Here is a 113,026-nt window from a genome sequence, read left to right on the forward strand (position 1 = left end):
GTGAACCATCTACCCTTTTGTCTATCTCTATATTAACTAAATTATTATTGTAAAGATAATAGGCGGGCTCTTTATTAACTTCCTTTAAACAGCAGGGTCAAGGTTGAACAGGTGGCATTAATGGTTTGATTGCACTGGCATTGATCTTCTGCCTAGTCAAAGGGCTGTGTTTAAACTGTAAGTCACACATGTCAAGCATTTGCATGGGAGAAATTGGACATAAATGGGCAACACATGACTCATTCGCCAAGGCCAACAGCTGCATGGGCTCCAGAGTTATTGGACAACATGATTTGCCTCAAAGCAACTCCTCAAAGCTTTTCAAATGTGGAATTTTTACGTAATCCGAAATAAATAGACTTACAGGGGATTTGCTGTAAAGAATATTGTGTTCCATGTATTTTCCTTAACTCCTTGTTGTATCATTATTAACTTGACAACTCTTATATTGTCAGCATTAGAAATCAAAACAAGGCTGAGGGTTGCTACTTGGCTCATATTCCCTCACAGTAAACAGCTCACAGATGTTTTACATTGATATTAACGACCTAAATCTGCCCTCTGTTGAAAAACCGAAGCAAAGAAGGGATTATGTTCTTCTCAACCATATATTAGACAGCAGTACTACCAATCTAATTTAGTTCCAGTGAAGTGAATGGTTTTTGCATAGGTCATTGGCTGTCTCAAAATATCCTGTCACCATAGCAACTTCAAGTGAGTCCTAAATTGCCATATAAAAAGAGATCAATTATTAATGCTGAGAGGTTTGCTTATGTGCTTTGTTCTGAACACAATATTTCTCTTTCCACTGCATTGAAACAATACCTAACTGTTTTTCATAACTTGTTTCCCAAACACTGGGCACACACTTGTTGAATCAACGTTGTTTCCACATCATTTCAATGACATGACGTTGAACTAACGTTTAATAGGCGTTCAATTGATGTCTGTACCCAGTGGGTACAGACATGAGATGTACAACCATTGCAAAAATTCAAACGACTATAAAAAAAAAAACTATAAAACCTATTACAAAAACCTTAGTTGATTCCACAAAGACCTGCAGAGGTGTGACATGCCTATTGAAGGTGAGGAGGCCCCTCTTTTTCATCACTTGTACTTTATTGAAGATATAATATAGAATGGAAAAGACATTGCATCTTGCCACCAGTGCCTTCATCTACAGCCAAATGCACATCCCAAAACCTCCCAGTTCAGCAGGACTCTGCGGGTCCTACCACTAATGATCTATATATTATATTAGCCGCCAGAGAGTAGTGAAAATGCATAATATATACAACTAAGGCAACATTCAGAAGTCAACTTTGATGGTTTTATTCCAGCTCCTTTTAATGAGGTTTTCACAGTTGAGGTTTTTGAGTCATCAGGGTCTATTGTAAATTATCAATTTACCAGCAGCTATAAATCAAGGCAACAGAGTTATACACCAGATATTTGCACAATACATTATTCATCATTCTGCTAATTCCATTTTCAGATGGAGAGATACTGTCTATGGTTGGGGAGAATTCTGTAGGTAGTTTGCAAATTCAGATTTATCCAGTGCTTTCATTCCTGATGCAATTTGCATTTGATATCGCTGCAATATATCCGCAGTTATGTTAATACATATTCACTTCAATATGTGTTCTGTGATGCATGATTATATTCCTGTGACGCATAGTAAAATGACTCACTTGTCATTACCAAACAATTCAGCTGTTATAAGCTGTGAATATGAAATTGCATTCTAATGGCAGCCGTTCAGACAACATTTTTAAATAATTTCATCCAATGTTTGTGTTATCATAATTTATAACTAACATGCATGTCGACATACGACATCATGCATGCTCAATGACTACAGCCTGTAGTGGGAATGAAATGGCCATGTTGGTGAAAAGTGGCTGGAGTGTGTGCATGCTGCCTTTTCAGTTCCAAGGTTGGATTTGAACAGTGAAATATAATGAGTTGAATTAATTTTATTAAGAAAAGGAACTGGATGCAGAAATAGCGTATCTTATTGTTCAGGGTAAGAAATGGTAGATTAAGTTCTTTGAGTCTGTGCACTGATGTAATGTCAACCATGGTTAAAAGCCCCTTCCCAACGCAAAACATGTTTCGCACTTGGAAAATGCTAGCTACAGTATATCAATCCAACTCATCATGCTGCCCCCAAAGCAAAGGATGGGGAATAAGAGACTGCATAAGCATGGACAGGTCTTATATGCTTGAGTAAGAAATGCTAGAGCACCTCATAAGATAGCTCTTATGTGATAAACTTAGCCTGCAACGCCATTCAGGTCTCCTGTTACCTGTTCTGAATGCATCTTGCTGACCCTGCCATTGTCATATAATTATGCAAGCACAAAGACAAGCATAAGGTTACAGCTGAAACGTGTGCAGAGGAACAAATTTTCCTGATGGATTTTTAATGACAGTCCTAAACTAAAGGAGGTGCCCATTGTAAATGGATATCTAATCAGCAGTGAATTTCTGAATGAGGCAGTGAGGAGAGGGAGATGCTTAACACAAGAGCGCCAGAGGCAGTCATTTTGTCTGCATATGAATTCTAAATTGAAATATCTTAGCAATTTTTTGTCATGGCCCCCTCCATCCTTGACATTTCCTAAAAAAAGTATATTTAAAAGGACATCAACTGTTCAGAGGAGACTGTGTGAATCAGGCCTATCATGGTCGAATTGCTGCAAAGAAACCACTACAAAAGGACACCAATAAGAAAAAGACACTTGCTTGGGCCAAGAAACACGAGCAATGGACATTAGACCAGTGGAAATGTGTCCTTTGGTCTGGAGTCCAAATAGAAGATTTTTGGTTCCAACAGCCGTGTCTTTGTGAGACGCTGTGTGGGTGAACGGATGATCTCCACATGTGTATTTCCCACTGTGAAGCATGGAGGAGGATGTGTGATGGTGTGGGGTGCTTTGCTGGTGATGTTGACTGTGATTTATTTAGAATTCAAGGCATACTTAACCAGGATGGCTACCACAGCATTCTGCAGTGATACGCCATCCCATCTGGTTTGCGCTTAGTCTCACTATGATTTGTTTTTCTTCAGGACAATGACCCAAAACACACCTCCAGGCTGTGTAAGGGCTAGTTTACCAAGGAGAGTGATGGAGTGCTGCATCAGATGACCTGGCCTTTACAATCACCCAACCTCAACCCAATTGGGATGGTTTGGGATGAGTTGGACCGCAGAGTGAAGGTAAAGCAGCCAACAAGTTCTCAGCATATTTGGGAACTCTTTCAAGGCTGATGGAAAAGCATTCCTCATGAAGCTGGTTGAGAGAATGCCAAGTGTGTGCAAAGCTGTCATCAAGGCAAAGGGGGGCTACTTTGAAGAATCTCAAATATAAAATATATTTTTATTTGTTTTAACACTTTTTTGGTTACTATATGATTCCATATGTGTTATAAAGAAAAACCCTGGAATGAGTAGGTGTCCAAACTTTTGACTGGTACTGTATATGAAATGTATTTATTTGACTGTCATAATGTTGCAATCAAAATGGCTTCTCATTGGCATTGTAAAGGGGGTAGGCCAAGCAGTTTAAGTGTTAAACACCACACTCCAAAATGAACCTATTCTCACAGAGACCTGTCATACTGGAGTCCAAACCCAATACTTTGGCAATCGTCACAATTCATTTAAACACAATATTATCACTAAGATTTGTGTAAATGTAGCCTACTGTATGTGGTCCATATGATGCTTAATATTGGTAGTGTTATAAGCTTTTCCATTTTATATGCGCCCCATATGCTAACGAGGTTGGATGTTAGCACATAGGGCACACCGATTGGTGTCACCTTGTTATTGAGTAAGTGATACACCTGTACTGGCTTGTCCATCTCGTTATTCGAAGGTGTTTCACCTGTGCTGGCCCGGGTGCTATTTAAGAGTGGCTGGCCTAGTGCTCCAGTTGCCTTGAGGGATGTGGCGGATTAACATATTTTTTGTTCATTCTCCCTATTTGATTTCTAGACAAATGATCCTTTATCTGATCTTCTTTATTGTTGTTTTGCTCCACTTCTTGCTTTGCATCCTGTCTTAGTTTGGTGTGGGGTTTTCTTTTGTTTGCCTATTCATGGGCAAATTTTGTGGGTGCTCATGGTGGGTGTCTTTTAGGTCCCAGTTGTTGTTGCTCGTCAACTTTCAGTGGATACCGCCATGTTTGTCTTTCAGAAGCTCTCCTAAAACCCCACCTGTTTCGTTTTGGTTGTTGTTAGTGACTCTTTATTAGTTCCCCCTTCTGTTTGAGAGACAATTTTTGGTTTTCTTGCTGGGGAACGTAACAGTAGGGAGTCTATAATAGCAGCTACTAGCTGTCAATGACAAACAATTTAGTGTCATGGGCATGGCTTAACTACATCACACATTCATAATTCATGAATGCAACTGTCAGCTTATTTCAATAACCTGCACAGATGCAGTAGCAATAGCATACTCAAGGTTATTGACATAAGAGATTTGTGAAGTTATGTTCTGATTATGTAGGGTCCTTGAATGAAATAGTCGTTCAATCTACAATCTATCGACACAACAAAGACCATACAATAACTTTACAAATGTGTTATAAAGCAGGCTATCAAATAATGCGTAATTATAAACTACTTATAACCCCCTGTAAACCATTTATGTATGGTGCCATCTTATTGTAGTATTATATGTTAAAGAAGGTACTGCAGTGTTTTATGATAAACACTGCAAGATCAATCGGTAGCTCCCACACTCTATTCTAGAGAATGCTGGAGATTGCAATCATATGTTCTGCCAGCATGGTAGAAATGTCCCAAAGTCAATGTCCTTAATGGTTATTCCACAATTTAATTTAGCTCTATAACCATAAGTGTTCTGTTCTAGTGCCAGTGTGATTACATTAAGGTTGGAATTGTTATAACACAGCGTTGTTCCCTCCAATGTATCTTGCCTATCAAGTCATTATTCATAACTGCTATGAATAAAGATGTACGTTTATGACTCATTTCATTACAAAGCAAATAAAATGGGGAAAGAATTTGTCTTACACTGTGGTGATAACTGTTGAGTCTTCTCTATTGACAACAAGCACATTCAATTACTAGATAAGGGGTAAAGTTGTCTTATTGATTGACTAGGAATTCATTATGTCCTCTGTCATTAAAGTAGGTCCATTGATTTTGTCATTTAAACAGGTTAGGGATTTGGGAAATATGATGATAATAATAAGACTTATGGGCAGGATTCAATCAAACCTTCCCTACAGAGAAGTTGTAACCATTCATTAAAATCCAAAATAAGTCATAGACATGTTTATTATTGTCTAACAGCAACACTTAAAACATGCTTTTTCTGGCACAGGAACAATGTAATTTCTCTTATTAAGTGTGGGTTATTAACGACAGTACAAGTAGGACTGCCTTATTATAGCCTAATTATAGGGAACCGTTTGATATCGATGATGAGTATGACGTGTCTCCTCCAACGCCCAGGAAGCTACGAATCTATTTCGCTTGAGGGACTATGCTAGTCACTCAATGGGATATCCTTCCACCTGGCGGCAGGATGAGTCGAGATATTAATATCAGAGTAATTCCATGCCCCGGGTGTGATGCGTGTGCCTCCACCCCCTATCAATACCTGAGCATCACTTCCTCTTTTCTTCCCTTGGCTATGCAGGTGAGTGAGAAGTGGATGTAGAAGACTTCATTGGTGAGTTTTTCATTGTGTGTAGAGTATACTCAATTTTTGGGCGAACCTTGCTCCTCCCAGGAGTGCTCTGCAGTGTTTTGTCGCCATAATTTTTTTGTTTGTTTTACAGGTTGACGCCGTACTACAAAGTAGGCTGAACAGGTTGGGCCAACCTGATCACAGCATGAGGATTAGTTGTCTTGTTTGTGTCTTGTCCGCTTGTTAGTTTCCCGGCTAATTGCGTTACCTGTTGCTTGTTAGCTGGATGCTAGCCTCTTCTCTCTGGAATTTGAGGATGGGTACTGCGCCTACCCAGGTTAGGGGAGAATGTGTGTTATCTAGCTCTAGCTAAACACTGTTGCTCTCCAGAAGTAGGACGGTTGATCTCCGAGTCGCACCTTAACGTCGAGGCTTCGCATCATAGCTAGCATACTCTCTTACTGGTTCTAACTGCAGCTGTTGCCGGAGTGAGAGTCAAAGCATGCGCGCCTCTCTAATTTCGTAAGAGTGTCAATTGAGTTTTGCTCCTCACATCCATACCTTTTTGGAGATTATAAGTGGAATTTCTCAAATATATTCTGATATCCATAGAATATATTATTACTTAATTCACAGATTTCCCTGAGAACAGATCTACTTTATACTTACTCCTGGTATAGTATTAAAGGGGTGGTATACAGGTTATCTGGTCTATAAGACATATCTGTATTTCTGCTTCTGTCTAGACAGGGAGAAGATTATCCATGTCATACTACTGCGATAAATGCAATGCTGGCTTGCCTTCGGCTGATGCACATTCCACCTGTATGATGTGCCTAGGCTTAGAGCATGCCATTCAGGCTGTGGATTCCCCCTTCAGCTGCATGTATTATGCTACTCTTGGCCCATGCTTATGTGAAGCACGATTAACTATGATGGAGACAAAAGCTAGAGGCCCCGGGAGCGGCCTCAAGCGTAAACAACCCCCCCCCCCCCCCCCCCCCGCCCACCAAGCAGTCCAAGAAGGACAGGGGACCTACTCTGGATGAGTTGGAGGCCCAGGCAGCCTCTGTCTTCACAGCTCCGCTCTCTCAGCCCGACAGGCTCCATTGAAGATTTAAGACAGTATCCTGATGATATCTCCATCCTTTCTGTTAATGACCTAGACGAAGAGACTTCTGAGGCTGGTTCTGGGTCAGCGAAAACATGGTTCAGAGAGGGCTGAGAGTGAAGTACCCTGTTCATCAGCTGATATGCAGGAGCTCATCTCTAGGGTTCTGAAAGCTCTGGATATTAATCCAGACCATAACAGCAGCCCGGGCAACTGTACATTCCTCAGTGCCCCAAATTCTCCAATGAACTGTGTTAGTCGTGGCCTAAGGTGAACTCAAGGTTCCATGTTTCAAGCCTTGGACCGTCATGGCTTCTCCCGAGGAGTTGGGACTGGACCATGGACCCTATTGTTGCGGCTATAGTCCTTCCAGACAAGGAGATCATTGATAGGTCTCCACTCTGTCCTTCAGGACCTCATCGGGCTGCTGACGACCACTTAAAGGACACGTTCCTGACCTTGGCCATGGGGGCTCGCCGCATGAATGCAACCCCTCTGCTGCAGGCATACCTGCACGGTCTGATAGCTCGCCTGTCCGCCGACGGTGACTCTAGAGCTGATGGCTGAAATGACTCAGGTGTACACACTCCTCTCCCTATTAAATGTTGAGATATCACGTGCTAATGGAATAGCCCTGTCTATGGTCATCTTGTCACGTAGACAGCTTTGGTTCTCACAAAAAAGATGTCGGCCTCCGTGAAGAAACCCTTTATGGAGCTAACCATCTCCCCAGGCCAAGTTTTTGGTGCTGGTGTGGATGACATTTTGGACCAAACGGCGAAGCTATGGAAGGACAGAGACCCTGCAGTCTTTCATGGGTCCCCCTGCAACACATTACCCTACCCAGAGACCATTGGAGTCTAGACCTCAGCCCTCCCCTGCCTTGAAAGGCCACTTGGGCCCTTGCCATAATCAGCCACCTCAACAGGCTCAGGGTCAGCAGTGGTACATGCAGCACAGGCAGAGACATAACAAGCACCATCCCTCTGCTCCGAAGAAGGACGGGCCCCCTCAGTCATCCTGATGGGTTTTGCCCCAGTTAGAAGCTCTCTAACTGGAAATTGCATTCTTCTCCAGCAGGGAGGCAATCAGACAACTCAAACCATCAGAACAGCACAGTGTGTTCTATGGAATATATTTCCTAGTCCCCAAAAGGAATGGTGATTTTTAAACACATCCTGGACTTGAGGCCTCTCAACCAGTGCTTGAAAACCCTCCCCTTCAAGATGTTATCTCTGTCCCGCATTCTACAGGCTATCAGCCCAGGCCAGTGGTTCACCACTGTTGACCTAAAAGATGCTTACTTACACATACTGATCCACCTGGCTAACAGGAAGTTCCTGCACTTTGCATTCAAAGGGATAGCAAAAAAGTACCAAGTGTTACCTTTCGGCCTCTACCTGGCCTCAAGAACATTCACAAAATGCACGGATACTGCTCTAACACCCCTAACATCACAAGGGATGATAGTATTAAATATCCTAGACGATTGGCTAATCTGCGCTCAGTCACGAGAACAGGCAGCAGCAGACACGACATCTCTCCTGAAGCACATCTCAAAGCTAGGCCTCAGGTTGAACATGCAAAAAAGCCACCTTGTCCCCACACAAACTGTAGTGTTTGTGGACATGCGGATCGACTCGTCTCTAATTAGGGCTCACATCACCGAAGAGCGAGTCTAGAATTATAGTTCACCTCAATCGTTTTGTCCAAGACCAGAAGGTGACTGTTCTTCAGTGTGAGAGACTGATGTGTCTCCTCTCTGCAGCCTCTCTTTTGACCCTATTGGGCCTTCTACACTTGAGGCCCCTGCAGAGGTGGTTCAATGCTCAAGGTTTACACCCCAAGGAACACAGGTATTGTCGCCTGACTGTGTCCAAGGAATGCAAGTGAGCACTGGCCAGATGGCGATCCCTGAAATTCCTGTCAGGCGGGATACGCCTGGGCAGAGTCCATCAGAGGGAACGTTCAAAAATGTGCCTTCTTGACAGGCTGGAAGCAATATTGAGGGAGAGGGAGTCCAGCGGGACATGTAGTACCAGCTGGTCCAAACACCACATCAACATGCTGGAGATGAGAGCACTCCAACTAGCTCTGCTAAATTTTCTCCAACAACTGCAGGACAAACGTGCTGGTACAGACAGACAGTACCACACTGGTAGCGTACATAAACCACAAAGGGGGTCTGGGTTCCATCCAACACTCCCAGATGGCACATACCCTTTTGCTGTAGTCACATAAGAATCTGGCCTCACTAAGAGCTGTACACCTACCAGGGTTCCAGAACATTGCAGCGGACATTCTGTCCAGGGAAGGCCCTCTGGACCGTGGAGTGGCAAATACATCCCCAAATAATGAGTCGCATGTGGGGGAAGTGGAGGTGGATCTGTTTGCCTCAGAGAGGAACATACAGTGCCTCCTCTGGTTCTCAATCTGGTCACTTGGTCTAGGAAGAGGCTACACACCTTCCCACCGATCTCGCTAATTCCAGAAACTCTGGACAGAAGCGGGCCACCAGGTCCTTCTGATTGCCCCGAGATGGCCAAGACGCCACTGGTTCAGCACAATACTGTCACTCCTAGCGGGGGCAGCATGGGAATGACCTCGAAGCCAGACCTATTTTCAAAGGTGGATGGCACATTGAATCCCTTCTGTCTGCAGCTATGGGCCTGGCCGCTGAACAGGGAAAATAAGATCTAAACCGAGCTGGCCGCCCGGTTTAGATCTTGTTCCCTTTGTCGTTAACATCTTACAGAGTGCCAGGGCCCCGTCCATCATGTCAACCTATGACACGAGGTGGCACGTGTTCTGCCAGTGGTGTGGGGAGCAGGGGCTTGCTCCAGAATCTTGCAGAATAAAAACTGTGCTCCAGCTTTTGAGGTCTTTGTTAGATGCTGGCAGGGCTGCATCCACATAAGGTATACGCAGCAGCCATTTCAGCATGTCATGACGAAGAGCAGGATGGTTCACTTGGCAGCCATCCGCTCATGGCAAGTTTTCTTAAGGGAGTCCGTCGATTGCGCCCCTCAAGTGCCCCCTCAGTTCCCAAATGGGATTTGGATCTGTTTCTTGGACACTATCCAGACCTCCCTTCGAAACGTTAGACGTTATAGACTTCAAACTTCTCTCTCTCTTAAGACTGTGTTTCTGGTGGCCATCGACTCTACCAAGACAGTTGGCGAGCTCCATGCTTTATCTGTTCGTGATGAGTTGTATCATCTAGGCCTGGGTAAGGCGAGCATTACTCTGCAGCCAAATCCTGCCTTCCTAGCAAAGGTCCTGCCCCATTGTCACGTAAACAGGGAAATGGTGCTAACAACCTTGTCCACCTCCATGCCCCCTAGGGCTCATGATGTTGATGTGTGCGCTCTGTGTCCTATGAGATCCCTAAAAGCGTACGTGGAGCAGACTCAGGCGATCCATCACCCTGATGAGCTGTTTGTGTGCTTTGGAGATAGAATACAGGTTAAGTCTCTCTCAAAACAACGGTTGTCACATAGGATTGTAGACACTATCCTGCAAGCATATAGCCTAGCTGGCCGCCCAGTGCCATCCTCTGTGGTAGCACACTCCACCAGGGGAGTTGCCACCTCCTGGGCACTGCTTAAGGGAGTCCCCCTCTCTGACATATGTGTGGCTGCCAGCTGGGCATCCCCCAGTACCTTTGCAAGGTTTTACCGGGTGAATGTGTCTGACCCTCACGGTGTGGGCTCAGCTGTGCTTGGTGCTGCCCTTTCCTCCCAACAGTATCCTTTAGTTCGGCTGGGTACTGCCTCGAACACCTATGGTGATGTGTTACTCTAGGCTGGACCCTACGAGAACTGACTTACTCTGGTATTGTCATCCCATTGAGTGACTAGCATAGTCCCTCAAGCTCAATCGCGATTCTATGCTAGGGACTATGCTAGTCCAGATGTCGGTTCCCTTGTAGCTTCGGGAAGAGTCTTGACGAAGTGATGCTACGTGCCCAGGTATTTATAGGGGGTGGGGTCTCACGCGCATCACACCCGTCGGACGGAATTACTCTGATATTAATAGCCTGCTCGTCGAACATCTCACATACTTTTGTATATATCAAATAAAATACAATTTTATTTGTCACATGCGCTGAATACAACAGGTGTTGACCTTACAGTGAACTGCTAACTTACAAGCCCTTAAAACTTCTCTGGGTTATGTGGGACGCTAACGTCCCAATTGGCCAAAAGCCAGTAAAAATGCAGAGCGCCAAATTCAAATAAATTACTATAAAAATCAAACTTTCATGAAATCACACATGAAAGACACCAAATTAAAGCTACACTTGTTGTGAATCCAGCCAACATGTCTGATTTCAAAAAGGATTTACGGCGAAAGCACACCTTGCGATTATGTTAGGTCAGTACATTGCCACAGAAAAACACAGCCACTTTTCCAGCCAAAGAGAGGAGTAACAAAAAGCAGAAATAGAGATAAAATTAATCACTAACCTTTGATGATCTTCATCAGATGACACTCATAGGACTTCATGTTACACAATACATGTATGTTTTGTTCGGTAAAGTTCATATTTATATCCAAAAATCTGAGTTTAGGCGGGACGCTACTGTCTCACTTGGCCAAAAGCCAGAGAAAATGCAGAGCGCCAAATTCAAATAAATGACTATAAAAATCAAACTTTCATTAAATCACACATGAAAGATACCAAATTAAAGCTACACTGGTTGTAAATCCAGCCAACATGTCAGATTTCAAATAGGCATTTCGGCGAAAGCAAACGATGCTATTATCTGAGTTAGCACCATAGTAAACAAAGAGAGAGAAGCATCTTTCAACCCTGCAGGCGCGACACAAAACGCAGAAATAAAAATATAATTCATGCCTTACCTTTGACGAGCTTCTGTTGTTGGCACTCCAATATGTCTCATAAACATCACAAATGGTCCTTTTGTTCGATTAATTCCGTCAATATATATCCAAAATGTCTATTTATTTGGTGCGTTTGATCCAGAAAAACACCGGTTCCAACTTGTGAAACGTGACTACAAAATATCTCAAAAGTTACCTGTAAACTTTGCCAAAACATTTCAAACTACTTTTGTAATACAACTTTAGGTATTTTTTAACGTAAATAATCGATCAAATTGAAGACGGGATGATCTGTGTTCAATACAGGATTAAAACAAACTGTAACTAGCTTTCTGGTCACGCGCCTCTAACTAACAGTACACTTCCAGTGACCCTCGTTCAAGATGGCCGTACTTCTTCATTACACAAAGGAAAAAAACTCAACCAATTTCTAAAGACTGTTGACATCCAGTGGAAGCGGTAGGAACTGCAAGAAGGTCAATTAGAAATCTGTATTCCCAATGAAATCCCATTGAAAAGAGAGTGACCTCAAAAAAGAAAATCTGAATGGTTTGTCCTCTGGGTTTCACCTGCTAAATAAGTTATGTTATACTCACAGACATGATTCAAACAGTTTTAGAAACTTCAGAGTGTTTTCTATCCAAATCTACTAATAATATACATATCTTATCTTCTGGGGATGAGTAGCTGGCAGTTGAATTTGGGTATGCTTTTCATCCAAACGTGAAAATGCTGCCCCCTATCCTAGAGAAGTTTTAACCAACAATGCAATTTTAAGAAAAATAAGTGTTAAAGTATATACGAAAATAAATGGAAGAAAAAAATAACTAAAACACAAATTTATAAAAATAACAAATAATTAAAGAGCAACAATAAAATAACAGTAGCGAGGCTATATACAGGGGGTACCGGTACAGAGTCAATGTGCAGGGGCACAGGGTAGTCAAGGTAATTGAGGTAATATGTACATGTAGATAGAGGTAAAGTGACTATGCATGGAACATAAACAGAGAGTAGCAACAGAGTAAAAATGGGGGTGGGGGGGACAATGCATATCGTCCGGGTAGCCACTTGATTAGCCATTTAGGAGTCTTATGGCTTGTGGATAGAAGCTGTTAAGAAGCCTTTTGGATCTAGACTTTGCGCTCCAGTACCGCTTGCTGTGCGGTAGCAGAGAGAACAGTCTATTACTAGGGTGGCTGGAGTCTTTTGGCAATTTTTAGGGCCTTCCTCTTACACCACCTTGTATAGAGGTCCTGGATGGCAGGGAGCTTGGCCCCAGTGATGTACCATACAGTCATGGGTGAACAGGGAGTACAGGTGGGGACTGAGCACGCACCCATGAGGGGCCCCCATGTTGAGGATCAGCGTGGCAGGTGTGTTGTTACCTACCCTTACCACCTGGGGGCGGCCCGTCAGGAAGTCCAGGATCCAGTTGCAGAGTGAGGTGCTTAGTTCCAGATATAGATATAATCTCATTGAGTGACCAGCATAGTCCCTAGCTCATAGATCCGTGGTTATGTGAGTAACCTTCATTCAAACTCCCATTAGACAGCTCTGCAAGCTTTATAATGTAAAAATATGTTCGTAACTCACCAAATATGGAGTTTCTCTAAACAACTATCTTAATTTAATCCCATTACGGCCGGTATGTACTTCCCCAAAAAATGTACAAGCAACGGGGGAAAAAATACTCTGACGGGTCATTCTCATTGTCAACATCTATAATGCACAGATACTGAAGCAGGCCATACCCCATTTCCAGCAGATATTGTCCAAAAATGTTAGGGGATCAAATTTATAGGTTCATCTTGCATAGGCCTACTGTATAATGTCAGTCCTTTTATCTTTTGGTGGCTTCTTATCCACTGAATAATTCTTTGTCATTTTTCCCAATACATTTTTTTAAAATAAAGTAATGCTGATAACTGGAATGGGATCAATATGCCCTGCCTCCAAAATTTGAAAAAGCGTACTGCATAAAACTGCATTTAAAAATAGCTGGTGTCAGTCATGTTGCTGCTTCTCAGGTAAAGGGAGGGCAAGGGTGGATAACGAATGAAAAAAACAGCTGGCGACTGGAAAAGGCTCTATCGGTGAATGACCCCTTCAATAAGCACTTTTCATTAACATACTTCAAATTACGGTCACCATTGACAATCGTGTTAATTAGAATTTGTTTGGAACTTGCACAAATCGTAAGAAATATCTACCTCAAACTGTGCAAAAGAGAATACTATCAAAAGTGTTATCCCGGGCTCCCCTACAGTTTATAGGTTTAACTATTTATAAAAGCATTGAAAAATATCTTACGTTTTACAAGACTCACATCTCAGACATCTGTCTCAGGCACTGACATTAATAGTCCTCCTAATCGATTATTGCAAATCGGTCATCAGCACAATTGAGAGTAGACTAGCCTATGCACAACCTATAACCTAGAGAGTTGCTTGTTATTTCAGCATAATCGCATGCTTCATACATTTCAATAGGCTCTCGTGACGCTTGGCCAAATTTGTGTTTGAACATTTGTCACTTATTATTTATTATCTACGTCGTTCGAGAGCACAACCGAACGTCTTTGTTCCCACATTAGACTACATTTGAGGAAACATTTGATAGCCTTTGTAAGTAGTTCAGAGTGTAACATTGTTTCTCGAAGGCTTCCAGAGCGAGCGCCCTTATATCATTAATGTGAGAAATGTTCTTTCATACAAACGATCTTTACACAGGTCCTGGAATAAATATTTTTGCATATAAAAAACAACAACAATTATATGGTAACAAAAATGTTTCCATTGCGCATAACTTAAATACACTATTGAGGATTTATCGGACTGATGCACAGTGTTAATTCCATAGTTATATTTGTCGAATTCCATGTATTCAATGATAGTAATAGGCATATGTGGTTTTCCTGATTGAATACGGACGATTGTATTGGTACACGATTATCTACTGTGGATTTGTATTCGTTTAACTGATGCACAGCAAAAAAAGCCATGCATTTTTTGTAATTTTGGAAGAACTCAATATTTTTACAAGTGTTCTATATTGACAACAAACTGATTTTGAACTTAAAACATATAGGGTCCTTACAGGACCTTCGGCAATCCATTCAATCCAACAAGTTTGGAGAGCGTGTTGAGTTTAATCAATTCAGAACGTCGAGATGGAGCCCAACTCACCGAAGGTAACGTACTAACATAATCATACACCAACATATTCTACTTTCGCATAATATTAACAATTTGGAGACAGCTAATTTACAATACTTGTATGTTTTGTTGTTTTTACATATTAAATATATAGTTACATGGTTCTAAATCAGTCAGGTGTTATTAGTGCGTTATTTAAGGATTTGTCAAGCCATAGTCATTGCGCATGTCGTGCGATTTAATGGGTTTCCTCATTTATTGAATATGAATAAGTCATTAATTAAGTTGTTATTTGCTATTTTCTCCACAGTGGGTAGGCTCTTCTTGCGGTTTACACGGACCATATATATTCTACAAGGCGTTTAAATTTCACCGGGACGGTAAACCAAGAATTCTGTCCCTCGGAGACTTTTTCTTCGTGAGATGTAAGCCTGGGGATCCGATTTGCATAGCGGAGCTACAGCTGTTGTGGGAGGAAAGGACTACTAAGCAACTTTTATCAAGCTCAAAACTTTATTTCTTACCCGAAGATACTCCCTCGGGAAGGACAGTTAGCCATGGAGAGGTAATAACCTTCTTTTGCTCTCACGACGTGCCTTATGCTCCCAAATGAATAACAGCGTATAGACTAACAAATATTCTGTGTTGATAAATCAATGTGGCATTTTCTGCATTGGTCATTAATTGTATAATATGCGCATGCATTTGTGATTCCCACATTGATCCATCACAAACGGCATGTGTCTATTACTGTGTTATTGTCTACTTAGCCTATTTGTTCATTGTGTCGACTGCTGAATGTGCAGTTCAATCTTATCCAGCTGTGCGTAATAACGCTCGTGCGGGGATAATTGTATTAGGGGAAGAAAACCCCCTATAGCCTACGAATCCAGCGTTTGTCATTTTATTTCATGATGGGTGACATATAGGAGGAAATTGCGAAATGGTAAAGCATGAGATCACAACTTCTAGATTCAACAACAGAGTCTTTCATCATAGCATATGAATGGTTGCTGAATAAGTGCACAGACCTATTGAAAACGAGTGCTAACATGTCTAACTACTTAATAATTTTTAAAATGTCTATAAAATCATTCGCATTCCTAACGATATGATATTGTTGTCAGATCAAATGTACTGCCCTTTTACCCGAGGATCAGGACAGGTCGAAATGCCAAAGCAATACAAAAGGACACTTACTGTAGTCCGATATGTTGGCATTAGCAATATGATTAACTGAGGCATTTTGCTAAGTGGCCAAATATGACGCCTGTATCACATTTCATAAGCGCGTGGCAGAGAGCGAAAAAGCTTGGGTTAGTTTTGTATATGCTTTTCTTGTGCAGTATATAAAACAATCACATATTTTCTATATGCCACTGTAACCTACCCAAATACTCTATTCGACACAACATCACATTTTCGATCACTTGGTTTTATGGTCACATGAAATATGCCTGCAGTTGCCATTAGGGAGGACAAAGCCTGGTTTGTATTTCATTAGCAATGCAAACATAACCGTCTTTTCCTTTGCTGATGGTAAGCATTCTTTCCTCTTGAGTAATACAGTAGCTATCACATTTCCTTTTCATGAGAAAGGTATTTATAGTGGGTGTTGCTATGAATAAATGTAACTTAATCCTTTTTTCTTCTTTACTCAACCAGGATCATCCAAATCCTTCATTTGCATTATCCTTTACACAATGTAATGACTTTGTAATTACATTGAGTGCATGCACAGTCCATCATTTAGAAACACACTTCTGCAATAAGGACAAGTCAGCCCCACCCCTTGAGAAGCCTGATTTGCATTGTAAAGCGGTAACATCCACATGATTGGATATCTGGACAATATTATTTGACTCCTTCCAGGATCAAACGACAGAGTGACTCCAGAGTGTTGGTAGTGGTAAATTGATAGTTATAGCCTACAGCACAGCTGAAGTAGAGTATGACATAACATATGATGATATCTAAAACTGTGATGTTGATGCCAAAATCATGACCCCATTAAATGTGATTTTAAACTTGACCCTCAAAGCAAATTGCTCTACTTAGATTACATTGGACATTTACTCAAACAGGTAAACTGGCTGCAGTTATTACTAGTCAGTTAATTATATTTATGCAAATCTGCATAGCCTGAGACAGCTTTCAATTTCTAAGATTTACTTCGTAGTTATAGCCTCTGACTAATGGGTATGTCTAAGACTACATATTTACAGCACAAATGTGCACATGTCATGAGTACAATAAGTGTTTTCCTCCGTGTGATAAAAGAAGGTTATAAATCTCTCTGGATATCCCTTCTTGAGTTCAATGCTCAACGCATTATGTCATTTCCCCTCTGGCTCGGGTATTTGTATGCTCTTCGCCCCTCCCAGTGTAGGCAGGGACAAGAGAAACCCATGTCCTACTGTGCTCATTTTGCATTCGCTGACAACCCCTCTACTCCACTAGCTAAAAAATGCCTGCATGCTAATGTGAAAAGGCATTGTGTTGTGTGGCACACCCATTGTGAATATCATACAACCTCTATTTGTCTCTCTGCATTCTGTGGTCTGAGAACCACCTATTGCAAAACAGTCACATGCGTTAAACTACTTATTGAGTGACACAGTATAAGGTATTGCCCTAACGCCCCCCTCCGGTACATGTTGGCTCAATACACTGTCTTTATTTGGCTCATGTTTCAAGAGAGCTGTTTTAGATAACACTTACAGCTACAACCGCCAAAGTGCTGCTACAGCTAATTGCTTAGGCCTTATCTTTGCAGTACTCTAGGTACCCTTCGTGGAAATGGAAAATTGGCAAGTAGTGTGGTATTTTTGCATCATAAGCTAATAATTTGTTATTATCTCGGATGTCACTGCTTCTCCACTCTATTACTATAAATGACAAAGCAGTGAGGTAGGAAAGCAGTGACTGCAGCAGTTTTATTGATTGCAGTAGAAATAAATGGTGGAATCTGTCCAGAATCAGCTTTGGTTCAAGGCAAAAATCCATACTGGTTGTGTTTGAGTGCTTGGGACATGTTTGTAGGGAAATCAGATGATATATTGTTTATTTGCTTTTCTCAGATTTTCCTGGAGGGAGTATGTTTGCAGAAGTAATTTTCCAGTTATGTTATCTGGTGGTCCAGATATTCAAACAATAACTCAATAGAAGGTGTTATAACGACTTACACTACATGACCAAAAGTATGGACATCTGCACGTCGAACATGTCATTCCAATATCATTGGGTATTAATATGGTTTTGGAACCCCCTTTGCTGCTATAACAGCCTCCACTCTTCTGGGACGGCTTTCCACTTCATGTTGGAACATTGCAGCAGGAACTTGCTTCCATTAAGCCACAAGAGCATTAGTGAGGTTGGGCGCTGATGTTGGGCGATTAGGCCTGCCTCGTAGTCTGCGTTCCAATTCATCCCAAAGATGTTTGATAGTGTTGAGGTCAGGTCTCTGTGCAGGCCAGTCAAGTTCTTCCACACCGATCTCAACAAACCATTTCTGTATGTACCTCGCTTTGTGCACGGGGGTATTGTCATGATGAAACAGGAACGGGCCTTCCCCAAACTGTTGCCACAAAGTTGGAAGCACATATCGTCTAAAATGTAATTGTATGCTGTAGCGTTAAGATTTCCCTTCGCTGGAACTAAGGGGCCTAGCCCGAACCATGAAAAACTGCCCCAGACCATTATTCCTCCTCCACCAAACTTTACAGTTGGCAGTATGCATTGGGGCGGGTAGCGTACTCCTGGCATCCGCCAAACCCAGATTCATCCGTTGGACTGCCAGGTGGTGCAGCGTGATTCATCACTCCAGAGAACGCGTTTCCACTGCTCCAGAGTTCAATGGCGGCAAGCTTTACACCACTCCAGCCAACGCTTGGCATTGTGCATGTGATCTTAGGCTTGTGTGCGGCTACTCAGCCATGGAAACCCATTTCATGAAGCTCTCGACGAACAGTTATTGTGCTGACGTTGCTTCCAGAGGCAGTTTGGAACTCGGTAGTGAGTGTTACAACCTAGGACTGACCATTTTTACTCGCTACTCGCTTCAGCACTCGGCGGTTCCGTTCTGTGAGCTTGTGTGGCCTACCACTTCGTGGCTGAGCCGTTGTTGCTCCTAGACGTTTCCACTTCACAATAACAGCACTTAAGGTTGACCGGGGAAGCTCTAGCAGGGCAGACATTTGACGAACTGACTTGTTGGAAAGGTGGCATCCTATGACAGTGCTACATTGAAGGTCAATGAGATCTTCAGTAAGGCCATTCTACTGCAAATGTTTGTCTATTGAGATTGCATGGCTGTGTGCTCGATTTTATACACCTGTCAGCAACGTGTGTGGCTGAAATAGCCTAATCCACTAATTTGAAGGGGTTTCCACATACTTTTGTATATATAGTGTATGTGAGATGCTTACTGTTTAGTGAGCATGACACCAAATCACCCTATTCATTCAACAATGACAGGAATTTGAGGCAGAGGGAGAGGGAGGAGCCATTAAGTCTGAACGTTGCCCTCAAGTGAATTCCTTTTGCGTTTCTAAAATACATGTAAATTATTATCTTGTTTTATGGCATTACTGGTGGTAATTTAAAATGTAATTTAAACTGGATGTCATGCACTTCAAAGACAAAAACATCATTCTGGTTTATGTTATTTCCATACACATAAATTCGTTTTTTATATTCTGCTATTCTTTGATATACTGTATGTAATGATGTGTTATAACAGTGACTTTTCCCTCCACACGTGAGAAATTGGTGGTATTTGGATTGGTTTACACCTTGTCATTGACAAACCACTAACATCAAACATTTCCCATAATGCATGACTCTACCCCCCAAGCTATTGTGGATCATTATAACCTTAGAGAACTGAAACCACAGATGAGATGTTTGAATGTACTTAGCATATTTTCATTCTTTAGTGAATGCTCATAGCACTGCTTCAGCCTGATATTATTTAGTCTTTGATTACACACCCCACAGTCAAACTAAGTCAGATAGTTTTCAGTACTGTGTGTTTTAAGTATTTTTGAAATGACACACTGTACAAAACAACATGGTAGCTGCTTATAGTTTATAGCATATCTGATCGCCAATATCTTGCAGGCATATAGATTGCAGGCATAAAACAACTATTTAACCCAGTTCCATTTTAAAACAGTCCCAGTAGAATATATTAGCCCACTAGCATCTCCTGGCCTCTTTTTTTTAGATAGTTGAGTTTGTTTTGAGACACTGTAGCCAAGGTCAGTGCTCAGGAGGAAAGATAATGAACTCATATTGCATTTCACTCCCTCAGCCGAGCGCACCATGGAGCATTGTTCATGTCACCATGCCCATTACTCAATTACTAATCTCCTTTTGGCCCAAGGAATTCCTGGGTTGACCCCCTGAGCCACCAGACTGAAACCTTCTCAGCATGACAGGGGCTGTCTGTGGGACTCTTGACTCTTAACTGAAAGACCTGTCCAACCAATGTACCACTTTGCCCTACAATGGTGACATTAAGGAATGTCCCTTACAGTTCAAAAACGGTGGTGTTCTTTTTACGGAATGATATGGAATAATATGGATTTTATGGAACTTGACAGATCATGCAATTATTGTGTAGTAGCATTAATTGTTGAATTTTAACAGTCATAAAAGCACACTGTTTCTCTGTAGTCAATAGGGCCTTCAACTCTACTTTAGATTGCTTTGACGCTAAGATTGCTCTTTAGATCTAGTCTTCCTAACATTACATATAGACTTCCCTTGTGACCTTTGCTTCATGTCAATGCATCTGGAGCTTCAAGCACATCTGAAACTGGCTAATGACTCATTATCACCTAATTGATATACTGTATCATTTATTAGTAGTCCTGGGAACGTTAATTGCTCTTACACAGTTGACATTCCATACATGTTATATAAGCGCTCATATATTATTTGTTTTAAAGTTTAAAAAAAGGGGTCATATCCAGTATGTCCTGCAGGGGTTAAAGTAGATTACATTTCTTACAGGTATGGAACACCCAAGTGCACGCACGCATAAAAAAAAAAAATCCAACTACAAAAATTACAGGGTAGCCTACTCTGCTGACACTGACAAACAGATCAATAAAAACGATGTTGTCTGATCCGTATAATCGGCCTACGAAAAGAGGAGACACAAATACAATGATGTCCATCTATCCTGGAGGAGGAAATTATTGTCCAAAAACAAACAAAAGTGGCACTGACCCAATGATAAAGACAGTGAATATGCACACTCACCGGGGATATGGCCGATGTTCTCCACCGGTGCCAATAAGAAAGGCTACTGTTTGCTCAATTAAGTTATGGATTTTGATAACTAATAGACACTTTTCATTGTCATCTCTTTACAGCAATAGCCATATGCTTTTAATTTTTTTTAAATGTGATTCTGTTTGTAAATATTGTTATATGCCTAGCTGGGTCTCTCTGCTTTTCACTGACAGTCGCAACTCAACAAGGATCTATTTAGTATTTGCAGCGCGCGCTGCCCAAATTGCGGGCCCTTCTAACTGTAGGCTATGCAATTTTTTTTAAGCAAATGATCCTCTATGGCCAAATCATGCTTTCTGGTGTAGTAGATAATCCCGTGTGGCTCAGTTGGTAGAGCATGGCGCTTGCAACGCCAGGGTTGTGGGTTCATTCCCCACGGGGGGACCAGGATGAATATGTATGAACTTTCCAATTTGTAAGTCGCTCTGGATAAGAGCGTCTGCTAAATGACTTAAATGTAAATGTAAATGTAGTAGCCTATTTTGAATTGTATTTATTTATGTATAGACAGGAGTAAGCTAATTAGGCTATAGAATCTTGGCACTTACATTTACTTTAGAGAAAGTTTAGCTTCCCCTAGCCTTATGGACATGCTGCCTATGCCTTTTAATGTAGCATAAACACAACCAGTCATTATATAGGTAGGCTACCTGTGCACATTCGTTCACTCAGAAAATAATTTCAACATCCAAACCCCAACAGTGCACCTGCAATTTGATGAATGGAAAGAGACATCAGTTACAAAACACAGTGTGTATTGTAATGCCATTCTGCGATTAACATTAGGCCTACATTAGGCCTGAATTGATGCATCGACTGTTGTCCATGCATGCCTCGGTCTCGGCCACTCATCTCCGCCTTGACAAAATGTGTTCTTTTCAAACCACAACCCAATTTGGATCGTATACCACCCAGTTTCCAGTCAATTCGCACATTTTTCATGTGGCTGACATGCAGTAATGTTAAATTAAGGTGTAATAGCCTATTGTTTTTTGGGCATGTTTTATTAATTGTGATAGTCTCACATTTACCGGTACGGCGTACCTCCACTATTTCTTTTGCCGTGACTCTGTAACAGACCATATTGCCTTTCTTTCACTCTTGATGTCCTATATTATTAATCATGAACCTTTTGTAATAAATCACATTGTAATATTATTGCTCCATAAACATCTAAGGTTGTTGTAAGCCTATTGTATCGTATGATAAAGAGCATGAAATGATATAGCAGCAACCTCTTGTGAATTGTTTTATTTGAAGTGTCACTTCTTTCCATTGGTAGCCTCACGAGACCTCTGACCTATATATGCAGCTTGGTGGTTTTATCTTCCAATTCCTTCCACTATCAGTACCTTAACTCTTTATGGTAACTCAGTGTGGATGTTTTACTGCATTTGAATGTGTGGTCTGTTCATTAACTAACTCATGTCACTACAAAACAGGATAGTTGGTTACATGCTGGCACCCACACCTGTCACATAAAATGTAATGATGTTAGAGAATACTTTCTGTGAGGAAAGCTATAAAGTATGTTATGAATACACTCACTCAAAATACATAATCCATTGTGAAATCTTCTGAGTGACGTAGTATCAAATATAATATATCCCCTATGATTTGCCAGTTTAGTATGTTTACGTAGGCAATTGCTTCAAAGCACAGTAAGAATTCCAGAGGATTTTTGGCTGCTGGCATCACTGCTTAAAAATTTCAGCTCTCTGCTGTTGATTGTTACTAAAATGGAGGTCTATGTTATGGAAATGTGTACCTAAAAAAAAAAGAGGCTTCCTTGCATCACGCCAGCACGCAAACAGTTTCAACCACCAACCAACCACCACTTGACAGCTCATTATAGGAGTGACAAAAGCGAATGTCTTATGTTTCCGTTTACTGAGAAGACACTGCTATAGGAAGCTAACCATTACAGCTTTTCTTATTTGCCGATTTGTTTTTGATTAACTCAGTTTTGTTAGCAGTGGAATGAGGATTGTGCAAATTTACTCTGTATGAAGAGTAGTAAAGGCACTGTACAGATGTAGGATCTTAATTTGACACCCTGTTGCAGGAAATGCAAACTGGAAGTGTGTTTGAGGTTTAAAAAGGCTTCTTAAGTTTGTAATTTCCGCTTTCAAATTTTAGACTTGATTTGCCCTAACAAATAATGTGTCGACCCCTACATAAATTAGAATCCACACAATAATTCAAATGTCCTGTTGCTGCAGGATTATGTTCCTGCTGTGAGAAAGTGGCAAATTAAAAGATTGTGTGTGTGTGTGTGTGTGTGTGTGTGTGTGTGTGTGTGTGTGTGTGTGTGTGTGTGTGTGTGTGTGTGTGTGTGTGTGTGTGTGTGTGTGTGTGTGTGCGTGCGTGCGTGCGTGCGTGTGTGCGTGTGTGTGTGTGTGCGTGCGTGCGTGCGTGCGTGCGTGCGTGCGTGCGTGCGTGCGTGCGTGCGTGCGTGCGTGCGTGCGTGCGTGCGTGCGTGCGTGCGTGCGTGCGTGCGTGCGTGTGTGTGAATGCTTAAAGGTAGCTTCAAGGGAAAGGTGTACAGACAGATGCAAGGTAAGTGTTAAAAAGTGTGTTTCTCCAGATGGACACATCTGTCCTCCAGATTCCGCAGCTTAATAACAATCTCGTACCACTCCGGCCCGATAACAAGCACAACAGCGCCCATTACTCCTCAAAATGAAACCACATTTCAACATTTCTATGTTACAATTTTTTCATTGCAATTCCTCAAAAGGGAAAGATTGAAAAAGCTATTGGAAAACAACTTGTTCAAGGGTGGTAGACTCTAGAATATTACATTTGAACAAAAGGTTGCTTAGAAAAGTTCACCCTAGTTACCATTGCAAGTTATGACGCCATCTCTAATAGTAACTATTATATTAGTCTTAAGGTGGTGTTAGGAGTTGACATATCCATGGTAGTTATTTTCCTCCTGACCTCACACTCCCTGCCCTCGCACCTCTGATTCATAAGGGTTGGGTTAAATGCGGAAGACACAGTTCGGTTGAATGCATTCAGTTGTGCAACTGACTAGGTATCCCCCTTCCTTCTCTTGTCTCTCTTATAGCATGAGGTCATTGCTGTGTCAGAGAAGGTGATTGTTCGGTTGGAGGACCTGGTGAAGTGGACAGTCCCAGAGTTTTCGGAATGGTCCCACGGGCTGCGGGCAGCGCCTCTGAAGCCCTCTGTCCTGAGGGAGCTGGGCACCAACGGACACAGAGAGGCCCTCCACAGATACAGGGAGAGCACCTTCACCAGCGGCCTCAACTTCAGAGACATCCAAAGGGAGAGGTCTCAACTGGGTAAGGACAGCATCTTTCCTGTCTTTCAAGGTATTTTGTGTGGCTGTCGATCTGTAGTTTGAACAAGCACTAGAATTCTGAGTTATGATTGACATAATTTATACATGGAATTATAACTGTGTAATTATAAACCTCTTATAGATGGAGGCTTTGTATAAATAGTTACCAGTTTGGATTACACATCACTAGAAGAGCCACACATGCACAATAATACATGTATGACCAATTCAAAATGGTTTCATTATGCATTTCTTTTTGCTCATGTTACATAATTGTACAGTTATAATTGCATGTACATTCTGTATAATTGCCTCAGACCTCTGACATCCTTCATTTGTATCATTGATGTCATTGAGGTATTTGATAGCTGCATTGTAGCAGTGGCGAACCGTGGCTATTGGACCTAGGTCTTCAGTGGGGGAAAATAATCTTCCAACACGTTGTACCAATATAGCAACAGTTAATGTGCCCAACTGAATCAAACAGGCCTAAGGCTGAGCCATGCTTCGGGATGCCACTCACACAGAGGCAGCACCCGCATGGACAATGCTACCAGCAACAACAACCAAACTGGTAACCTAATGCCATCACTGTCACACTATCATCAAAAGAGAAAACAGTGACACGTAAAAGGATGTGAGATTAAACAGGTTTGTGATGCTGAAAGGACAGTGACTGTAATATGCAGCACGCACCATGGAGTGTTTCCCAGTCGATATGTACAACTATTACTTCCCATTGTAAACACCTTTTTCACATTCAGCACACAAAATCTAGAGTTTAAATGCAACAATGTTTCACACACAAGTTGTTTTCAAAGAGAGCTAACAACAGCAAGCGAGCTTTAACCTTTATTTAACTAGGCAAGTCAGTTAAGAACAAATTCTTATTTACAATGACGGTCTACACCGGCCAAACCTGCACAACGCTGGGCCAATTGTGCACCGCCCTATGGGACTCCCAATCACAGCCAGTTGTAATACAGCCTGGAATCAAACCAGGGAGTCTGTAGTGACGCCTCTAGCACTGAGATGCAGTGCCTTAGACCGCTGTGCCACTCAGGAGCCCTCCACTTACCAGATGACAATAATTTGAAACTTAACTTCTTGTTGAAAGTTCATTTTGAAAAGGGCAAAGCTAACAAATTAGCAACAACATCCTCTTCGATAACACCTGCCGCAGCCGCTGCACACTAGCCTACAACAAAAGCTAGCTAGTTAGACCGTGCTTGCTATTGCGCAACGACCTGTTGGCAAAGGGTTCTCCTGCGGGGACAGCCGAAGAACCCTTTTAGGTTCTAGATAGCACATTTTTTTACTAAGAGTGTAGCTTCTGAGGTCCCAGCCAATGGCTGACTTAGATAGCTAGATTTATCTCCCCGGAGACTGCTGAAGAAAAATCCTGATTGGGTATTTTTTTCTTTTCAGTGTTAACCCTTTTCTTTTCCAACACAAACTGAAGATATGAAAATTATTCTATAATTTCAGCCAGTAGTTTTGAAAGTCTTACTCACGAGCCAAAACAGGTCCCCGATTTTTGTACATTCTCATCCAATTGTGTACTACGTCATCCACAACAAATATATATTTTTTGCAATTCGTATGATATGTTACGAATCCAATTTGTACAATATGTTACGAATTTGTTGTGCGTAGCCTTTTCCACTCAATACCCCTGTCATCCGGAATACATGTTAAAAATTACAGATTTTGTGATTGATAAGCGCCTGAATTGGAACGCATTGGCTGTAGAGTAACATGCTACACATGTCAGAGCGCAGGTTCTCCGCTTCACAGCGCTGTATTCGTGTTGACAGCTGTTATAAACTTGAGCGCCGCGCGACTTGAATATTCCCCATTCCTCCTTCTAATTGGCTACTTTTGCACATTTGTTGTTGTCTGAGTAATGGAAATGCTGTAAATCGAGACGAGTCTTTGTTCTGAAAGATGAGACGTTGAAGATTATAATAAATACCGCTTTGATGTCATACAAGCAAGCCAAACACATGTGCACTTCACATTTCCATATTTGAAAACTCATGTCATTTACAGTATCAACTATATACAGTTGAAGTCGGAAGTTTACATACACTTAGGTTGGAGTCATTAAAACTAGTTTTTCAACAACTCCACAAATTTCTTGTCAACAAACTACAGTTTTGGCAAGTCGGTTAGGACATCTACTTTGTGCATGACACAAGTAATATTTCCAACAATTGTTTACAGACAGATTATTTAACTTATAATTTACTGTATCACAATTCCAGTGGGTCAGAAGTTTACATACGCTTGGAAAATTCCAGAAAATTATGTCATGGCTTTAGCTTCTGATAGGCTAATTGACATAATTTGAGTCAATTGGAGGTGTACCTGTGGATGTATTTCAAGGCCTACCTTCAAACTCAGTGCCTCTTTGCTTGACATCATGGGAAAATCAGTAGAAATCAGCCAAGACCTCAGAAAAAAATTGTAGACCTCCACAAGTCTGTTTCATCCTTGGGAGCAATTTCCAAATACCTAAAGGTACCACGTTCACCTGTACAAACAATAGTATGCAAGTATAAACACCATGGGACCACGCAACCGTCATACCGCTCAGGAAGGAGACGTGTTCTGTCTCCTAGAGATTATTGTACTTTGGTGCAAAAAGTGCAAATCAATCCCAGAACAACAGCAAAGGACCTTGTGAAGATGATGGAGGAAACAGGTACAAATGTATCTATATCCACAGTAAAATGAGTCCTATATCGACATAACCTGAAAGGCCGCTCAGCAAGGAAGAAGCCACTTCTCCAAAACCACCATAAAAAAGCCAGACTACGGTTTGCAACTGCACATGGGGACAAAGATCGTACTTTTTGAGAAATGTCCTCTGATCTGATGAAACAATTTTTTTGGGCCAGAATGACCATCGTTATGTTTGGAGGTAAAAGGGGGAGGCTTGCAAGCCGAAGAACACCATCCCAACCGTGAAGCACGGAGGTGGCACCATCATGTTGTGGGGGTGCTTTGCTGCAGGAGGGATGGGTGCACTTCACAAAATAGATGGCATCATGAGGCAGAAAAATGATGTGGATATATTGACGCAACATCTCAAGACATCAGTCAGGAAGTTAAAGCTTGGTCACAAATGGGTTTTACAAATGGACATTGACCCCAGGCATACATCCAAAGTTGTGGCAAAATACTTTAAGGACAACAAAGTCAAGGTATTGGAGTGGCCATCACAAAGCCCTGACCTCAATCTTATAGAAAATGTGTGGGCAGAACTGAAAAAGCGTGTGCGAACAAGGAGGCCTACAAACCTGACTCAGTTACACCAGCTCTGTCAGGAGGAATGGCAGAGCTGGTGTATCCCAACTTATGGAAGCTTCTGGAAGTCTAGCCGAGACATTTGACCCAAGTTAAACAATTTAAATACTAAAATACTAATTGAGTGTATGTAAACTTCTCACCCACTGGGAATGTGATGAAATAAATAAAAGCTGAAATAAATAATTCTCTCTACTTTTATTCTGACATTTCACATTCTTAAAATAAAGTGGTGATCCTAACTGACCAGGGCATTTTTACTAGGATTAAATGTCAGGAATTGTGAAAACCTGAGTTTAAATGTATTTGGCTAAGGTGTATGTAAACTTCTGACTTCAACTGTATACCCTGAGTTTTCTTGAACAGAAGGAGCCTATGTTTGTCATATTGTGAAGAAATTTTGCTGAGGAACACGTACTTAAATGTCCATTTTATGCGCAACAAAATTAGTCTGTTTGTCTGAAGTGCCTTGTGAATGCCTCACACTGTAAGATCATATTTTATGATTTAGCTAGCCATGTTGGCAATAGAATAAGCTTTCGAATGATGACCACCTTACCCAGATTGTGATTTATAATATTTTTTGATTGCGTAAACAACAACAGTAATTGTATGATGGTGGGGGCTGTGTTCCAAACAAAAAACTACAAGTGTGCTTGCCTCAGTTCTTCAACGGAAAAGCTAGGAGAGCTCAAAAAAGCACCTTATAGTTGAAGGCTCTTTCCTTGAGTCATAAAAGTGCATTGAAATTACTTAGGAACTGTGCACACTTGGAGAGGTGCGTGCACAGTTTGGAGAGGTGCGTGGCCAGTTTGGAGAGGTGCATGGCCAGTTTGGAGAGGTGCGTGGCCAGTTTGGAGAGGTGCGTGGCCTAACTAAGACATCAGTTAGACCTTTCATTCAAACAATATTCTTATTATGTTACTGAATGTATCCAGACTATTTTCAGATTTGATTGTTGACAAATGCTGTGAAAGGTAGAGTAAATGTCAAATGCACATAAAATCAACAGTGTAATGTTTGGATTCAGTCGTGTATCAGTTGAACTGTTGTGTCCTCACTTTTTGGTCTGATAAAGATTTCTCTTTCAATTGCTACCATGGTCATGCATATGCTTTTTATAGTTATTTTAGAAATATTTCAAGCTATCCATATAGGCCCATTTCCATGCGTGTAAGGGTTTGAATTTTTAGATTTTATTTAGTATTTTACCCCCTTTTTTTCTCCCAAATTGGGATCAAACCCAGGTCTGTAGTGACACCTGAAGCACTGCGATGCAGTGCCATAGTCCGCTGTGCCACTCGGGAGGCCAGTGTAAGGGGTTTTAATTAAGATCCCGGACTGCATCTTTAATTCAGAACATCATTAAAATATTATTGAAAAGATTAAATAAAAAAGGACAATTATTTCATAAATCCTTAGGCCTTCTCTTAAGGCATAGAAGGCCCTCACGGTTCAACACTGCTCATTGTGGTATTTTACTGCTGCATTGAACAGAACATGAATCACAAGATATAAAGGAGGCTGATGAGTCATGCTAATCCTTGCAGATATTACATATTTGCTGGTTTATTTAAACAGAAGAAATGTGAAGGACTTTGAGTATATTTTTGTTTTTACCCCTTCAGATGAAGTAGCATAATTGTCATAGAATGTTAATGACACATTCTGCATTCTCTAACTCCAATTTCATGTTTTTCTTTTAATTCATAGTTAACAGAGTACTTCCTGTCTTCATATAAATATCTCCCATTGACGTCAATACAAGTAGAAGGTCTTGTCACACATAGTTGTATCAATTTGGGATTTCTAGAGATACTGCTGTAATGTTTTTCAAAAAATAATTTTTACACTACCAAAAAACATTTGACTAGAGAATAACTGAAAGAAGAAACAACATAGACAAAGAAAATTGAGAAAAAGCCCTTCAGAATGGGCTATTGATGGTTATTATTGTTTTGGGTGTTGTGTATGATGCATATATCCTCCAGTAGCTGGAGAGTTTGCTTGTTTTTTCATATGAGTGTTACATTGCCCTTGAACACACTCTATATCATTACATTTTCATACAGAAAGTGGATTGGAGAATCAATAATGGCCGCTTTGTCATTCTACTACATGAGGAATCGTGTGTGTGTGTGTGTGTGTGTGTGTGTGTGTGTGTGTGTGTGTGTGTGTGTGTGTGTGTGTGTGTGTGTGTGTGTGTGTGTGTGTGTGTGTGTGTGTGTGTGTGTGTGTGTGTGTGTGTGTGTGTGTGTGCGCGCGCCAGTGCTTCTCTATATATGCGTTTGTGGTGATTGTGTAATAGGAATAGCAGAAAATATCAGAGGGACAAAAAAAGCTGTATCGATTTTTCTGATGTCAGTCTCGTCACCTTCTAATATTGTCTGTGTCTGTGTGATGCTAATGAGCGATGTAGCCATTAATGACTCCATCAGGCTGTGTAAATGCACTTGTCCCTCCAGTGGAGTCTCTCACTGGCTGCCAGCTGAATGTGCCGGGTCAGCAGAACTCCCCTGGCAGGGCACCAGCAGCCCTAGCCCTGTGGCATGTGTTCCCTCGCTTGCCTGCCATTGGCTTTCTAACGATAAGAGAGGAATCATTCAACAAAGGCACGCTATTCCAGTGAGCTGCAGTTTGGATAGCTATATGGCTGTGATGAGCTGATGATTGAAATGAAATATGAATCAACAAGAGATATTGCACGCTTTCCACGAGTGTCCTGCCGCTAGCAATGTAGGTTTTGTTAAAGCTTCTGAATCATTATTTGATTTTAGATATTTTGGGGAAATTATTCTTTATAAGTCATTGAGTTTCTTATTGTTGGATAGAGCTTTCGTGCTTTATCAGTTCTATTCATAACATGGATGATCTACAGTATATATCAGAGCCATTTATTCATTGAAAGAACAGGATACTGACAGAGATTGCATGGAAATCAATTGTGCGCTAAATAGTAATACACTGTTCTATTGTTCGAGGGAAACATTTTGTATGCTAGTGCATCCAAATATTTCCTGGCAGACAGTCAATGAGAAGTGCAGTGCATGGAAAGCTTAAATAATGCTCTCTACAAATGTGTCATGAATAGCAGAATCACAGTGCTATTGTTTATGTGAATTATATGATGTGATATTATAGCAACTAAGCTATGTGCTCTGATCACAAAGGATAGGAAAACCCGAGATCTCCACTGTAATTAATTTGAAAAACAGTGCCCTTGCCTTGCCTGCTAGCTAGAGCGCCGCATCGACTACAGTGATTATTTTTACAGTGAGAGTGGAGTGAGAGTGGAGATGGCTATTATAATTCAAGTGCCGTCTTGAGGAAGAATGAACTGTTTTCAAGGCTCTCCACATACTAAATGGTCAGGGTTAAGAGCAAAATTACACTTATCTGGACTTGCAGGTGTAAAGAGACCAATTCCACCATGCAGCCTTAGCAGGGAAAGTTTACATCGATCCCTAAGAGAACTGTCCCAATTTTGGGCCTGTCAAAATTGGTTTCTTCTTGTTCTATTCCAGTGGACTGGACAGGAGACTGATAGATGTTGTGTAATACAGTGAGGAATAAAGAGATTGTACAAATATAATCTGGTGTTGAACGGACTACCTGTGTTCTATTTGACAAAGATGTAATTTCTGGGGAAGATATAGGAGAAACCTCAATGTGTTGTTACAAGAATAATATGATATGGGATCTCTACCATACAGGACATCTGGCAAAAGACATATGGCTTAAGATGTTTATTTTAATATATATTTTTAACTTCAAGCTTTTTACATGCAGTATACATGCAGTATATTACTGTGACATCAGTATCTGCATCTAGCCATCTAGCCAACATGTGTGGATCATTTGGGTCATGATTCATTCTTCACAACTGCAGCTCTTTCACCCAGAAAGACTTGTTCTGTGACATGATGACATGAATTGTGCAAGGTCACATTTTTTACTCTTTCTCTACCCCCCTCTCTTCTCACCTAGCTGGAGGTCGATGATTAAATTATTTACAGGAAGAACAGTCAACCATGCTGCTTTCTAGTTAACAACATTTACATTCCTACTTGAATGAAAATGGTATGTTTCACAGGTGCTCCATATAAATATAATTAATCCAGTGCATAAAGCATTATACATTATTTATAACTGTCCAGATGCTGCCACTGGCAATCTTCAGAAAATGTTTCAGTTTAAATATTTTGAATTGATACAGTCTATAGATTATAACCTTCGCATTATCTTTCAGAGAGAGGTCAACGGAATGATAAGAGAATAGAAACCAGATTTCTTTCTCTAGCTTGAATTATCCCAGTAATAAACATATGATTGTAGTTTATGTAGCTTTTCTATTATACTGTGGGAGGAAACAGACTATGACACATATATTGTGATCCTATAGACAAAGGCATGGATTTGAAATCAAAGGATGTCTTGTTGTAAAGCATATTCTTCATTCAACTGTGTATTAATCAGATAGATGCCATACGCTCCCTTTGTCATTTTCTCTCCCTATGCAATTTCCTCAAACAAATTCTTGAACTATCCTAAGCTTTGAAGTAATTCAATGGAGTGTTCTATTGATTGTGTGACTCTGATAGCAGTGGGTTTTGGTTTATGGGCATGTCCTTTTCATTATTTTCAAACCTGTTGTAGAGAGAATCACAAGCTGTTTTTCGCTCACTGATCTGCTCATATCATTAATTCCCTTATGACTGAAGTTTGGCCGGAAGCCAAATAATTCTAAATCTGTAAGCAGTAAATTGTGTGGCGGGGTGGAAAAATCTATTAGATGTGGGGAGCGTTTGAGCATGCCTCGAATTTGAATGGGCCAGAAAAACACGTTCTAGCAGGCATGTGCTTTGTAATCAAATTTGGATTCCGATGGCAAAACCAGTTTATTCATTTCATTTTCTTTCAAAATGTCAGATAATGTTTGTAATTTCAAGCTGTTTTCACCTGTGTGCTTCAGGGGGTGAGAGGCTTTTCTGGTGGACTATTAAACAATGGGAACCCAGGGGTGATCTCACAGAGGAAATGAAGGGTTTTGTCTGTCCATTAACCAGCTCTGAAACAACATACCTGTTATTGATGTGATCTCTCCTATAACATGAAAGCCATCCCAAACAGCTAGACACATAGAGGGAGCATTACTCCACTCAAAGATTCCCTAATCAAGTTATCTTTATTGGATTCGTTTCATTAAAGTTGAGCAGAAAAAGACTGGATAAATAGACATCAACATGCACACATGCATGCACAGACACGATACACAGACACACGCATACACAGAACCAAACACACACACGCACACACCCTTTTCTTAAAGCCATCATAGTGACATTATTAATTTCAACTTGAGGGCATTCACTTTGTTTGCGAATATACAATGTGGCTTTTATTATATAGGTTGCCAAGGCTCGTAGAGTCAGTATGCCTTGCCCTTTAGTTTTTATTGCCAGCCCATCATCCCACCATAATATCATTGAATATTTCATGAGAACATATATTAGTCCATCTGTGTTATGAATGCATTTCATGCTGCTCCAGTTGCAGTCTTTTTGTGCAGATTACAGTTACACGCTGGAATTCAATCAGAACAGCACTGCGGGAAAATCCCACACTGCAAAAACAGCTTTGCCATTCATATTCACTGCACAGGAACAAAGTCATTTTTGTCAGTGGGGGGTTGTTAGTGCTGTCAAACTCAGGGTCAATGATTGCCTTCCCACTGACATTGTTTAAGAAAAGTTTCAGTATTTGTAAATCATATTGAATAATGTGGATATTTAAAGGTGGACTCAGCGAAATGACGTTGCCACAAGCAGCACCACAGATATTGCGATGAGCGAGATGCAAGATTCCGCTCTCACACAGTCACACACAGTATCTGCGCATGTGCATGGGTTCCCTTCACGTTGTTAGAGCGTGGTAGGTACGGGACCAAAACAGCTAAGAAGTTTAGCCTTGCGTTCAACGCTCTTAGTTGTTGCGGAAATTGACCCACTATTCTGTTTACTTTGTGCACCTGCAGTGTCTTTTAGCCATACATCATGGATTTTTGGAGGCACTTTATGCCAATCTTATTTTGACACAACAATATTATTTTTGCACGACAATATGAATATTTGTATATCTAACTGTTCAAGGTTTTACATTTTGGGGACAAAAAACAACATTGTTTCATCAATATGGCACTAATATTATTCCGTTATTGGAAATAAATGTTCCAGTAGTTGTTCTTACATTCATCCATGTAAATTGTTCATTGTACTGGATGTAATTATTTAATTAGTTCCAGTTGGCTTAGCCTATCTACTGTTTATTTTAAGCTTCCCTGTACAGATCTGCTAATATGAGAGTTTCTTACATAATGACAGGAATTCACAATGGGCTCTGTTGAGTGACAGCCCCCACCCCCTCTTCTCTCATTATAGTCCTTAGAATAGGAAACATGCATGTCCTCAATAGTCTGTAGTTTACTCCCCTTTCTTTCTGTCTTTAACTGAAATATTAAGTCATGTTCTTTTTTTATACTCTGTATGCCCTCAGTGATCTGCCATGATTTTACAATTGGGGGGGGGGGGGGGGGGCTTTGAGGAAATATACACAGCAAGTTTAATCAGGAATGACATGTAATTCCCTCTGACCCAATTCCAAATCTTGGCTCAAATGAGAACTCTGTGTCCCATTAAAGATATATTTAAAGGAAAACTCTCATCAATTATATTCTAGATGCACGGAAAATGTATAGGCCATGAACTCATTCATGATCATTATGATCCAAGATTACAGCTGCTCAATTGAGTTTGTGTCGAACAATGCCGCGTGACAAATGGAAAGGCCGGCCCATCAGAGGAGATTGGATATCATCACCTGGGAGAAAACCCCTTTGGACTTACAGTACCAGTCAAAAGTTTGGACACACCTACTCATTCAAGGGTTTTTCTTTATTTTTACAATTTTCTACATTGTAGAATATTAGTGAAGACATCAAAACTATGAAAGAACACATATGGAATCATGTAGTAACCAAAAAAGTGTTAAACAAATCAAAATATATTTTATATTTGAGATTCATCAAAGTAGCCACCCTTTGCCTTGATGACAGCATTGCACACTCTTGGCATTCTCTCAACCAGCTTCATGAGGTAGTCATTTCAGTTAACAGACGTGCTTGTTAAAAGTTCATTTGTGGAATTTCTTTCCTTAATGCATTTGTGCCAATCAGTTGTGTAGTGACAAGGTAGGGGTGGTATACAGAAGATAGCCCTATTTGGTAAAAGACCAAGTCTATATCATGGTAAGAACAGCTCAAATAAGCAAAAAGAAACGACAATCCATCATTACTTTAAGACATGAAGGTCAGTCAATCCGGAAAATTTAGAGGACTTTTAAAGTTTCTTCAAGTGCAGTCGCAAAAACCATCAAGCGCTATGATGAACCTGGCTCTCATGAGGACCGCCACAGGAAAGGAAGACCCAGAGTTACCTCTGCTGCAGAGGATAAGTTCATTTAGAGTTACCAGCCTTAGAAATTGCAGCCCAAATAAATGCTTCACAGAGTTCAAGTAACAGACACATCTCAACATCAACTGTTCAGAGGAGACTGCGTGAATCAGGCCTTCATGGACACATTGCTGTAAAGAAACCACTACTAAAGGACACCAATAATAAGAAGAGACTTGCTTGGTCCAAGAAACACGGGCAATGGACATTAGACCGGTGTAAATCTTTCCTTTGGTTTGATGAGTCCAAATTTTACATTTTTGGTTCCAACCGCTGTGTCTTTGTGAGACGGAGAGTAGGTGAACTAATGATCTCTGCATGTTTTATTTTATATTTTTATTTTACCTTTATTTAGTTAGGAAAGTCAGTTAAGAACAAATTCTTATTTTATGATGACTACCTACCCAAAGCCAAACCCTCCCCTAACCCGGACAACGCTGGGTCAGTTGTACGCCGCCCTATGGGACTCCCGATCACTGCTGGTTGTGATACAGCCCGGGATCGAACCAGGGTCTGTAGTGAAGCCTCTATCACTGAGAAGTAGTGCCGTAGTCCGCTGCACCACTCGGGAGCCCGTTTTGGAGTATGTGTGGCTCCCACCGTGAAGCATGGAAAAGGAGGTGTGGGGTGATGGTGTGGGGGTGCTTTGCTGGTGACACTGTCAGTGATTTATTTAGAATTCAAGGCACACTTAACCAGCATGGCTTCCACAGTATTCTGCAGCGATATGCCATCCCATCTGGTTTTAGCTTAGTGGGACTATCGTTTGTTTTTCAACTGGACAATGACCCAACACACCTCCAGGCTGTGTAAGGGCTATTTGATCAAGAAGGAGAGTGATGGAGTGCTGAATCAGATGACCTGGCCTCCACAATCACCTGACCTCAACCCAATTGAGATGGTTTGGGATGAGTTGGACAGCAGAGTGAAGGAAAAGCAGCCAACAAGTGCTCAGCATATGTGGGAACTCCTTCAAGACTGTTAGAAAAGTATTCCAGGTGAAGCTGATTGAGAGAATGCCAAGAGTATGCAAAGCTGTCATCAAGGCAAAGGGTGGCTACTTTGAAGAATCTCAAATATAAAATATATTTTGATTTGTTTAACACTTTTTTGGTTACTACATGATTCCATATGTGTTCTTTCATAGTTTTGGTGTCTTCACTATTATTCTACAATATAGAAAATAGTACAATTAAGAAAAACCCTTGAATGAGTAGGTGTGTCCAAACTTTTGATTGGTACTGTAGAAGTAGTGGAATTAAATGCCTCCGATTTTCCCTGGCCTTCTTTTCATCCTTAGAACCAGTCATTTACACTGATAATCTCCTTTGGGTAAGGTTTTCTACATAACAGCCTGGCCACTGTTAATAATTTGTGAATGAGGAGTAGTGCTATACTGCAGTATCTGGATTGGGAACGGCAAACAGAGCCATTAATCTCACTGGATGAATAATACAAAGACCAAGGTACGCTGTTGGGGCCTGTTTACCACGGACAAAAGATATTGACTGTCAGTTCGGTAAAATCTCTGTTTCTGCTTGTCTAAGTCAACTTTCTTGTTCCTAACAATAATACCTTTCTGGTATAGGCAATTATGGGTCTTATGTTTGGAGTATGGTTGTGGTGATGCAGGGTTGAAGCTATAATTTGGTTCAGGCATAAAACCTCTGGAACATTGGGATGCTGCCTTGTTTGTAATAGCCATAGTCTTTGATAGTAAAAGGAACCAATTTGGCACAAGGAGCTCTGAATAATTTCATCATGTATTACAGAGCCTATTAAATGCAAACTTTTCAATCTAGCAATCAATAACGCAGACAGCTTACACTGGCCCCATGCCAACGACATTAGAACTGCTAGCGCTTGTTGCTAGGGAGCAGAGCCCGCTTAGGGGAAGGAATGTTTAATGTAATAGAATCACATAAATCAACAAAGGGAAAGTGCTGCGTTCTTTTTCTAAACCATTTTGAAATAGGAGTATGTTTTTTAAAATGTCGTTTATTGCTAAAAAAATGATGTGAACTGTGAGAACATCTGGAACCAAATTAAGAACAGTGTGTAGAGTAAATGTGCCGTGTTTTTCTTCTGTATCCATATAGCTGCCCTGAATTCTTGCGCAGCACACTTGAATAAATGGAGGTGAAAATTATATAAATGTTTATTTTTGTCTCAGGAGGACACCCTCCCCCTCTCCACTCCTTAAAAAATCTAGAACAGAAAGAGGCACTTTAGTGCTGTTAGATAATTAAGAACAGGAACCAACTTGCAGAGAGAGCAGCCCTCTGCTGCCCTTCATACCATTTCAATAGAACATTTCCTCTGGGTGTTTGTGGCCTTTTGTGAGAATACCATTCGCTTTGAAGGCTTTACGGACATGCCTTGTGAATATAACAGGGACTAATAGTTCTCTTAGGGCTGATCTAAACCGGGCCATTTTTTGATGCAGCTGATATTATTGGTTGTTGTGAAGAGGCGAGTCAATACTTGAGTGTAATGTAGCAGTGGTGATTGGAGCCCATTGAATCATGGTGGATACATTATGCGTCATGAATATGAAGGGGTTTTGATAAAAAAAAAAATTAGGGAGTACAAGCTAGTTGTTACTGAAATATGATTGTCTTTTTGCATTCCGTCCAGTATTTATTACTGGCAGATGCTGTGCTTTTTTGGTTCAATAAAAACAAACAGCTTGAGAGCCAGCATGCATATAGCTCTCCGTGTCGTCCTTTATATGAAAAGTGTATATGCTGCAGGAAAGAGAGGAGGATGAATCCGTTATGTGTTATACATTATGAAAGAAGTCTTTGGTAAATGGAAACAAGGCAACCTCTGAAATCAATACAGAGCTGAACAGCAAAAAGGTAGTGGATGGAGAGAGAATACAAAATAGTCTCCTTCTCCAGTTTCCCTCGTTTATTCCCTCTACTTTGAAAAGCTTTACATGTTGTTTTGATATCTGTGGGGTACCTACTGTAAGAACAGATATCAAAGTGACGTTATTGGCTCATACATTTATTACCTCTCTCAAATCCTATCACATTAAGCTTCAGTAAATTCCTTGGCTGGTTAGATAATGTGGAAATTTTGACAACAGCAAATTTCAGCTGAGTGAGTGATTTAGGACTTAGCGACTGACAGATTGTATGAGAATGATGTATGTCCACATTTTTGCCTCAGTGAACAGAACTTCAGTCACAGTCTTTTGAAAGATCTTGTCAGTTCTTTTGCCTGGTGTAATGATTGTACGCTTGTTTGAAATGTAAGCCATACAGTTTACAAAAGCAATTTGGTGAATACATTGGGTTTTTCCTAGCATAAAATAGTTTTTTGGAGTCTGTGTTTGAAAATACATTTTCCTTTACTCTTCACCATGCAATCTCAATGGAAGGAAACCCACAAGTAGGTTTGAAAGGGTTGTTATCAATGACCGGAGAAGTGAAAAGCAAAAATGCGCTCATTGCCTATGGTTGTTCAGAGTAATAGTGATGCAGGAAGCAGCGGTATTATAAATAGTAGGCCTATATCCCAGATTCATCGACCTTGTCCTTGAGTTGCCTTGTAATTGAGTTCTGCACTTAGATTGCTTATGGAGGCACTATAATCCATCTACTGTATAGTTACAGTTGAATTGCATATTGTGTAATACACTCTTATATGTCCTCGGTTATGAATAGTAATCACCTGTCTTGAATGGTTTTGATTACATCCTGTCACATTGTGTTTATGCTGATGATACAGACACTGTGTTGTGTTTATTAGTTTTGAGATGGCTTGACGATGCATAAAAATAAATAAAAATCTGTTACATGGTAGTTTAATCATCATAGAAGTGCCTCTAGGTCCTACACAAAAGCTTCTTGTCAAAAACCAGCTGCTTTAGTCGAAAGTAGTAAAAACAGAGAGAGATCAATTACATAATGTCCTTTCTCTCCGGATTTTAACTCTCTAGTGACAGAGCTAAGGCCCCAGCCAATTAAAATTATTATGTAAAGATAACAATGTCCTTTATTTGGAAAGGTCAGACTTTACGAACAAAGGGACATAAAGTGTGTATACCATTATGCACACGTGCTTTCTCACACACACACACACACACACACACACACACACACACACACACACACACACACACACACACACACACACACACACACACACACACACACACACACACACACACACACACACACACACACACACACACACACACACACACACACACACACACACACACACACACACACGCACTTTCATGCACACACAGGTACTTAGTCCTACTATACAGTAAATGCCCCATGGCTTCTTCCTCAGCAAGTTGAATCTAATCAAGAGAATGCTGGGAGGGCCCTCAGGAGATTGCCAGGTTCCAGGGTTGGCTAGTTCAAATAAAATCCTTGACATTTGGACATTTGGATAAAAACCAAGTGCCACCAAGCAGTAATTGCATGCGACCACAGACACACATCTGTGGTGTGTGTGTTTGAGGAGGGGGCTTTCATTCCCTCCCTTTTGAAGTATTAGTCATGTGTAGTTAACTGGCTCGGTTGTCTGTGAAGGGTGGCTCTATTGGACTATGGTACCAAGTAGGGCTGGGCTGCAAATTAATGGTGTCAAATAGAGGTGTGCCACCTGACCCTGTCCAATAGAAATACACATTTTTGTAGGACTATTCAGATCATATTTCATATCAATGATTATCATCGACAATTATGATTTTAATTATTATCCATATCACCCAAAACCTAGTACATGTACAGTAACCATTATAAAAAGTCCCATTGTTATGTTGTGGAATGTTTGAGTAGGTGCTACTACAGAATGCTTGCATTCAACACCTCATTATGCATAACACCTCTGGCTGGATATATGCCAAGTAATGCTACCCAGGGATTGTTCAACAAATTCTAATAGCTAGATATTCAGTCTATACTGTATGCAGAGTGAAAGAGAGAGAACAAGAGAAATAGGGAGAGAGAAGGGAGGGTGAATGAGGGAGTGTTCCATTTCTTTATGATTTATCTTTCCCTTGCCCTGGTCTAGCAGTTTTGCCAACTCAACCTTACATTTCTGTAGATGTGTTCCAATGCATACATGGTGGATTTTTATGCTTATATGGGCCAAGGAGTATATTCTATTATTTCATGTCTAACAGTACACGGTTTGGGCTCAATACTAGTATATTTCACCATCATAAAGTATATGTTTTTTCCTGTCATATATTGCATGATATACATAGCCATATCAGCTGGTAGATTTTGATGGATTGTCTGGAGTTTTCTCTAAGAAGGTTACAACATTTTTTACATAAACTGCCTGTTTCTGAATGACAAGACTGCCTTAAGGGGCATTTCTTACATGCTTGTTTTCCTAAAATGAACAATCCTGGGAAAACTGCTGCTTGAATTTACCTATAAGTTGCTTGTTAAAACCTGTCAATCTAGATGTGAAAATCTCTGTTGCCTTGACATTTGCTTTCCCTTTGCCTCTGCTATTATCAGTTTACGTCATACATAAAGTATTATTAATCCCCCTATACAAGTGAAATGTGTCATTATCAGCGTGTGTGTGGGTTTAAACTATATTTGTTTGAAACTAGGGCTAACTGTTTGTTTCTACATTTGTTTTGTTCCAGGCCAGGAAGATGACGGCAAGAAGGTGCTGGTGATGAGCTACCCCCAGTACTGTCGTTACCGCTCGGTCCTGGCCCGGCTCAGAGAGCAGCCGTCTGCCCTGCTGACGGACCACACCGTGCTGGCTTTGGGCGGCATCGCCTCCCAACACGACACCACACGCATCCTCTACTGCAGGGACACCTTCGAACACCCCACCCTGCTGCAGAATGAGAGCGTCTGCGAAGAGTTCGGTAAATCCCAAAGCGCTAGGGTGCAGGTAGTAACTGCTCAGTTTCGAAAGGTTTTCTCCAATTTTGCGCTGACTAAACATCACCCAGGGTGGAGTCACTTCTACTTTGATTCAAGTCACTTCAGGGGATGAATTGAAATTCAATTCATGATTTCAAAATGCCCTATGGACCTGAGATGATTCAATTCACTTCCTAAATTGACTGAATTGAAATTGAACTGACCCCAACCCTTCAAAACACACCAGACTGAGTATCATCAGCCCTTAAGATAGTCTTTCTTTAACTTTGTGCGTTTCCACAAAGAGCACTGTTGTATAGCTTAACTCATAGTAATTGTGGGACAGGTCAAAATTTTGGGAGAGATTGTCAGTGTGGGTAATTGAATTTTAAAAGAGAAGCGAGGAGGTGAGGGGAAACTGTTTTATGCCTAGGAAAATACTGTATGAATAGCATGCTCACATCCTGCTGCTGCTCATACTATTGGCTCAAAGTGCCAGCCCTCATACAACTGGCTCAAAGTGCCAGCCCTCATACTACTGGCTCATAGTGCCAGCCCTCATACAACTGGCTCAAAGTGCCAGCCCTCATACAACTGGCTCAAAGTGCCAGCCCTCATACAACTGGCTCATAGTGCCAGCCCTCATACAACTGGCTCATAGTGCCAGCCCTCATACTACTGGCTCATAGTGCCAGCGCTCATACTACTGGCTCATAGTGCCAGCCCTCATACTACTGGTTCATAGTGCCAGCCCTCATACTACTGGCTCAAAGTGCCAGCGCTCATACTACTGGCTCATAGTGCCAGCCCTCATACTACTGGCTCATAGTGCCAGCGCTCATACTACTGGCTTATAGTGCCAGCGCTCATACTACTGGCTCATAGTGCCAGCCCTCATACTACTGGCTCAAAGTGCCAGCGCTCATACTACTGGCTCAAAGTGCCAGCCCTCATACAACTGGCTCATAGTGCCAGCCCTCATACTACTGGCTCAAAGTGCCAGCGCTCATACTACTGGCTCATAGTGCCAGCGCTCATACTACTGGCTCATAGTGCCAGCCCTCATACAACTGGCTCAAAGTGCCAGCGCTCATACTACTGGCTCAGTGCCAGCGCTCATGCTACTGGCTCATAGTGCCAGCCCTCATACAACTGGCTCAAAGTGCCAGCCCTCATACAACTGGCTCATAGTGCCAGCGCTCATACTACTGGCTCAAAGTGCCAGCCCTCATACAACTGGCTCATAGTGCCAGCGCTCATACAACTGGCTCATAGTGCCAGCCCTCATACAACTGGCTCATAGTGCCAGCCCTCATACAACTGGCTCATAGTGCCAGCGCTCATACTACTGGCTCATAGTGCCAGCCCTCATACTACTGGCTCAAAGTGCCAGCCCTCATACAACTGGCTCATAGTGCCAGCCCTCATACTACTGGCTCAAAGTGCCAGCGCTCATACTACTGGCTCATAGTGCCAGCCCTCATACTACTGGCTCATAGTGCCAGCCCTCATACTACTGGCTCATAGTGCCAGCGCTCATACTACTGGCTCATAGTGCCAGCGCTCATACTACTGGCTCATAGTGCCAGTGCTCATACTACTGGCTCATAGTGCCAGCGCTCATACTACTGGCTCATAGTGCCAGCGCTCATACTACTGGCTCATAGTGCCAGCGCTCATACTACTGGCTCATAGTGCCAGCGCTCATACTACTGGCTCATAGTGCCAGCGCTCATACTACTGGCTCATAGTGCCAGCCCTCATACTACTGGCTCATAGTGCCAGCCCTCATACTACTGGCTCATAGTGCCACCCCTCATACTACTGGCTCATAGTGCCAGCGCTCATACTACTGGCTCATAGTGCCAGCGCTCATACAACTGGCTCATAGTGCCAGCGCTCATACTACTGGCTCATAGTGCCAGCGCTCATACTACTGGCTCATAGTGCCACCCCTCATACAACTGGCTCATAGTGCCAGCCCTCATACTACTGGCTCATAGTGCCAGCGCTCATACTACTGGCTCATAGTGCCAGCGCTCATACTACTGGCTCATAGTGCCAGCGCTCATACTACTGGCTCATAGTGCCAGCGCTCATACTACTGGCTCATAGTGCCAGCCCTCATACTACTGGCTCATAGTGCCAGCGCTCATACTACTGGCTCATAGTGCCACCCCTCATACAACTGGCTCATAGTGCCAGCCCTCATACTACTGGCTCATAGTGCCAGCGCTCATACTACTGGCTCATAGTGCCACCCCTCATACAACTGGCTCATAGTGCCAGCCCTCATACTACTGGCTCATAGTGCCAGCGCTCATACTACTGGCTCATAGTGCCACCCCTCATACAACTGGCTCATAGTGCCAGCCCTCATACAACTGGCTCATAGTGCCAGCGCTCATACTACTGGCTCATAGTGCCAGTGCTCATACTACTGGCTCATAGTGCCACCCCTCATACTACTGGCTCATAGTGCCAGCGCTCATACTACTGGCTCATAGTGCCACCCCTCATACAACTGGCTCATAGTGCCAGCCCTCATACTACTGGCTCATAGTGCCAGCGCTCATACTACTGGCTCATAGTGCCACCCCTCATACAACTGGCTCATAGTGCCAGCCCTCATACTACTGGCTCATAGTGCCAGCGCTCATACTACTGGCTCATAGTGCCAGCGCTCATACTACTGGCTCATAGTGCCAGCGCTCATACTACTGGCTCATAGTGCCAGCGCTCATACTACTGGCTCATAGTGCCAGCGCTCATACTACTGGCTCATAGTGCCAGCGCTCATACTACTGGCTCATAGTGCCAGCGCTCATACTACTGGCTCATAGTGCCAGCGCTCATACTACTGGCTCATAGTGCCAGCGCTCATACTACTGGCTCATAGTGCCAGCGCTCATACTACTGGCTCATAGTGCCACCCCTCATACAACTGGCTCATAGTGCCAGCCCTCATACTACTGGCTCATAGTGCCAGTGCTCATACTACTGGCTCATAGTGCCAGTGCTCATACTACTGGCTCATAGTGCCAGCGCTCATACTACTGGCTCATAGTGCCAGCGCTCATACTACTGGCTCATAGTGCCAGCCCTCATACTACTGGCTCATAGTGCCAGCCCTCATACTACTGGCTCATAGTGCCACCCCTCATACTACTGGCTCATAGTGCCAGCGCTCATACTACTGGCTCATAGTGCCAGCGCTCATACAACTGGCTCATAGTGCCAGCGCTCATACTACTGGCTCATAGTGCCAGCGCTCATACTACTGGCTCATAGTGCCACCCCTCATACAACTGGCTCATAGTGCCAGCCCTCATACTACTGGCTCATAGTGCCAGCGCTCATACTACTGGCTCATAGTGCCAGCGCTCATACTACTGGCTCATAGTGCCAGCGCTCATACTACTGGCTCATAGTGCCAGCGCTCATACTACTGGCTCATAGTGCCAGCCCTCATACTACTGGCTCATAGTGCCAGCGCTCATACTACTGGCTCATAGTGCCACCCCTCATACAACTGGCTCATAGTGCCAGCCCTCATACTACTGGCTCATAGTGCCAGCGCTCATACTACTGGCTCATAGTGCCACCCCTCATACAACTGGCTCATAGTGCCAGCCCTCATACTACTGGCTCATAGTGCCAGCGCTCATACTACTGGCTCATAGTGCCACCCCTCATACAACTGGCTCATAGTGCCAGCCCTCATACAACTGGCTCATAGTGCCAGCGCTCATACTACTGGCTCATAGTGCCAGTGCTCATACTACTGGCTCATAGTGCCACCCCTCATACTACTGGCTCATAGTGCCAGCGCTCATACTACTGGCTCATAGTGCCACCCCTCATACAACTGGCTCATAGTGCCAGCCCTCATACTACTGGCTCATAGTGCCAGCGCTCATACTACTGGCTCATAGTGCCACCCCTCATACAACTGGCTCATAGTGCCAGCCCTCATACTACTGGCTCATAGTGCCAGCGCTCATACTACTGGCTCATAGTGCCAGCGCTCATACTACTGGCTCATAGTGCCAGCGCTCATACTACTGGCTCATAGTGCCAGCGCTCATACTACTGGCTCATAGTGCCAGCGCTCATACTACTGGCTCATAGTGCCAGCGCTCATACTACTGGCTCATAGTGCCAGCGCTCATACTACTGGCTCATAGTGCCAGCGCTCATACTACTGGCTCATAGTGCCAGCGCTCATACTACTGGCTCATAGTGCCAGCGCTCATACTACTGGCTCATAGTGCCACCCCTCATACAACTGGCTCATAGTGCCAGCCCTCATACTACTGGCTCATAGTGCCAGTGCTCATACTACTGGCTCATAGTGCCAGTGCTCATACTACTGGCTCATAGTGCCAGCGCTCATACTACTGGCTCATAGTGCCAGCGCTCATACTACTGGCTCATAGTGCCAGCGCCTGTTAGTGTTACACCGTATTCAGGCACAAGCCTTTTTCACACTCTGACTGAAATTCCTTTATGTAAACACCAGTTCTCTCAATCCGCCACATTAATGTGTGTTTTATTCGTGTTAGGAAACATTAAATTCACCCATGTTTAATCCAGATTTTTATTAGGTCAAGTGCCAGGGGCAGTGAATAATGGGCCGTTGTTAAAGCTAGAAGTGACCGTAAACGATTGTATTTATGCTTTTCCAATGCTAATCTTGACCTTTATCATTGGCCAAATCTTTTTCTAGGGTTGCCCCTTTAACAGACGTTCTGTTGACAAACAGCCACCTCAGGGCGTGTGGACATAATGTCATTTGTGTCACTGCAGAATTACTAGAACACTGCTGATAATTACAATTCTGCTATCTAGAGAGGGCCAATAAGTGACACTGTCATTTATATAAACTTGAGGGTTTATTATGGTTTGGTTACTCAAGGCCTTAGTAATAGCAAGGCAACTTGACATGATGTCAGACAACTTTCTTCCTATTTCCATATTCATGTAGCCTAATTTCTACCAAACTGCGGAGAGGGTATTGACAATGTGACTATCACATATTATTCTCACATTTTCTGTGAGAATAGTCTTCTGTACCACCACACAGATATGATAGAACAAAAATGATGAATTACATAACATAATCTAGGAAGAAAAGTTTGAAGTAATATTAGTGTTCCAAGGCAGTTCCATTGAGAGATAGAGGCAGTATGATGACCTTTACTCTTTGGCAATCATACTAGAATTGTAATTCTGTGGTTGGAATATGCTGTGAGAGAACATGTTATCTTGAACATTGGTATAATTACCTGCCCGGCAACTGTGGAACCATGCTTTCAGAATATTTTGAGACATGTTATTCTTCTTTTCCTGCAACAAAGTAATAATGTTGCTTACCTTCCCTGCCCCCACCTCTGAGAAACATAATACCCATTGCTTAAACAAACAGTGTTTTGAAAGCTGATGAGGCACTCATGTTTGAGGTGAAACTACAGGCTCGTTCCTTCGTTTAGTCTTTTATTCTAGCTGCTATGTCTGGAAAGGAAATATAATCGATATCTATTTGTGCAAAAAGGGTTGTTATTGTTTGCCTGTTTGAGATGTTTCCACTCATATTTGTTTTAATGTTCATTAAAGAGGAGCATTTTCGGGGGGCGGGGGATTTATTGCTGGATATTAATGCTTACCAGATGCATAGATCCTAAAGAGATTCTATTTTTAACGTATTGTGAAATGAAGGACACTTGCTCTGGAGTGTAAACTGTGTTAATGTTCCTGTAAAAGCACTGTAGCATGGCCAGTATGAGGCCAGAATGTAAACACACTGATAAAGGAATGATTTCCTTTGTGTGCCTGTGTCACTCCCCTCCACTAAATCCCAGTAAAGCTGGAGATTGCCTAAGACAGGCCCATTTTTATCCTGCTAAACTGTTAACATGTGCTCTCCCATATAGATTGGAATAATTTCTGCTCTGAAATCTTTTTTCGAAGCTAAAATCAGGTTATAAAGCTGGCACTGTTTTAATGTATTTGGGTAATCATATAGCTTTTATTTTCTCATATACTCTGAGTTTTTCCACAAGATGTTAGCAAGAACCTCACATTGGTATTGAACTAAAAGCATTTTCGGTCCACTGAATTAGCATGACTGTGTGGTGAAGCATAATATCCCTTATTTTTCATCCTAATTAGAAACATACAGGACAAGCTGCCCTGATGCACATTATTATAGGCCTTTTAGTCTGTACAGAAAAAAAGCCTGGAGAGGTATCATTTATCTGGACAGAGCGAGGAGGGAGAAGACTTTCACAGGCTCTTGATGTGGCTTAATTCCTACACAACACATCTTATAGAGGTTGAGGAGTAGAATGCTGGAGCCTGGAGTCAGATCCATGAGTCATGAGTGATGATATTATACACCCTTGAAGTTTAAGTATGTTGTGAGGGGGCTCTTTTGCTCCTCATATTTGCAGGTAGGGGCATGTTGGTCTTTTTGAACATAGTTTATGAGTATCGTAAATAGCATCATTCTTACTTACACTACTCTCTCACATCCTCATTACAGTACAATGGAGGAAGGCCTCTGTGTTAGTCATCGAGGGAAATATCTCACTATTTCTCAGAATAATAAATTGCCCTACAACCAGACAATAGGTATAGTGGAAAAGCATGCCCTGACCTATTTGAAATGAATATGATTATTTATAATCACCATGCTGGAAGATTTTACATGACAACGTCGTAACGATAGCTCTTTGGTTAACTCAATCCCATCAAATGTAACCAGAGCGTAATCTATGAGAATAAATATGGTTTATTGATGTATGGGTGCGTTTATCCGTGCATTCATTTATTTATAGGTCGCTGTGATTTCTCCCTTCCGGTAATGAATAGCATAAGTCTTGAGCTCCTCCACTGCTCGGTAGTTATATATGAAACAGATTGTTTGGTTATTTAAAACCCCAGACCCATTTAGTTTTTGTTTCACTCTGTCAATAGCAATAATCTGGAAACGTTTGAAGGTTAGCCCATTTTTAGCAAATCCCACATTACGTAATTTTGTCTGTTTTACATTCGCGCTCATGGAAAGACATGCCATATTTGGGACAGGCCCTCTGTGTGTTGTTATGCTTGACTTTCATCCTTAAAAGGTTTTTTTTCTCTTTAAACAATAGCCATTAAGCGACACTGCCAACTCAAAGGCACTAGGCAAATCTGAAACTGGACTTTGTAAACTCTCCAACATGTAAACTCTCCATATATGTATTTTTAGATCATGACACTATTAATGTATCTGTTTTCATATTTTTAATTACATATATTTGCTAATGGGATAGAGCAGATAAGATGTATGATGGTGGTGTGGGGGCAGAACGTATGTATGTTAAAATCACACACTGTAACTGGATCTAAATGGAGTAGGGTGATGTTATCAAGATTGAGGTCAGAGTTCAGTGCATTCCTTACTCTGCTTGTCAGCCTTGTTTTGGTTTAAGCTGGCAGAGTTCAGAGAATGATCTGTGTTAATGAGTCCCAATGACACACTGCAAAGAGCATGAGTGTGTCACATGAAGAGGAAAGTGGACAAAAAGAATGGAAGACAGAGAGGGAGAAATTTAGGTGTGCTTAAGTTACATTTTGATTTGATTCTGAAAGAGTAAAGAAAACTTGTTAATCTCTAGGTTTAAGTTAAATGTATTGTATTGTACATGTGGGAATGGTATAGGGGGAATTCAATGCTTGAGTGTACCATTTATATTAGTGTACATTAGTGTACACTCAAGCACTACAACTTTGAGTTTGCACAGCACAAAGTATACACATTCACACCCTCAAACACACTCCATCCAATGAGAATGATTTCATAATAAACGTGTTTGAACAGTTTAATTGGCTCTTCCTGGAATAACTCCGTTTCACTTCATTTGATATGATGAAAGAGTAATGTTCCCTCCCAAGGGGGGCATACACAACACTGCATAAATAAAGACGCAGTGGAAAATGACAGCAATAATAAACAAGGCAAATTCATCCGCACTCCTGCCAATTTTAGCTCAAATTGCTTTTGGTTTATTTGCTAATCATGTTAATTAGCAGATCTTGTTTTAAGTAAATTGAATATTAATTCCAGAAGGATGAAAGAGCATGGTTATTCAGTATAAGTAAAGTATCAGAGGGTTGTTGGGTAAGATGTGACAAAAATATTCTCTTCACACAACCCTTTTAAAATGACATACAGTAGACACTTTTCTATCTAAGCTAGTTTGAGCCTTTATGACATGGAATGTAGTTCTGCACTAAGGCATTTAGTATATGTACAACTACAAACCGATGAACAGAGACATGAACAAAAAAAATTGCCTTGATCTTTGCTTGGGAACTTAAACCTCCATGTCCTTATTAAACAACATCGAGATATTACGGACTTGTGTCTTCAGCTGCATCATTAGCTTGCAGGGCTGTTAACGTTTGGCTCTGTGGTTAAGCCAACCAGATGGAATAGTAGTGGACATAATGGAAGTGTGTATGCCCACTTAAGGGCAATGTAGTTAAATGCTGGCAGTTAAATGCTGTGTTCACCTGTGAGGTTGGGAAGCGAGAGGCTGAACTGAAAAAGAACTGTTCAATTTCCTGTAAACATACATGCTGCGATGTGGGCCTGTTGCCATGGGTACTACGGTCCAGACAGGATCTTGATGATGATTGATAATTACTACCTGGCGTTTGGTCTTCATCTTCACAAATATATGGCTAGATTTGCCCTCTACGATATATCTGGCAAATTGTTCCCTTTGATAATAGGTTTTTAATGTTCGACAGTCAACGTTTGTTGGGTATAGCAATCATTTTCTCATGTAATTATATTTCCCAGAAATAAATTCAATGTAAAATCAATTGTGACTTGTGACTTATCCAGGATGGTGGCAGAATTTAATTTACAAATTCTTGCAACAAACAAGAGGATAGAGGGTGTTGTGTCGGTAGTCGCATATTGAAATTTGAGCATTTGAAAATGGCTATTGCATTTACTTTTATTGTTATTCAAATGAGATTTGTTGAATTTGTCATTTCCATGATAAGAGCATGGCATTGTGCTACTCGTTAGCTCACATAAACACAGGCAATAGGAAGCCATCTCATTACAGTATTCAGCTCTGAAAGGATAACAAGCCATCACATTATTTCACTACCGCTGTCACTTACTAGCATACTACTGTAGGCTACTTGTCACACTATATTTCACATTTCTGAACACCTCCAGTAATAGTAAACCACTTAGATGAGAGGAAATAGTCATTTTCTCACATCAGATGGCGTCACTCCTACATGACGCTCGTTCCTCAACCGATCTGTCTTGTAGGACGTTGAATTTCTAAAATCGAGATTTTGCCCATCCGCCTAACACTAGTTTGCCAGCTTGTTGATGAAGTTGTACGGCACCAAAGTTATGGGACTGTTCTCAGAAATCAGCATGTATCTGACTCTGACAGCTGGCACCGTGCCTCGCTACTTTGTAACAATTGGCCAATGCGATAACGTCGCAGAGAGCAGTCCGCTGTGCTGTAGAACTCTGTGCAGTAATCATGGCAGAGTAGATATCATGAAAACTAGTTTGTGCATTAGCTAGAATTTCACTACACTAGCTAGCTAGAAGGAGTATTCGGCATTGAGTGTGTCAACTGGCGTTGTTAGCATCCCTGCCTTTCGTTTCATATGGATTGATTTGAGACTGGTTCAGCCAGCAAGCAGACACACTAACTAGCTAACCCGTTAGGTAGCACATTTTTATGCACATTTCAAATTTCACACAGTAATGGAAAAGTACTAAGTGTTCATACTTAAGTAAAAATACCTTAATAGAAAATGACTCAAGTAAAAGTGAAAGTCACCCAGGAAAAAATACTACTAAAAGTCTAAAAGTATTTGGTTTTAAATATACTTAAGTATCAAAAGTAAAGATAATTTCTAAAATATACTTAAGTATCAAAAGTAAAAGGAATGGTACAGATCATTTCATTTATTTTAATTTTATTTTTTAGATAGCCAGGGGCACACTCCAACACTTAGACATCATTTACAAACGAAGAGTTTGTGTTTAGTGAGTCCGTCAGCTCAGAGGCAGTAGGGATGACCGGGAATGTTCTCTTGATAAGTGCTTGAATTGGAACATTTTCTTGTCCTGCGAAACATTCAAAATGTAACGAGTACTTTTGGGTGTCAGGGAAAATGTATGGAGTAAAAAGTACATTATTTTCTTTTGGAATGTAGTGAAGTAAAATAAAGTTGTCAAGAAAAGTACAGATACCCCCAAAAAACTACTTAAGTAGTACTATAAAGTATGTTTACTTAAGTACTTGACACCACTGATTTCATAAATACTGATTCTACCACCGGATTTTTCTAAACACCGGATTTTCGGCTGTTGAAAAAGAAAATGTGTATTAATTATGAAACATATGAATAACATTCCACCCATGAGGACACTAGAGGGCAATTTGGTATTTGACTGCAGGAAAGGGCTGCTACACAATTTGTATAGGAAATTAGGAGGTTGGCTGGGGAATAGCATAATGCCAGAGGATGAGTGAAGATCACAATACTACCCCCATATCACCCCCACTGTGTTACCCTCACTGTGTGACATTTCTAAATTAAGATAAAAAGTATCCTACATATGGGAGAGAGAGAAAGACTTGTATAAACATTAGGTTATAGACCTTTAGGTTGGGTGGGTCACACCGTAGGCTGTTGTTCACGGGGGATTTAGCTCATTTGCAGAAGTCTGTTTAATCCTACAGTACATGTAATATCATGGCCTGACATGTGTCAGGAGTACTGAGCTGCCCTCTGTTAGAGCCCCCTTTCAAACACATCAGGCTCAGTGACTGTGAAAATGTCACAACAGTGGAGCTACCCAGCAGGAAAAACATACACAATCAGAAAGTTTGCTGCCAGTAGAGATGTTGTTATGTGTTGTTATTTGTTACGTTTTTTTGTTTGTTAGAAGATTATTGGCTGTACAGTTGTACATGTGCTTGGTTTGCTTCATAATCTGTCATTTAGTTGGGTTACAGAAATCATGAATGATGGGTGTTCACTAAAAGATCATGGAAATGAGGAGGAAAATAGTATGCCAGTCATCTTTCTTTAAACCACCTCCCAGGGCCGGTGTGAGAACAAATCAATTGGATGGGCATCCGATATCCATAAGGAGCATGTTTTTTTCATGGGAACTCTTGTGTGTGCACGCGCTTGTTATAGTAAAGACCATAGGCGGCGCACAAGTGTCAAGTTTTGGGAAGCTTACAATTTATCCTACCATTTCTACCGATCTGCGTGGCAGTTAGGATTTTAATTTGCAAAACAAAGTTTTTGATTCTGAAAATTGTCATGTGGTTAATCATAAAAAATCTGAATTAAAATTATACAAATTCAAAAGTTAAAATTCAACTAATGCGAGAGCACCAGCCTCTGTCATATGGACACATTGATACACCGGGATCCATTGTTGACTAAAGAAATTAGCGCATGGAACTCAAAGATAGCTTATAGGCTAACACAGCAGTAGGCCTATAACTAAGATTGTCAACTACACTGAACAAAAATATAAACGCGACATGTAAAGTGTTGGTCCATATTTCATGATCTGAAATAAAAAAGATCCCATAAATTGTCCACAAAAACCTTATTGCTCTCAAATTTTGGGCACAAATTTGATTACATCCCTGTTAGCGAGCATTTACACAGGTACACCTTGTGCTGAGGACAATAAAAGGCCACTCTAAAACGTGCAGTTTTGTCACACAACACAATGCCACAGATGTTTCAAGTTTTGAGGGAGTGTGCAATTGGCATTCTGACTGCAGGAATGTCCACCAGAGCTGTTTCCAGTTAATTGAATGTTAATTTCTCTTCCATAAGTCGCCTCCAACTTCATTTTAGAGAATTTGACAATACGTCCAACCGGCCTCACAAACGCACAGCACATATAACCACGCCAGCCGAGGACCTCCACATCCGACTTTTTCACCTGCGGGATCGTCTGAGACCAGCCTCCCGGACAGCTGATGAAACTCGGGCGGCAGCGTAGCCTAGTGGTTAGAGCAATGGACTAGTAACCAAAAGGTTGCAAGTTCAAATCCCCGAGCAGACAAGGTACAAATCTGTTGTTCTGCCCCTGAACAAGGCAGTTTCTTGTTCCTAGGCCGTCATTGAAAATAAGAATTTGTTCTTAACTGACTTGCCTAGTTACATTTTTTTTTTTATAATGTGGGTTTGCAACCAAAGAATTTCTGCACAAACTGCTAGATACCATCTCAGGGAAGCTCATCTGTGTGCTCGTCGTCCTCACCAAGGTCTTGACCTGACTGCAGTTTGGTATCGTAACTGTCACATGAGTTGACGCTGGAGAGACGAAGCAGGTACGGGGAGTCAAACATTTAATAAATAACGGACATGGAACGAGACAGGAACAGCGTCAGCAAACAAGACAAAAAACAATCAATGCAGAAGCGGGGAACAGAGCTGGGGAACTGACAAATAAAGGGGAGGTAATAACAGGTGATAAGTGAGTCCAGGTGAGTCCAATAACGCTGATGCGCGTGACGAAAGAAGGCAGGTGTGCGTGATGGATGACAGGAGTGCGTGATGCAGGGCAACCTGGCGCCCTCAAGCACCAGGGGGAGGGAAGAGCGGGAGCAGACGTGACAGTAACCGACTTCAGTGGGCAAATGCTTACCTTAGATGGCCGCTGGAGAAGGTGTGCTCTTCACGGATTGGTAGAAACTCCCGGTTTGTACCGGGAGTCATCAACTGTACCAGGCAGATAGCCAACAGTGTGTATGGTGTCATGTGGGCAAGCGGTTTGCTGATGTCAACGTTGTGAACAGAGTGCCCCATGGTGGGGTTATGTTATGGGTAGGCATAAGCTACGGTCAACGAACACAATTGCATTTTAGCGATGGCAATTTGAATGCACAGAGATGCCGTGATGAGATCCTGTGGCCCATTTTCGTGCCATTCATCCGCCAACATCACCTCAAGTTTCAGCATCATAATGCACAACCCCATGTCGCAAAGATCTGTACACAATTCCTGAAAGCTTAAAATGTCCCAGTCCCAGGCCTGCATACTCACCAGACATGTCAACCATTGAGCATATTTGGAATGCTCTGGCGTGTTCCAGTTCCCTCCAATATCCAGCAACTTCGCACACCCATTGAAGAGGAGTGGGGCAACATTCCTTGGGCCACAATCAACTTCCTGATCAACTCTATGCGAAGGAGATCTGTCGCGCTGCATGAGGCAAATGGTGGTCACACTAGATACTGACTGGTTTTCTGATTCATGCCCCTACCTTTTTAAGGTATCAGAGACCAACAATAGCATATCTGTATTCCCAGTCATTTGAAATACATAGATTAGGGCCTAATGAATTTATTTAAATTGACTGATTTCCTTACATGAAGTGTGACTCAGTAAAATCTTTGAAATTGTTGAATGTATCGTTTTATATTTTTGTTTAGTGTACTTGACTTGTACGTGACTTGGTCTTTTACCAAATAGGGCTATCTTCTATATACCACCCCTACCTTGTCACAACACAACTGATTGGCTCAAACACATTAAGAAGGAAAGAAATTCCACAAATTAACTTTTAACGAAGAACACCTGTTAATTGAAATGCATTTCAGGTGACTACCTCATGAAGCTGGTTGAGAGAATGCCAAGAGTGTACAAAGCTGTCATCAAGGCAAAGGGTTGCTGCTTTGAAGAATCTCAAATATAAATATATTTTGATTTGTTTAACAATTTTTTTACTACTTGATTCCATATGTGTTATTTCATAGTTTTGATGTCTTTACTATTATTCTACAATGTAGAAAATAGTAAAAAAAAAACAACAAAAAAAAACATGGAATGAGTAGGTGTGTCCAAACTGTATGGTACTGTATGTATTTTTACAGTTGAAGTCGGCAGTTTACATACACCTTAGCCAAATACATTTAAACTCAGTTTTTCACAATTCCTGACATTTAATCCCAGTAAAACTACCCTGTCTTAGGTCAGTTAGTATCACCACTTTATTTTAAGAATGTGAAATGTCAGAATAATAGTAGAGAGAATGAATTATTTCAGCTTTTATTTCTCTCATCACATTCCCAGTGGGTCAGAAGTTTACAAACACTCAATTCGTATTTGGTAACATTGCCTTTAAATTGTTTAACTTGGGTCAAATGTTTCGGGTAGCCTTCCACAAGCTTCCCACAATAAGTTGGGTGAATTTTGGCCCATTCCTCTTGACAGAGCTGGTGTTACCCGAGTCAGGTTTGTAGGCCTCCTTGCTCGGACACTCTTTTTCAGTTCTGCCCACAAATTTTCTATGGGATTGAGGTCAGGGCTTTGTGATGGCCCCTCCAATACCTTGACTTTGTTGTCCTTAAGCCATTTTGCCACAACTTGGAAGTATGCTTGGGGTCATTGTCCATTTGGAAGACCCATTTGCGACCAAGCTTTAACTTCCTGACTGATGTCTTGAGATGTTGCTTCAATATTTCAACATAATTATCCTGCCTCATGATGCCATCTATTTTTGTGAAGTGCACCAGTCCCTCCTGCAGCAAAGCACCCCCACAACATAATGCTGCCACCCCCGTGCTTCACGTTTGGGAGGGTGTTCTTCGGCTTGCAAGCCTCCCCCTTTTTTCCTCCAAAACTGAAAGCGCGAACCACTGCTTTTAATCAGGGCAAGGCGACCAGAAACATGACCGAATACAAACAATGTAGCTATTCCCTCCGGAAGGCAATCAAACAAGCTAAGCGTCAGTATAGAGACAAAGTAGAGTCGCAATTCAATGGCTCAGACACGAGAGGTATGTGGCAGGGTCTACAGTCAATCACGGACTACAAAAAGAAAACCGATGTCTTGCTCCCAGACAAACTAAACAACTTCTTTGCTCGCTTTGAGGACAATACAGTGCCGTGTGTGTGTGTGTGTGTAACCTTTATTTAACTAGGCAAGTCAGTTAAGAACAAATTCTTATTTACAATGACGGCCTACCCTGGACGACGCTGGGCCAATTTTGCGCCGCCCTATGGGACTCCCAATCAAGGCCGGATGTGATAGAGCTTGGATTCGAACCAGGGACTGTAGTGACGCCTTTTTCACTGAGATGCAGTGCCTTAGACCGTTGCGTCCATGTGTGTGTGTTAACTACTTAACTGTACTAGAATGCTTAAAAGGCTGCAAAAAAAATTTATATCGGTAAGCGTTTTTTTTGGCAAGGAAAAATCGGATATCGGTATTGGCCAAAAATGTAATATCGGTGCATCACTACTTCAAACATGCATACACCATTGTGTGAAAGAATCATAAAGTATAAACATTTTGAGTTACACACCATTTTCCAAAAATATTAAGTAGATGTTTTTTGTACATTTCTATTCACCCCAGAATAATTTCTTACAGTGTGGCTGTGTGGTTGAGTGGATAAAAGTCCAACTATCTGCCCCTCCTGTTTCTAATCTCTCTAAATAAAGCATTGAAAAAATAAAGGTGGAATTCCACTAAAAATATTATCCATAGGCCCTAATCATCAATAAATATTTAGATTATGAACCATTTGCATTTTTAAACCATTGATTGTATGATGCCTATTACATGCACTGAAACCCTAAAATTGTTTTCACAACACTCTCTTAAAAACACCAATATTCAGGTTGAAGAACCACTTTAGGTGTTTGAGTACATTCTGTCTATTAAAACACTTACATTGGGTTGACATTCAAACACTCTCCAAACACCAGATCTCAGCTTAAGTGCATTACTTTTCATGGTTTCGTTACACAATCATGGTGTTTTGAGACGTTCTATTTTTACAGTGTATCTTAGCCACACACCCCTCCCCTTCTTCTTGTCTCAACATTTTAAATTATACTCAAAACACATTATCTTCACACTTAATTTTGATGCTTTTCACCGAGACCCGCAACTCAATAATCAGCTAGGCCTATTGCCACGTGCGCTGCCCAAATGTCACGCTTCTTAAATAGGCATAGGCCTACGTACTTGCGATTTGAAACAATCAACAGATATTTAAAAAAAATAAAAAATAAGCTCATGATCCTTTGTGGCTAAGTCATGCTCTCTGGTAAAGTATTTTATTTAGAGAGGAGTAACTATATCATTTTGGCAAAATATCTATTTATTTTAGGGGAAGCCAGCACCTGCCAACATTCCTTTCCAATTCGCAAGTGGTTGACACCAGAGATCGGTATATATAATGACGAAATGCTCATGTCTCCACCCTAACATTCGGAGTGGTTGTCCCAAAGGCAGGAAAGCAGACGACAAGTTTAGGTCTGCATATTAATCCCATAGAACCGCTTATTCTGGACAGATTTTGGCGAGAGTGAGCCCTCTTGCTTCGCCTCTTCCACTCTGCTGAAAATATCTCACTGGAGTAAGCATCCGAGTGAGCGAAACAGCACCCCTCTGTCTCACTATATGTAACCCATGTATCTGACACTGTCTGGACAAAAATAGTATGACATGCCATACTCTTTTTGTCCAGACAACATCAGATACATGCTGTACACATAGTGAGACAGAGAGGCGCTGTTTCGCTTGCTCGCATGCTTTATCTGAGATTGATGTGTCTTTCTGTCGGAGCACGTCTCAGTCAAATATATGATTAATATTTGAATATTTTATTTGGATGGGCAAGGAGGTATGGCAGGGCAGGCCAGGCCCTTTAAAGCCTGCCCATAATGCTGGCCCTGCTTCCTCCATCTTACTGTCTTTCACTGGTTAGTGAGAAGGAAAAACAGTAAGTACTAACGCGTTTGCATGCTTGGCATTATGTGCATGTGTTGTGTGTCAACATCCCCAGTGTTTACTGAGAATAAGCAAACCACATTCTTCACTAAATGTAGAATAGCTCTCAGCAACAAAATTATGTATTGTGCTGTGGTTGCATTATATTCTTCATGGCCTGTTCACTAACAAATCCTTTTTTCTGAAATACCTTCCCAATATTCGAGTGTACACGACTGTCTGAAGTGAAATACATTTGAAAAACCTTAAATTCATAATAAGTTTGTAATAATAAATCATTCCTTTAATAGTTCTGATTCTGATTTGGAAAACTTTGTCATCTGTTACAATTGCTATCATTTTGTAAATATATCGTATCATTTCAATTTAGAGGCATCTGAAATTGTGGTTTTCTGAACATTTTGTGTTAGCCTTGTATTTTGTTAGCCTTGTTAGCCTTTATGTTAGCCATGTTTTTTACCCCCTTTTTCTCCCCAATTACGATCTTGTCTCAATCACTGCAACTCCCCAACGGGCGCGGGCGGCGAAGGTCAAGTCATGCGTCCTCCGAAATATGACCCGCCAAACCACGCTTCTTAACACCCGCTCTCTTAACCTGGAAGCCAGCCACACCAATGTGTCGGAGGAATCACCGTTCAACTGACAACCAACGTCAGCCTGCAGGCGCCCGGCCCACCACAAGGAGTTGCTAGAACGATGAGCCAAGTAAAGCCCCCACGGCCGAACCCTCCCCTAACCCGGACGACGCTGGACCAAGTGACGCCTCTAGCACCCGGGTCTGTAGTGACGCCTCTAGCACAGCGATGCAGTGCCTTAGACCGCTGCCACACTCGGAAGGCTCCTTTGTATTGTTCTAATAATACCCAACACTTTACACACAACTGGCAGTCAGAGGGGATTTTCAGCCTGAAGGATTTTTCACTGTGCTTCCCTCCTCTGTATATGAACTTTGGCCTTATTTGGGTCACAGGGTTGTAGTGAAACCATTTCTCCCTTTTGCTGGGAAGATGTCGGACTCTCAAAAACATATTTGGACGTCAATGAAATATAGGCCCTATAATTAGTTTCAAATTCATGTGGGAATAAAAACAAAGAAGTTGCTATTTTGGACCAAGAGTCAAAGTGGCACTTGCGTCAGTAGTGATTCAGTAAAGAGTGCAGCTCATTTATATGTGGTTGTGGATTTTTATTTCACTGAGTACAGTAGTATTTCATAAGATGTTGTTGCAGCAGCAGTGTATTTTAGCAAGGAAGCATTTTAGTGTTATTGCACCATCGCTTTACAGTATATACCAATGCCAGCTCAGATTTAAATAGTGCATATAGTTCAAAACAGGATCATACAGTATGTGAATGGAAGCTATAATTTCAAGCTATCAAGACATCATTATGGTAGTATTTAGGTTGAATGTTATTCTTCACTTTTATACAGTGTTCTTTATATTCATTGCTGCATAATCCCAGGGAATCTGTCAGATGAACGTCCCCTGCTGGCGTGTTCTTCAGATCCCGTGGCAACACTGTCAATGTGGAATGTCAGAACCCATTCTGAGGTGTCTAATGGCTTTTTCAAACAAGGCGTCCGCGGAATGATAATGAAGTGCTAGTTCTTAATTGAATTGGAGAAATTAGACAAAGTACTGTCAGACATTAAGAGGAGCATTGGACTGCATCTAAAGATCAAGTTGTCAGCTTGCAACACTGCTGAATTTATTGTGACTTTCATGCCTCCGGGGTGCTGCTCAATGACAGAAATGATGGATTTTCCCCAGGGTGTGATTTTTTGTCTGCCATTGCCAAGAGAGCAAGCTTTTATTCAAGGTAACTTATGCATTTGACCTGCACTCTAAATATCTGCCACTTTTTACAGCTGACCATTTAAACAGCTGTGTATTCCTCCAGGGGTTTGAACCAGCAACCTTCAAATTCAACCTTAAGTCAGGTCAGTGACCCCCAAAAAAGCCAGAGCAGACCTAATGCCTGTGTGTTATTGTGAGGAGGTTTCCTTATGTAACTGCCATCAGGGAACATGATCAGTGGCATACAGGCTCAGAATAATAAAATGATTCCTCACATTCCTCCACTTGACCTTGAGGCTCATTTGAAGTCGAAATGCTGAAAGTCTGAGGGGGGCTTTCTGATGTTTTTAAACTAGCACAGATGTCGACAGATCCATGTCAAACCCATGGAGTCAGCTCAAAGACAAACCTCTGATGTAGTCAGAGCAGTTAACACACGCGATTAGTTGTGCCCCAAAATGTATTTTTCTCACTATAACCAAATCACACGTTATAAATTGAGAGTGAATTGCATTATCAGTTTCTAAATCAAGTGTCAACTCCCTCCATCCAGGATACACTGCTGTGAAAATCAAACAAACTTCTAAAACCACTATCTGGAAATCAGTGAATCTCAGCCATAGTGATCATAAACAGCATGTAACATTTATCTCCCAGTCTTCACATCTGCAGCATTTGATCTGTGAAATGTGCACTGCACACAGTGTTATTACACAATACGTTCTCGTCTGAGTTATATGCTCAATGTCATGAGCTTACGGATTGGGTTTCTAAAAAATACCCACATTGAGGGCTCTATTTTAACAAACCTAACACAATGGCAACTCTAAACGCAGGCGGTAGCTCTATAGGTTCAGGGGTGTGTCAGAAATATTTTAGCTATTTTCACTATTACAATTATCAGCGTACTTGCTGACGTGGGTGCGAAAGGGCTGGGTTTTGATGACTAAACAAGTTGTGCGTGTGTCGAAGCACTGGCCAATCAGAACATGCTTCATGACGAAATATGTGGTTGCTTCAAGTTGTGTATTTACGGTCTTTTATATGTTGCCTTGGAATCAACTCCAATTCCAATGTTAGTCTGTTATAGTTTGTTAAATATCTTACAGAAACGAAATAACAAAATGTAGACCTATCTTCGATAAATAGTTAACTTGAATCCAGTCCACATTGTTCTAAGTAATTGCATGGCTTCTATAGCATTCACACTGATATAGGGTCTGCTCCCAAATAGGCCTATGTTTTATGAACATAATCGGAACCATCTTACAGATCTGATCACATTCGCATATCAGAAGTTGCATTGCATGCACACCACGGACGTGGTAAGCATAAAACCAGGAAGGTGAATCATTCTAATAAGATCGGTTGTAATACAATTAAACGAAAACAACAACAATAAATACATTTAAAATATAATGATATCATAAAATCATCAGGATAAAAAACAGACACACATTGCTGTTGAACCAGTCTTCGTTATAGTAGACCTAAGGGAGGGCTTGGGAAAACAAGCAATTTTTACAGGTTACAGATAACTTCTAAATACGATGTTCATCGGTATTCACCGGAGGTTACCCACTTCATGGAGGGGTTTTTATGCAGGTCCAAAACGGGACCTGCAAGGCTAACATAATGTGGGCCTGCCTGCAATGAATAAATAAAAAGGGAATGTCAGCTCACTGCTTTATATTTTAATTTATAATTAAGATTTATTTCCAAGCGGTCTCAGGAGCCAAACCTTTTATCAACAGTTTTGACTACAACGTGATTGCAATGGTCAGAAGAAAAACAACTTAATTGAGAGGAGGGGAGGATATGCTTGGTTTTTAATGGGAAAAAACACGTTTTTTATGTTACTAAATACGAAGTATACAGGGACCAAAAGCACATTAGGCTACTCTCGTTCCATGTGCATATGGGCAGTGTGCATCACGGCTGGATAGGCTCCGTTTCCGCTGTCAAAATTCATACTATTAAGTGCATTCGTGAAAGTATTTAAACCCCTTGACTTTTTTCACAATTTGTTACGTTACAGCCTTATTCTAAAATTGATTAAATCGTTTTTTCCCCGCTCATCAATCTATACACAACACCCCGTAATAACAAAGCAAAAACAGGATTTTAGAAATGTTTGCAAATGTATAAAAATTAAAAAAAAACATTGAGACTTGTCCCGAAGCCACTCCTGCGTTGTCCTGGCTGTGTGCTTAGGGTCGTTGTCCTGTTGGAAGGTGAACCTTCACCACAGTCTGAGGTCCTGAGCGCTCTGGAGTAGGTTTTCATCAAGGATCTCTGTATTTTGCTCCGTTCATCTTTCCCTCGATCCTAACTAGTCTCACAGTCCCTGCTGCTGAAAAACATCCCCACAGCATGATGTTGCCACCATGCTTCACTGTAGGGATAGTGGCAGGTTTCCTCCAGACGTGATGCTTGACATTCAGGCCAAAGAGTTCAATCGTGGTTTCATCAGACCAGAGAATCTTGTTTCTCATTGTCTGAGAGTTTTTAGGTGCTTTTTGGCAAACTCCAAGCTGGCAGTCATGTGCCTTTTACTGAGGAGTGGTTTCTGTCTGGCCACTCTACCATAAATGCCTTATTGGTGGAGTGCTGCAGAGATGGTTGTCCTTCTGGAATGTTCTCCCATCTCCACAGAGGAACTCTGGAGCTCTGTCAGAGTGACCATCTGGTTCTTGGTCACTTCCCTGACCAAGGCTCTTCTCCCCCTATTATTCAGTTTGGCCGGATGGCCAGCTTTAAGAAGAGTCTTGGTGGTTCCAAACTTCTTCCATTTAATAATGATGGAGTCTATTGCGTTCTTGGGGACCTTCAATGCTGCAGACATTTTTTGGTCCCGTTCCCCAGATCTGTGCCTCGACACAATCCTGTCTCGGAGCTCTACGGACAATTCCTTCGACCTCATGGCTTGTTTTTTGCTTTGATATGCACTGTCAGCTGTGGGACCTTATATAGACAGGTGTGTGCCTTTCCAAATCATGGCCAATCAATTGAATTTACCACAGGTGGACTGCAATCAAGTTGTAGAAACATCTCAAGGATGATCAATGAAAACAGGATGCACCTGAGCTCAATTTCGAGTCTCATAGCAAAGGGTCTGAATACTTATGTAAATAAGGTATTTCTGTTTTTTATTTTTAATAAATTAGCAAAAATTTCAAAAAAAATTGTTTTCGCTTATTCATTATGGGGTATTTTGTGTAGATTGATGAGGACATTCTTTTTATTTAATCCATTTTAGAATAAGACTGTAATGTAACAAAATGTGGAAAAGTCAAGGAGGTCTGAATACTTTCCGATTGCACCGTAACCAACTGCATTACCGCTAAAACCAGCTTTTGGTTGGTCTTAAATATCCCTAACAACGCTGCCAGAAATTAGCACTTTGGATCATGTTTTTAAGGACACACCTCAAATATTCCCACCCTGCCTATCTGAGCGCAAGCGAGCTGATATAAGACATATAAATGGCCGAACCTGGTTTTAGGGCTGGAAAATGCCAGTTTTTACATGACGAAATTGCAAACTAACGTGTGTTTGACACTAGCACCTCCTTAACCCCAGCTGAAAAATAGAGCCCTGAGAGTATTATTTATGCACTTTTTCCTATGTAGGCCTGTTTTAGATATGGAATCTCTTGTTTAAACTGATGTCACATGGTGAAAAACAAATCTCAATGAGGTAGAGCTCAGGTCAGCTCGTTTGTATTAATATTCATGAGTCATCCATTACGCAAAGGATTGGACTTCAGGGTATTGTAAGACTTCAACTTTATAGAGGGAGAAAGAAATAAAGATAGAAAGAAAGGGAAAAGAAAAAGAAAATACAGTGCACTGTCCTGTATTACAATCAGGCCAAGTATTGTGAAAACTTGCAGTTGCCAAGCTGATTACAGAACATGGTGTAATTTTCCTTGCCTTTTTTCCTGCCTGTTTTGGAAAGAATGTGAAGTGAAAGGTCATTGAGTCACAATAGTGTTCACCAACTGTAATTACTTCCTCCTTGATTTCATTGGGGTTTGTTTTTTTAACATTTTTTTTCTTCAAACCATGATGAGAATTTGATTCGGCAACAAATGATTCCCCTGGCTGCCTCTAACCTTGGACGTAATTTAATTGTCATTGCACACGGAATGTCGCTCTGAACTACTTGACTTAACCTGGCTCAAATCGAGTGCCTCCTCTCTCCTTTTAGTTTATCATTGTTATTGTTACAGTGGAAGGCAGTCTGCCAAGATGGTACAATACAGTTGGTGGTTGACATAAAATGTGACCGTAGAAAGACTCTGGAGGTTTGAAAATACTTTGTGTACTGTGGAATTATCTGCATACCTCTAACAAAGGACTCCAATCAGACAGGTTTATGTGTTTTATAACTGACAATATTGAAGGTCTCAAATCAGCGAGTTACAAGGGAAATAAGAATGGACATAATGATTAGATCAGTGTATGTGTTGTGCAACAACATCACCTAATGTTCTCATGGATTTAACTTTAGAGGATTGGAATTGTTATTCAGATGTTTACATAGTGCTACACTCCTGAAACCTAGAATGGAAATGTTTATTTGCTAAATGCTTATTATACAAATAATTCAGAATTAGCTTGCTTATCTTCCTTCCCTAGGCCCTGTGTGTGGTTGTGTCTTTCTTTCCCCAGAAACATTGTCACTAGGATACTAACCAGTACATGGTTTGTCCCCATACTCTCAGCCCCTAACCTGAAGGGTCGGCCACGGAAGAAGAAACTGTCAGTGTCCCAGCGAAGGGACTCCCAGGGCCACAGTCAGGGGCCTCAGGGACCCCAAGAACCCAGCACCCCAGAGAACAAGTCTCCCACCAAGGTACACTACTCACGTAACATTTGATTTAATAGCGGACATGCATAAAGATGGTGGCCCCCATGTACTTACCACAAATACCTATTTTGCTAAGTTCGTTGTATTATACACTGCTCTCCATTACTCTTTTTTTGTATCTGCATTAGCAGAGTAAACTTGATCCCAATTCTAGTTCTCAGACTGCAAAAAAAAAATAGATTATGCTGGTTTATTTGCACATTGACCTATGTCACTAGCCGCAGTTTAAAACAATGACATCATATCTGAATTCCTCCATCTTTGTGTGCCTTCGCCATTCACTTCCCTTTATTTCAGTTTGGTTTAATAAAAAATATAAAGGTTGCGATTTATATAGAGTGATATTATAATCCTTTTGACAGAATCATGCATTCATTAAATAGCCCCCACTTCCTGTTGAATGTTAACCCTTCAACTCCCACTCTTATATTTCCTACAGGTAAAACCTAACTGCCATGTGACGGTTCCCACCAGGGGCACAATGGCCAAACCCAGGATCTGTAAACAGGCAGCTGTGGAGGAGAAGGTGGAGAGGGAGAAGAAGGAGGAGAAAGAGGAGGACGAGGAATCATCAAAGGAGAGTCGTGCAGACGAGCAGGCCTTCCTAGTAGCCCTATACAAGTACATGAAAGAGAGGGACACACCTATCGATAGGATCCCCTTCCTGGGATTTAAGCAGAGTGAGTGAAATATCTTCCTTTTATATTCATATAAGCTTTGAATATAAGATATATAATCTTCACACACCAGGTCCTGTAAAAAGCATCATATGTGGGTCCATAACGCTTCTTCTCACACTGTCAGAGCGTTGCATGCATGGGAAACACATCTCGCTCAGATCAAACGCTTCTTATGTAGGTCGAATGTTTCACTTCACAACAATGAGGTTTCACATGCTAGGGAAGATTATGCCTTATATAGAGAACCATACAAGAACCGTCATTCAATATTATTTCTCGGCACAGCCATGCGTCATTGTGGCGCAATTCACTCTATACAAAAAGAGGTGAGCTGTTTTACATGTTAGTCTCTCTATACAAATGTAAGCTGTGGTTCACGATTAAACCCCATATAGATATTTGGAAAGAGACGTCATCTTCACACCAAAGAGGCTGTTCTTACGTTGGCCAATGTGGTTGAGATGATATGATAGTGACTCAGTATGCATGCATATTGTAGTTACTGAGTCTACAGCATAGCATCGTTTGAATCGAAGCATAACGCCAACTGTTTTACATACAGTACATGATCTGAATTACAAACCAAGCAAGACTCATTAAAGCTTCCAATAATGCAATTTAAACTTGTCCTTGGCAACTTGACTGTTTAAAAAAATAGAACTACTACAAAATATGCTCAGACGCAATCAGCTTTCATGATTCCTTTCAGTCACTGCAATAGCCTCAAGTATCAAAGCAAAACTTTCCTGTTATGGAAATTGTGTTTTTGGATTTGCTTTTATGAGTGGTCTATAATTAAGAAAACAACTGTTTTAAAGCACTGGATTGTCGAACGGTAATACACATGTATTCCTGTCCTCTTTCAATGTGCCTCCTACATGCTTTGTGTGATTGTTAACAGAAGCCATTTAATGACATATTCTTCTCTAAACCATTGGCTCTGAAATGCACACAGAGCTACCAATTCCACTTCCTCTAAAGCACAATCTAGGGCAGACAGAGCAGTGCAGATACAGGTGAAATACTGTAAGTGAATCGGCCAATCTATCCCCTTTATTTTAATGGCATATTCTACACAGGGCAATGCTATAGCTCCAGCTCAAAGTTTGTTATCTGTTCCACCAGAAAGGAAGCTTCTTTGGGTCTTCTTTGCCTTCTATTTAGCTTTAGCAGTGTGCCTGCTCGCTGCACAGGACGTAAGATAAATGAACTTCAGAAGAAGAAAAGCCACATGACAAAAAGAGGTTTCATTATATTCCATTCACTTGAACAAACAGCTATTCCCAGTGTTGGTACCACATTCTGAATGTACAAGGAGGGGGCTGGGAGTGTGTGTCAGTGTTGGTACAGTTTGACATCACATTGCACATTTTAAATTGCATTAGTCGCAAATAGGAGAATGAGGAGTTGGGGAATTGGTTTTCGTGTGTTGGGCGGGGGAGGTGATGCACATTATTTCAGGCTGCCTTTAGAGAGGTTATTTTTGCCTTGTTTATTATTTACCTGTTTGAACTTGTCTGTTTTAGTCTACATTGTGTTTAGTCTGTTTTGCCATCTTTATCTCTGTGATAATTGCCCTGTTGAATAGAGTGAATTAGAGAAAAAACAGGCAGTAAGTAATCTAAGAAAGAAGTATTCTCTTATTTTCTTTCTCTTTTCTGTGCTTCCTAATTCTGCTTGCTATTGTGGTAATTACAGTCTATGCATAACAACCCCATTAATAGGCCTTAGCTGCTATCCAGTTGAAAACACAATGCCACTCTGCAGTTCAAATAGAACCCACCCAGCTTCCTTTGTTATTCTGCATGTTCATTGACAACAGCCACGGAAGAGGAGAAAGGAAAAATCAATGCTGTCAAATGCAGAGATAGGAAAATGTCATTTTGAAAAATGCAAGCCTTTGTGTACGCAAAGATTGAATTTTGATGGATTTCTCCCTAGGCGAACCTTCCTTATTTATAGGTCTTCATATAAAAATGATGTTACAATGATGTTACAGAAAGCAGATACAAATGTCATTGTTCGGAAAATTGCACAATAAAGTGGGTTCATTGTTTGCGGGGAAATGTACTGTCAGAGATAGAATGATTTCAAGCTTCATCTGAAAGGGTCTTTGTTGGATTTTGATCACCTGCCTAATCACTATGCTACACAACCACTCTAATACATGTGATATCATCTGTCATTGGATATTTGCATGTAAAAGTCTATGCAAAATGGCATTGGCATTTGAGCCAACATTGGTAACGAGTGCTAACATGTCAAGTAATACTTGATGCTCATAATGGTGTTTATTCAAATCCCCTTCAGCTGAAGTGTTACAGAGCTAGCTAGGTGTTAGGCTGTATCTACAGTAGTTTATGTAGCTACAGTGCATTCAGAAAGTATTCAGACCCCTTCACTTTTTCCAAATTCTTTTACATTACAGCCTTATTCTAAAAAGTTTTTTTTTTTTAATCCTCATCAATCTCACACAATACTCCATAATGACAAAGTGAAAACAGGTTTAGATTTTTTTTCATGTGTATTATAAATAAAAAACAGATACCTTATTTACATAAGAATTTCTGACCCTTTGCTACGAGACTCGAAATGGAGCTCAGGTGCATCCTGTTTCCATTGATCATCCTTGAGATGTTTCTACAACTTGATTGTAGTCCACCTGTGGTAAATTCAATTAAGCAAAAACCAAGCCATGAGGTCGAAGGAATTGTCCATAGAGCTCCGAGACAGGATTGTGTTGAGGCACAGATCTGGGGAAGGATACCAAAACATTTCTGCAGCATTGAAGATCCCCAAGAACACAGCGGCCTCCATCATTCTTAAATGGAAGAAGTTTGGAGGAAACCAGGCACCGCTCATCATCTGGCCAATACCATCCCTACGGTGAAGCATGGTGGTGGCAGCATCATGGTGGTGGCAGCATCATGCTGTGGGGATGTTTTTCAGCGACAGGGACTGGGAGATTAGTCAGGATCGAGGGAAAGATTAATGGAGCAAAGTACAGAGAGATCCTTAATGAAAAGAGCTCTGGAGCAGGTTAGGACCTCAGACTGGGGCGAAGGTTCACCTTCCAACAGGACAACAACCCTAAGCACACAGCCAAGACAATGCAGACAAGTCTCTGAATGTCCTTGAGTGGCCCAGCCAGAGCCCGGACTTGAACCCGATCAAACATCTCTGGAGAGACCTGAAAATAGCTGTGCAGCGACGCTCCCCATCCAACCTGACAGAGCTTGAGAGGATCTGCAGAGAATGGGAGAAACTCCCCAAATACAGGTGTGCCAAGCTAGTAGCGTCATACCCAAGAAGACCTGAGGCTGTAATCGCTGCCAAAGGTGCTTCAACAAAGTACTGAATACATATGTAAATGTGATATTTCAGTTTTTATTTTATTTTATATACAGTTGTCAGGCTGTGGGTAACTAGTGCATGGAATCAGGCGCAGGAGAGCAGAGATGAGTGTACAAGGTAGTTTATTCCACGAATTGCACCAGTATAAAACAAATACTAATGGTGCATGAAAATACCGGTCACTCGTAAATAACGGGCATAATAACGAACCCGGCAAACAATACCAGCCATAAAGATACAACCTGAACATAATAAACAAACACGCACACCAACAAGGGGGAAACAGTGGGTTAAATAATGAACATGTAAATTGGGGAATAGAAACCAGGTGTGTAGAAAACAAAGACAAAACAAATGGAAAATGAAAGTGGATCGGCGATGGCTAGAAAGCCGGTGACGTCGACCGCCGAACGCCGCCCGAACAAGGAGAGGGACAGACTTCGGCTGAAGTTGTGACAACAGTACCAGTCAAAAAGTTTGGACACACCTATTCATTCAAGGGTTTTTCTTTATTTTTACAATGTAGAATAATAGTGAAGACATCAAAACGATTAAATAAAACATTTAGAATCATGTAGTAGCAAAAAGAACTGTGTTAAACAAATGAAAATACATTTTTGATTCTTCATAGTAGCCACCCTGTGCCTTGATAACAGCTTTGCACACTCTTGGAATTCTCTCAGCCAGCTTCATGAGGAATGCTTTTCCAACGGTCTTGAGTTCCCACATATGCTGAGCACTTGTTGGCTGCTTTTCCTTCACTATGCGGTCCATCTCATTCCAAACCATCTCAATTGGGATGAGGTCGGGTGATTCTGGAGGCCAGGTTATCTGATGCATTACTCCATCACTCTCCTTGGTCAAATAGCCTTTACAAAGCCTGGAGGTGTGGTTTGGGTCATTTTCCTGTTGAAAAACAAATGATAGTCCCACTAAGCGCAAACCAGATGGGATGGCGTATCGCTGCAGAATGCTGTGGTAGCCATGCTGGTTAAGTGTGCCTTGAATTCTAAATAAATCACTGACAGTGTCACCAGCAAAGCACCCCCACACCATCCCACCTCCTCCATGCTTCACGGTGGGAACCACACATGCGGAGATCATATGTTCACCTACTCTGCGTCTCACAAAGACACGGCGGTTGGAAGCAAAAATCTCAAATTTGGACTCATCAGACCAAAGGACAGATTTCCACCGGTCTAATGTCCATTGCTCGTGTTTCTTGGCCCAAGCAAGTATCTTCTTATTATTGGTGTCCTTTTGTAGTGGTTTCTTTGCAGCAATTCGACCATGAAGGCCTGATTCACGCAGTCTTCTCTGAACAGCTGATGTTGAGATGTGTCTGTTACTTGATTCTGTGACGCATTTATTTGGCCTGCAATCTGAGGTGCAGTTAACTCTAATGAACTGATCCAGCAGAGGTAACTCTGGGTCTTCCTTTCCTGTGGCGGTCCTCATGAGCGTCAGTTTCATCATAGCGCTTCATGTTTTTTGCGACTGCACTTGAAATTTTCTGTATTGACTGACCTTCATGTCAAGTAATGATGGACTGTCATTTCTCTTTGCTTATTTGAGCTGTTCTTACCATAATATGGACATGGTCTTTTACCAAATAGGGCTATCTTCTGTATCCCACCTCTAACTTGTCACAACACAATGGATTGGTTCAAACGCATTTAGAAGGAAAGAAATTCCACAAATTAACTTTTAACAAGCCACACCTGTTAATTGAAATGTATTCCAGGTGAGCCTCTTGAGTGGCACAGCGGTCTAAGGCACTGCATCTCAGAGGTGTCACTACAGACCCAGGTTTGATCTCGGGCTGTATTACAACCCGCCATGATCGGGAGTCCCGCAATCGACCCAGTGTCGTCCGGGTTAGCAGAGGGTTTGGCCGGGGGGGCTTTACAAGTAGGCCGTCATTGTAAATAAGAATTTGTTCTTAACTGACTTGGCTAGTTAAATAAAATACTACCTCATGAAGCTGGTTGAGAGGATGCCAAGTATGTGCAAAGCTGTCATCAAAGCAAAGGGTGGCTACTTTGAAGAATCTCAATTATAAAATATATTTTGATTTGTTTAACACTTTTTTGGTTACTACATGATTTCATATGTGTGATTTCATAGTTTTGATGTCTTCACTATTATTCTACAATGTAGAAAATAGTAAAATAAAGAAAAACCCTTGAATGAGTAGATGTATCCAAACTTTTGACTGGTACTGTACATTTGCAATAATGTCTAAAACTTTCCGAATGCAGTGTATGTGACAGTATATTTGCATTTGTTGATCTGACTGAATACCATTGATCTCCCTGTTTGTTGTCCCTCTAACAGTAAACCTTTGGACTATGTTTCAAGCTGCTCAGAAACTCGGAGGATATGAGTTGGTAAGTGTTTACATATGTCCTGCGCCATACTTCACAATCTTGGTCAGGCCCACATTTCGCAAAATGATACCGTTGTTTTAAACCCCCTCTAAGGGGAAAACACGTTACCCTCCCATTTCAGGGAAATTTGTGAAGTCTGTCATTATTTTCCCATGTTGAGGCTCTAAAATCAAGCTGTCTATTATATACAGTGAGACAGCAGAACGGGGACCTTTCACTTGGCAGCCTACCTCACATTTGTTCAGTACTAATTTGGGAAGTGTTTCCAAAATTCTTACATCTTTTGATGTGAAGAGTAAATGCATTGTGAATATTGGTTAGTTCGTTAGTCACATATAGTCATACAGAGAGACGAGCCGCCAAACTATAAACAGGAAACGTCATGTAATTGGGATGTGTTTCCTTTGAAGGCTTTTTATCTACAGCTGATTATCACTTTCATGCTTGCTTTGTGAGCAGGAAGCCATGTGGTTGGTTTGTGTAGCTACAGTATGTATTTAATGGTATAACTCATCACTCTCTGGCATCTTAAGTCTTCTGCATGCTTCGGTTTGAACAAATGAGTGTGCTCACATACTCCTTTAAAAGTTTGCCCTGAAAATGGGAAAAGAGCAGCAATAGATATTTGTCCATCTTGAGACGCCTTAGTCAGTATACACTTCCTTAAAATAGTCAGAATTAATCTAAGATAACTCAAGAAATCTGTTGTTAATTTTGATGTTTTTGCCGAGGTGATCTTAGTAGAGCAATTTTACATCTAACCAAGGTGTTTGGTTCGGTATTTCTCAAGTGAAAAAATGGACATAAACAATTTGTCTCTTGTTGAATTACAACAAACACTTCATTGAAGAATCCCTACTGTTGACCAATCACCAACAAAGGGGTGTAGACTTTGGCTACCGACTTCAGCTTGCCTCGAGAAAGTTTTCTGTGTGCATTAACAGCCTAAAAATAAACATTGCTGAAGACCAAAGCGAATAAAAACGTCACAAAATGTCAGCGTTCCCTGCGCCCGGCCCACCACAGGAGTCGCTAGTGCGCGATGGGACAAAGACATCCCTGCCGCCCATACCCTCCCGACGCTGGGCCAATTGTGCGCCACCCCATGGATCTCCCGATTGCAGCCGGTTGCGACAGAGCCTGGGCTCGAACCCAGAATCTCTAGTGGCGCAGCTAGCACTGCGATGCAGTACCTTTGACCACTGCGCCACTCGGGAGGCATTTAATGCATCTCTACCACTGTACTGTACTTTTCCCTGTTTTGCCCCTGCTGAGGTAGAGACTGCAGTAGCCAGCTACAGCTGGTGGCATATTATGGAGATGGTTTTGCATCAGAGAATGGTGATTTGATGTATTTTATTTCAGTGTCATACACCAATTGGTGCCCAGCCAATCTGGGCTTAAAAGACACAATTCTTTATTGTCTCTGTGGCACACTTAATAACTTTGTTAGTCATTTCCTAGTGTGAGTGGTTAATACTATCTATAAAGATGCTATCACAGAAATATATACAGCATAATTAAAATAATTTTCTCTCTCAGATCACAGTTCGCAGACAGTGGAAAAATGTATATGATGAGCTGGGTGGAAACCCAGGGAGCACAAGTGCCGCCACATGCACACGAAGACACTACGAGAGGTGAGTTATTAACAAAGCCCTGTCCCATTTTCCTAATGCAGTGGAGGAAGAGGAGCGCTACTCTCAGCCCCAGTATCAGGTGTATGTAAACTCTGCTTAGGGAAGTAAGGCTTCCTTCCTATTCCTGACATGATGTCTTTAGCCATGTCCACAGACTCTCTCTCACACTGCTGCTCCATGCATACTAACACAGAGCACAGCTATATTCACCAAAGCATTCACACTTCTCTCTCTCCAACCAGCCTTTTTTATTGAGAGGGTCTGAACCAAAGCAGACAGCAAACGGATATGATCCTGGGGGAGCCTGAGGATATTATGCATGCACACACAGATTACGTGTCAAAAGAGGGCATGCAGAGCAATATTGTGAATGCATATAGTGAGTATGTGTATAGATCTAGGCAAATGACAAACAGTCAGGCTGAATTGCTCAGTCAATATGTGTAGGTTTATCTATGCTCTATGTACAAGTTCACACAAAATTGGATACTTGAATATGGTTGAGCAGTTAGATTATACCAAATAGCACTGCAGCTTAATTAAACTTCCTGTGCAGCCAGAAGGGACTGTATTTGCTCTGCCTTTTGAAAGCCCTTTCCTAGCCCTGCATGAGTAGGAAGACTGGTATAGACAGTGTCAGCACAGGGGGTTGGGGGGGACCAGTGAGGTGTGACTGCTGCGCTGGCCTTTCTCAATACAGCCACAGAAAGCTGAGAAATTGTGCTGAATCAATACATCCCCAAAATATCCCCACTGCAGTGAATATCACCCTGTCAGAAAGAGAGTGGGAAATCTCAGCTGAACCCAAACAGGCCAGGGGAGGGGAATTTTAGCTGAGGCTCACTATTCCAGCAGCTAGGAGGGCAATTAACTTCATCGTATTAGCTCAGGAAACAAAGCTATTCTCTCTCCCTTGGAAGTATATGATAAATGACCCTGTTTGTCGGTTTGGTGAAGTATGTGTTTGGTCCCTGGTGGCGTCGTTGTTTTCCCTTAATGATTACTCAGCAATGAGAACACAATAAGTAATTTAAACTAGAGCATGCAACATTTATCCTAACGTCTTTTGATTTACCCCCCCCCCTAAGTCAGAAGTAGTGGAAACATTTGGTTGTAATTGCACTATATTAACTGAACGTGCTGATCTTGGTCTTTTGTTTGGGACTTTGAATGTCCCCAAGCCCTGACTGCAATTTGAAATGATCCACATTATCCATTTACCTCTTTAATGGAAGTCATCTGAAACGGTTGCCTTGGAGAAATTATTTTCAATGATAGAGATCGAAATAATGACTTTATTTATGGTGTTGAGCAGCAGGCAGTAGAGAACATAGGTTATCTTTTGTTCTGTTCATTCTGAGGTACTTGTCATTTGGAAAGTTGCTCATTGCAGCCATTCTACTGTGCATTAGCTTAAAGGGAACAATCTATATTTAACGTTCAACCCAAGGTCTAAAGCTCCAGCTGGGAAAGCTTTAATGATATTTATTTAAACCGTTTCCCAAGATTAGCTGTCAGAGCTCTGCTCCCTGAATTAAAAATGAGGTCATGAAAAGATGGCATCAATAACCTTGAAATAGACTGCTGCATTCTCTCCCTGCATGCCGCTTCATGCTGATTCTTTGATTATACAGGTCAGTGGCTTTTTGCTGCCGTTAGTTATTTAAGCTCTCACTTTGTGTGAGCTGCTACTGCTACAGAAACATTACATTTATACTGTACATGTTGTCACTCTGATAGTTCCTGTGTTAATGCAGATTTAATGCCTGCCATGCATAGGATTTTTTATGTAATTGCAGGGGGGAATATCCATGGCAACAGTGGAGGCAATTGAGAATTATTTTCTCAGAGGTCGTACAGAGTACAACAAATAACAATAAATTCCACTCATATTAGTTAATATACCAGCTAATGTCAGTTTTTTATCTGATAAATAACCACATGTACACACTAGAGTGTGAATATTTATTTGGTTGGGATACAGGGTTGGATTATTTTGCATACATTGCAGACGATATCATTGATTCTTTTATGCATTCCTCCTGGTATTGGTGTGCGTCTGCACTCACTCAAGCTGCACCTCAAATTGAAAATGCATCCCACAGTGTATAGGCTCATGACAAATTGGAACAACTTGGCAAGTCGCCACCCCGTGGATCATGTTAGAGTAGACTAAATCCTAAACACAGCCCTTACTCTGTGTTGCTTCTTGTTCCTCTATGCAACACTCACGTCTCTTTATTACAAATCTACAACATGAGTTTAAAAAAACACATTGCTGTAAGATCCTAAAATGACAAGCTATAGGAAAAAAACTACTGGACAGATTGCAGCTGTGATAGCACTTAGATGAATGAAGTTTGATTGCTCTCCCTCCTCATTCACCTGGCACAACAAAGAAATAACTAACCCACATGAAATATACTAGGCTTTTAAACCTAGTGTTTGCATTTAGGGGCTTGCAAATTGTGCCATACTTGTAGAGTTAGACATTTGGAAATACTGATAACAAGTCACAGTATTATTTGAAACATTCTTGCCATTGGCTTAGGAACAGTTCATGTGATTTATGTTGATGTATAATGATGAACAGACTCTTTTCACTATATTATAAATCTGTTCCTAATGTTGAGATTGGATTGAAGAACATAATGTTCTACACAGTGAACAACAGACATAATATCTAGCAGTTAATACAAACACTTACCATCCATTGCCCAACACCTGTCATGATTAAGGTTAGCTGTGTGCAGTTGAATGTAGTTTAGCCTTGGGGGAATGGTAAAGGTCATTTTTAGATCTGGTATTTCCAGACTCGACAAAAGGCCTTTCACTGCCCTGTTTAACTGTGTGAATCAGGATCACTTGAAGTGGTTGACTTTCTACAAAAGAGAGGCTTTGAAGCCAAATCTTTCCAAAGCTGAGGGAACAATGTCTGTTTATCCCGCTCTGACTCGGCTCTGAAGATTGGTATTTGCTTTTGTACAGACAGGAGTTATTGTTTTGCCAGTTCTTTGAAGCAGCCTAAACATAACAGTTGGTGATGAATATGTATTTTATGTTATGCTTCTTCTCTTCAAGAGGTTGTTTTAAAACTATCCCAAAATAGGGATCCGTTAACGCATTAAGAAAACCTCTGAACTTAACAGAACGCCAGCTCAAATTATCAGCAGCAGGAAAAGTACTGAATGAAATAGCCTATAGGGGTTTTCCGGCGCTTTGGTGACTTAGGCATTTCTTGGATTCCACAGGTAAATCCCCTTTAACTCAGATGACAGACCAGCTAATTGTTGATAAAAACCTATTTGCTTGTTTGGCATGTAAGTGCATTATTTTAATGGGACAGACATGCTCAATTGACTATGTCACTGAATTACAATTGTATTGATTTCCAAATAATCTTACAACAATACATTATACTAAGAAATGTCTTTAGCCTAATTACATTCCAATATGCTAGAGAAATCACTGTCTGTCTCCTTTGCCTATTGAACTTTTTAATGTTTTATTAGTGGATAGGTTACGTACTCAAATCTACCATGAACATCATAGAAAATGGCTGCTCATGTAAAGGCTCAATGATGAATAGCCATGAGCGGAAGTTAAGTATTTATTGACCTCACAAAAATGTAAGCTCTCCTTCCCTCATTGAGTAATTCCCTCATTGACTTTTCCATGTCATGTTGTGCTCATTCTGCCCTCTAGTGTGCAGGAAAGTATGTTGCATTTGATTTTGATATTGCCTGTGATATTCATTACGAGAAGTGTTCCTGAGAGGCATTTCCTGCTTTGAACTCAACCAAGGATTTATATAAGAGAAAGCCCTATATTTACATAAATGTAGCCTATTACTGTGCAAAGAGCCTCCCTGCTGCCTTCACATGTGGACTGAATTCCTTTCATGGCCTCTCGATTGCACACCCTACCCGGCCCCCTGCTTTCAGGAAATTACTACTTACATAAGTCATATTGTATTATCATTGCTGTATTATGTGATCAGGAGAATGTTATATGCTCTCCCTGTACTTATTATCGGTCTTTTACAGAGTCACTGGGCGCTATTTATAATGTGAGTTTTCATAGTTAACTGTTCAGCAACAGAGAAGCAGAAAATAATCCTGCCGTGCTAAAAGAACAGTGTTACTTTTTTTTTCATTTCCAAAAATAAATAAATCAAATAAAAGACTGTCTGGAATATTGAGTTTAACAATTGTGATGTAACATGGATTTAAAGGAGAATGTTCCACTGAGATGTGACAAGCACACCAGTATGGACGGTACCCCCACCTCTCAGTGGCATTCTAGAGAATTAATGTAGGGCAGGGCAACTTTGATTGGGTTGGGGGCCACAAAAAAATCGGATTTCGTCATGAGAGAACGCATTCGCTCGTGCGTTTGCATACCCACATCCATATCCACACTTGCAGTCAGAGCCATCCCTAGCCTTTTGGGGGCCCTAAGCGAAAAAATGTGCTGACTTGGGCTAATTGACTGACTTAGTGACTGACATAACAATAGAAAAACTGCAGATGCAAAACCAAATTTCAAAATTGCACTTTGTGTATTCTATTATTCTAACTCTAAACAGTAAGTTTAGCCCCCGACTGAGCCCCCCCAGGTGTGAATTGATCCAATAGAACTTTGTGTCTTCGTCTGTAGCCTAGCTCCTAAAAATCAATGCAGGATTATTTCATTCTCATCCATGTCTGCTGATAGATACTGATTTGTAATTGGTATTGCTAGACGCCAAACTCAGAAAGGCATGGTGTTCATTCTTACAGCAGATGGTACAGTATCTTTGCAGACTTGAAATGTGAGTGTATATGAAATTGCTCCCTATTTTCCTTACTCTATTTATACAGTAAGTCACGTCGAGTTCACCACATTATTTCTCAATGGTGCAGTGGTTTATGGTGAATAATTTTTTCACTCCATTAACATCTGTCTTTCTTCTCTCTCGCCGTCTCTATTTTCTCCTTCTCCCTCTTTCAAATAAGTCACATTTAATCGTACATTTCCTTTCTTGGCCTGGGGCCCGGTGCCAGCTGTATGAAATGTAGTTTTACTGCCTCTGCTGCCAGCAGTTTGGTTCTGAGAAATCCCACTGAGCCGCTTGAACCAATGCAGCCGTTTTTACCCCAGTATCAAATTTCTCGGTAACAATTAAGTACCTTACTGTGATTGTTTTAAAATAAAAGAGCAATTTCTAACGCAATAATTTTGCTAGGAGTGGTCTGAGTGGGGAGGGGAAAACTGAAAACTAGATGTTATTGGCAGAGAGGTTTGGAACTCTCTTTCTTAGGCCCTATTCCCATTACAAGATACTGTGTAAAGGAGAGTCTGAGGAGCAGGGTGGTGAAAGATAATACTACTTTTCAATTCACATTACATCCTTGCCTTACGTTGTGGCTGGCAACGCAACATTTTTGGTCCACAGCTCAAATTGATCGTAAATATCACAGTAAGCACAAAATATTCAACAATGACAGAAAATGTTCTTCTAAACCATATCACACTATTGAATAATGCAACCAAACCATATTACACTCTTGAATAATGCAACAATTCACACATGTAACAGTACCAGTCAAAAGTTTGGACACACCTACTCATTCCATTTTTTATTTTTTACTATTTTCTACATTGTAGAATAATAGTGAAGACATCAAAAATCTGAAATAACATGTATGGAATCATCGAGTAACCAAAAAAAGGGTTAAACAAATCAAAATATTTTGCCTTGATGACAACTTTGCATACTCTTGGCATTATTTCATAGTTTATGTCTTCACTATTATTCTACAATGTAGAAAATAGTAAAAATAGAGAAAAACCTTTGAATGAGTAGGTGTCCAAACTTTTGACTGGTACTATATGTGCAGACAAAGGGTTTATTTTCTCATCTGTAGGCTACACTCATTACATTTTAGCTTCAATACAAAAGCACAGAGTTGCTAACAGCATGTCTTCATCAATTAACGTTAGCCTATCAAAAATGTACGATTAAACCCCAAACTAGGCTTCATTTGTATCAATATCATGCAAAACATCATGTGGTAAAAGCAAATTGCGACTGAAACCGTGGGTATAAGTGAATTCACCACAATAAGCTGTTTTATATGGAAGGGCATACCCGCCACCAAAGAATAAAATGCCTCATGATTTGTCAACGTGCACAATTAGTCTGTGCTTCAGTCTGATCAACTGTAGCCTCCTGATAACAACCACAGCTGCAGATAGCCTAGAGAACCCTATGCACTCTGATCCCATCTGGGCCTGGCCAGGGGAAACGTAACGTCATGTTTTTATAGCCTAAGCTCTGTTTTTATAGATTAAAATAGGCCCATTTATTTGTGTTCTGAGAAAATAAGAATGTGATCAAATGTGGTTTATATTCACACTTCGGTGGCTAGGCTACCTCGGCCTTTTTAATCCAAAATGATTGATTGGAATTAAGTCAATCAACAGTGATGACATACTCACACAGTATCTTTTTAATTACAGATGCAAAGGCCTACACGATGCCACCCTGCATACAGCGACCTCAGCCCAGTTAGTTTTTGTCCAATTGCAGTTGTTGTCTCTGTCTGTGTAAAGGGTTTTAATGTTTTCATCCTCCCTAGGGCCAGTTTTTTTTAACCAGATGAGTTGATTATAAAAATGATCTGGTCCCATCATAGCCCATATAAAATGTTTGTTTTTACAGCTGATTTATTACTATGTTGTATGCTACAACTAGGGTCCGGAGTTGTTTAGGTTACTACGCGATCGGGTAAAACTCTGTGCCCCAGGAAAACAATTGACCCCCCACCACTCAGGGACCTGTGGTGCCACCTCTGAAATGTCCACACAATATTACAATGAAAAAACATATCCTATTTGTATGATCTGCATTTGACATGTGTTTGGTGGTGGGGATGGGCTTCCATAGTTTTACATGGCTCAGTGCAGCCAGCAGCTACTGTAACAATTTCAGAATGTAATCGGCTGTTACTGCATTTTCAGGTAAAAACTCAATAAAACAAGACTCAGATATTAAGAAAATGTGTATACATTTCAGCCTTTTAAAAAACATTGCTCTGCTATTACCATTTATACTGTATGAGTGTTAGCTCATATAGAATGGGCTTCCCGGTGGCACAGCGGTCTAAGGCACTGCATCTCAGTGCTAGAGGCTTCACGACAGACCCGGGTTCGACTCCAGGCTGTACCGTGATTGGGCGGCGCACAATTGGCCCAGCGTCGTCCAGGTTAGGGTTTGGCCGGGGTAGGCCGTCATTGTAAATAAGAATTTGTTCTTGTTCTCTGACTTGCCTAGTTAAATAAAGGTAACAAAAAAAAATTGCTCAATGAGACAATTCTGCTTACACTGCCCTGCTTCAAGGGGGGCAACTGTCGTGCGAGTGTCGTGATGTCACCAGGCAGGCCAAAACAGACTGAAATTTCAAGTGGTCTTTTCAAACAGCCGTTACACTAAAAGGGCATGATCATAATTACCTCACAGTGTGGAAATATATATAAAACACAGGGAATCTAGTTTTAGACTGCACTGGTACTTTAAAGGCATTTCTGTTTATGAACAAGCGAACCACTAATGATTCCTTGTTTGTTCTACCACAATGTCCCTTAAAAAGGGAATTGAGCAACTACTTAATGTGCACACATGAGAACGTGTTCATGCCTAAGTTGTTTCCTAATAGCATTTGGATTGCTATCATGAAAGCTGGCCTCACAAAGGAATGGGTAGGGCGAGGCTTTCCAAAATAATATTGAACATTTCATCACTGGCTGGTACCTCTTTTCGATATTTGATACTGTAATGTTTTGTGGTGTTTAACCTAGAGTATGCCACATGTTTTTCTCAGCATTTTCGTCAGTCCTTATATTGTTTCACACATTTGATAAGACCTTGGTGATAATGGTGTCAGAACCCGCCCTGTAGTCTCATCAACAGCACAGCTCAGTCAGAATGGATGTTTTTTTAGTTACTCTAGCAGCTGTAGTGTGTTAACTGTTTCCCTGGTAATGTGATGTAAAGATTAACACGCCCTCACTGGGGGCCTCAGCCTTGCCTCATCTCCTGGCCCTATGCCAGGTGTTAGTTGGCTCCCCAGCTCTCTCAGCACATACCAGCTCTGTGTTGAAGCATGCTCTATAGTCTATACTAACTGACTCACGCCCACCACCAGTGTACTCTGGTCAGTCAAGTGTCAAAATTAAGGTTGAAAGTTCCTTTCAGAATTTCAGATGTAATTCAAGTTATGTGTCTTTGTCTATGCCACAGTTGTAGGCCTAGCATCTCTGGTTTATCTAGATATAACTTCCTAGAGTGAATGTCCTCTTACAATATAAGTTGGACCTTTTCATTATTGACTGTCATGTCTTGAAAAAGGTCCCAAACCCGAAATGTTGACACCCAATAAACACATGCAGAGGTAATCGTGTGTGGGGGAATTCTTATAAATTGATTGAACTTTGCAGTTTTATTCCTAGCACCACTTATGAGAGACTGCGTAGTTGTTAATCTTTAAAAATGTGTTGATTTTTCCACATTTTTCATTGTAGCTACATGGGCAGGGTGTGTAACAGCATTCCTAAGAGGTGATACATTTATAGCCTTAACTTTGTTTCAGGTTAAGGTTAACTCAGTCTCTTCCCCTCTGACCTTTCCAGGCTCCTCCTACCCTATGAGAGGTACACCAAAGGAGAGAAGGACAAACCCCTCCCCTCAGCCAAACCCAAAAAACAGGAGCATGGGGCCCAAGAGGGGGGTGTCAAACCCAAAGGGGTCACAGCGAAACGACCTAAAGGTGGACTAAACCAGAGGCAGGTGGCCAGGAAGGAGAGAGAGAGCGACGACACAGCAAAAAGCCGGGAGCTCTCACAGGTCAGTCCTACTAATTTTCTGTCCGTCTGTCTCACACTCTCTCGTTCACACACACTCTTTCTTAGAAGGATAACATATGCCAACGTCACACATACATCATGTATATGTATTGAATAACAGTATGGCATGTTTTCCCACTAAGGTATCTGAGGAGAAAGAGGAGAACCAGGAGCCTGCAGTGATGAAGCAGGATCCTCTTCCCAGAAAGGAGCCTGAAGAAGAGTTACAACACACCATGAAGAAAGAGGAGACATTGAGCCAGGAGGAAGTATCCTGCCTGAATCCCCCCAACACAGACTGCCACCAAGCCACACCTGTGCTCCACAGTGATCTGTGTCCACAGCCCGAGTGGAGACATCCCAGCCAGCCACAATCAGACACATTCAACCCTGAGCAAAGGGACCAAGCCGATGGAACCCTCTCTAAGACCCCATATCCACACAACTGGGACAACAACGACAGTAAGCCTAGGTATAGCAGTCTAGCTGACCCAAGCACACCTGACACTCCAGTAGCTAAAGACACAGACAGTCACGGTTATGGACATGGTGGGAGGGTGGGTAAGGTGCTGCCCATGTGTAAGCAGAGCCCACCCCCACTGCAGCTGTACTCTACAGAGCCACTCACAGACAAACAGGAATCCCCCAGTAAAAAAAAAGAGATAAATCAGTGTCACGTGCACACGCCAACAGCATACTCCAAGGACAACCTGGGGGTCATGTCCCCACTAGCCAAGAAGAAGCTCCTCTCCCAAGTCTGTGAGACAAGTCATTACTCATTCAGTTCCCCTTCTCTTCCTCCTCCCACTCCATCAGCCAGCGTGGGTGATGTAAGCGACAGCTGCGTAGAGGAGGTGGTGAAACTGAGGGAGGACTCCATCCCGGACAGCCCAGAGATGGCTCCTGTCTTCAGGCCTTCTGTCATTCAGCACGCCCAAAGCGTCAAACCCCAGCAAGAGAGGAGTCCTCTGGGGGATCTGTCTGAGCCTTTCACTTGCAGAGTGAGCCACTTCCAGCCCCGGCTCAACCCCCCCTGGCACCCCTACCTCCACAGGACTGAGCACCAGGATGGAGTGGAGAACGCAGGGGAGACACGGATGCAGCAGCACCCCAGTCAGGCACCACCAGGCTTTGCAGGCGACTGCTACTCCTCCCCTCACCTACACAACCTCTACCGGCAGACAGAGAACTGTCTGAGTCAAGAGCGAATGGCCAATTATCCCAACAGAGACAAACAGGGACATTTTATCGGGGAATGTCAGAGCAGCGAGGGCTTCAGCTTAAACAATCCTGACAGAGAAGGGTTGGCTTACAGAGCTCCCAACTTCTCTGAGAGGACACAAACACATGGGGATAGACCATTGGACGAGGAACCCCGAGATTTCAGTATTTCCAAGCCTGTCACTCAAAGAATGTCTTTCACAAAGCCCTCTTTCTGTGGCCTCCCATATCCCATGATGCATCAGAGTTTAGACTATCACCCCAAAGCATGCAGAGTCCTCCCCATGACTATATCTACACCCAAACAAAACCCAGACCCCCCTCAGCCCTTCTTCAACCCTAAAAGCCACGCTGAGACTGTCAGTGCCTCCAGACCCAGTAAGAGAAGCCTGGGGGAACTAGAGAACGAGGGGGTGCCAGACCGCAAGGTGCGAGTGGTGACCCCCATGCACCCCGCCGGCTCTGTCCGCAGGGGTGACCCACAGGGGGAGGAGCTTAAACCAGCTGAACTGGCGCACGCCATCCACCTCCACATTCCCGAGGGCCACACCTACCCTCCACACGCGCCCTTCTACCCAGGGATGTACCCCGGGATGCAGGACGCCCTCCATCACAACCTCCAGTACCTGAAGAGCCAGACAGCTGTGTCCCCCCTGGTCCCTCCACTAGCCTTCCACTCCATGATGCTACAGAGGCAGCTGATGGCCTCACAGCCCAGCCCCCATCACTTTTACAGGCACCCTGGGGGGACGGCCCTGTACGGGGACCTCCTGCACCAACTGTACCCCCTGTCCACCCTTACCCACCCACAGCTGTCCTCCATGCACCCCAGCACCAGACTCTAACAGACAAACCTACATGGAGCTTAACTGTCTCTACCTGGGACAGTGGATCTAGTGTTCTATTATTCAGTAAGCATGACAACACTGGTTAACTGTAGCTGGTGGATTTAGTCAGGCACACAGTTACATTTTTTTCTATTTTTCGTTTGTTTTTGCACTGTGCTGTATCACCACTTAAGTTACCTTGTCTCAATTTGCACTCTGTAGTGTTTGTGTTCACCAACCAGGTCCTTTCTCTCGCTCAACAGTCAGGTTCTTACTATCTTTGAGTGTGGAGGGACAGGAGACAGAGAAAATCCATTGGCATGCATGTCGAGGGACAATCAGATTTGCTGGGTCTCCAAAGGGATGGACTACATCACTGCAATGCAACAACCTCATCCTCCAAATGTGTTCTGGGGATTTTATCAGGTTGAAACACTAAAAAAACATGAGGGGCCTATCTAAAATAGACTCTTTACGCAAAGTTTGCCATTGGAAAAGTTAATGCAGCTGTTAAGCATTAGGCTACTCCACCTTCAATCAAGTTTTTAATATATTTTTAGAGCTCTCTAGTGTGGTGCTTTGGCCTGTTTCTGTTCATGTATAAGTCAACTACACCTGTATTCTTAGGAATTACTGTGTTAAACCACGGTGCTGTACAAAACCACAAGGTCCTGAGGTATTGTATGTACAGTACCAGTCAAAAATGTGGATACAACTACTCATTACAGGGTTTTTCTTTATTTTTACTATTTTCTACATTGTAGAATAATAGTGAAGACATCAAAACTGAAATAACACATATGGAATCATGTAGTAACCAAAAAAGTGTTAAACAAATCAAAATATGTTTTATTTGAGATTTTTCAAAGTAGCCACCCTTTGCCTTGATGACAGCTTTGTACACTCTTGGCCTTCTCTCAACCAGCTTCAAGAGGTAGTCACATGGAATGCATTTCAATTAACAGGTGTGCCTTGTTAAAAGTTAAATAGTGGAGTTTGAACCAATCAGTTGTGTTGTGACAAGGTACGGGAGGTATACAAAAGATAGCCCTATTTGGTAAAAGACCAAGTCCATATTATGGCAAGGACAGCTCAAATAAGCAAAGAGAAACGACAGTCCATCATTACTAAGTAGTCAATCTGGAAAATGTCAAGAACTTTATTCAAATTTCAAGAAAGTTTCTTCAAGTGCAGTCGCAAAAACCATCAAGCACTATGATGAAACTGGCTCTCATGAGGACCGCCTCAGGAAAGGATGACCAAGAGTTACCTCTGCTGCAGAGGATAAGTTCATTAGAGTTAACTGCACCTCAAATGAATGCTTCACAGAGTTTAAGTAACAGACACATCTCAACATCAACTGTTCAGAGGAGACTGTGTAAATCAGGCCTTCATGGTCAAATTGCTGCAAAGAAACTACTACTAAAGGACACCAATAAGAAAAGAGACTTATTTGGGCCAAAAAACACAAGCAATGGAGATTAGACCAGTGGAAATCTGTCCTTTGGTCTGATGAGTCCAAATTTGAGATTTTTGGTTCCAACCACTGTATCTTTGTGAGACGCAGGGTAGGTGAATGGATGGTCTCTGCATGTGTAGTTCCCACTGCAAAGCATGGAGGAGGAGGTGTGATGGTGCTTTTCTGGTGACACTGTCAAGGAACACTTAACCAGCATGGCTACCACAGCATTCTGCAGCGATACTCCATCCCATCTGGTTTGCGCTTAGTGGGACTATCATTTTGTTTTTCAACAGGACAATGACCCAACACACCTCCAGGCTGTGTAAGGGCTATTTGACCAAGGAGAGTGATAGAATGCTGCATCAGATGACCTGGTCTCTACAATCACCTAACCTCAACCCAATTGAGATGGTTTGGGATGAGTTGGACCGCAGAGTGAAGGAAAAGCAGCGCTCAGCATTTGTGGGAACTCCTTAAAGACTGTTGAAAAATCATTCCAGGTGAAGCTGGTTGAGAGAATGCCAGGAGTGTGCAAAGCTGTCATCAAGGCAAAGGGTGGCAACTTTGAAGAATCAAAAAAAGATATATATTTGTTTAACACTTTTTTGGTTACTACATGATTACATGTGTGTTATTTAATAGTTTTGATGTCTTCAATATTATTCTACAATGTAGAAAATAGTAAAAATAAAGAAAAACCCTTGAATGAGTAGGTGTGTCCAAACTTTTGACTGGTACTGTAGATAAAAGCTCATTTTCATCAGAACACCCAAGCTGTGAAGAAACCACATTTGACGTTTTTCATCAGTTTTTTAAGGCGAGTCGTATCGCTTGTCAGGAACATTCTCTCAAAATGTTTTGTTGAACCCTGAGAGATGGGAAGGTGACCCAGATACATTAATATATTGAACAGAAAGTATTTGTACTACACTTAACATTTGAGTCACTGATGCTGCCTACTGTGACATCTGACAGCACTTATCTTGACACATTGTAGCTCTGAAAAATCATTTATTCTTTCATGTATGGCTGTTTACTCAGCCTCCTTCGTTCAACAGCATACTGTATGATAAATAAAAAATGTGTCTTGTAGATTATTGCTTTGTGAATATGTGCCTTTCTTAATCTTTGATTACTGGTTGCAGCACTACAGTTATAAGGTTCCATTCTATCATCACATTGCAGTGCAAACTCATTGGACTGTAATTGTATAGTATCATAGTTAATGTTTAGCAAAGGCATAGTTAAGCACTGGTGTAGAGAATGGCTACTAGAATAGATTTATGTGCCACAGCCAGGCTCAGTGATCAAAAGGAACCCTGTAGCGCCTGAGGACTAATAGCACCTGGTCTGGGTTTACAACCATCATAACTGTTTTAATGGGTATTTGGGACATATGAAATATAGGTAACACATAGCCGTTTAATTTTGTCTTGAAGCCAATCAGAAGAGATTTAGCAGACACTTAAGATAAACATTAATTTACAATTACATGTTCTGAATGTCATGTTTGCTTCAGCGGCTTTAGTAACTACTGTTTAGGCTCCTTAATATTCAAAACTATTCTCTGGCATCTTTCTCTGTCTGACATCTTCTGTAAATAATAATGTAAATACTGTTGACTTCTGACAGTCTTATCATGTGTTATATGTTGTTATAATCTGTAAATAGTATGAATGCATAAAGCTGCTTACACAATCTAGATGTGTCAAAGGTCACCTTACTATATTAGATCTGAACACTATTTGTAGGACACTTTTTATTTGCTTGTTTTCCCACATTGTTTCCATACTGTTCATCTTTAACGTGTTTTTGATACGATGTGCCATCTGTTTACCAATCATTTAGCTGGCAAACAAGAAGAAAAACATTTTGTATTATATGATCCTCTGTATATTTAATTAAAATATTTTACTATCAACGAATGTCTTTCTCCCCTTAATTGTGGTGGTACTATACCACAGATGGGTGAGGTTGGAAAATATAACTAATTTTCTAAGAAGATCCATGATGAAATATTGAAATGTCATGTAGACCCAACTACAAAGGTCCAGGTAACTGCCAAAATAAAGGAGACACCAACATAAAGTATCTCAATAGGGCATTGTCACATCACGAGCAGCGAGAAAGTGTCTGGAACTCTATTGGAGGGATGCGACACCATTCTTTCATGAGAAATTCCATAATTTGGTGTTTTGTTGATGGTGGTGGAAAATGCTGTCTCAGGTGCTGCTCCAGGTTCTCCCATACATGTTCAATTCTTTGAGACCACTCTTTCAAAGTCACAGCAATCTCTTCTTCAAGCCATGGTAGCCAAAATAATAGGCAACTGGGCGTTTTTATACATAAAAGTAAGCATGATGGGGTGTTCATTGCTCAATAAACTCAGGAACCACACCTGTGTGTAAGCACCTACTTTCAATATACTTTGTATTGCTCATTTACTCAAGTGTTTTCTTTATATTGACAGCTACCTGAATTTCAAGGCATATTGCAGGCATTTTGCCAGTGTTGGGTCTAACTCAATGTCTTAAGTCTTAATCACTGTGCAATTTGCTGACAGTATGTCTGGAACGGAAGGTTGCTAATAATTCAAAGGTTCGTGTTCCCATTTATAGTAGTTGTAACATGTTTTCAGTTGAGAGATATTCTAGATCTCTCACCACCACTAAAGGTAGGTCTCGACAAGGTGTCAAACGGCACTTAAATATTTTGTCTTGCTCATTCAACCTCTGACTGGCACACATACACAATCCATGTCTCAATTGTCTCGAGGCTTAAAAATCCTTCTTTAACCTGTCTCCTCCCCTTCATCAACACTGATTGAAGTGGATTTACAGTTGACATCAATAAGGGATCATAGCTTTCCCCTGGATTTTCAACGTTTTGCTCGCCTGAGGTAGAGTATCTCATGATAAGCTGAAGACCACACTATCTACCTAGAGAGTTTTCATCTGTATTTTTCATAGATGTCTACATACCACCACAGACCGATGCTGACACTAAGACCGCACTCAATGAGCTGTATTCTGCCATAAGCAAACAGGAAAATGCTTATCCAGAGGCAGCGCTCCTAGTGGCCAGGGACTTTAATGCAGGGAAACTTAAATCCGTTTTACCAAATGTCTAACAGTGTGTTAAATTTACAACCAGAGGGAAAAAAACTCTAGACCACCTTTACTCCACACACAGAGACGCATACAAAGCTCTCCCTCACCCTCCATTTGGCAATTCTGACCATAATTATATCCTCCTGATTCCTGAATACAAGCAACAATTAAAGCAGGAAGGACCAGTGACTCGGTCAATAAAAAAAGTGGTCAGACGAAGCAGATGCTAAGCTACAGGACTGTTTTGCTAGCACAGACTGGAATATGTTCCACGATTCTTCCGATGGCATTGAAGAGTACACCACATCAGTCATTGGCTTCGTCAATAAGTGCATTGATGACGTCGTCCCAACAGTGACCGTACAAGCAAGATGTTGTAGCAAACAAGTCTTTGTTTGCCAAGGCAACACACCGTCCCTGTATCAGCAGCACACCTTTTTCCCTACTCGCTTCTCCTGTCTGTGGAACAGCTTGTTGTGTTCATAGACATATAATCGTTCAAAGGGTTTTGGTACCTCTAAACCTGGCAATTTGACTGTTAAACTCATGGGTACACTAGCAATGGCTGCCAGTCTTGACTTGAATGGGAACTGCCATTTATGGATTATATGCCTATGGTTGGTTACAGCTGTCATTTGCCTTTCCCAAATTTCAAAATACAATCGTGCAAAAAACATACAGTTTGGAAAGCAAATGCTGTCATTACTAAATGTGTCAGGTGATAGGTACTTTAACATTTAGGGCTGTCCCAATAGAGAAAAGAATATTGGTTGACCAAGAGGCATCTGTAAAATTAAGTGTATTTTTCCATATATTCACAAATCCTTTGCTTTTTCATCAAATCAACAATATTCACTGAGCTTGTCTGATGTTTTCAGCACACTGTTTGATTATATAATTAAGACAAACAAATGACTAGAGGAAGTCCGACCAGCAATTGATTTGATTATGCCAGGTCGGGCTCAGACTTGCTGCCCTGTGTTAAAAAAAAAGAAAAAACAGTGAGTGACTGTGTGACTAGCATCCATGGTGTCTCTCTCCTCCCTGGTGCAGTGACCTCCACAGAACATCAAAATGTTTATCGTGCTATGTTGCTGAACATAATTACAGCCATTTCTAACTGAAAAGTTCTGTTATTTGAAATCCCTCATTTGTTTAGGAAAAAGATTCGCTATTCCTTCAACCCTTGCTCTCTTTACGTGGCACATGTATGCATCACATGCACATGACCAATATGGCCTGACCTAAAGCATATCATAATCACATCAATAAATTGGTTATAACAAACTCTGAACACCGTAACACGTGACAGCAAAATGGATGCAGAGGAAGTGACAAATAAACTCGAAACAGGGGAATGTTTACTGGTTGTTCAGGAAATAAAGGGAAAGTCAGATCTGTGGAAGACATTTGACCTATGGAAACTACTGGAGATCAAGAAGAGGAGGGTAAGGAGCAAGCGCTGCGTGCATATTATGTGTGCCAAACAGATGCTGTACAGATTACAATATACATTTTTTGACTGCTTGGAACAATGTAAAAGACACTAAATAAATTCTAAGCATACCAGAGAGTCTGTTGTAGCATTTTTTTGTCAAGCCTTTATTACAGCAAAGACTAAAAACAGTCGCTTTCATTCGTGAATGCAATTTCTGCTTTATTTATTGTTTAAGCTAATTATCCAAGGCTCACTTTATAGCCATGCGTCCTCTGAAACACGACCTGTCAAGCCGCACTGCTAGAGAAGCTGTTCTAATGATAAAAAGCCTTTATTACAGCAAATCAAAGAATTAAAACAGCCACATTTGTGAAATTGTTTACTTGACATATTGTTGCTCACGGAATCAGCAGGCCATTAAACAAACACTCAAACAGGATCAGTCTTATATATATATATATATTGATTATTTATAATGCCAGGCACATTTGTAACCCGATTCAGGAAACTGGGCGTATCTCGCAAGTCACGACTTCACAGGAGAGCCGTTTGAACGTAAAACATATAAAAATGAATTTTTTGGCAGAAATGCCTTCTCAAACATGTGAACTTTCATGTGCCTTAATAACAAACTTGCATGCCATCTGTAAACATGTATAAAATTGTTAAATTACGAGTCTTGTTGGTTAAGCCACAGAAAAAGACAGCAACCATCCCACTAGCCATGATTGGCTGAGATAGTGAGTGGGGTGGACATGCCGAGAGATGAGTTCGGGTGGTCTGCTATATAGAAGGCTTCTGTCCATTTGAGCTCGTCAGTCTGTGTTGGTAATCCTGTCGAAAATGGCTTTTTTTTTAAATGTATTGTGTAGTGGAGCTGTATAAGTGTTGCTCTCCACTTTCTGGAGGATCAAGTTTTGAAATCAGCTTGCAGGGGTTGCGTGCATTTAAATCATATGAATCCAAGGTGGCTTAGCAGTTCAGACGTCTTTTTCTGTTCCGTATTGTTCGTGTCCTGTATATATATATATTTACACCTTTCTTCGCATATCTTTTATCTATTTTATTATCCAAGAACTCAACTACAAAAGCTTTCCTGCAAAAGCTTTCCTGCAACCCGCTTCACCAATTACAAAAAGTATTACTTACCTCAATCTGAAAATCCATCGTGGAAGCTAGCCAGGGGCTAATTCAGAAGCTAGCCTGAAAGCTTAACCAGAAGCTACTCCGATAGCTAGCCAGAAGCTAATCTGTAGCTGCCCCGAAATTAGCCGGTTTGCTGGCTAGCGTTGGTGTTTCAGCTGCCCACGTTTAGTGGTCATCAGCTATTCCTTTAGCTCGATAATCTACCGGCACTTTTGTGCAACGCGACTCGGACCGGAGCATTCCGGGACTCTTTTTTTTTTTTTTTTCTCTCAGTTTCCCCGGATTCCAGCCGCAGGCTCTGGACACTTGTACCTTGATTTCGCAGCTAGCTAGCTGCAAACCGTGTGACTATTGGCTTACGTCGACCCCGGAGCAAACTCTAATCATTCTGGAGCTAGCCAGCTGAGGAGTTCCATCACCATCCGGACCCGTTTCTTTTGTTGCTGCTGCAGATACGGAACCCCACCGGGCCTTCACGACTGACTGCCGCGACTGACTGCCGACGTTATCTGCCCGAGGGATTTATCCAACTGGCACCTCCGTCCCGACGTTACCTGAACGCTCATCTGAGGCCCGCTAATCGTTAGCTGTCTTATCGGCTGCTATTTGAACAAGTATATTGGACAACTATTATTATTATTATTATTTATTTATTTTATTTTTTCCTTGGGTCACTATATCTATTTTGCCAATTTGGATTGATCCCCTCTACCACACGGAACCCCACTACACGGAACCCCACTAACCTACCGACGGAAACGCACGAGGTATCTACAAACAGACCTCCATCCTATGCTGCTACCGATAGCCATATACCCGGCCAGCTGTCTGGATCGCCACGACCCCAACCAACCTCTACTCACTGGACCCTTATTGATCACTCGATTAGCATGCCTCTCCTTAATGTAAATATGCCTTGTCCATTGCTGTTCTGGTTAGTGTTTATTGGCTTATTTCACTGTAGAGACTCTAGCCCTGCTCTCTATACCATATCCAACCTCTCAGTTCCACCACCCACATATGCGATGACATCACCTGGTTTCAATGATGTTTCTAGAGACAATATCTCTCTCATCATCACTCAATACCTAGGTTTACCTCCACTGTATTCACATCCTACCATACCTTTGTCTGTACATTATTCCTTTAAACTATTTTATCGCCCCCAGAAACCTCCTTTTACTCTCTGCTCTAGTAGCTCTAGGCGACCAATTCTCATAGCTTTTAGCCGTACCCTTATCCTACTCATCCTCTGTTCCTCTGGTGATGTAGAGGTGAATCCAGGCCCTGCAGTACCTGGCTCCACTCCTATTCCCCAGGCGCTCTCTTTTGATGACTTCTGTAACCGTAATAGCCTTGGCTTCATGCATGTTAACATTAGAAGCCTCCTCCCTAAGTTTGTTTTGTTCACTGCTTTAGCACACTCTGCCAACCCGGATGTTTTAGCCGTGTCTGAATCCTGGCTTAGAAAGACCACCAAAAATTCAGACATTTTCATCCCCAATTACAAGATTTTCAGACAAGATAGAACGGCCAAAGGGGGCGGTGTTGCAATCTACTGCAAAGACTGCCTGCAGAGTTCTGTTATACTATCCAGGTCTGTTCCCAAACAATTTGAACTTCTACTTTTAAAAATCCACCTCTCTAAAAACAAGTCTCTCACCGTTGCCGCCTGCTATAGACCACCCTCTGCCCCCAGCTGTGCTCTGGACACTATATGTGAACTGATTGCCCCCCATCTATCTTCAGAGCTCGTGCTGCTAGGCGACCTAAATTTGAACATGCTCAACACCCCAGCCACCCTACAATCTAAGCTTGATGCCCTCAATCTCACACAAATTATAAATGAACCTACCAGGTACCACCCCAATTCCGTAAACACGGGTACCCTCATAGATATCATCCTAACAAACTTGCCCTCCAAATACACCTCTGCTGTTTTCAACCAAGATCTCAGCGATCACTGCCTCATTGCCTGCATCCGTAATGGGTCAGCGGTCAAACGACCTCCACTCATCACTGTCAAACGCTCCCTGAAACACTTCAGCGAGCAGGCCTTTCTAATCGACCTGGCCGGGGTATCCTGGAAGGATATTGATCTCATCCCGTCAGTAGAGGATGCCTGGTCATTTTTTAAAAATGCCTTCCTCACCATCTTGAATAAGCATGCCCCATTCAAGAAATTTAGAACCAGGAACAGATATAGCCCTTGGTTCTCTCCTGACCTGACTGCCCTTAACCAACAGAAAAACATCCTATGGCGTTCTGCATTAGCATCGAACAGCCCCCGTGATATGCAACTTTTCAGGGAAGCCAGAAACCAATATACACAGGCAGTTAGAACAGCCAAGGCTAGCTATTTCAAGCAGAAATTTGCTTCCTGCAACACAAATTCAAAAAAGTTCTGGGACACCGTAAAGTCCATGGAGAATAAGAACACCTCCTCCCAGCTTCCAACCGCTCTGAAGATAGGAAACACTGTCACCACCGACAAATCCACTATAATTGAGAATTTCAATAAGCATTTTTCTACGGCTGGCCATGCTTTCCACCTGGCTACCCCCACCCCGGACAACAGCACTGCCCTCCCCTCTGCTACTCGCCCAAGCCTTCCCCATTTCTCTTTCTCCCAAATACAGTCAGCTGATGTTCTAAATGAGCTGCAAAATCTGGACCCTTACAAATCAGCCGGGCTAGATAATCTGGACCCTTTCTTTCTAAAACTATCTGCTGAAATTGTTGCCACCCCTATTACTAGCCTCTTCAACCTCTCTTTCGTGTCGTCTGAGATCCCCAAAGATTGGAAAGCAGCTGCGGTTATCCCCCTCTTCAAAGGGGGGGACACCCTTGACCCTAACTGCTACAGACCTATATCTATCCTACCCTGCCTTTCTAAGGTCTTCGAAAGCCAAGTCAACAAACAGATTACCGACCATTTCGAATCCCACCACACCTTCTCCGCAATGCAATCTGGTTTCAGAGCTGGTCATGGGTGCACCTCAGCCACGCTCAAGGTCATAAACGATATCGTAACCGCCATCGATAGGAAACAATACTGTGCAGCCGTATTCATTGACCTGGCCAAGGCCTTTGACTCTGTCAATCACCACATCCTCATTGGCAGACTCGACAGCCTTGGTTTCTCTAATGATTGCCTCGCCTGGTTCACCAACTACTTCTCTGATCGAGTTCAGTGTGTCAAATCGGAGGGTCTGTTGTCCGGGCCTCTGGCAGTCTCTATGGGGGTGCCACAGGGTTCAATTCTTGGACCGACTCTCTTCTCTGTTTACATCAATGATGTCGCTCTTGCTGCTGGTGATTCTCTGATCCACCTCTACGCAGACGACACTATTCTGTATACTTCTGGCCCTTCTTTTGACACTGTGTTAACAACCCTCCAGGCGAGCTTCAATGCCATACAACTCTCCTTCCGTGGCCTCCAACTGCTCTTAAATACAAGTAAAACCAAATGCATGCTCTTCAACCGATCGCTGCCTGCTCCTGCCCGCCTGTCCAACATCACTACTTCGGACGGCTCTGACTTAGAATATGTGGACACCTACAAATACCTAGGTGTCTGGTTAGACTGTAAACTCTCCTTCCAGACTCACATCAAACATCTCCAATCCAAAGTCAAATCTAGAATTGGCTTCCTATTCCGCAACAAAGCATCCTTTACTCATGCTGCCAAACATACCCTTGTAAAACTGACCATCCTACCAATCCTCGACTTCGGTGATGTCATTTACAAAATAGCCTCCAAAACCCTACTCAATAAATTGGATGCAGTCTATCACAGTGCCATCCGTTTTGTCACCAAAGCCCCATATACTACCCACCACTGCGACCTGTACACTCTCGTTGGCTGGCCCTCGCTTCATACTCGTCGCCAAACCCACTGGTTCCAGGTCATCTACAAGACCCTGCTAGGTAAAGTCCCCCCTTATCTCAGCTCGCTGGTCACCATAGCAGCACCTACCTGTAGCACGCGCTCCAGCAGGTATATCTCTCTAGTCACCCCCAAAACCAATTCTTCCTTTGGACGCCTCTCCTTCCAGTTCTCTGCTGCCAATGACTGGAACGAACTACAAAAATCTCTGAAACTGGAAACACCTATCTCCCTCACTAGCTTTAAGCACCAGCTGTCAGAGCAGCTCATAGATTACTGCACCTGTATATAACCCATCTACAATTTAGCCCAAACAACTACCTCTTTACCTACTGTATTTATTTATTAATTTATTTTGCTCCTTTGCACCCCATTATTTCTGTCTCTACTTTGCACTTTCTTCCACTGCAAACCAACCATTCCATTGTTTTTTTTAGTTTTTATTTTACTTGCTGTGTTGTACTCACTTCGCCTCCATGGCCTTTTATATTTTTATTTATTTATACATATATTTGTTTGCCTTCACCTCCCTTATCTCACCTCACTTGCTCACATTGTATATAGACTTATTTTTTTTTTCACTGTATTATTGACTATATGTTTGTTTTACTCCATGTGTAACTATGTGTTGTTGTATGTGTCGAACTGCTTTGCTTTATCTTGGCCAGGTCGCAATTGTAAATGAGAACGTGTTCTCAATTTGCCTACCTGGTTAAATAAAGGTTAAATAAATAAATAAAAAAAGGGCAGGTATTGACTGCTATTTAAGTTGACGTGGCAAAGTACCCCGCACCGGGTACTCCCGGCTCTATTTCTTCTAGGGGGTGCATGCTAAGAGTGAACATCTTGCAGTTGATATACTAATCGGATGTCTTTGAAGAGTTGAGAGAGTACTCCTTTCTAATTTTCTTTACCCAACCAGTACACTCAATACAATGGCAATGCTTCATAAACTTTTTTTGGTCCAATTGCCCCTTAGCCTCCAGACCTGCCTCTTTATTGTCTGCTACGCTCTTTCAATGTGTTGTGTGTGACAACCTGTGTGAGGATCAACAAAGTTGTTTCTGTGGTTGACTGTCTGGTGATTGTAAACCAGTGTGATGGAAAATGTTATCTTGTGAAGAGACAGCCTTGAAAATGTTCATCTTGTCTTAGTGTCATAATGTAATCCTTGGTTCCTGCCTGTGCTTGGTAAAGATATGAAGGGGGGGCATGACCCCCTCAGGACTATCTGGCAGATTGCCTAGAATAAGTTCTATAAGTTAAGATATAGGAGATGGTGCCAGACACATGCCGGAACCAATCCTATGAACTATGCCTATGTAATGTGTCTGTAACCAGTATATAAGATATCTAATGGGACTGCCCTGAGAGTGCTCCTCACTGACGTTCACTATGGTGCATCAAGTTTGTTGGAACCTTTCCAGTTAACTGTTAATAAACAATGATTCATTTAAGATCGACTTCAAGTGTCCCTGCGTAGATTTTCCACAACAATTTGGCTTCATGAACTAGATTAGTGATTCTGCCTTCATAGTTTTCCAGTGAGGGTCTGCGAGAAAAACCATTGGCACATTTTATGAAGCATGATGGAATTCCCATCTGGAAATTCCCGTCTGACCAAAAGACGACGAAACCGCCCAGACCAGGCGGTGCCTTCTGCGAGGTGCCCAGGAGGAGACACATCATCCACGAACAATTGAGGGACATGTCTTCTGAATTTCAGTAAGTCAATTTAAATGAATCTGTATAAAAACAAAAATAAATGATAAAACCAATAAAATTAAGGCGAGTAATGCATAAAAGGTACCCATAGTCTTATCTTTATAAGGCTATTCACTATTCTTATGAGAAGACTAGCACGAGGGCGTAACGGTATCATGGAAAGCCCCCACTGACAGCTGTCTGTAGGCATTTACAAGACAAGTGTCTACGTGGCCTGCGGCCACTACTAATAGCAAGTGGTGTTATTATACACTGCTCAAAAAAATAAAGGGAACACTTAAACAACACAATGTAACTCCAAGTCAATCACACTTCTGTGAAATCAAACTGTCCACTTAGGAAGCAACACTGATTGACAATAAATTTCACATGCTGTTGTGCAAATGGAATAGACAACAGGTGGAAATTATAGGCAATTAGCAAGACACCCCCAATAAAGGAGTGGTTCTGCAGGTGGTGACCACTTCTCAGTTCCTATGCTTCCTGGCTGATGTTTTGGTCACTTTTGAATGCTGGCGGTGCTTTCACTCTAGTGGTAGCATGAGACGGAGTCTACAACCCACACAAGTGGCTCAGGTAGTGCAGCTCATCCAGGATGACACATTAATGCGAGCTGTGGCAAGAAGGTTTGCTGTGTCTGTCAGCGTAGTGTCCAGAGCATGGAGGCGCTACCAGGAGACAGGCCAGTACATCAGGAGACGTGGAGGAGGCCGTAGGAGGGCAACAACCCAGCAGCAGGACTGCTACCTCCGCCTTTGTGCAAGGAGGAGCACTGCCAGAGCCCTGCAAAATGACCTCCAGCAGGCCACAAATGTGCATGTGTCTGCTCAAACGGTCAGAAACAGACTCCATGAGGGTGGTATGAGGGCCCGACGTCCACAGGTGGGGGTTGTGCTTACAGCCCAACACCGTGCAGGACGTTTGGCATTTGCCAGAGAACACCAAGATTGGCAAATTCGCCACTGGCGCCCTGTGCTCTTCACAGATGAAAGCAGGTTCACACTGAGCACATGAGCACATGTGACAGACGTGACAGAGTCTGGAGACGCCGTGGAGAAAGTTCTGCTGCCTACAACATCCTCCAGCATGACCGGTTTGGCGGTGGGACAGTCATGGTGTGGGGTGGCATTTCTTTGGGGGGGTCGCACAGCCCTCCATGTGCTCGCCAGAGGTAGCCTGACTGCCATTAGGTACCGAGATGAGACCCTCAGACCCCTTGTGAGACCATATGCTGGTGCGGTTGGCCCTGGGTTCCTCCTAATGCAAGACAATGCTAGACCTCATGTGGCTGGAGTGTGTCAGCAGTTCCTGCAAGAGGAAGGCATTGATGCTATGGACTGGCCCGCCCGTTCCCCAGACCTGAATCCAATTGAGCACATCTGGGACATCATGTCTCGCTCCATCCACCGACGCCACGTTGCACCACAGACTGTCCAGGAGTTGGCGGATGCTTTAGTCCAGGTCTGGGAGGAGATCCCTCAGGAGACCATCCGCCACCTCATCAGGAGCATGCCCAGGCGTTGTAGGGAGGTCATACAGGCACGTGGAGGCCACACACTACTGAGCCTCATTTTGACTTGTTTTAAGGACATTACATCAAAGTTGGATCAGCCTGTAGTGTGGTTTTCCTCTTTAATTTTGAGTGTGACTCCAAATCCAGACCTTCCATGGGTTGACAAATTTGATTTCCATTGATAATTTTTGTGTGATTTTGTTGTCAGCACATTCAACTATGTAAAGAAAAAAGTATTTAATAAGAATATTTCATTCATTCAGATCTAGGATGTGTTATTTTAGTGTTCCCTTTATTTTTTTGAGCAGTGTATATGTATGTGAAAGATACATATGGTGCATAGATGTGCATGGGTAATAAGGGAGATTACCGAGTGTGTTTGGGAATAGCATTAAGTGAATGTGGATGTGAAAGTTGCGTGAGTGTGGAAAGGATGTGTTAATCTAATTTGAATAACAATTAGATTTAAATTTGGATCATAAGAGGATTGAAATTGAGCTATTAACTACAGAGTGAATGAGAGCTATCAGGGGACTAGCTCACATGTGAAAGAGGTGAATTAATACCCCAACCAGTTCTGTGTGAGCTGAGTTTTTCGATCTATAATGTTATCTAGGGTTATCGAGAGATTCCATCCACCGTAGTCTGGGACTACTAGCACGAGCGTTATTGAGCACGGGATGTTTTATATATATAGAAAGTAGTGGCAAGAGAACCGTTGAAGATACATATGGGGCATAGGATGTAACAATAGAATCGTTGAAGATGCACATGGGGGGGGGGGGGGTGGATGTAAATACCTAGGTCCACCACCGCCAGTCGGATCTACAGGTAGAGGATAACATGTCTCAGGATCTCAATCAAGGGTAACATGTCAAAGAGGATAAAATGTCTCATTAGTAATGAGGGTAACATGACTCATTAGAGGAGTTTGACAGTATAACGTTATGTATGTGGAGATGTAAAAGGAGAAGGTACTATTCCTGAATATGCTGTTACTAGAGAACACTAGTGTAAAGGAAGTATAATGGGTTACTGGAGATAAAGCAACATATGAAGAGTACAATGGGTTACTAGAGATTTGAAGAAGTAACAATATAAATAATAATAATATACAACTTGCACACCCGCACATAGAGGTACGTAAGTGGTGTAAAAAGTATTAAGATAAATTAATAGTATAATGGGTTACTAGATTTGATAAAGTAACAATGTATGAATGCATAATGGATTACGAGAGTTTAACTTGCTAGGTAGAGACTTAGTTAGGACAGAGCACGCCATCTAGACAGCGCCAGCCCAGGTATTGTGAAAGTTGATCCCAGAAAGAGACTCTAGTCTCGAGAGCTACCTTAAAAAAGGAAGCTCCCTCCAAAGTTTCTCTTCCCTTCTGAATTGGCCGATGTATTTTATAAATTCAGCGCATTACATGTTAATCTTAAAATAATAGACATTTAATAAGTGTGAAGCAGAAAGTGAAAATCCAACAGAAATGTGAATATATAGAGTAACATTGTTAGGGTATACTAAAATCAAAACACTGACTTCCAATATGGAGAAAGGTATCATGTTTGTTTTGTTTTTGAACCCTGCAATGAGGGGGAAAGCAGAACATTGTTTGAGAGTGCAGAAGAAATTGAGAAGGTCTTCCTATTGGAAAGAAGGGAGTCCTAGTTGACGGAAACAGATAGGGAGACTAGTAAAAGTAACAAAGTGAATGGTAATATTAGTGGCTTTCAGATAGCACTCTAATAATGCAACGTCTTAGTAATTTGAAGAATAAATATTTCAATATAAGGTCACATGACGAACAGAGGGATTGAGCATTGGGACTGATATTAAATTAGAGGCCGCCATCTGGTGTTTGGGTTAGAGATACGTTTCCTGCAGAACAATAGATAGCAGCCAGTACTAACTGAACTCAAACAGGCTGTAAGGGACACTGTGGAGAAATTTGGGACAGAAGTATGAATAATTGAAGAGACATTTTTGACAATTTCCAACTATTATTACTCAATTCTATAGTTTGGGTAGCACAAGTTATTTAAGTAAGAAGGTAATGTCATCTAAATCAATAATCTGTTTCCATTGCATGGAATTGTCTACAGAATTGAAGCAGATTCAAGTATACAGTTGAAGTCGGAAGTTTACATGCACCTTAGCCAAATACATTTAAACTCAGTTTTTCACAATTCCTGACATGTAATCCAAGTAAAAATTCTCTGTCTTAGGTCAGTTAGGATCACCACTTTATCTTAAGTCGGGTAGCCTTCCACAAGATTCCCACAATAAGTTGGGTGAATTTTGGCCCATTCCTCCTGACAGAGCTGGTGTAACTGAGTCAGGTTTGTAGTCCTCCTTGCTCGCACACGCTTTTTCAGTTCTGCCCACAAATTTTCTATAGGCTTGAGGTCAGGGCTTTGTGATGGCCACTCCAATAACTTAAGCCATTTTGCCACAACTTTGGAAGTATGCTTGGGGTCATTGTCCATTTGGAAGACCCATTTACGACCAAGACCCATTTACGACCAAGACATCAGTCAGGAAGGTAAAGACCTTCCTGACTGATGTCTTGAGATATTTCTTCAATATATCCACATAATTTTCCTCCCTCATGATGCCATCTATTTTGTGAAGTGCACCAGCCCCTCCTGCAGCAAAGCACCCCCGCAACATGATGCTGCCATGACGCAAATAAACAAAGTCAAAGATGGCTGCGCTCAATGTCTGAAAAATATTAGCTTTAGCCACTTTTCAGCATATTATATATCGATGTACTTGTTAGAGTGTATACAAGAACCGGAGCACATGACTTGACAAGTCGTTTACCGTTTTTGACAAATCACAAAGTGAATAAAATGTTTTCACCTCACAGCCTAACCATAACGCGAAAGCTAAACAGGGATGAAACCATTTTAGGGTGGTTTGTCGGGGGGGGGGTTCATTTAATTTGTGGTGGGTTTTCAAGTCCATGGGTATTAAGGCACAAGACGAGACCCAAATGCAGACACAGGAGGCAGATGGTTGGAGTCAAGTCATACAATGTTTATTAATCCAAGGGTAGGCAAGAGAATGGTCATGGACAGGCAAAAATGTCAAAACCAGATCAAAGTCCAGGAGGTACAGAGTGGCAGACAGGCTCGTGGTCAAGGCAGGCAGATCACTCAGGCAGGCGGGTACAGAGTCCAGAAACAGGCAAGGGTCAAAACCGGGAGGACTAGAAAAAGGAGAATGCAAAAAGCAGGAGAACGGGGAAAACGCTGGTTGACTTGGAAACATACAAGACAAACTGGCACAGAGAGACAGGAAACACAGGGATAAATACACTGGGGAAAACAAGCAACACCTGAGGGGGCGGAGACAATAACGAGGACAGGTGAAACTGATCAGGGTGTGACAACGGGGGGGTAGAAATGGGAGAAGGTATCATGGGGGAATATGACGCTGGAAATATTACTATGATGGGGATTTATCAATAAATGGGGAGCAAACACAAGTTTATAAGCTAAAACCCCTGGAAAGGGGGTCTGAGCTGGCAATCCTGAGGTACCAGAGTTACAATCTGATGCCGTGTTCAAAACAACTGGGAAATCTCAGACTTCCGACTTCAGTGCGTTCAAGACAACCTGAGAACTCGGGAAAAACAAGCTCCGACAGAGATTTTTTTTTTTGAACGGTCATCCAACTCGGGAACTCAGGACTTTCCGACTTGAATATCGAGTGAACTATCCCTTATTATAACATCTTTGGTCTGACAGACGCTTACGTGACAACCAGAATGCATTGTATGATGTTAACAAACATGGCACCACACATAGCCGGCAAATATCCGAGCATTAGCTAATCATAATTAGTACAACATTCAAAAAAAGTATTTCACACACATATGTGTCCATTACAATATGCAAGAATCAGAATGCATGATTTGTCATCAGAACTTGACAACATGATATACAGAAAGTAAGCCACTTAGTTTGATAGGAACGCACACATATCCAAAGTCCAATTTGTAAGGAAAACAACAATGAAGGCAATGCGGCCGCCAGCCAGAAAATGTGCTGGGGGAAAACATTTGGGAAAGGCCTGTTCTGACTAGAGATGCGCAGTGTCTTCATACTTGATCTGGGGAAACACTAGGGAAGTGCTTGGGCTCTCATTGAAGAGAGAAGTTTGTCTGCTCAGTAAAGCCTCAAACATAAATTGTCCGCAACAGTGAAATGGGCTACTTCTTATGGAAATTAACAAGGAGGCGGAACACACCTCAATTGAAACTGTTGTTAGAAAATAATTTGAAATTGACAAGTTGAAACATAACCTATAGATAATTAGCAGGCAGCGTGCCTTGGTTTGAGGGCAGAGCGGGTTAACTGTCCTGTTGCGTAACAATCACATTTTGGAACAGTGAGAGCATTCTGACATCACGCGCATTAAAAACACACGCAGGGGCGACGGTTAGAGATATTTGTGCTCCGGTTCTTGTATACACTCTAACAAGTACATCGATATATAATATGCTGAAAAGTGGCTAAAGCTAATATTTTTCAGACATTGAGCGCAGCCATCTTTGACTTTGTTTATTTGCGTCATGGCAGCATCATGTTGCGGGGGTGAAAAGGTTAAAGGGCACACAAATTAAAATTTCTGAAGTATCTATTGTCAGAGTTTTGGTTGCACACATGTACATTCTCTAGATAAGAAATGTACTGAACAACCCAATGTAAACCTGATACACAAAATGTTTGAAATATCTTTAAATAATGTCTGAGGTACAGGGAAAGAAACACTCACTTAATGTGGTTGAATGACCTCTGATCTGACTTTCTGGTGAGGCCTGATCACTCTCACTAGAAAGAGTAGAGACATTGGGTGAGATTTAAATGGTCTATGTCAACACTAGTAATTAGGAAGAAGTTTATAATTTAGCAATAGTCCTATGTGTGATTCGGCCCACAAGAAGGACAGAGAGAGAGAGCATACCTGTCTCTAGTCTATTTTACTATTCCTTGAATTACCTTATGGGATACAATTAAGTTAAGATGGAGTCATCAAGGGTTGTAATTATAATTGTATTTGTTATTTTGATTTAACAGGCAGTCTTGTTGTTTTTTTGGGATGCATCAATCACAATGTGAGTCATGTGTCCAAAGGGGGAATTACCAGTCCCCAGAGGCCCTTTGGTAAATGTACAAATATATTTTCTTCCCATGCCTGCCTGTAAAAGGAAAAAAATATGTTGGTAATGGTTGACAGTTACTCCAAACGGATTGAAGTTTTCCCCACCTCTAGTTTTATATGAAGAAGTGTATCGCTGTTGTTGTGTTGTTTGTTTTTGTCTTGCTTCAATACAAATCTCACAAGATTGGGTCTGCTGGGTGGTCGGGATTTCTTCCTAAGGATTATCCCTCTGGCTCCCTGACCCTGTCACTCTGCGGTGAGATCGCCAAGATAATAGGGGAGTATAAGCCAATTTGAAGGAAAAAAATTGTTTAAAACTGTGTGTTGTTATTCTCTTTGTCATTTGTCTTAGAAATCTGTACTAAGAATATTGGTAGTAGTAATAATTCGTCATACAGTAAATAATTTGTTTGGATTTCCTAAACTAAACTGTTGTTCTGATCTGTCCTCTCTCGAGGTTATGGCAATGGTGACCACAGATGCTATCTAGATGCATGGAAGGGATATTTCGGCCGAGAACAGTGTGAACCTCACCCCCTCTAAACGGCTGATGTAATGGTGATAATGGCATTCACTATGGTCCTTCATCACTTCTACCGTGAAACCTGAGTCCTAGCCAGCAACCTGTACACAGCATCCAGTCGAAGCTACAGTTGAAGTCGGAAGTTTATATACACTTAGGTTACATACACAAATTTCTTGTTAACAACCTATAGTTTTGGCAAGTCGGTTAGGACATCTACTGTGTGCATGACACAAGTAATTTTTTTATCAATTGTTTAAAGACAGATTATTTCATTTATAATTCACTGTATCACAATTCCAGTGGGTGAGAAGTTTACATACGCTAAGTTTACTGTGCCTTTAAACAGCTTGGAAAATTCCAGAAAATGATGTCATGGCTTTAGAAGTTTCTGATAGGCTAATTGACATCATTTGAGTCAATTGGAGGTCTACCTGTGGATGTATTTCAAGGCCTACCTTCAAACTCAGTGCCTCTTTGCTTGACATCATGGGAAAATCAAAAGAAATCAGCCAAGACCTCAGAAAAATAATTGTAGACCTCCAATTTCCAAACGCCTAAAGGTACCACGTTTATCTGTACAAACAATAGTATGCAAGTATAAATACCATGGGACCACGCAGACGTCATACCGCTCAGGAAGGAGACGCGTTCTGTCTCCTAGAGTTGAACGTACTTTGGGCCGAAAAGTGCAAATCAATCCCAGAACAACAGCAAAGGACCTTGTGAAGATGCTGGAGGAAACGGGTACAAAAGTATCTATATCCACAGTAAAACGAGTCCTATATCGACATAACCTGAAAGGCGAGGAAGAAGCCACTGCTCCAAAACCGCCATAAAATTGCCAGACTACGGTTTGCAACTGCACATGGGGACAAAGATCGTACTTTTTGGAGAAATGTCCTCTGGTCTGATGAAACAAAAATAGAACTGTTTGGCCATAATGACCATCGTTATGTTTGGAGGAAAATGGGGCAGGCTTGCAAGCCGAAGAACACCATCCCAACCGTGAAGCACGGGGGTGGCAGCATCATGTTGTGGGGGTGCGTTGCTGCTGGAGGGACTGGTGCACTTCACAAAATAGATGTCATCATGAGGGTGGAAAATTATGTGGATATATTGAAGCAACATCTCAAGACATCAGTCAGGAAGTTAAAGCTTGGTCGCAAATGGGTCTTCCAAATGGACATTGACCACAAGCATACTTCTAAAGTTGTGGCAAAATGGCTTAATGACAAAAAAGGCAAGGTATTGGAGTGGCCATCACAAAGCCCTTACCTCAAGCCTATAGAAAATGTGTCGGCAGAACTGAAAAGCGTGTGCGAGCAAGGAGGCCTACAAACCTGACTCAGTTACACCAGCTCTGTCAGGAGGAATGGGCCAAAATTCACCCAATTTATTGTGGGAATCTTGTGGAAGGCTACCCGACACATTTGACCCAAGTTAAACAATTTAAAGGCAATCCTACCAAATACTAATTGAGTGTATGTAAACTTCTGACCCACTGGGAATGTGATGAAATAAATAAAAGCTGAAATAAATTATTCTCTCTACTATTATTCTGACATTCCACATTCTTAAAATGAAGTGGTCATCCTAACTGACCTAAAACAGGGAATTTTTACTCGGATTACATGTGAGGAATTGTGAAAAACTGAGTTTAAATGTATTTGGCTAAGGTGTATGTAAACTTCCGACTTCAACTGCATCAACTGCCTTTTCTCTCATACATTTTCTCTCAGGAGTGAAACATGAGTCCACGTGGAGTGAGCATGTAGAGAGATCCCATCCAAACTTCTCTCATGCTGCTGGTTTACTGGTAGGAAAACGGACAAGACATAATGGACTGTAAAGGACAGTGGCGGCTCAGTTGAGAGAAATCGGGGAATTATCAAGCGCCATCCACTTTGAACATGTGCCATTGGGAGGATGAACTGTAACGGCAGAAGAATGAGTGCCGGGAGGGAGGGGGTTGGTCAACCGTGCCGTAATTGATTTAGGCTTGTCCAAAATTGTTTATTTGGGGTATCAGGTTGATTGTGGAGGTCTGCACACAGCAAAATGTAAAGCACTTTAGACTAGAAATGCATTGAGATACCAATCTGTCATTAACATGCCACTCGCGACATAAGCTTGAGCTGAAATTGAATTGTGTAATGAAGCATATGTGTAACTGTATGAAGTGAAGGTCTTAAGCCATGGTTTTGCAAGTTGCATTGTACAACCCAGAATGAAGGGTTTGAAAGTGTCTGTGGTTTTATACGTTGATTTTGTTTACTTACTACTTTGATTGTAGATTTGAGCTTTAGTATGATTATGAAGGAAATTAGATTCACTCCCATGAATCTAAGTATAATCTTTTTTATGATTTATTAAAATGATGTATTTTGATACAGAGGCTAAAATCCAATGCTTACCTTAAAATGTAATGATTAATATCACACAAGTGATAAGAGGATGGAATGTGATGGAACATTTTATCTTGTGAAGAGACAGCCTTGAAAATGTTAATCTTGTCTTAAATAATCCTTGGTTCCTGCCTGTGCTTGGTAAAGATATGAGATAGGAGATGGTGTTAGACACATGCCGGAACCAACCCTATGAACTACAGTATGCCGATGTAACATGTCTGTATCCAGTATACAAGAGATCTAACGGGACTGGAACCTCTCCAGTTAACTATTAATAAAGAATGATTCATTTAAGATTGACTTCGAGTGTCCCTGTGTAGAATTTCCACGACACCAGTCTATTCAGAGACCTGACATATGCTCTCCAGCAGTCACTCAGAATGGTGGAACCTCTTCGAAAGATATGACGAGAACATCAAAGCAAATGTGAACGACATTTGCAGGGCAATAGTCCCGGAGGACCACCGGAATATTGTTGCGGGTTCTCTGGATGTGGTGCACCGCCTGGGTAGGCTGAGAGATGGGGAGAACAACCAGCCACCGCGACCAGTGAACATGAGATTCATCTCCAGGACAGTGAGGGATCTGACATGGAAAGTGCAAAGAAAAATGACTATTTAAAGTACAACAACCTGAGGTTCAAGGACGACTTCACAGCATTTGATAAAGAATCTCGGAATCGTTTGTTGCCGATGATTGAGAGAGCAAGAAGGAGGGGAAAAGTGCATACTTCGCGAGAGCCAAGGCTTTTGTAAATGAAAGGGAATTGTGCGCTGACGCCTAGCTTGATGGCTACTGGATTTACCATGGAAAAGAGCATTATTTGTGAGTCAAGTTTTTTTGTTCGTTTTTTTTTATGGCAGGGAAATTCACACTGACACTTAATGTTCGTTTTACCAGTGCACGGCGCAGATGTTATTTGCAATTAGTAAAAAAATATATATATATTTTTTTCACTTTAGATCTACCACCTGTATGGTGCAAAGGACTGTTTTTATTTGCAACTAGCAAGAACATTTCATTTGGTGAGAACCCGGTTCATGTGAATTTATAGTATACAAGTTTCATATTCTTCATATAGTCATGTGATAGTAAATGTCCATTGCAGTTTTTTCTATTAACGCCAGCGGAATCCGTAATATTTTGAAAAGGAAATCTTTATTTTTGTATTGTTCCACAGATACTGCATTTTGGAAGTGTCAGTGGGAGAATGATATTTGGCTTTCATTTGGTCAGCAGGTGTTGCAATTTTAAAAGGCAGCTTTAAGGGTCACATACTGAGTCATGAAGCAGATAATGCAGGGAGATGGATTATGCTATTGGTAGATGTCAACCACATTCAATTCATTGTTGTGAATACTTATGCTACCAATATTTTAGGATTTTTTTTTATTTCACCTTTATATAACCAGGTAGGCCAGTTGAGAACAAGTTCTCATTTACAACTGTGACCTGGCCAAGATAAAGCAAAGCAGTGCGACACAAACAACACAGTGTTACACATGGGATAAACAAACGTACAGTCAATAACACAATAGAAAAGTCTACATACAGTGTGTGCAAATGTAGTAAGATTAGGGAGGTAAGGCAATAAATAGGCCATAGTGGCAAAATAATTACAATTTAGCAATTAAACACTGGAGTGATAGATGTGCAGAAGATGAATGTGCAAGTAGAGATACTGGTGTGCAAAGGAGCAAAAAAATAAATAACAATATAGGGATGAGGTAGTTGGGTGGGCTATTTACAGATGGGCTATGTACAGGTGCAATGATCGGTAAACTGCTCTGACAGCTGATGCTTAAAGTTAGTGAGGGAGATATAAGACTCCAGCTTCAGTGATTTTTGCAATTCGTTCCAGTCATTGACAGCCGAGAACTGGAAGGAAAGGCAGCCAAAGGGGGAGTTGACTTTGGGGATGACCAGTGAAATATACCTGCTGGAGCACGTGTTACTGGAGGGTGCTGCTATGGTGACCAGTGAACTGAGATAAGACGGGGCTTTACCTAGCAAAGACTTATAGATGACCTGGAGCCAGTGGGTTTGGTGCCGAATATGAAGCGAGGGCCAGCCAACGAGAGCATACAGGTCGCAGTGGTGAGTAGTATATGGGGCTTTGGTGACAAAACGGATGGCACTGTGATAGACTACATCCAATTTGCTGAGTAGAGTGTTGGAGGCTGATTTGTAAATGACATCGCCGATGTCAGTTTTACGAGGGTATGTTTGGCAGCATGAGTGAAGAATGCTTTGTTGCGAAATAGGAAGCCGATTCTAGATTTAATTTTGGATTGGAGATGCTTAATGTGAGTCAGTAAGGAGAGTTTACAGTCTAACCAGACACCTAGGTATTTTGTAGTTATTGGCCAAGTTTGTAGTTATTGGCCACTTACTGGCTAAGTTTGTAGCCTTGGCCAATAAGTCAAGTAACGGTATTGTATTTAGAGACATTGAGAGGAAAATAAGTAAAAGTATGTCTAAATTTCCACTGGCCAAAGTAATATGAAGTAGAGATTTTAATACAGTATTACATGATAATCTAGATAGATGGCCTAAGGATAGCAACTCTGATTGTGAGATAAGGGATATGTTTAAGGTTAGGTGTTCTAGATATTTGGGGGCATAAGAACCCATATAAGAAGATGTTTATATGGAGTACTAAAGATTTATCTATATAATCCCGTATTGATTTCTGGCTGATATCTGAATATATGGCTGACAAGGTTGATAAAAATCGATGGTTCAATTGAGACTAACAGACCACAAAGGGATTTAAAAAATATATGAATATGCATGGTTTGTCAACATTTTTTTTTAGTAAAGGTTACTGTAAATTGAATAAGACTTTACTAGGGAATGAAGTATTTAAGAAGGAAGTAGCAGGAATTATTGATAAATATTGGAACCGTGCGTGTGTTATGAATACGTTTGGAAGTTACTGGGAACTAATGAAATTTGATGAAAGGCTTTTGGCCATTTCAATGGGTAAAGAAATTGTTTGTGCCAAGAGGAAAAAATAAGAATATAACATCATAAGGGGAATAATGGATTTTACAAAAAAAAAGCAATATAACTAATCAGGAATTACTGTAGCAATCATCACTGCAAATGCAGTTAGACTGTATCTACATGGAAAAGGCCCAGGGAGCATTTGTAAGATTAAGACGAAAATGGATGGAAGGGAGAGAGGGAGAGAAAAATACAAAATATTTAGTTAATTTAGGAAAAAGGGCAGGCGAAATGACTTCTGTATGTAAATTCATGATCAATAACACTCCCAATGAAAATCCAAAAGAAATCTCTCAGCATATTGCCCAGTTTTTTCAGAATCTGTATACATCAGCCCAGTCAACTTCCAATATGGATTCTTTCTTAGACAATGTAGCAAACATTGCTAAGAAGATAGATAATGATTTCAGGGATTTTTGTGATGATGAGTTAACCCAAAATTGAGATAAAAGATTGTATTAAAAGCCTTAAGGACAATAGATCCCCTGTAAATTATGGTTTAACAAGCGAGTTATATAAAACATGCAATGATCGATTTATTCCTTTAATTCTTGCTATGTTCCAAGAATCAACAGAAAAATGGGAGTTTTTAAAGCAAGGTGTAATTACTTTGATTCTCAAACATAATGAGGATAGTCTTTATATAGACAACTGGAGGCCCATTAGCCTGTTGAATAATGATGGAAAGTTATTTGCGCTATTATTTGCTAAGAGGTTGAAACAAGACTTAGTTTCAATTAAGTATTTTTATGCATGGTCGACACATTAGTTATAACATAAGGTTGATCTTAGATATGATTGACTAGAATGACCTCATCCTTGATGATAGTTTTCTTATGTTTGTTGATTTTTATAAAGCTTTTGACACTGTAGAACATGAGTTTATGTTCAAAGCAATACGTTTTTTGGAGTTTGGTTACTTTTTTTTAAAGCAGTCCAAACTTTATATAATGGTTGTACTAGCTCTGTGAAATTAGCTAACGGGACATCCAAAATATTTGATATTGGGCGTGGCATTAGGCAGGACTGCCCAATTATTTACTCAAATTATGGCTCTTCATATCAAGGAAGGGAATTTAAGGTATTTCAGCATTTGGCAAGGAATTTAAACTATGTCAACTGGCTGGTGATACCACCATATTTTTGAGAGACAGGAATGCCATTTCTAAAGACGTTTCCAGTATTAAAGACTTTTCCTTGGTTTCAGGTTTGTTGAAAGTGAAAGTTGCACCCCTGTGGAAATATATTCATTGATAAATTTTTACATCTTCAAAAACAAATGTAGCAATAAACAGATTAGGAATATTGTTTGTGATACTAGAATTCCCTCAGCAAGATTTTTTGTTGTTTAATATCTATGCTGATACAATGGGGGAAAGCATGGAAAATTCCTGACAAATATTGTATCAGTAACAAGTTTAAGTAAGTTTCATTTAAAATGTTACATAGAATATATCCTGTGAAACATGTGTTGGAAAGATTCAAGCTGAATATTGACTATAATTGTGATTTCTGTGGAATGGAGACCATTTTTCATTAGTTTTTTACCTGTATTTATAGTAGAATTTTGGTGCCTGATCCTCACAAGGCATCCTGATCTCTTTCCGCAAAACCTACGTTTCCCTTTCCAGCGAATCACGGGGATCTGGGCCTGGTCAGGTGTCCATAGTATATCCCTCACGCCTGACTCATTGAAGAAGAACTCATCCAATTTAAGGTGAGTAATCCCAGTTCTGATGTCAAGAAGCTATTTTCGGCCATAAGAGACGGTAGCTGCAACATTATGTACAAAACAAGTTATGAAAAAGGCGAAAAACAAACAAAATAGCATGGTTGGTTAAGTGCCGATAAGATGGCAGCCCTACCCTCCGGCGCCAGGGATATACTACGGACACCCGACCAGGCCCAGATCCCCGTGATTCGCTGGAAAGGGAAACGTAGGTTTTGCGGAAAGAGATCAGGATGCCTTGTAAGGATCAGGTGACGAGTGGCTAATCTGCCCTTGACTTCCGTTCTGCTAGCTAACGTTCAATGGCTGGAAAATAAATGGGATGAACTGAAAGCATGTATATCCTACCAACAGGACATTAAAAATTTTAATATCTTATGTTTCACCGAGTCGTGGCTGAACGACGACATTAAGAACATACAGCTGGCGGGTTATACACTATCGGCAGGACAGAACAGCAGCCTCTGGTAAGATACGAGGCGGGGGCCTATGCATATTTGTAATCAATAGCTGGTGCACAATATCTAAGGAAGTCTCAGGGTTTTACAGTTGACATCAATAAGGGATCATAGCTTTCACCTGGATTCTCAAGATTTTGCTCGCCTGAGGTAGAGTATCTCATGATAAGCTGTAGACCACACTATCTAGCTAGAGAGTTTTCATCTGTATTTTTCGTAGCTGTCTACATACCACCACAGACCAAGGCTGGCACTAAAACCGCGCTCAATGAACTGCATTCCTCCCTAAGTAAACAGGAAAACGCTGATTCAGATGCGGCGCACCTAGTGGCCGGGGACTTTAATGCAGGGGAACTTAAATCAGTTTAACCTCATTTCTATCAACGTATTAAATGTGCAACCGGAGGGAGAAAAAAAATTCTAAACCACCTTTACTCCACACACAGAGACACGTACAAAGCTCTCCCTCGCACTCCATTTGGCAAATCTGACTATAACTCTATCCTCCTGATTCCTGATTACAAGCAAAAATTAAAGCAGGAAGCACCAGTGACTCACTCTATTAAAAAGTGTGTCAGATGAAGCAGATGCTAAACTACACGACTGTTTTGCTAGCACAGACTGGAATATGTTCCGGGATTCTTCCGATGGCATTGAGAAGTACACCACATCAGTCACTGGCTTTATCAATAAGTGCATCAAGGACATCGTCCCCACAGTGACTGTACGTACATACCCCAACCAGAAGCCATGGATTACAGGCAACATTCGCGTTGAGCTAAAGGGTAGCCTCTTCAACCTCAGGAGGCTGAAGAAATTCAGCTTGTCACCAAAAACACTTACAGATGCACAATCGAGAGCATCCTGTCGGGCTGTATCACCGCCTGATACGGCAACTGCTCAGCCCATAACCGTAAGGCTCTCCAGAGGGTAGTGAGGTCTGTACAACGCATCACCGGGGGCAAACTACCTGCCCTCCAGGACACCTACACCACCCGATGTCACAGGAAGGCCAAAAAGATCATCAAGGACAACAACCACCCGAGCCACTGCCTGTTCACCCCGCTATCATCCAGAAGGCGAGGTCAGTACAGGTGCATCAAAGCGGGGACCGAGAGACTGAAAAACAGCTTCTATCTCAAGGCCAGCCATCACTAACATTGAGTGGCTGCTGCCAACATACTGACTCAACTCTAGCCACTGTAATAATAGAAAAATGGATGTAATAGATGTATCACTAGCCACTTTAAACAATGCCACTTTATATAATGTTAACATACCCTACATTACTCATCTCATATTTATATTGTCACGCCCTGACCTTAGAGATCCTTTTAATTCTCTATTTGGTTAGGTCAGGGTGTGACTAGGGTGGGCAATCTATGTTTTCTATTTCTTTGTTGGCCTGGTATGGTTCCCAATCAGAGGCAGCTGTCTATCGTTGTCTCTGATTGGGGATCATATTTAGGCAGCCTTTTCCCACCTGTTTGTGGGATCTTGTTTTTGTGTAGCTGCCTGTGAGCAGCCCAGAACGTCACGTTTCGTTTTCTTCTGTATTGTTTTTGTTGAGTTTCATATTTATTAAACATGTGAAACTCTAAGTACGCTGAGCCTTGGTCCATTCATTCAGACAAATCGTGACATATATACTGTACTCTATACCATCTACTGCATCTCGCCTATGCCGCACGGCCATCACTCATTCATATATTTTTATGTTCATATTCTTATTCATTCCTTTACACTTGTGTGTATAAGGTAGTTGTTGTGAAATTGTTAGGTTAGATTACTTGTTAGATATTACTGCATGGTCGGAACTAGAAGCACAAGCATTTCGCTACACTCGCATTAACATCTTCTAACCATGT

At 41.5% G+C, this 113,026-nt stretch overlaps 1 protein-coding gene across 1 annotated transcript; it reads left to right on the forward strand.

The window, feature by feature from the left end:
- Positions 1-14,763: 14,763 nt before the first annotated feature.
- On the forward strand, positions 14,764-86,953 carry LOC139570940 (AT-rich interactive domain-containing protein 5B-like). The gene is made up of 10 exons (XM_071393291.1): positions 14,764-14,826; positions 15,102-15,356; positions 24,168-24,402; positions 40,854-41,084; positions 64,427-64,557; positions 65,012-65,252; positions 70,944-70,996; positions 72,539-72,636; positions 81,310-81,523; positions 81,666-86,953. Exons 1-10 carry the CDS (start codon positions 14,806-14,808, stop codon positions 83,586-83,588), a joined length of 3,402 nt encoding a protein of 1,133 aa, XP_071249392.1. The 5' UTR covers positions 14,764-14,805; the 3' UTR covers positions 83,589-86,953.
- Positions 86,954-113,026: the final 26,073 nt, after the last annotated feature.

The sequence above is a fragment of the Salvelinus alpinus genome, chromosome 3 (assembly GCF_045679555.1).
Source record: "Salvelinus alpinus chromosome 3, SLU_Salpinus.1, whole genome shotgun sequence".
In the NCBI taxonomy this organism is placed as follows: domain Eukaryota; kingdom Metazoa; phylum Chordata; class Actinopteri; order Salmoniformes; family Salmonidae; genus Salvelinus; species Salvelinus alpinus.

Coding starts and splice junctions, on each gene's coding strand:
- LOC139570940 (XM_071393291.1), top strand. CDS start 14,806: ATGGAGCCCAACTCACCGAAG. Junction 24,403..40,853: donor AAGGGAGAGGTCTCAACTGG/GTAAGGACAGCA, acceptor GTTTTGTTCCAG/GCCAGGAAGATGACGGCAAG. Junction 65,253..70,943: donor CTTCCTGGGATTTAAGCAGA/GTGAGTGAAATA, acceptor TCCCTCTAACAG/TAAACCTTTGGACTATGTTT.